Source organism: Phragmites australis, chromosome 22, assembly GCF_958298935.1.
Source record: "Phragmites australis chromosome 22, lpPhrAust1.1, whole genome shotgun sequence".
NCBI lineage: Eukaryota > Viridiplantae > Streptophyta > Magnoliopsida > Poales > Poaceae > Phragmites > Phragmites australis.
In genome coordinates this window covers 8,707,518-8,851,696 of record NC_084942.1, presented here as the reverse complement: position 1 = coordinate 8,851,696, position 144,179 = coordinate 8,707,518, and the positions used below count along the sequence as shown (strand labels likewise).

General features: G+C 45.2%; 6 protein-coding genes and 4 pseudogenes across 8 annotated transcripts in view; 5 read left to right on the top strand and 5 right to left on the bottom strand.

Moving 5' to 3' along the window:
- Positions 1–3,803: 3,803 nt before the first annotated feature.
- Positions 3,804–4,616, top strand: LOC133905388 (uncharacterized). The gene is made up of 2 exons (XM_062347144.1): positions 3,804–3,950; positions 4,024–4,616. The coding sequence occupies exons 1-2, from the start codon at positions 3,843–3,845 to the stop codon at positions 4,576–4,578; spliced, it is 663 nt and encodes a 220-aa protein (XP_062203128.1). The 5' UTR covers positions 3,804–3,842; the 3' UTR covers positions 4,579–4,616.
- Positions 4,617–32,057: 27,441 nt separating this feature from the next.
- On the bottom strand, positions 32,058–32,822 carry LOC133904508 (uncharacterized). Its single transcript, XM_062346007.1, has one exon. The coding sequence runs from the start codon at positions 32,820–32,822 to the stop codon at positions 32,058–32,060; it is 765 nt and encodes a 254-aa protein (XP_062201991.1).
- Positions 32,823–43,971: 11,149 nt separating this feature from the next.
- Positions 43,972–48,209, top strand: LOC133905101 (uncharacterized). The gene is made up of 5 exons (XM_062346809.1): positions 43,972–44,207; positions 44,529–44,599; positions 45,324–45,373; positions 47,434–47,576; positions 47,672–48,209. Coding segments are annotated over exons 1-5 (477 nt in total). The 5' UTR covers positions 43,972–44,205; the 3' UTR covers positions 47,883–48,209.
- Positions 48,210–55,427: 7,218 nt separating this feature from the next.
- LOC133904507 (pentatricopeptide repeat-containing protein At5g46580, chloroplastic-like) lies at positions 55,428–66,541 on the bottom strand (annotated as a pseudogene).
- LOC133905265 (large ribosomal subunit protein mL54-like) lies at positions 65,980–69,716 on the top strand. 3 transcript variants are annotated; one of them, XM_062347008.1, is made up of 3 exons: positions 65,981–66,132; positions 66,342–66,576; positions 69,034–69,716. In XM_062347008.1, the coding sequence occupies exon 3, from the start codon at positions 69,052–69,054 to the stop codon at positions 69,445–69,447; it is 396 nt and encodes a 131-aa protein (XP_062202992.1). In that variant the 5' UTR covers positions 65,981–66,132; positions 66,342–66,576; positions 69,034–69,051; the 3' UTR covers positions 69,448–69,716. The 3 variants fall into 3 exon arrangements, with proteins under 3 accessions (XP_062202990.1, XP_062202992.1, XP_062202991.1); XM_062347007.1 differs by having other exon boundaries at positions 65,990–66,227; XM_062347006.1 differs by lacking the exon at positions 66,342–66,576 and having other exon boundaries at positions 65,980–66,132.
- Positions 69,717–73,014: 3,298 nt separating this feature from the next.
- LOC133905112 (GDSL esterase/lipase At4g26790-like) lies at positions 73,015–94,560 on the top strand (annotated as a pseudogene).
- Positions 94,561–95,663: 1,103 nt separating this feature from the next.
- LOC133905573 (stromal 70 kDa heat shock-related protein, chloroplastic-like) lies at positions 95,664–100,865 on the bottom strand. The gene is made up of 8 exons (XM_062347398.1): positions 100,097–100,865; positions 98,962–99,214; positions 98,265–98,344; positions 97,749–97,891; positions 97,542–97,640; positions 97,231–97,420; positions 96,608–97,006; positions 95,664–96,296 (listed from the first exon to the last, which is right to left on the bottom strand). Exons 1-8 carry the CDS (start codon positions 100,628–100,630, stop codon positions 95,880–95,882), a joined length of 2,115 nt encoding a protein of 704 aa, XP_062203382.1. The 5' UTR covers positions 100,631–100,865; the 3' UTR covers positions 95,664–95,879.
- An 18,522-nt stretch (positions 100,866–119,387) lies between these two features.
- LOC133904505 (uncharacterized) lies at positions 119,388–125,455 on the top strand (annotated as a pseudogene).
- Positions 125,456–125,989: 534 nt separating this feature from the next.
- LOC133904504 (TLC domain-containing protein At5g14285-like) lies at positions 125,990–137,429 on the bottom strand (annotated as a pseudogene).
- Positions 137,430–142,010: 4,581 nt separating this feature from the next.
- LOC133904503 (3-oxoacyl-[acyl-carrier-protein] reductase 4-like) overlaps positions 142,011–144,179 on the bottom strand; it is a 2,291-nt gene continuing 122 nt past the window's right edge. Inside the window, exons 1-11 of the mRNA XM_062346006.1 lie at positions 144,130–144,179; positions 143,775–143,923; positions 143,569–143,622; positions 143,316–143,396; positions 143,158–143,203; positions 142,899–142,993; positions 142,767–142,805; positions 142,516–142,650; positions 142,306–142,399; positions 142,143–142,225; positions 142,011–142,043 (exon numbers count right to left, since the gene is read on the bottom strand). The exon at positions 144,130–144,179 is cut by the window's right edge and continues 122 nt beyond it. Of these exons, the coding sequence (XP_062201990.1) occupies positions 142,011–142,043; positions 142,143–142,225; positions 142,306–142,399; positions 142,516–142,650; positions 142,767–142,805; positions 142,899–142,993; positions 143,158–143,203; positions 143,316–143,396; positions 143,569–143,622; positions 143,775–143,923; positions 144,130–144,179 (859 nt within the window). The remainder of the gene's footprint in view (positions 142,044–142,142; positions 142,226–142,305; positions 142,400–142,515; positions 142,651–142,766; positions 142,806–142,898; positions 142,994–143,157; positions 143,204–143,315; positions 143,397–143,568; positions 143,623–143,774; positions 143,924–144,129) is intronic.

Below are 144,179 nucleotides of genomic sequence, written 5' to 3'. Positions count from 1 at the left end.
AGCAGAGTACAGGGTGTATTCGGCAACTGAGGTGCCGAATACGGCCCACAGTGCCGTATTCGGCACCTCAGTTGCCGAATTCAGTGCATCATATCACTTTCACGTCCTGTCGATGCTTTCGGTGTGTGCGTGCCAGTGGGATGCTGCTTTTGCGCTTAATAAAAAGCCCTGGCTCGCAGAAGAGAGAAGGGAGAAGAGAAGAGAGCAGCAAAGGAGAGAAGGGAGAAGAAAAGAGAGCAGCAGTGGAGAGAAGAGAGCAGCAGCGGAGCAACGCTAGGAGAAGCAGCTCGAGCAGAGGGGGCAGCCTGAGAGGATCAACGCGAGCAGCAGCCGCGCTCAATTTTCTTAAGGTAAGTTTTTAGATTACGTAGTTAATTAGTAATTGTAATTAGATTTTTCTTAGTTCGTTCAGAAGTATATTAGTCCTTTCGTTAGTATATTGTTAAATTCATTCAAGTACATTTGATTAATTATATTATTTTGGTAAATTAGAGTATTTAAATTAATGATTTAGTTGGGTTATATAATTTTTATTAGTAAGTGTGATTAGATTCTTTACTTAATATAGTAACATGAATTTACGTGATTTAATCTAGGTAATTAGTTTTATTAAAGTAATATAATTAATCAATTAACTTGATTAATTAGTTTAATCACTTAGGTTTGGTAGAACCGTAGAAGATAGTGTCCAGTAGCAACAAAGATGCATATTAGTTGTATATTGCACTATTTAATTAGTATTATTTTTGTACTTATTATTTATTTAGGAGATACGGTATGATTTTCCATATTTATTATGGAGAACGTCCCACAGTTTTGCACGGGAGACTTGTAACAATTCAGAACTGCCAGCACATAGAGAGTTCGGTTGAGGTACCTATTGATCTAGATGGCCTGAAATCACATATTATGCGTCTTTTGCGTGTGAACCAGCAGTCCCATACTGTTGTCTTAGAGGGTGTACGGCCGCGGCTTGTTCCAAATAGCTCGGTCGTTGTCCATACGTTGTTCGAGATGAGTAGGAACAACGCATGGGCTTTGTACTCACGCAAGGCATTGGAGGAGAACTTTGATATGGCGGTGTACGTAAACATAGTGTCACGACTGGTGCAAGGTGATGCAGTGACCACTGTGGAAGGCTCAAGCCAGCAGGTGATGCATGAAGAGGATGGAGGGCATGTCGGGGAGGGCAGTTCCAGTAGAGAGGGAGGTAGAGTGGACCCTTGTGAGGTCGATGCAGGATGCATGGATAATGAAGACGGTGGTAGCGGGGATGAAGAAGCTGCTGACAATGATGACCCGGTCCCGGCGATCCAGTACTTTCGTGGTACTGGGCTCCTGGAGTGTGTCGTCGTTGAGTATAATACCTTATCTAACTGGGGATACCAGAATAGCGACATTCAGGTCGGGCAACAGTTTCGTAACAGAGGGGAGGTCATCCACTTTATTAGCAACTATGCTGTAATAACAAGAAGGGACCACAAGTGCGCCCGGTCTAACCCTACGGAGTATGAGGTCAGGTGTACGAAGCACCCGAATTGCCCTTACTTCGTACGAGCACATCAGCCGAAATATGAGAACTATTTTGTGATCAGTAGACACACCCCACATACATGCAGCGAAGAGGCTATTAGGAATGTGAGCCACGCCGTTGATGCGAGGTTCGTAGCCCAACTCCTCATCACGCTTATTGGCACAGAAATTTGTTTGTCGCCAAAATCGATTATGGGGGAGGTGCACACTAAGACTGGCATGCTTATCAATTACCACACCGCGTGGCGAGCGAAGCAGAAGGCGTTGAAGATGCTGTTTGGAAGCTTCGAAGAGTCATACAACAATGCTCCGAGACTGCTGCAGAAGATTGCCATGACGAATCCAGGGACTCAGTGGGCCATGGCGGATGAGCCGATCAGGCTAGATGATGGGTCATATAGCACCACTGACCGATACCTCATTAGGTTATTCTGGTCCTTTGGACAATGCATCGAAGCATTCAGGCATTGTAGGCCGGTTGTATGCGTGGATGCCACATTTCTAAGCGGCAAGTTCCATGGTACCCTTATGATAGCAATGGCGGCGGATGCAAATAATCAGATCATTCCTCTCGCCTTTGCAATGGTTGAGAGTAAAAACAATGATAGTTGGCTGTGGTTCCTCACCTTGGTAAGGACACGTGTCGTGGGAAATAGGGAACGAGTTTGCGTCATCTCAGACCGCAACAAGGGTCTTCTGCATGCGTTGGACGTGCTGCATGATAGCACAAACTGCTCCATTGCATGGCCTGATGTGGAGAGAAGATGGTGCATGCGACACTTGGGCGCGAACCTGTACACAAGGTACCGCAGCAAGTCGCTTGTAAAGAGATTCAAAGGGCTATGTCTTCAGAACCAGCAGGCGAAGTTCAACGAGATATGGAGAGAGTTAAATGAGACCACTCGCAAGATGATGGCAGACCAGCAAGCAGGGGAGGATCAACTACGGGCGCAAATGGTTGGGGGCCAAACTATCGTTTGTCGTTCACGTGGTACATTTAGCCAGTGGATAGCGGGGAAGCTGGCGGAGCGTTGGGCCCTTATCCATGACACTCATGGTGCCAGGTTAGCGCATAGAATTGTAATGATCATATTGTACCGATTCTTATGCAAATAGCCATTCTAAAATTTTTGTATTCCATGTTAGGTACTCCATCATGACAACGAACATAGCGGAGGCGTTCAACAATGTCCTAAAGGGAGTACGGGGCCTCCCGTTGTGTGCCATTATTGAGCTCACATTCTACAGAACGGCGGACTACTTTCGAGACCGTGGTAATGCTGCTATGAAGTGCAGCACACGGTTTGCACCTAAGATGGAGCAAATCATATCAAGAAGGAGGAGCAAGGCACACTTTCATCGGTCGAGGATCTACGACTTGGCCAACAATGACTTTGAGGTCATGTGCCGCCGTAGGTATGCTTCAGGGTATAACGCCGGGGACACCGTGCAGCAATGTCAACTTGGACCTAACGAGGTGAAGTGCACATGCAATAAGCCAAAACTGCACCATATCCCGTGCTCGCATGTCTTAGCCGCTTGCAGGGACATAGGTGGCAATGACGGATCACAGTACGTATCACCGTACTTCACGATCGATGCATTGAGGAGCACATGGCTTCCAAAGATGCGGTCCTTTAACATCGGAACCAACTACAAATCGATCGAGGGCCCTAAGTGGGTACCTTATCCACGAGCACGATGCACAGATCCTGGAAGGCCTAGATCTACGAGACTGCAAGGTGACATGGATGAAACAGATGCTGTTGATGGCCTTCGCAGGTGCAAACTTTGCAAACAACCTGGACATGACAGGAGGACTTGCCCGACCCGTCAGTAAACTATCAGCCCACTGTCAAACTGAACTGTCTTAGAGACTTTGTATTGTAAAATGTTATTCACCTGTTAGTTGTACTACTTATTGTGCATTATGTGGTTTGCACTGTACCCCTTTAGACAAGAAGTGATCATTGTATTGTAAATGTAATTTTATTTATTTATTTCGTGTTTCTTAAATATTCATGGATCCGTGTTTTGATGCAGAGACAGAGCGTAGGTAGTCAGTGAGCAAGAAATCTATGGCGGGATCCTCTAGTACAGGCTTTCCATGGACACCTGCAACGATCACTATAGCACTTAATGCCTCCTTACAGGTTGTGCGCGAAGGAAACGATGATCCGTTAAAGGAGAACAACATAATCCAAGCCGTGGCGAAATTGCATGTAAGACCCATATGTTCTAGGTTAACCGCGCCGCTTCAATGTGTAACCACCGAGGACCTTAGGGCCCTCTTGTATCACCGGCGTCAAATGTATCTGAGGGTCCGCGAACTGGCCGACCATCCTTCTGTGATAGGTTTCTCTAGGAGGCAAAGAACGATAGTAATGTCGCCGGACCAGTATGCATCCCATATTCAGGTATGTCATATAAACATTTGGTCACCCTACTTATCTTATTTCCGTTGATTCGAACGGTCCTCTTCTGCGTCAGGCTTTCCCGGAAGACGAACAGTTGATCAACAAAGAAATCTCACACTTCTTGACGATGTATATGCTCTTCGGCGGGGGTGTGATGCCTGGTTCGCGTAGAAGACGACGACAGTCAGCGAATCAAAGGGGTACAGAGGCGACCTCTATGAATCATCCAGATAATGACGAGGACGAAGACGATGACGATTTCATGCCCCCCATGCCTAGACGTTCGAACAGAAATACAGGAGAAAGTTCTAGGAACACTGCAAGAGGACGTTCACGCACAACATCGAGATGCCATACAACTGATAGGGAAATAGGACGTGGTACCACCTCGGAGAAACCTCAAGATGAAGACGACGACGACGATTTCATGCCACAACGACCCCGCCCTCCGAGGCTTCCATCTCCGGAGGACACCGATGACCCTGAAAATGATGATGGATTTGCTCGTACTCATTTTTACAACTTCCCAGAACCACCTCGGAGACGACAACCATCTTACCCGGATAGCTTTGACCATCGCACCTGGAATTCTTATGCTAATTTGCGTCGCCACTTTCCTTCGCCCTAAGCATCTATTGTAACCCTATATATTTTATTCCCTTAAGGCATGTTATTATGTTCTTTAGGCGTATCGTACATGATAATGTTTGTTGTTGTTCGCTCTTTATGTGTAACATCTGTACCGGGTTCCATGCTACTTATGCTTTACAACTACTATTGTTTCCTCTGTACTGAGAATTTCTTAAATTAACAATACAGTGAATAAGACATAATAGGGATGACCTCGACATTAAAATCAATAATACATGTGTCATGACAAATTGTCCTGGCTACTCAACGGCGACGATGCCTCACACAATCTCCAGGCGTGTAAGCGTCTGGCGGGTGTGTGGCTCTCATCCCAGCAGCCTGCGTAAGCCCCTGCCTTGCGTGCCCTTGGTCATCTTCATCATCATCTGCCTGCCCTGTGGGAACCCCACCGAACGTGTATCCTGCCCCGCTTACTCGGCTCTGCATGTACCATGCCGAAGGATCCTCGTGCGGAAGTGTGGACGGCCCTAGAACGTGCTCCGATGGAGTCCAGTGTGCCGAAGGCTCGCCATGCTGGTACCAATGTGAACTTCCAGGTTCATTGAGATCATGGGAGGACTGTCCGCCGAGTAGATCAGTGAAGGTGGCGGTCGCATGCATTGCAGCACCCCAGTCAAAAGCATTAGGGTCGCTCCAGCAAGGGGTTTGCTGCGTGTAGTCAACGACGTCCTCCTAATGAGTAGATGTTGCAGCCGGAGGTGTCATCGTAGCCGGAGGTGCTAGTGAACCCAGCGTAACCTGCTCAGGCGCAGGAGGCTGCGTGCACTCCTCGGCCTCAGCACCGGAACATGAGACATGACGCGCCGAAGCTGAAGATGTATGTCATGATTCTGACCGGACGGGTTCCTCACGAGCACTGGATGACCGCCTGCTGTGGGAGGCACGAGACGGGTCCATAGCATGTTGGTCGTACCCCCTCCATTGCGGGGCACACCCACCTAGACCACATATAGCGTTTAGGAAGCGGGATCCTCTTGTCCTCATGTACTCCCGGAGAGGGTTACGATCCCTCTGCGATGATGACCTGCTTGGTTCCCCACAAGCTTGATCCGCTTGCGTATGCATCTCATACGCCTCTTCAGTCTGTATAAGATGAGGGACATGTCAGTAATATAGAGATTTTCCAAAGAAAACCATTATAAGTAACGCATCACTTACCACAACATGAAGTAGGCGGGCACGATCCTCGGGGAAGGGTCTGGGGCCCAGCTGTACAGGTCCGCTGAGTAAGGTGGCACGCGTGCGCGGACGGTACCAAGCAAGGTAGTCCCAGTATGTGGCCTCGTCGTATTGTCCAGCAGTAATGATGACATCGACCGCAGCTGACTCTGTCCACCTCCGTATGTAGTCGGCATTCTTGGATGCCCAGTTCTGCATGCCTCCACCCCCCCTGTGAGCTCCTCCTATACGTGACATAAACAGTTATAATTTGTTAACATGGATAACCAATGTACTAAGGCAACATACAATAACACACTTACTCGTGCGCCCGTCCGGCGTCTCGTTGTGGTGGTACTGGCACCATCTGTCGATACCCGAACTGCCTTTGTACACGTTCTGGAGAATATACTTCTACGCAGTTCATGTACAACAAGAAGCATGTGGTCAACCATAAGTCTGCGTCACGGCTACAAGAGGATGCGATGAGTCCACCATCTGCAATTTCTTCTACTCGTGCCATACGCCATGGATCCCACTCCACTAGATCAGCGCTGAGGACGTCCAGGTCACTGATCACCCTGGAGTAGTTACCATGGTCTTGCTGCTGACTCCATCTTAGCCTGGCATGAATCCACCGATACCCCATCGTCGGCCTTATGTCATCGGCAATGCCATCAGAGATGTGGACTGGGTAGTAGCACTTGAGCACCCAAGGTCTGGAAACCGGGAGGTATTCCCAACTCCATAGCTGTAAGAGGTGTAAGCACCCTGTAATAGTTGCCTTCCTCTTTGTTCGCTGGGTTGCATCACACAAACCTCTGTAGGTTGCAGCCAACACTGCAGATCCCCAACTGTAAGATGTAGGCTCAAAAGGATGTGACGCGAGGTGGGCTGCTAACCATACAATATGGGGGACGACATAATCGCCTGCTGTATTGCAGAACATGATGCCTCCGAGCAGGATGTACAAGTACACCTCATAGTGCTGCATAAGTGTAGCCTCGTCCGCATCCAGTGGGCAAGGACCGAACTGTGGGAGCCCATGAACCCAGGACATGGAGAGGCCAGCATCCTTCCCGTCGTATTGCACACCAAACCTATAAGATGCAGATGGTCAGATGAAGCTTTAATAGCACTATAATATTTGAAGTGCATTACATAACAAATAATTACCTATCCGCAACATAACCCTTCCACTCCTCCCTTGCGGGTCGCGAAACTATTAACGGGGCGCCCCTGATTGGTAGCCCGGTCAGCATGGCCACGTCCCTCAATGTTACAGCCATCTCGCCAAAAGGAAAGTGGAACGTGTGCGTCTCAGGACGCCACCGGTCGACGAGACATGTGAGCAGTGCCTCATCAATCGCCGGCAGAGGTGTCCTACCGCCGACCTCCATGGGAGCTCCGGCCATCATGAGAGCGAAAGGTAGTAGTCCCGCCCGTGCGAGTGGCTCGTGGAATCGAGGGTCCAACTCCTTAATCTTGTGCACACTCCGGGCTCGTAACGGACCCAACTGCATGAGTTATCCAATAAATGTACAGAGTTAGTTCGAAATTATCGTGTCAATAAAATAGCACATATAAACATGGTACCTGCTGTCCTGTGAATATCATCCTTCCCCTATGGTTCTCGTCATACCGCTGCTGAAGAAGCTCGGGAAGACCACCATGAGCCATGATAATGATTTAAGGCTTCATGGTTCAACAAATAGGTGAACAACATATTAGAATAATCTAATTACTCTAATTAAATAAACTAAGTACTCTAATTAAATAATCTAAGTAATATAATAACGTAATTAAATAATGTAATTTGTATAATCTCAAAACTCTAATTAAATAAACTAAGTACTCTAATAAAATAATCTAAGTAATATAATAACGTAATTAAATATTCTAATTTGTATAATCTAAGTACTCTAATTAAATAAACTAAGTACCCTAATTAAATAATCTAAGTAATATAATAACGTAATTAAATAATCTAATTAGAATAATCTGACTACTCTAATTAAATAAACTAAGTACTCTAATTAAATATTATAAGTAATATAATAACGTAATTAAATTATCTAATTAGAATAATCTGAGTACTCTAATTAAATAAACTAAGTACTCTAATTAAATAATCTAGTAATATAATAACGTAATTAAATTATCTAATTTGTATAATCTAAGTACTCTAATTAAATAAACTAAGTACCCTAATTAAATAATCTAAGTAATATAATAACGTAATTAAATAATCTAATTAGAATAATCTAAGTACTCTAATTAAATAAACTAAGTACTCTAATTAAATAATCTAATTAATATAATAACATAATTAAATAATCTAATTTGTATAATCTAAGTACTCTAATTAAATAAACTAATATAATTAAATAAATATAATTGAACGGATTAAACAATCTACTACTGAAAGAACTAATCTATTTCGAAACTAACTAACCAAATAAGCTAATTACTCTAAATATTATTACTAACCTAAGTATTAAATAGGTAATCTAATAACTAACCGGTACGAAAGTGGCTGATCTCGAAGTATTAAACTGCCGCTGCTGCTGCTCGCGTTGCTCCTCTTCTGCTGCTCGCGTTGCTCCTCTTTTGCTGCTTTCTCTACTCGAGATGCTGCTCCTCTGCCACTCCTCGCATTCCTTGCTCCCTTCTCTGCTCTGCTGCTGCTCTCTTCTTCGCGACCTCAATTTATTTAGCTCTCCGTAGACCAACGTGCATGCATCCTGCACCAATAATTCACCGGCCGGCCGAACTCACGGGATGCAAAAAAACGAACGACGTGACGTGACAAAGATTGATGTGACGCGGCAAAAAGAAGATGGGACGCCGGCCGGGTGTATTCGGCACCTCAGTTGCCGAATACAGCAGAGTACAGGGTGTATTCAGCAACTGAGGTGCCGAATACGGCCCACAGTGCCGTATTCGGCACCTCAGTTGCCGAATTCAGTGGGCCCGCGGTGTTTTCGGATTTTCAGTTACCGAAATTCAAATTTCGGAATTTGAGATACCGAATACGAGTGCTAGATTTGCAAATACGTCGATATGTTGTCTAATTTCGCAAATACGGTCGCGTATGTTGTCTAAATTTCCAAATTTGCCGTGGGTATCCAGCCAGCTCGGCTCAGCTTGTTAGAGCTTGGTAGAAAATCGGCTTGGATGAACCTGGACTCGGCCCAACTCCTTAAAAACCGAGCCGAATCTCGAATGAGTGTCTTTACCAAGTAAGAGGAGGAAAGGAGTAGCCTCATTGTTGTTGTTGGCTCCTCCACAGAGGATCCCTGTATTGAACAGAGTAAATGGTGCACGAGTAGGCTATATAGGAGTAAAATGGTCATTTTACCTTCGGTTTAATGCCCTAACCTACAGGTTCGCATACAAAACAGAAAAACAAACAAACCCAAACATGGCCCCCTTCTAGACTGTTCAATCTTATGCATAAGTCAACTTAAGTTTAATTGTTAAAAAAACTGATGTCCACATAAGCCCTAAGAAGCTCGATGTCATGTTCCGAACGACTTCTAAAATTTGAACTTATTGTCTATGTAGTATAGTGAAAAGTTTGTATTATTTCTAGACTTGTTTTATTTGATGTTCAATTGATATTATCATTATTTTAGAACCGGACTTCTTAACCGAAGGTATTGAAGCATCTGAATTTATACAAGCAAAGGTAATCATTTAGAACTTCCACACAGTCGACGGACGAACAAAAACCGAGACGATCTCCTACTTGTCAGCAACATATTATAATTCTGCTTCTGCAAGAACTGAACCTCAGAAAATCTCAAATCAAAAGTTCAAGCAAGCACTAAGCTAGTGGGGTACAATTTGATTGCTGCAAACAAAGAACAACAACAGTTCAATGTACTAGTTTACAAGAAATCTCTTCTTGCATCGAAGCAAAAAATCCTGATAGAAAATTACATCTCCCTGCCGCCTGGCTGCGCACCGATTCTTCACAATTGGGCAGGTTAATCTATAATTCTATCAACATCGCAATTCTTCTTCACACTAGCACTGCTGCCACAATCTCCGAGCTCCGGCCTAGAACAATAGCTCGCCGCCTCCAGTGATGCTGCAGCAAAAATCTCGGCGATGACGTGCCCCCAATTCGGCGAGATACGGCCGGGCTCCTTGGGCGCCGCGCCGCTTGGCCCATCGACGACGAGGAGGGGAATAAGATGCACGCCCAGAAATCATAGTTCAGAAGCACGCCCGGAAATCAAAATCGAAACCTTGTTGATGGAAGAACCTAGAAACACCTATTTTTTTCAATCTGAAAACAACACAGACAAATATTCAGAGATGATAACATGCTCACCCGTCAAGACGAACACGTTGGCATTGCAACATTTTGTTGGGCTTCACCAATCAAACGCCTATTATTTCAATGTGAAAACAACATGTATAGCTAACTGTAGAATGGATAAGCAGCAAAAGAAAATGCTCTTTGCAGATGCATGGTGTCCAACGACCACCCGAGCTTGTCGACAGAGTACACTAGCAGATTATTGTAGGCAGGAACTATCAACGAAATGTACTTCTCAGGAGGATAAAAAATCGACGGGCAGGGAACCTAAACATTTAACACACGCAAATGAACAAACACCTAGCGTGGACATCATGTCACAGCCCGAGCTGAACTCAACACAGCAATCGGTAATACCATGCTGTGCGAGTTGGGGTCCTCGAAGAAGGCGTCTGAGACGGCAGTCCTATCCAGCCTGCAGCCGAGATCCAAAATTAAACACCAGTCAACAACACGCGCAGATCACGCGGATGTGCTGGAAAAAGACAGCAGCGGTGCCTGGCACCGCAACGGGACAGGCGGCGGCGGGAGGGGAAGGTGACGGGAGAGGTGCGGCGGGCAGTGGCCGGAGATCCAAAATTTGGATTCTCGCGGTAATCGAAAAAGCGTGTTTACTGGATAAAATTTATTTGAATAAATTTAAAATTTAAGAAAAAAAATCATAATTTTAGTCGCTCGGTAACCGGTCAAATTGAACTGGTTACCGAGCGGTTTTTGCGGTAAATCATGCGATTTCTTCGGTAACCGAGAGTCCAAAAACCGACCGATTTGCTACAAAAACTGAATAATTTTGAGCGATTACCGAGCGGTATGGACGCGTTATCAATAATTATGTAGAAAATCATAAAAATAAAAAAATCACCAATAAATCAGGGGAAAAATAGTATAATACCATGGTGTGTTTTGTAACATTAGAAAAAAAAATTTGGCATAACCTTTGCTATATTTTGGAAGTTTTCAAGGCAACAAACAAATAGTAATACCAATGTGAGCACGAACATGTAATTGTTGCTTCAAATATATGCGTACATTACATATGCAGCGTCTGAAATTAATAAATATATATCGAGTTGTCCGTAGTAAAGCTAAAAATACAATTACATCCCATCAATCAGTACTTACCATAGTATCCACGCCACGTGCAACTTACGAGATGGAAAAAATTAGTATAATAACATGGTATGGAAATAAAGGAGTTGTAAAAAGTAAATTTTCATTACATTTAGAATCACCAGCTTGGGGGCGATTAAATTCAGCCATATTGTACTCCTCGGTGGACATTAGCATTATCCGTCATGTCGATAGTAACTTTTCCTTAAACTCAACCCATATTTGCCCTATCCATACAAAAGTGGTTGACCATTGTCCTTGTAAAATAGCATAAAACTCAGGGTCTTGTCACTCATAGACCCACTGAATAGGAGGCTCTGACTAAGCATCGGAGACAGGATAGTGATACGGATATGATCCAGAACTACTCTCCATGCCATAGCTACTGGAATAGCTTCCACTATCTTGTGGTCCATTATGGTCACCTTGTATTATATGCTTTGGTGAGGATGGGGCACCGTGGTCCTGATCCTGTGTGGCATGCGAAAAATGACTCTCACCAGTGAATTGCACGGGAGGAACGACAGAGGATTGGCATGGAGGAACATCGCCGCCCTGACCATCATCATCACCGCTGTCTGTCTTTGAGTTGTTGTCATTCGATTCTTGGTAAGTTAGGCTCTCTAGGTCATTATCCGTGCTCTCATCGCTTTGCACTTGTCTTTTGCCCTTACCCTTGGTCTTCTTGCTCTTCTTTGTATATATCATTTGCTTCTTTCTCTTTCCCATGTGTGTGTCACCAACCACTGTGGCAGCCTACTGTTGTAAGTCCGGTGTGTTCGCTGTGTATGTCACCAGGTGAGTAGGTAGGGGTATGTCGCTATCCGTGTCCTCCTCGTCAAGCTAAGGGGCTGCATTTGACCTGTCGGTCTCCATCCAGTCCCGGAGTGGATTGTTATCCTCGTTCAATGTGAGCTCCATAAGCCGCTGAAATGGATCATTGTTAACAGTCGACCTGATACCTGCATCCAAGTTGTTCTATATTCTCAGGTTGTAGTTGACATATACCAACTTATGAAGCTTCTTGTAGCTTATACGGTTGCGAACTTTGGTGTGGATAAATGCAAATGTACTTCAGGTCCTCTCACACCCACTAGATGAAGCGCACTGAGACACTAGGCTGTTGGTAATATGCCCTAGAGGCGATCGAGTTTGCGGATTGGATCTGCTAATGGGCTTTAATGTTGATTAAAGGACCATTAGGGTTTAGAGTCATAATGGGCTTTAATGTTGATTAAAGGCCCATTAGCGTGCTCTATATAAGAATAGGCAGGGGCCAAGGCGCATGGTGTTCTTTAAAAAACCCTAGCCGCCTCCTATTCCCGAACTCCCTTCGAAACCCTAGCTGGGCGCGCGGTGCTAGCACACCGGCGCACGGCGATTCCATCCTTGTACGTGTGGATACCGTGGAGGCGCTGCTACTATTGCGGTGCTGATCTGCTCGGGAGTACTCGGGACGTACCCGCGAGTACTCGGAAGGTGCTCGGGACGTGCTCGGGACGAGGTTGACGATCGACTACTTGACGCGCATGACGTTGGATTGGTCTGCTCCAACTCTTCTTCCGCTGCACTGCTCATCAAGTGGTAACGATTCATGATCCCCTACTCGCATGGCTTCCTGGTTGAATGCGGTAGAGAAAATTTATTTTGTGCTAGCGTAGCCTACCCGCAACCCTTCAGTGGTATCAGAGCCATCCTGCGTAGTTTTCGATCTGGATCAGTCACATATAGAAGATATGTGATAGAAATAGATTAGATCTATTGTTTTTGATCAGTTCATATGATGGATTGATCAATGCACGGTTGGTTAGGTGAATTAGAGATCGGATGAGATGCCAGTCGATGAAACCACATAGCCAAAAAGATTAGCTCGATCTCCCACCTGTTTTTGCGTGCGACTTGCCCCTACCGGCTGGAATCACCATCGGGGCTAACTGCATGCATCGCGACATGGTCGGGAGAACAGCAGATCGAGGTCATGTGTGCTGTCATCGTTTCTGGAAAAACCTCACGCGATGATCAATGGGATTGATCTAATGGAAATTGAGACATTATGAATGACTCGGAATTGGCTCGATACGATCGATCCGATGAGATTTTCATAGCGATTTCATAGATGCGATCTATGTATTTCCGAGTACATGCATAGATTGTTGTAATAACATGATCCCATCACGATATTAGAATTCGATTCTACGCTTAACTCGTTTTTGCAGAGAATGTTGTGACTGGTATGGCCTTGTGATATGTGATGCATGTGTGTAATTTTTCATGGCCTGCGTGTCATGGTTAATTGCAGCCCAAGGCTGTCATGTTATTGTATAACGACCTGCGTGTCGACTTGTGATGCTTCTTCTCATGTAATTTATCTAGTGCTATTAGGTGTAATAGACTAGAACAAGATCATGGAGATTTGAAGCATGATGACCCGGAGGACAGGAACCGTGGCGATGAAGATCACCATGTGAAGGGGCCATACTATGTCACAGTTAATATGATTGCCTGTGATGTTATTATGTTCCTGTCATACTATTCTTTAATGTTTTTTATGTGGTGGATATGATTTTCATGATAGAGTAGTTTCCCTCAGAAAAATCAAGAGTAATTGATGCCCTTCCAATAGCTGCACCTACAAAGGTTTTGATCATTGTGTGGTAGGTCTGCCAAAGCAGGGTGCCATCATTTATCTTAACCAGTTAGAGTGGATGTCGGACATCCACACGCATAGTATTGGTTTACTTGATAAAGCTATCAAAACGGTTTTGGGCTTTGGGGCATGGTGTTGGTCGCCGGGGCATTCGATGCCACCCAGCAAACAAGAGTCACATAGGGATGTGATTAGCAAGGCGTTGCTTACGTATGTCACTAAGTTTCTAGCAGTGATGCCAAAGCTCACCAGAACTTAGTTGAATATGGATCTTGATCCTCTATATGTTGTTAGAGGGAAAACACATATAGTGGAGTATCTTTTGTTAAATTGTTTAATAGAAGATTCACATAGGCATAGTGCTGAACTTGCATTTTCTGTTGTAGATTATGGCACCGGCCGCTAGTAACACTTCCAGTTTTAATTTGCGATCGATTCTTGAAAAAGAGAAGCTTTCTGGAACAAACTTTATTGATTGGTATAGAAATCTGAGAATTGTTCTCAAACAAGAGAAAAAGGAATATGTTCTAGAGGTCCCCTATCCTGATGAACCAGCTGATAATGCTCCTGCCACGGATCGGAGGGCTTATGAGAAGCACACCAACGATTCACTGGATGTTAGCTGCCTCATGCTTGCCTGTATGTCCTCTGAGCTTCAGAAGCAATATGAGAACAGGGATGCCCATGATATGATTGTGGGACTCCGAGGCATGTTTGAGAACCAAGCTCGGGCCGAGAGGTACAACACCTCAAAGTCCTTGTTTGCGTGTAGGTTAACAGAAGGCAGTCCAGTCAGTCCTCATGTGATCAAAATGATTGGTTACATTGAGAGCCTGGAAAAACTTGGTTTTCCCCTTAGCCCTGAGTTGGCTACGGATGTAATTCTCCAGTCGCTCCCTGCGAGCTTCGAGCCGTTCATTTTGAACTTTCATATGAACAGCATGGAGAAAAGCATGGCTGAATTGCATAGGATGCTAAAAACTGCTGAGGAAAGCATTAAGAAGAGCTCTAGTCATGTGATGATGGTTCAAAAGGATAGCAAGAAGAGAAAGCGCAAGGGTAAGGCTAAAACTTCGGATGAGATCTCGAGTTCTAAGCCTAAACCTGTTGGAAAGCCCAAGGCTAGCCCTGCCGCTTCTGACACTTGCCACCACTGCCATAAGACTGGTCATTGGCGGAGGAACTGCAAATTGTACTTGGAAGAACTCAAAAAGAAGAAGGGAAGTAAGACTTCCTCTTCAGGTATAAATGTTATTGAAATTAATCTTGCTACTCGTCCTGATGATTCATGGGTATTTGATACCGGATCAATGATTCATACTTGCAAATCGTTGCAGGGACCGAAAAGGACTAGGAAGTGTGCAAGAGGCGAATTGGATGCTCGCGTCGGTAATGGTGCAAAAGTTGCTGCGTTGGCCGTTGGCGTTTACTCCTTATCGCTACCCTCAGGATTAGTTTTGGAATTAAATAATTGTTATTATATTCCTGCCTTGGGCAAAAACATTATCTCTTCTTCATGTTTGGAAGAAGATGGTTATGAATTCATAATAAAGAACAAGTGTTGTTCGATATTTTTGAATGGTATGCTCTATGGTAATTGTCCATTAGTAAATGGATTATATATATTGGATCTTGAGGATATAACTATCTATTACATTGATACAAAGAAGCCTCGGCTTAATGATTTGAATCCCACTTTTGTATGGCATTGTCGATTAGGTCATATAAATGAGAAGCGTATGCAGAAGCTCCATAAAGATGGTCTTCTACATTCATTTGATTTCGAATCATTTGATACATGCGAGTCTTGTTTACTTGGCAAGATGACTAAGACACCTTTCACTGGTCGAAGTGAGAGGACAAATGAATTATTGGCCCTAGTACATACAGATGTATGTGGACCGATGAGTTCTACAGCTAGAGGTGGTTTTCAGTATTTCATTACTTTCACCGATGACTTTAGTAGATATGGTTACATCTACCTAATGAGGCACAAGTCTGAATCCTTTGAAAAGTTCAAGGAGTTCCAGAATGAAGTACAAAATCATATAGGCAAGACAATTAAATTTCTGCGATCAGATCGTGGAGGTGAATATTTGAGCCATGAATTTGGTGATCATCTAAGGCAATGTGGAATCGTTCCACAATTAACTCCACCGGGTACGCCACAATGGAATGGGGTGTCCGAGCGGAGGAACCGAACTTTGTTAGACATGGTCCGGTCGATGATGAGCCAATCTGATCTTCCATTGTCCTTCTGGGGATACGCTCTAGAAACTGCTACTTTCACGTTAAACAGGGTTCCATCTAAGGCTGTAGAGAGGACACCATATGAGATATGGACCGGGAAGCGTCCCGGATTGTCTTTCCTTAAGATATGGGGTTGTGAGGCTTATGTAAAACGTTTGTCGTCTGATAAGCTCACTCCCAAATCTGATAAATGCTTCTTTGTGGGGTATCCTAGGGAAACCAAAGGATATTATTTCTATAACCGGGAAGAAGGCAAAGTGTTTGTCACCCGGAATGGTGTCTTTCTTGAGAAAGAGTTTCTCGCGAAGAGAGTTAGTGGGAGCACGGTGCAACTCGAAGAAATTCGGGAACCACTTGAAAGTGTTTCAGCTCCTATTGAACCACAACTCGGTATGCAAGATGTTGCAGAACCCGTTGTCGAGACACCAGCCCCACGTCGGTCGGAAAGGTTCAGTCGTGCACCCGAGCGGTTTATGTTCCTAACCACGGGGCAGCGCGACATATTATTGTTGGACAATGATGAACCTAAGACTTACTCGGAAGCAATGGTGGGACCAGACTCCGAAAAATGGCTTGGAGCCATGAGATCCGAGTTAGAATCCATGCGAGAAAACCAAGTTTGGAACTTGGTCGATCCACCTGATGGTGTGAAAACTATCGAGTGTAAATGGGTTTTTAAGAAAAAGATAGACGTTGATGGAAATGTTCACATCTATAAGGCACGATTGGTGGCAAAAGGTTTCAGGCAAATTCAAGGTGTTGATTATGATGAAACGTTTTTGCCCGTCGCAATGCTAAAGTCTATTCGGATTCTCCTAGCAATTGCTGCATATTTCGACTACGAGATATGGCTAATGGATGTCAAAACGGCTTTCCTTAATGGAACCCTAAATGAGGATGTGTACATGACACAGCCTGAAGGTTTTGTCAATCCGAAAAATGCTGGGAAGATTTGCAAGCTGCAAAAGTCCATCTATGGACTAAAGCAAGCTTCTCGGAGTTGGAATCTTCGTTTTGATGAAGTGATCAAAGGGTTTGGTTTCATCAAGAATGAAGAAGAGCCTTGTGTTTACAAAAGGACTAGTGGGAGCGCACTTGTGTTTCTGGTCTTATATGTGGATGACATATTATTGATCGGAAATAATATTCCAATGCTCGATGCTGTCAAATCTTCATTGCAAAAGAGTTTTTCAATGAAAGATTTAGGAGAGGCAGCATACATATTGGGCATAAAGATCTATAGAGATAGGTCGAAAAGACTAATCGGATTAAGCCAGAGCACGTACATTGACAAGGTATTGAATCGGTTCAATATGCAGGATTCCAAGAAAGGTTTCGTGCCAATGTCACATGGCATCACTCTCAGCAAGAATCAATGTCCTAAGACATCTGATGAGCTCGAGAGGATGAGTGCGATCCCGTATGCTTCTGCTATCGGGTCCATCATGTATGCTATGTTTTGTACACGCCCAGATGTCTCCTATGCTCTAAGTGTTACGAGCAGATATCAATCGAACCCAGGTGAATGTCACTGGGCTATAGTAAAGAGTATCCTCAAGTACATGAGAAGAACTAAGGATATGTTCCTAGTCTATGGAGGTGAGGAGGAGCTCGTTGTAAATGGTTACACCGATGCTAGCTTCCAAACCGACAAGGACGACTCGAGATCGCAGTCTGGTTTTGTGTTTTGCCTTAATGGAGGTGCGGTGAGTTGGAAGAGTTCCAAGCAAGAAACGGTTGCTGATTCCACGACGGAGGCCGAGTATATCGCAGCTTCGGAAGCTGCAAAAGAGGCTGTTTGGATCAGAAAATTTGTTTCTGAGTTGGGTGTGGTCCCTAGTGCGTCCAGTCCAATGGACCTCTATTGTGACAATAGTGGTGCCATTGCACAAGCCAAGGAGCCTAGGTCGCACCAGAAGTCCAAGCACATACTTCGGCGCTATCACCTCATTCGAGAGATTATTGATAGAGGTGATGTAAAAATATGCAAGGTGCACACGGATTCGAATATTGCTGATCCGTTGACGAAGCCTCTCTCACAGCCCAAGCATGAGGCACACTTGAGCTCTATGGGTATTAGATACTTGCGGGATAGACTCTAGTGCATGTGAGAGAATGTGTTCTGTCTATGCTAATGTACTTTTGGATAATTATTATCTGGTTCCATGAATAATTATCATTTACATTGATCAGCAAGTATGTGACTTGTTTGTGAAACTCTTTGTTTTTATGATGTTATTCTAAATAGTCCCTAATCTCATATCATTATGTGGGACAATAATGATTTATAGATTAGCACATTTGACTGAATGATGATCATGTTTCACGGATCATAGATATGGAGATATCAAATCAGTAATGTGGACACATGTTAGAGAACATGGTGTTGGATAGACCCACCCTGAGATACTGCTGGGATTGTTATTTTAATGTGCCATCAGTTGTTATCTCAAATGGTGTACCTACAGAATCCTTTGACCTGAGATCATCATTGATTCCAGAATGTGTAGTAACACACTTAGGAGCTTCCAAACGCTATTCCGTAACTGGGTAGTTATAAAGGTTGCTTTCGGGTATGTTATGAAACATGTCGTGGGATGTGAGTGATCAAGATGGAATTTACCCCTCCTAAATAACGGGAGAGATATCTCTGGGCCCCTCGAGGTAGTTGGATTGGAAAGTGCATGGCCATGCCAATGTGATTAAAGAGTTAATCATGGTGAATCCACTACTTGATCGAGTGAATGGTCGAGCTATCACAAGGGTGGCACGAATCTCGCCTTGAGCTTGACTGGTATCGTGTGGTAAAGGGATTGGTGCATGAGTATATCAAGGTTCAGCCGATATGATCTTTGTGTGCATTCGGGAGTCAATATGTCCTGCTAGGTACCGCTATTGACTTGCAATTCGGAAAAGGGTTTCCGGATAGCGGCCGTTTACACATGAACCTAACGGGTCACACACTTAAGGGGATGGAATATAAAACTTATGCTGACTCTAGTGCAAGTGGGAGATTGTTGGTAATATGCCCTAGAGGCGATCGAGTTTGCGGATTGGATCTGCTAATGGGCTTTAATGTTGATTAAAGGACCATTAGGGTTTAGAGTCATAATGGGCTTTAATGTTGATTAAAGGCCCATTAGCGTGCTCTATATAAGAATAGGCAGGGGCCAAGGCGCATGGTGTTCTTTAAAAAACCCTAGCCGCCTCCTATTCCCGAACTCCCTTCGAAACCCTAGCCGGGCGCGCGGTGCTAGCACACCGGCGCACGGCGATTCCATCCTTGTACGTGTGGATACCGTGGAGGCGCTGCTACTATTGCGGTGCTGATCTGCTCGGGAGTACTCGGGACGTACCCGCGAGTACTCGGAAGGTGCTCGGGACGTGCTCGGGACGAGGTTGACGATCGACTACTTGACGCGCACGACGTTGGATTGGTCTGCTCCAACTCTTCTTCCGCTGCACTGCTCGTCAAGTGGTAACGATTCATGATCCCCTACTCGCATGGCTTCCTGGTTGAATGCGGTAGAGAAAATTTATTTTGTGCTAGCGTAGCCTACCCGCTACCCTTAAATCATATCCACCACATATAAAACATGAAAGAATAGTATGACAGGAACATAAAAACATCACAGGCAATCATATTAACTGTGACATAGTATGGCCCCTTCACATGGTGATCTTCATCGCCACGGTTCCTGCGTCTGACAAGCATTGATAGTGTAGATGTAGACGAACCAAACATAGACCACCATTGCGCCGCAACTATGTAAAGTGATATGAGGCTCAGAAAAGTAGATAAAATGATGCAACGGATAGATATGTAAAGGTTTTTGTACCAGGATGAGTCCTGTCGTCACAAGCCATCCGTGCAGCGAGCGAACCTGGGAACGAGTGTGGAAAAATTTGGACCATGCCAAACTAATAGCTCCCTTCGCTTTCTTTCCCTTCACACTCTATGATCCGGTGTCAATCCTCGACTGCATAGGAGCTTTTACTAAAGCAACATTGTAATCTCTGACACTTGGTGGTGCCGCCCTTATTGAAGATGCTCTCCTAAGCATCCTCTTTAACACAGAACCCCCTCTGTCACTACCACTACCACCTCCATGCTCGTAGGACTCGCATGCCCTCCTCCTGAACTCTTTCTCGTCTCTCGACTAAGCCATGGCACGCAGCACATGTTCCTCTTCCGTGTCCTCATTGTCGCTTGTCAAATCCACCTGAACTCTTGCTGATTATTGCCTCCGAATCCTCTCCTCAGTCTTTCCCTTCCTCTTATCTCTTGCCCTATCCAGCTAACGTCTAAAATAATTATGCACATCTGGAGGCACCCTATCATAATGTATAACATTCGATCCACGCCCTGCCAAATGTTCTTTCAACCTTGTGGTACCACCGCCTCTCTTTTCCTTATTGCAGTAATTGCACCTAAAGCCCGGGGCCAAATTGTCCCCGTGCTGCCACACCACATCTTTATCCGTCATCGATTAATTTGCAATTTCTCTATTGGAAGAAGAAAACTCAATAGTTAGCCTACTAATAAATATCTCCATACATGTTCAAATCGCTAGTCAACTCAATTGAACGAAAATTATCAATGTTAGCCTACTAATAAACTTAATTGAACGAACATTAGCAACATTTGCACCTAAAATCGATAGTAAATGGCTGATTATCTTGCACGAATATTGCCAACATTTGCATGTATACGGACAATTCGATGTAATAAGGTCCATAACCGAGCGAATCAACTGCTACATGTTCCTAATCGACTACATGATGAACTGCTACCCTTCTAACATCGCTTACCGACCATAATACACGGAAGAACGCTACTAAACGGTCCACAACCGAACCCATCATGCACTGCATCGTCGAAATACCACGCAGCCTACAACTATCGACCACATATCCACGATTACCGACCGAGAACCATGCAAAATTGAAGAGTTTTAGCGGTTACCGAGGCTTCTTCGTCGGTTACCGAACTGCGGCAGTGAGGTTCGACCAGCTCGGTGTAGACGGTCGGTTACCGCTCAGATGCGGTCGGTAACCGCGCCTGTGACGCCAGATTCCTGCTGGAGAGCACCGGATTCGGTCGGGGCGGTCACCGGCCCTGGGAAATGGGGTGGGGATTTTTTGTAGTGCACAACACCCTCCACACCGACACAACCTTATCCATTGAACATGGGCAGAAACGAGCCACATTCCACTGTTCATTCAGCCCAATTAACAAAACAGCCCATTTAAATGAATTCCGAACTTTGCTCGCCAATTTGGAACTGTAAACAAGATTTGTCGATGACATGGGAACCAGGGGTCCGCGAGTCCCGAGGCCAGGACAGCAGTGTGCCACGTGGTGCCCTGCCTCGGGGATTATCTCCCCGAGGTCCGAGAAGACCAAGTTTCGGGAGAGGGTGCTCGGGGCCATGAACAGTGGTCCCTGAGTACCCGAGTTCCCCGATGACCCGAGAAGACCCAGTTCCAGGAGAGGATGCTCGGGGCCATGAACAGTGGTCCCCGAGCACCCGAGTTCCCCAATGATAAAAGAAGATCAAGTCTCGGGAGAGGGTGCTCGGGGCCATAAACAGTGGTCCCCGAGCACCCGAGTTCCCCGATGACAAGAGAAGTCACAGTTCCGGGAGAGGGTGCTCGGGGCCATGAACAGTGGTCCCCGAGCACCCGAGTTCCCCAAGGACCCAAGCAGTTAAGTACCGGGAGAGGGCGCTCGGGGCCATGAAGAGTGGTCCCCGAGCACCCGAGTTCCCCGAGGACCAAGAAAGGGGATATCCGGGAGAGAGTGCTCGGGGCTGTGAACAGTGGCCCCCGAGCACTCACAGTTCCCCGAGGGCCTGAGAAGTCCTTCGCCGGTGATCCCCACAAGGGCTCAGCAGTGAGGTGTCATTTGGTGAGAGGCTCGATGCCGCATCTAAGAGGGCGCGTGGCCTGTCACTTCCAACCACTCCCCCCACGCTTGCTGTCAATCCCTGCCACGGTCTGGCGGGGAGGCGTGGGGACATTTAATGCACGGATCCCATCGCGCGTCATCCGGCGCGCCTCGGGATAACGTCGTAGGGCTCGAGGCGTAATGCCTGCCGCCCTGCTGTGTCAGGCTTGCTCTGACCGGGCGGGCACGCAGAGCTGCTCAGTGGCTGCCCGGTGGGCCCTCCCCGCAGCACCCGCTGAAAAGCGGAATGATGACGACAAGACCGGACGGGGGCGCATTTTCAACCCTCCCTGTCACCTCAAGCTGCAGCCCATGATGGTTGCTTTCCATTTATGGCGCCTTGGAACTCGCGCCATCCTTTCTAGGCACGCTATCGCCCCGACGGGTATAAAAGGGGGGCGAGCTCCCCGGAGAAGGAGGAAACAATGGAGCAACTCTGAAGACCAAACACATCAGTCGAACTCGAGACAAACAGCAAGTCTTCAAGACCAAGACAAGCTCACGAAGCTCTAGACTTAGACAAACATTTTTGTAACACAGCAGATCCTTAGAAAGACATTCTCAGAGCATTTATGGCATCCACACAGGAGTAGGGTATTACGCTCTGTGCGGCCCGAACCTGTCTAAAATCCCCTGAGCATTTACTTCCTTCTGCATCCGATCATCCATTCCACCTGCATCTCATTCACTCCCATTTATTTCACGTACGAGGCAGATTCAGAACCATCCCCCCGGCCAAATCTCAAAGGGGGTCCCTCCGGATCCCCGCTTGTGGAGTTCATCCTCCGACAGCTGGCCCGCCAGGTAGGGGGGTTGCATCTCTGAGTTCGTCTTGTTTTCTGTAGAAAAGATGGCAGGTGGACATCACCTCCGACGCTCCGGCTCCAGCTCCAGCGAAAAAGTGGTGCCCATCGCCCAGGACGCCCCAGTTTCTGCTGCTCCTCAGCAGCAGTAGCAATGGTCCGCCCGTACGGCGCTCCCCTCTCATGGGGACAACGGCGCTGGGCCCAGCAGGGCAGCCACCGTCGCCGTAGGTGGGCCGCCTAACCCTCAGCAAGCGGCAGACACTTCTACCAGGAGATCCGCGTCCGGACAGCGTCGGGCACCGTTACGGCGCAGGCTCATCTTCGGTGACGCAAGCACTCCTCAGGCACCCGCCTGTCCAGTCAGCGGGGGAAACCCCAGAAGGCCGCTGGCTGCAGGAGGTGGCCGCCCTGGTGGGCACAGCTCACCGGCAGGTGCTGGCCAAAAGCTCCCGTGCCACCTCCCACTGCGGCGCAACCAAGGCCGGTCCATCCTCAGGTGGCAGCAGAACCAGCCAGGGGGCCACCAGGCGGAGCGCTACCCCCCTGGCCACAACCGGAGCTCAAGACCTTCGCTTAAACCTCAATGAGCGGAGGTCCATCAAAGATGCGCGAGGCCGAGGCAGACAACCGCCAGGGTTCCCCGGCGCGTCGGCGTTCGCCTCCCAAGGACGCTGCCTGCACCGTGGGATACGGCACCGGCTGCCGCGCGTTCACCAACAAGCTCCGTCGGGTCAACTGGCCCATGAAGTTCAGGCCAGAACTACCGGAGAAGTACGATGAGTCCATCGACCCCGTCGAGTTCCTCTAGATCTACACCACCGCCATTGAAGCGACGGGCGGCAGTGAAAAGGTTATGGCCAATTATTTCCATGTAGCCTTGAGGGGTTCGGCCCGCTCCTGGCTTATGAACTTACCCTCAGGATCTATTAGTTCCTGGGATGATCTCTGCCACCAGTTCGTGGCCAACTTTCAGGGCACCTTCACGCTCCCCGGTTTGAAGTGCGACCTCCACGCCGTGAAGCAACAGGAGGGGGAGACATTGAGGCGCTTCATACAACGCTTCAGCCAGGTCTGCAACATCATCTCACGGATAACCCCCCATGCCATCATCGTCGCATTCCAGCAGGGCGTCCGCGACGAGCGGATGCTCGAAAAGCTAGCTACGAACGAAGTCGAAACCACCGTGGAGCTCTTCGCGTTGGCCAAAAAGTGCGCAAAGGCGATGGAAGCTCGGGCGTGGCATGTCCCGCGCTCTGAGCAACCCGCTACTGACCAACTAGATTCTTCCTGCTTCGACAAGCGGGAAAAGAAAAAGAGAAGAAGACGCGATGCTGCCCCTATCGTACCGGCAGAGGATCCCGCCCGCAGGCAGGAGGAGGGCCCTGACCGCAGGCCGGCGCGCCGAGTGGCTGCCGACAGAAGGCTCGCTCCCGCGAGGGCTCCGGCTCCCGCGAGGGCTCCTGCTCCCCCAAGGGCTCCCGTTCCTGCGAGGCCTGAGCCGGGAAAGTGATGTGAGATCCACCAAACTGATTGGCATGACCTCACGGAGTGCCGGTCGATCAAAGGCCTCGTCGAGCGGCGCCAGAAGGAGCGCGAGGAGCACCGTAGGGGCGGCGACGACAGAGCTGCCCCCGGGAACCAAGAGCTCGGGTTCCAAGAGCCCTAGCACACCGTCGCCTTCATCGACGGAGGCGCATACGCACCCTCCTCTTGTCGCTGCGTCAAAACCATGCAGCGCGAGGTGTGCTCGGTGACCCCGGGCGCTGCGGCCGTAAGGCTCTTGAGGTGGTCGGAGACCCCGATCACCTTCAGTTTGGCAGACCACCCCGCGAGTACTGTAGGCGTGGGGCGACTACCTCTTGTAGTGTCCCCCACCATCTGCAATGTGAAGGTCAGTAGAGTGCTGATCGATGGGGGTGCAGGCCTAAACCTCCGATCCCAGGAGGCCTTCGAGAAGTTGCAGGTGCCTTCCCGGTGCCTAAAGCCGTCGCTCCCCTTCTACGGGGTGACACCGGGGCAAACCCTGCCCCTCGGGCAGGTCAAGTTGCCCGTCACATTCGGGAGCCGGGACAACTTCCGGACGGAGAACGTCATCTTCGATGTGGCGGAAGTCCCCCTCCCCTACAACGCCATACTCGGGCGCCCGGCGCTCGCTCGGTTCATAGTGGTCATGCACTATGCCTACCTCACGGTTAAGATACCGGGCCCTGCTGGCCCCATCTCCGTGTCCTCCGAGACCGGCAGTGCCATCTCCTGCGCCGAGCAGCTCTACTCGGCCTTGGCCTCTGCTCGGGCCGAGGTCGAAGGACACCCAGGGGGGCCGGGATCCTCTTCATCCAAACCCCGACTCGCCACCAACGCCTCCGTTCCTATGAAGGAGGTCATGGTGGGTGAAGACTCATCCCAGGTCGTCCGGATCGGCGGTGACCTTGGCGGCAAATAGGAAAGTGCGCTTGTCACCTTCCTCCGGGCTAACGTCGACGTGTTTGCTTGGCAGCCATCCGATATGCCCAGGATCCCTAGGGAGGTGATCGAGCACCACCTTGTTGTGCACCCCGACGCACGGCCAGTGAGGCAGAAGGTCCGGCGGCAGGCACCCGAGCGCTAGGAATTTATCCGAGAGCAAGTTAGCAAGCTCCTGGACGCCGGCTTCATCCGAGAGGTCCTCCACCCAGAGTGGCTGACAAACCCAGTCATCGTCCCGAAGACCAACGGCAAGCTTCACATGTGCGTCGACTACACTGACTTAAACAAGGCTTGTCCGAAAGATCCTTTTCCTTTACCCCGCACAGATCAAATTGTAGATGCCACTACGCGATGCGACCTTTTGTGTTTTTTAGATACAAATTCGGGTTATCACCAAATTCGCATGGCCAAACAGGACGAGGAAAAAACTTTCTTTTACCACCCCGGTGGGGACCTATTGTTATGTCTCAATGCCTTTTGGTCTATGCAACGCTGGATCTTCATTCCAACAGGACGTGCGTATTACCCTTGATTCGCAAGTTGGCCGCAACGTCGAGGCTTACATCAACGATCTCATGGTCAAGTCCCGAGACCGCGCCACCCTGCTGGAGGACCTAGCCGAGACTTTCAACAGTCTCCACACTACCCACTTGAAGCTCAACCCCGAGAAGTGTGTCTTCGGGGTACCCGTAGGCAAGCTCCTCGGTTTCTTGGTCTCCAGCTGAGGAATCGAGGCCAATCCGAAGAATATCCGGGCCATCGAACAGATGCATCCCCCGGCTCGACTCAAGGAAGTCCAGCGTTTCACTGGCTGCATGGCGGCTCTGGGGTGCTTTATCTCCAAGCTCGGGGAGCGAGGACTCCCTCTCTTCAAACTATTGAAGAAGACCAGTCACTTTGACTGGACACTGGAGGCCGAGCAGGCCTTCCAAGGCTTGAAGAAGTATCTCACCTCTCCACCCGTACTGGTGGCCCCCCTCCGAGGGCGAGCCTTTACTGCTCTACGTCTCGGCCACTCCTCAGGTCGTGAGAAGGGTGCTGGTGGTGGAGCGTGATGAGTGCTCGGGGCAAGGTGCTGGGTTCGAGCTCTCGGTCGCCCCTGAGCAGCCTTCAGTTCTCGGGGCTCCTCTCGAGCAGGGAGTCGAGCCCGAGAACCTGGCTCCTCCCGAGCAGGGAGTCGAGCCCGAGAACCCGGCTCCTCCCGGCCAAGGAGTCCAGCCCGAGCACTCGGCCAGCCCCAACCACTGCGTCGAGCTCAAGGGTTGTGACAAGCCCTCGGGCGAAGCCACTGTCCGGGCCCGCTGCTTATAGCGACCGGTGTACTTCATCAGCGAAGTCCTCCAAGACGCCAAGACAAGGTATCCCTAAGCCCAGAAGATGCTCTATGCCGTGCTCGTCGCTTCCAGGAAGCTGCGCCACTACTTCCAGCGCACAAGGTCTCGGTGGTAACCACGTATCCACTGGGGCCGATCCTCCGGAACCAAGAAGGTACTGGACGCATCGTCAAGTGGGCAGTGGAGCTGGCGGAGTTCGATCTGCACTTCGTCAGTTGCCAGGTAATCAAAAGCCAGGCCCTGTCTGACTTTGTGGAGGAGTGGACGCCAGTCCCCGAGATCGACAATGAAGAGATTTCCGCGTACCCCGGGCAAGATGGGCCCGGGTACTGGGTTATGCACTTCGACGGCTCCCTCACGCTGAAAGGCGCGGGGGCTGGAGTGGTTCTCAGCTCCCCAACGGGTGAAGTACTCCAGTACATCGTGCAGCTGCATTTCCGAGCAACCAACAACATGGCGGAATATGAGGGCCTCATCGCTGGCCTCCGAGCCGCGGTGGGCCTCAGGATTCGGCGCTTGCTGGTCAGGGGAGACTCCCAGCTGGTGGTCAACCAAGTATCCAAGGAATACCAGTGCGTGGATCCTCATATGGCGGCGTACGTGGCGGAAGTCAGGAGGCTGGAGAGGCACTTCTACGGCCTGGAGCTACGGTACATATCTCGTTGCGACAACGCTCTGGCCGATGACCTCTCTCGCCTGGCCTCTACCCGGGCACTCGGGCCAGCCGGAGCCTTTGAAGAAAGGCTCACACGGCCATCCATCCTGCCTGCCGACCAGAATGAAGGGGAACCCTCGAGCCTAGTTGAGGGAACCCAGGCAGCGCCCTCAGTAGGAGGTCCCGTCAGGGCGCCGCCGCCGCCCGGCGAGTGCGTAGTGCTTGCCGGTGGTTCTCAAGATGCCTCGTGGATCGATGAGATCCGAGGGTACTTGAAAGAAAATATCCTTCCCGGGGATGATGCCTCTGCCACGAGGATTGCACGGCAGTCCAAACGCTATACCATAGTAGATGGGGATCTCTATCGGTGCGGCACGGACGGTGTCCTCCTGAAATGCATCACCCGGATAGAAGGCAGTGAGCTCCTCACTGAGATCCACGAGGACGAGTGTGGTGGCCATGCATCGTTCCACACGCTGGTCGGGAAGGCCTTTAGGCAAGGTTTCTACTGGCCTACAGCTCTCCAGGACGCTTCCGAGTTGGTTCGGCGCTATAGGGCGTGCCAGTTTCACACAAAGCAGATTCACCAGCCAGCTCAGGCTCTTCATACCATCCCCCTGTCATGGCCCTTTGCGGTCTGGGGGCTCGACATCCAGTGTCCATTCCCCCGAGCAATCGGGGGCTATGAGTACCTCTACGTCGCCATCGACAAGTTTACTAAGTGGCCAGAGGCGGTCCCAGTTATCAATGTTACCAAGAACACGGCGCTTCAATTCATCCGCGATATCACAAGTCGCTTCGACGTCCCGAACAGAATCATCACCGACAATGGCACCCAGTTTACGAGTGCCCTGTTCGGGGACTACTGCGAGGACCTCGGCATCAAGCTCTGCTTTGCCTCTGTCACTCATCCTCAGAGCAATGAGCAGGTCGAGCGTGCAAATGCTGAGATATTGAAAGGGCTCAAAACCGGACCTACGACGTGCTCGCGAAGCACGGGGAAGGGTGGATCAATGAGCTGTCTGCTGTGTTATCGGCCAACCGGACCACACCAAGTAGCACCACCGGGGAGACTCCATTCTTCCTCGTGTACAGCGCTGAGGCGGTCCTCCCCTCCGAGCTCACTCTCGGCTCCCCTCAGGTGAATGCCTACTCCAAAGGTGAACAGGAACAGCAAAGACGCGACGATGTCGACCACCTGGAGGAGCGTCGGCGACGAGCCGCCGTCCGAGCAGCCAGATACCAGCAAAGCCTGCGGCGCTATCATCAGCATCACATCCAGGCTCGGTCACTTGAGGTTGGAGATCTAGTTCTCTGACGCGCCCAACCGTGCGAAGGAAAGAATAAAATGTCCCCTATGTGGGAAGGCCCCTTCATCGTGATCGGTGTCCCATAGCAAGGCTCATTTCGGCTGGCCACAGAAGACGGGTAGCCGCTCCCAAACGCGTGGAATATCGAGGATTTGCGCAAATTTTATCCCTAGGTGGACATGTTTGTGCTCGGGCCAACCAGGCCAGGGGTCCCCCCTGCCCAAGTTGACTGAGGGCTGCCACCAACCATGTAAGTTATCACTTCTGTACAAATTGTCAATATACACTCTTATTCCAATTTCTCTCTCTGGAATCCATATGTTTAATTTGTTTGGTGAGATGCTCGATTGTGCGAGAAAACGCGCTCTCTCTTTTTTCCCGTTGATAAAAACGAATCTCGGTCGGTATGCGCGCAGGCAGTAGCTGCTGACTTAAGTCTGTTATGGTAGGCTGTGGCGTCCGGTTGCATGGCAGTGCCCCGAGCACTACCAAGCCTCTAGGGTTCTCGGATAATCCTACCGCTTGACCAAAGAGTGGTCGGGACCGCCTAGACCCCAGGGGCGGGCTGTCGGTGCTCGGTCTGGCCAGTCCTACCCCTGGCGCCACCGAACCATTGGACCTCTAGGTTATGCCTCTGTCTATACACTTCGACGATCCGGGTATTCGGGAGGTCTTGGGTCAAAAATGAGAGCAGTCTATAATAAGTACCGCACTAACAGAGCGCACCAAACAAAGAGTCTTTTCCTATTTTTCTTAAGCTTGCAGATCAGTGATCAAGAACAAAGCAGCCCGACCGCAAGGGCCTCAGTGCCCAGGGCGCTGCTCAAACCCACGGGGTCCTCAGGTAATCCTACCACTCGGGCATGAGTGGTCAGGACCGCCTAGCCCTTGGTTCTCTCACCTGCTTTCCAGTGCTCGGGCACTCCGTACGAGGGAACCAACGTTCTTGGGCGCCCCGAGCTCGAGGCTCCTACCCCTCCTGGATTGGTCGGTCGGAAGGCTGACAGCTGTCTGGTGAGTGACTAAAGTCATATGAATCTTCCTTTCGTACATACGCAATAAACTATTGTTCCTGAGTATTCTTCGGGACCCTCGCATTCTAATATGTTCAGCGAGATGGTCTCCTCGCGCACAAAACTTTGCCCACGTGCTCGCTTTTCCGGAACGACAAAAACAGACAGTAGTCGGTGTACCGTACAGGCGGCGATTGCTGACCGAGATCCTTTACGGTGGCCGTGGTGTTCGGCCGCCTTGGCAGTACCCCGAGCACTACTGAGTCTCTGGGTTCTCGGGTAATACTACCGCTTGAGCAAAAAGTGGTCGGGACCGCCTAGACCCTAGGGGCGGGCTGTCGGTGCTCGGTCTGGTCAGTCCTACCCCGGACACCACCAAACCATGGGGACTCTTGGTCGCGTTTCTGCCCGCACGTGTCTCCGGCCTACTTGTTTAAGAGGTCGCAGAGTGGAAAGTGTTCACTGGTCGTGGCGTGCTCCGTGCTGGATTGACTTATCTCCCGAACAAGGAAATTCGTGTATGTGTCTCTTGACTTAGCAGCTGCGGACTCGCGAGGGCTCGGGGGCTGGACGCTCGGGTGGTCCCACTACTCGTACGATGAGATGTCGGGGTAACTTAACTCTCGGGGGAAGAAGGTCGGGCTCGGTCCGGCTAGTACCTCTCGGGACATCAAGCAGAAAGCAAGCAATATCAATACAAGCACAATGGAGTTTCGATCCCAAAGAAAGGCTTATATTATATTTCAAAGGAACCATTTTGGTTGGGATCACTCCCATATTTACAACATTCAAAAAACAAAAAATCTATCTAATCCGCAGGCTCCGACGAAGGCAAGGACACATTGCTACCGCTGCCGCTCGATTCTGGCTCTGGCGCCGGCTCCCGCATAAAACACGCCGCCACCGTCGCGGACGGCTTCCTGGGCAGCAGCTTCCTCGACCTCGACCACTCCCTGCCGAACCGGCTCCAACGAGAAGGCAGGGTCTCAGCTGCGGTAGCAGGCGAGAATGTGCTCGACAATCGCTTGGGCCAGAGCACGACCCTCCCGGGACACCAGCTCATGCACAGCCTTCGGAAGAGCCTCGAGGCGTCGGGCGATCTCCTCAAAGCTGAGGGCGACGTGGCTGATCATCTCATTTTCCAGCCCGTGCTCGCCCACACGCACGTGCCCGAGCCTGGCTGCCTTCACGGATTTCCGTGCCTGCTGGAGGATGTCTCGCATCATCAGCTTCACGTTGGTCCGCTCGGCAATAGCGATCTCGAGCTCGTCCTTGGCGATCCGCAACCGGTCCTCGAGGTTGATGCCGTCGACTGTGTCGGCAGGGATGCCCCTCATGGGCGGGGCCTCAGCTTGAGCCCACTGAAGCTGCTCAACCCGGGCTGCGACGGCCTACTCTCGGGCTACCACGTCAGCCTCTCACTTGGCGGCCTGCCCCTCCCGGACAATAGGGGCCGACAATGCTGAGGCAGCCTCCGCCTCGCGCCGCACGATCTGTTCCTCCCAGGCATCCAGAGCCACTGCCGTTATCTCGACGTCGATCTCGCATACTGTGACCTCCTCCTCCCGACGAAGGACTTTGGTGCGGCCACGCTCGAGCTCATCGTTTTGGCGGGCTAAGTCCGCGTGGGCAGACCGCATGGCCTTCTCGCGCTTGCCGACCGCCTCCTCCCGAGATAGAAGCAGCCGCTCCCAAGCAAGCAGCTCCACGGCCTGCCTCCGGGATGCCTGGTCGCGCTCAGACGCCTACCGCTCCATGCGGTTGGCATTCTCCTGCACAGCGACAGCCTCGTCGCGCGTCTCCTCCAACGCTTCCCGCTCCTCAGCCACCTCGCGCCTTAATCTCTCGTAAGACGTGCGGGCCAAGGCGATACGGGTTTCCAGAAGCTTGCCGACCTCTTCTAGCTGCCCCCTCTCTTCAACCAGGGCAGCACGCTCCTTATCAAGCTCAGCCTGCTCCGTCGCCACGGCCACTTCTAGCCTCTCGATGACCTCCCGGGCACTTCCGAGCACCTCCGGGAGGGGTTCTGGGGCCTGGCCAGATGGTGGTCGGGGGCTGGGTCCCCTGCGAGCCCTCTCTGCAGAGGCGCTCGGGGTCCCAGATGGCTGCTGCGCCGATGCCGCCCTCGTTGCGACCACCTCCACCGCGGCCACTCGCTCCGCCCTCGGAGTGCTCGTGGTGGGCTCGGTCGGCGCTAGTTGCTCAGGAGCGGCCGCTGCCCTCGGCTCAGGGCTGGTCGGTGCCCTCGGCTCCGGGCCTGCCAGCGTGCTCGGCTCTGGAACGGGAGCGCTCAGCCCAGGAGCGGGGGCTGGCCTCGGCCCCTCCAGTTGCCTTTGGCCTCCTGCTTTGTCCTTGGCGGCCTGAAAATAGAAAAAGGTTAGTGACAAGTCAACATCCGGGCAGACATACTCGAGACAGAAAGGGAGCTTACATGGACTTTGGCCCGTGGTACTGCCACCGGGACTCGGGGATTTTGAAGCCGAGGCCCTGCGACGTCGATCCGGGATCCGCTTTCCTCCTCTTCGGCGGAGGGCTCTGGCCCTCGGGCCATTGAGGAGCAGCATTGGAGCCCGCCTCCGACGGCTGGTTGGTCCGCACGCCAGCTGTTGCACCACCAGCCAGGCCCTGGTCCTTGGGCTCCCGCGCCCTTGACTGGGCGCCCCGGCCACCCTCCGTCGTGCCGCCCACCGCCGGCCGTGGTCGCGGAGGTGACGGCGACGACGAGGAAGAAGGCTGAGGCAAATATGCCCGGGGACACTTCCCTTTGTCCCCTTGGGCCGCCGACCCACTGCCTACAGCGTCCCTGCGGCCGGCCTGCTGGCTGCTGCCTGCGGCGTCCCTGCGGCCAGCCTGCTGCTTGTTGCCTACGGCGTCCCTGCCGCCAACCTGCTGCCTACCGCCGGTTTGCTGCCCGCTGCCTGCCTCTTCATCCACCCCAGGAATTTGTATAATCCCGGGGTTCCGGCGCCCTGGACGCTCCACCAGACCCTGGGCGTCGAACTCCGGCAAGGTCACTTGCAGTGCCGCCCCGCCCGGGTCCGCGCAGAGCGTCAGCTCCTCTCGAGGCAGGACCGCCCGGGTGAGGTCCTCGACGCCGGCCACCACCTTTAGCAAGGTCGCTAGCGCCCCCTCCTCCAGGTCCCCTTCTGCGCCGATGTGGGCCCTCGTGATGTCACCCGAGCCTGTGTACATCCAAGCGAAGCAGGCCTACTCCCGTAGGGGCGCTAGACGGCGGCGCAGGTAGTCGGCCACCACCATCACCGAAGTCAACCCCGCCCGGCACAGATCATCGATGCCGTTCAGCACCGGGCGCATGCGCTCATCCTCCGCAGGGGCCGCCTCCCAGGTCGGCCTGTACGGTTCCACCGGCTTCTCGGGTAGTGTGAGGCGGTCATGGGGGCTGACGTCGTCGTAGACCCAGTCCCGACGCTAGTCCTCCCATTTGCTGTGTAGCACTTGTGGAATGTAGAGTTCGCCGAGCCCGTCCCGCAGCCGAAAATTGCAGCAACCAGCGACGTCCGCGTCGGAGGACCCCTTCTTCTTCCTGGCCGCTCGCAGGACGAAGAAGTGTCGGAACAGGGCCACCGACAGCGGCACTCCCACGAACATCTCGCAGAAGTGCACAAAGATGGCCAGGATCACCACCGAGTTTGGACTTAGGTGGACGAGCTGGATGCCGAAGGTGTCCAGCACTTGAAGGAAGAAGGTGGAGAAGGGCGGCACCAGCCCGGCGACGACGAAGGAGACGAAGATAACGATCCGCTCCGACCAGCGCGTGGAGGGCGGAAAGCTCGCCGGCGTCACCACCAATGCCTCCCGCTGGCTGGTGGGCACCATCAACTTGCGGACTTTCTCCGCCCCCTCCTCATTCACGATGCGCGACTCCAGCAGCACACTGTCGGAGCTCGACTTGTCCCGGCGGCTGCTTCCTGCCCTCGGCATCTTTGGGGGTGGGGATTGTGCTGGAGTGGATGAGAAAGAGGGCGCGCTGCGGACTGGAAGGGGTGAGAGCTCCTGAGCGCAAGGAAGAAGAAGACGGAGGCAGTGATCGCGAGAATGGCATAAGGGGCAATGGTTCGCTCCCCTCTCCTTTTTATGTCTTGGGGATTTCAAACGGCACTTTCCACAGTGCTTTCCATGGCACGTTCTGCGAAGCGCCTTCCCCTCGATCGACGTGGATGCCAAGCAAATCCCCTCGATCCGTGCGGTTGCCAGGCACACTACCCTTGATCCGCACAGTTGCCACGCGCGCCTCCCGCCTCGTTATCACGCTCCTCGGAAGTCAGAAGGACAGGTGTCCTTTCGTTTCCCCGCCTGGGCCGTACCAAAAGCCTGGCCCGGAAAGACCGCCAAGACAGCGAAGTTCTAGCGCCTGAGAAAAGGCCACGTGGCATCGATGCTGGGATCGGCCTCGAAGAAAACAAAGGCCCCATCCGCAGTCTCTGGGCCATCACCTACCAATGGGCCTGGGAGCTGCTGTCAGTGACATGGGAACCAGGGGTCTCCGAGTCCCGAGGCCAAGATAGCAGTGTGCCACGTGGTGCCCTGCCTCGGGGATTATCTCCCCGAGGTCCGAGAAGACCAAGTTCCGGGAGAGGGTGCTCGGGACCATGAATAGTGGTCCCCGAGTACCCGAGTTCCCCGATGACCGAGAAGACCCAGTTCCGGGAGAGGGTGCTCGGGGCCATGAACAGTGGTCCCCGAGCACCCGAGTTCCCCGATGATAAAAGAAGATCAAGTCCTGGGAGAGAGTGCTCGGGGCCATGAACAGTGGTCCCCGAGCACCCGAGTTCCCCGAGGACCCAAGCAGTTAAGTACTGGGAGAGGGCGCTCGGGGCCATGAACAGTGGTCCCCGAGTACCCGAGGACCAAGAAAGGGGATATCCGGGAGAGAGTGCTCGGGACTGTGAACAGTGGCCCCTGAGCACTCACAGTTCCCCGAGGGCCCGAGAAGTCCTTCGCCGGTGGTCCCCAAAAGGGCTCAGCGGTGAGGTATCATTTGGTGAGAGGCCCGATGCCGCATCTAAGAGGACGCGTGGCCTGTCACTTCCAACCACTCCCACCATGCTTGCTGTCAGTCCCTGCCACGGTCTGGCGGGGAGGCGTGGGGACATTTAATGCACGGGTCCCATCGCGCGTCATCCGGCGTGCCTCGGGATAACGTCGCAGGACTTGAGGCGTAACGCCTGCCGCCCTGCTGTGTCAGGCTTGCTCTGGCCGGGCGGGCACGCGGGGCTGCTCGATGGCTGCTCGGTGGGCCCTCCCTGTAGCACCCGCTGAAAAGTAGAATGATGACGACAAGACCGGATGGGGGCGCGTTTTCAACCCTCCCCGTCACCTCAAGCTGCAGCCCATGATGGTTGCTTTCCATTTATGGTGCTTTGAAACTCGCGCCATCCTTTCTGGGCACGCTACCACCCCGACGGGTATAAAAGGGGGGCGGGCTCCCCGGAGAAGGAGGAAACAAAGGAGCACTCTGAAGACCGAACACATTGGTCGAACTCGAGACGAACAGCAAGTCTTCAAGACCAAGATAAGCTCACGAAGCTCTAGACTTAGACAAACATTCTTGTAACACAACAGATCCTCAGAAAGATATTATCAGAGCATTTATAGCATCCACACAGGAGTAGGGTATTACGCTCTGTCCGGCCCCAACCTGTCTAAAATCCTCTGAGCATTTACTTCCTTCTGCATCCGATCATCCATTCCACCTGCATCTCATTCACTCCCATTTATTTCACGTACGAGGCAGATTCAGAACCATCCCCCCTGCCGAATCTCAAAAGGGGTCCCTCCGGATCCCCGCTTGTGGAGTTCATCCTCCGACAAGATTTGTTTCGAATTTTGTTTGCACAGATAGTCTTAAAATTAGCTATAGTTTTTTATCGATTTTTTTTATTTTTTAAAAATCGGTTTGAATTTTTTGAATTCAAATTCGATTACCGTTCGACTTTTGAAACCAAGCCGGAGCGAGAAGGCCGGTAATCATATTTTTTGCTCGGTTACCATTGCATTTTTAAACCGTGGGCCGGGTAGGGAGGGGGAGGGCTAGGAGGGGAGATTTCTGGTTTTTATATGAGTGGTAATTTTTGTGTAAATATGTCGAAGTGCTATTGGTATTTTTGTCAGGAGGTGAGGTGGGATGGTTAGAAGCTTAGGATGCCTTATGACATATTTGACAGTGCTCTCTCTGATTCAAATTCTTTGCGAAGACTTAATTTAACATTTTCAAAAATCAAGTTTGATATACTATTTGAACATTTTCATATAAAATATCCAACTACTTTATGATTAATCATTATGTACTTGGCTTATAATTTTATGCCTTTCAACATTTTAAAAAACTTGATTCAACATTTTTTTAACCGAATTCAACATTCTTTATATACTAGTTCAACATTTTCACATAAAATAACGAACTAAGACATTTAAATTGTTGAATTTTCAAAAATAAAAAAAATAAAAATATACTCGTTTTATATCTCATTTTGTTGGATTAATTCTAAGAAACATTACGGTTCAAACGTATTTGAAAATAAATATACGGTTTGATAGAAAAAGTTATTTAAAGTTTGGGGCTCAAAATAGATTCCCACCCAAGTGCTAAGACCAACTCCAGCGGAGTCTTTATCCGAACCGCAAAACGCTGTAGCGCTTGATATTTGCCCCGAAGCCGGCCGCAACGCTCTCCAGCGGCTACCGTATCGGGCGGCACAGGGAAGCGGGGAGGGCAGTCCCGTCGGCAAATTTGCGGGGCGATGCGGGCGCCGCAACACTGTGCGCGAGGGGAATCCAGTCGAGGCCGTTGCTCCCGCGGAGACTCGGAAGTGGAGGTGGCGAGAGGGTGCGGCGGCAAGGTAGGGACGTCGGGGGGCCAGCGCAAGCGACCTGCCTCCGGCGAGCCAGAAGACGATGCGGATCCAGCGGTTTCCCCACCCTCAGTTTGCTCGGCCGCCGGCGCCCAAGGAACACGGAGGTCGACCCGAAGGCTGTGGTAAGTCCTCCGCTCCTCGATTCATGGATACGCGGCGAGGATGGGTGGTGGTGCAGGGGGTTGGCATCGCCACTGAAGGGGATTGATCGATGTAGGTGGTGTAGGGAAGGTTCGGCCAGAGTATGATGCGATTTGCAGTGTTTTGGGTGTGATTGTGACATCGATTTTGGTTTTCATCACGGATCTGCGGGTGTGGCACACATAGCATTCGGATCTGGCAGGCAATGATGCGTACTTGCAGTCATTTGTGCAGCAAAATGGTCGGATTGTAGGTTAATGAACCAACATCTGTTTGTACCATTTATGTGACATGCAAATGAGGTCAATTTGATTACTGCGTGAGGTAAAATGGAGTTCCCTTTCAGATTAGAGCCTTTAGGTTCAAATAGTGTGCTGTTCTGTGGCTTCGTAATGGCCTGTGATAGGATGTATGTTGCTCTGAACCTTGATCAATACGAAATGCAGGTTAAGATCGAATATGGTAGTACAATGTAGGAGCTTAGACCTGTGATGCCCTATAACCTTCTCAGGTAGTGTGCTGACCATTTGATTCGTCTGTGTTTTGTTGGGTTGCTTACAATTTTTTTGTTCTGATGGCTGTACCATGGTACCTTTCAACTTACTGTCCTTACTTTTAATGGAATGGTGGCATGTTGATAACACAATGGGGCAGGGACCATTTTTGTTAAGGCTGCTGAAAATTTAGTCATGTGATATATATGTAATTGATCATAGTGAGTTCAGAAATGTTTTATGTGGCCAATGATGAACAAACCTGCAAATGATAAATGTAGTTTCAGTGCAAGTGCTAGGCACTGATATGATTGGTATGTGTTTGTTTTGAGGTGAAGCTTTTGAAATCTGTATGTAGTGATTCAAATGAAGGTTGAGTTATTATACGGATAATGTGACATTAGGGGTCATATTAGAGTGGAGGCCTGGAACCGTGCGCAATTTTTAGTTTTGAACCGTTCTGTCCAACGATTGAATACCTGATGCTGCATAATTGTAGGTCCAGGAAGAAAGACTAACTGAGATAATTGCAGTGTGTTTGAATATTACTGAAGTGTTGGACTGCTGACTTAACTACATTTTGCGATATCTGTATGTTCGTCCGGACTGTACTTAAGGTTTGTTGTAGAATCTTCATGTCAAATAAGGGGGCACAGTAGAGATAATGGGCCATATACTAGAGGGAAGTACTGTGTACGTATGCATCGTGCATGAAATTTCATTGAAGTGTTCACTTTGAGGTGCAATTTAGTTTGTCGCTTTTGTGTTCCCGCTCCCTTGCTTGTAGATGGACTCCGCCGAGCTAGCCGATATTGTGTCGAAGATGCAAGCCCGTGTTCAGGTGGCGGCTGACGCTTTGCAGCAGGTGGTCAGTGATAACCTGAGTCCGGATGACACCCCAGCTGCCGTGGACCTGAACATGGCACTTCTTCAGGTCGAGACCATTGCGGCAGACCTTGAACAACTTGGTTTCGAAGTCGAAGATGCTATGAACCGTGTTGGTCAGGACGACAATGGGAGCGTAGACGAGGCCGAGGAAGGTTCGGGATCGTTGCCCGTCGCCGATGATGACTTGGTTCCCATTGACTGGAGCCCTGATGAGTTACTTTGTTCAGAGGATAGCCTGCCCTACGAATCCGATCGTTCTGGGAGCATGTAGTTGGGCAGGGTGCAAACTTAGCTGTGTGGATTGTGCCGTAATGTCTGTGTTACACTAGTAAGGTGTTATGTATGTGCTATTGCCTAAGACGTAACAATTTGTGCGTGAACTGCTTATGGCAGGTTTTTATGTGATGGTCCCTGACCTATGTTATTTTTCAAAGTATATTTCAGAATCAGTATAAGCATACTCATGTCCGTGGAAAGTTTGTCCATTTGCTTTTGTGGTTGTGTTCAGGGAATCTATGGAGTACGCCGGGTTCCTTCGTGGCGACAGTGAAGAAATGAATTGGGCCGATGTTACGCCGCTAACCCAAGACAGCATATTCGGGAGCCAAATCCCTTCAGCAGATGTCCAGAGTGTGGAGGCTCCGGGAGATGTCGCACCTGGGGGTGGCCATGGATCTAGTTACAGGGTTGAGGAGGACCTACTACTGGTGGGGGCATGGTTGAAAGTGAGTATGGATCCCGTGGTGGGGAGTAACCAGAGTTTGGGTGCTTTCTGGCAGCGGGTGGAGACTTTCTACCATGATAACAAAACATTCACCTCCACCCGCAATAGGAAGTCGCTGCAGGGGAGATGGACTTTCATCAATGGTATGGTGCAGAAGTTCTGCGGCCACTATGCTAGGGCGCAGCGCAATAGGAGGAGTGGAACAACCGAGGCCGAGATGGTACGTCAATAGTTCATAAAAAAAAATTATACTTCAGCAATGTCTACCAAGCATAGTACTGATTCATCCACTTTGTACTGCATCATTTTGATATTATTTCACAGTTTACTACACTTGCATCGTTTCTGACATTGCTCATATGCAATATCTGTGGCACTATAACCTGCTGATGAACCATGTTTGTTGCACATTGGAGGTGGTGGAGGCATGCAAGATGTTTCAAGCCGCTGAGCACAAGGAGTTCACCATGTTGCCATGTTGGAGGGAGTTGAGGGATCATCCCAAGTGGCAAGTAGAAACCTCCCGCAAAAGGCAGAAGACATCCGCCGCGGCAAGCCCCTCCTCAACCCCCAATGTAGCCTCGTCAGGCGGCTTGAACGGAGCAGAGGATGTTGATGCAACCACATCCAACGCTGGTGAATGTGGCAAACGTCCTCCTGGTCGCACTCGGTCCAAGGAAGCCCGAGGTACGTCATCGTCTAGTTCGGCTTCTGCGCCCATGACAGACTTGTTCGACCGGCAGTTGGCAATGAAAGACAAGATTGAAAAGGAAAGAGCTGAGAGGTTTGCTGAGTTGATGGATGTGGAGCGGCAAAGGCTACAGCTCGAGGAAGAAAGAATGAAAATGGAACTGGAAAAGGAGCAGCAGAGGTTAAGGCTCGAGGCGGAGCGTATGCAAATGGAAAAGGAGAAGGAGGAGAGGCACATAATGAGCATGGACCTTTCTCAAATGGATGAGGACCAGCAGGCCTACTACAAGAGCCTCAGGCAGAGCATCATTGCCGCTAGGCGCGTCACCGGAGGCCCATCTTCGTAATTGTGAACCTGATTGCGGGTTTTTGTGTCATAACGACATCGTGGTCCAGTTTTTCGTTGTGTAGCATAACAGTTTTCGTTGAGTCTGATTGTTTGCCTGTCAGCTTGTCCTGTTTATGTTCGGACATGGTACTAGTATTGCGATGTGGTCTACGTCTTGCATTTTTCTTGGACTCCTTAATGGCTGGTCTCCTGAAGATGATGTTTGCGGAGTATTGATGAGGTTTCATGTGCCTCCTGGGTGTGCTGTGCTGCTGCCCGCTTGCTGCTGCCTGTGCCATGGTCATTCGGCTGTGCTGTGCTGTTGTTTGACGTGCGACACTTGCAGGACACTGTCCATTAAGTGCTAGAATTAGGTGCGGCCGCATACGTGCTCCATTATCGGTTTTCAGAACCTTTCTGAATGTGCAACGCTTCTCCAACGAAATTGTACACAAACGTCGAACACGTGTGTATGTTTACTAAGGAAACGGGACATTTTATTAAACATAATACGTACTGCCAAAGTACAGCTTACAAATTATTGAACATAATACGCACTACTCGACTCCGTGGAACTGCCACAGATGCTCGACAAGATCGTCACGGAGTTGGTGATGCCCATGCCTGCTAGTTATCATCCCATACCGGTGTGCAAATGCTTCTAGTGTGGGTGTTAGGTTGCGTGATGGCTCAACAGGAACACCTGCACCGTCGTACACGTGTTCAACGTCCCCATTGGGTCTCTCATCTTCGATTATCATGTTGTGCATGATAATGCAGGCGGTCATGATGTTGTGCAGTGTTTCCTCGTCCCATATCCTCGTAGCCCCCCTCACTATGGGAAACCTGGCTTGGAGGACCCCGAAGGCACGTTCGACATCCTTCCATAACGCCGCCTGCTGAACGACGAAGTGATGCCGCTTCCTCCCAACTGGACAAGGAATAGGCTTCACGAAGGTGGCCCATTCCGGATAGATACCATCTGCAAGGTAGTACCCCATGGTGTAGGCATGTCCGTTAATGAAATATTGGACCTGGGGGGCCACGCCAGCAGCAAGATTGTCGAGGAGATGGGAGCGGTGAAGAACGTTGATGTCGTTTAGCGAACCAGACATGCCGAAGAAAGCATGCCAAATCCACAAGTCATGTGACGCCACTGCCTCTAGAATGATTGTCGGCAAGTTCACGTGGCCCGTGAAGGAACCAGACCATGCTGTCGGACAGTTCTTCCACCTCCAATGCATACGGTCGATGCTTCCGAGCATCCCGGGGAACCCTCTTCGCTCGTTCATAGTAATCAAGCGCGCCGTGTCCTCCTCGTTTGGAGCACGGAGGTACTCGTCCCCGAATACCCCAACCACGGCTCGTACAAACCGCCTCATACTCTCAATGATAGTGGACTCCCCTAGGCGGAGGCACTCATTGAGAGAATCGGCAGGAGCATCGTACGCGAGCATACGAAACGCCGCAGTGACTTTTAGCATGCCAAATCCACAAGTCCTGTGACGCCACTGCCTCTAGAATGATTGTCGGCGAGTTCACGTGGCCCGTGAAGGAACCAGACAATGCTGTCGAACAATTCTTCCACCTCCAATGCATACAGTCGATGCTTCCGAGCATCCCGGGGAACCCTCTTCGCTTGTTCATAGTAATCAAGCGCGTCGTGTCCTCCTCGTTTGGAGCACGGAGGTACTCGTCCCCGAATACCCCAACCACGGCTCGTACAAACCGCCTCATACTCTCAATGATAGTGGACTTCCCTAGGCGGAGGCACTCATCGAGAGAATCGGCAGGAGCATCGTACGCGAGCATACGAAACGCCGCAGTGACTTTTTGCAACGCCGATAGGCCGAGCTCTCCAGCAGCATTCCTCCTCTGTTGGAACCACGGGTCATGGTCCACAACTGCCTGTACAATCTTGAGGTACAGGTCATGTTTCATCCTAAACCTGCAGGACCGACGAGCATAAGCCGTTTCATCATAATACTGCGAGAAGATAGTTCATTTTCGTAAAATTACCTGCGACGAAAGATGTAATCTGGGTACACCGGGTGATCGGCGAAGTAGTCATTAAACAACCTATGATGGCCCTCCAGCCGGTTCCGCTCGATACGCCGACGGCTCGGTCCACCCCACGGTCCCCGCTGTGATGCCTCCGACTGATGCAAGGCGCTCACAGTGGCTAGGAACAAATTATCTTCCTCATCGGAAGAGTCATTGCCAAAACACAACTCCCTGACAGTCTCCTTCCAGGCTTCGCGACGATCCATTTTTTGATGGCTTGCAAATTATGAGTAACTCATCCTCATATATATAGGGATATCATGAGCCTTGTGATGGAAGCCAACGCCGTTCCTTCCCCTGGAAGCCAGTTCTCGTGAGGCTTCGCCAGCAAGCCTCGCGGCCTTGTTCCACATCATGGTGCACAGTTCCTTCCACTCCAAGCAAGACCTCGTCAATCACCCGCAGAGGGGATTCGGGCCTTCTAATGTACACGCTACATTGCATGGCACCCATTTGATCCTTGGGTACGTTGTAAACATCAATTTTCGAGTGCGTACTTGCAGGTGCACAGACCAAAATAATCACTCAAATGTTTAATGCAACAATATCATCCGCAAATAAAATTTCTAAGAAAATTAATTGCGACACACTTATTTGCAACGTATTTTTCGATAGCCGCTGCAACGGGATCATGCGAAAAACCTTTGCTCCTGCAGCGGTTATGGCGGTTGGAAAAAAAATCAATTTAATATAGGGGAGAGAAGATAGTGGATGAGATATAGAGTAACTACTGGAGATGGTGAGGTTGAGGGATGCTGTAATAGTGATAGGGTATGCTGTAATAGTATTTTTGAGGATAAAAATTTGAGGTAGCTGCTGGAGATGACCTAACACCTATCATTCAAACCCGTCCCGCTCTTGCGCACTCGCTCGGCCCCCACTCCTTAAGAAATTTTAATATTCGTCGGAGCCTTCTCATGTACGAATATCATCTCAAAGTGCGCTATTCCGAAGTTTTCTTCCGGCCCGCCACCTATACAATAGGCGCATGTCATATTACGGTGCCACCGTGCCCCAATGCCGAAGGAGCACGGCCATGAGCCTATGACAACACCGATGATATTGTCCATCTCCATCGAATTTTATTTATTTATATATTTTATTTTTCAATATTTTTAAATTTACATGTTTGTTTAAAAAAATTGAAAAAAATAAACTATTATCGCTTGTTCATCAGATGAGATAAAAGTCTCACCTCATAAACAGGCGATACCTTGTAGACCTTGCCTATAAGTAATAAAAAATTTTGTAGCGACCACATGTCGCGTGTTCAGTAAGTGAGATCATGCTCTCGTTGGCTAAACCGGCGAGATGTTGCTTAGGCGGACCAATCCAAAAGGTGTTGCCCATATTTTGGGTATTTAATCAGCCGTATTGGTGTGCTCCCTCCGTTTGTTAATTTCTTCCGGTCATTTGTTAATCTTGTTGTGGATTTAGTCCCAAAAATTCACTTTTTTAATCCAAAGCTCATGCCTAGCTCTTACCTATAGCATAGCCTCCTGTGCTAATGGAGTTTTATTATGGGTTGATTTGATTCAATGGATGCAAGATTTGGGCCACGCAAAGAGAGGTGGTTAGTTTATTGATTGGTCCTTTTTTTTACATTATTTTTGTTTGGTTATTGGGAGCCTAATCACGCATTCACCACTACTGTGATTAAGTCATCCTGCATCGAATGGACCCTAAATATGCATCAGGTGTGCTCCCTTTAGACAGTGTCGGCCTAAAAGGTGTCGCCCACTTATTTTTGGGTGGGCCCTCCTGATTAAGACTCATGTTCTCGTCCGTTAAGCGGGTGATATGTTGTAGCCACTTGATTTTTTTACTACTTATAGGTGGGGTTCATAAGGTGTCATCCGTTTATGAGATAAGACTTTGACCTCATCCAATGAACAGATAACGTAACCTATTGTTATTATTTTTTAAAATGATCGTATATTTTTGCAAATATTGAAAATAATTTAAAAAACATCTCCGTCGGCCACCACATTCGTTCTCGGCTAGGCTGGCCCATGACGTCCACCAAATTGGGCCGGTAACAAAGCCCGCACGGGTGCCCTTCGGCTACCACCACTGACCGTACATGCCATGACCCGCAGAAACCCTGGAGTTCAGCCCGATCCTAGGCCGAGCTATCCACCACCCCTAGAAGAAGCCATCGAGAGATCGACCCAAACGGACAAAAAAACAAGAAGCAGCAGACGCCCCCCCCCTCCTCCGCCGCCGTCGGTTGCCATCTCCTCACCCTCCGTCCTCCGCTGCCCTTGCCTCCTCCGTGCTTGCTTGATCTAATCCTAGCCGCCGGAAGCATCGGCGTTAGCTTCTCCGTCACGGCCTCTGCTCCGGCCCGCCGCCACCGCCTGGCCCCGACATGTCCGCCTCTACACCCTCCTTCCTTTTCTTCTCGCATTTATTTGATCACTATGGTGTTTGGGTCTGTCTTAGCGCTCCTCGATTGCGGATTAGTAACTATTAGAGAATTATCAAGTGGGTTAGCAGTAAAGAGAATGTTATGGTGCTTCTAGTTGTGTGCGAAATTCGTTGTGGTTAAAGGTTAGGGATGCTGTTGTCCTGCTCAATTAGCTCTCGTTTCTATGCTCCCACTCGATTGCAACCTTTGTTGATGTTAGGAGCAGTATGCCGTGTGAGCATTTTGTTCTTTCTCAAAGTTCTTTCTTATTGAAATGCTTGCAGGACTGGGTCGTCCAAGAAGCACGAGCTGAAATCTAAGCAAAAGCTGGAAAAGAAGCTCAGCTTCTACACAAGTAAGTAGGTGTGCCTTTCCTGTTGTGTTCATGGTCTTTTCTACACGGTCCTGATGGATAAGGTTTTACCACGATGTTCTTGTCATCATTCATTACCCATTTGATTCGATGCATGTATATTGTGTAAGCCAGGTATATGTAGATCGTAGAATGTTGACGGTTACAGTTTGATTGTTTGAGACAGCTGACCTGATGATGATGATGACATTGTTTTCAGCCATATGACTTTTGTGCATTTCTTAATGAAATTGTGCAAGGAAGGGCAGTAGCTCTGCCAATTCATTAAAGAAAAATGAATGTTGCACCATGTAGTTTATATGGCAGAATTTAGCCAGCAAAATAAGCTTGCCGCATCATGCACCCAAGAGACTTCAAGTGATAGGTATTTCTAGGTTAATTTGCCGTTGCAAATGGCCCCTACAAGTTCTCCACCCTGTACACAGCAAAGGAGAAAATGTTTTCATGCTTATTAAATGTTTTCATATATGCACTTACAATGTATTGTGTACTGTAAAGTGGAAAATTGGAAAATCTTAGCTTGAGATATTGTACTGTACAGACTTTCCAGAATATGATTTACAATTGGACTTATTTGCTGTCGGATGTTTATTCCATTTTTTCTACTCCCAGCTCCCTACTTTGCTTGTATTTTGCAGAGTAACATGTCCTGTTTTGTTTAACGTAGTTTGTGTTATAACTCACTGAAAGTTCTGTGTCATTCCAGAAGTAAAAGATGCAGTTACTACCCTAAATGCTAAGAAGACTATTAGTAAGGTACTTGTAATCCCTCCCCTTAATTAGCATATCATTCCCTTTTCTCAGCCTTTGCACGCTGTGTCTACTCTGTAACTGCGAATTTCATTTGATTAAACTCCATCTAGCCAATCCTATTGTATACTATCTTGAGGAAAAAGTTTAGTCTTTTTTTCTATAATATGAGTGTTGATGTATTCTCTCCTATGCATATTTCTATTAAAGTTGTCCTAGTGATTTCCTTTGCCTTGAAGTTGTGGGTATGCTGGTTATCAACTCAATACAACATCCAATGTGTTGGAATCTTCCTTAACAAATAAATGTGTTAGAATTGGCCAATGTATTGTATTTCCCCCTTGTGACGGATAATACACTTTCTAACTAATTATTGGATCACATAACCTCACAATTGGGTACATGCACTGGCTTTTACATGATTCACTATGAGGTTTCACTGTTTATACCGGTTTACATAAGTCATGCAGGACCTGTTTCCTAAAGTGCTGACTGGTTGCTACTTAGGGTCTGTTTAGCAGAGCTTCCAGACCAGCTCCCAGAGTAGAATCAGTGGGAGCTCTGCCAAACGGCAGTTTTCAGGTCCCAGAGTAATTCTCTTAAATGAACTAGATGCTAGGAGTTGAAAAAACCAGCTTCCTCTTATTCACTTCCCACACAAAATCACTTTTTCCATAGAGTTTATCCTAAAGAATCACTTTCGCCACAAAATCACTTCTTCCAGATAATCACTTCCTGCAAAGAATTTGGATCAGAGGGAGCTTTACCAAACAGGCCCTTATATAGGATTTACCTCTTTAAGTCTCAAAACACTTAACCTATCTAGAAATATAGAACCAAGCCTGTTTTTGGTGTACTATGCGTCTATGCAGAACAATAACATGTAAACTGGGATTTTAGTTTTTTTCTAAAAAGATGGCAATGTAAAGAGAGGCTAGGGTCGGTATTAGTTGCTCATTGCCCAGTGCAACTTGACATAATCAGTGTGTCTCTTATTTGCCAAGCTCTTGCAAGAAATGCACAACGGCTCAACTGGCTATATTTGGCTCTTTCTTGGAATGTTTTCCCATCCTTGTACGGTATATACTTCTTCGAGCTGCTCAAACTGTGAGCTCCTCTCCACCCTCTTGATAGCCATGATTGCCACAGCTCAGCATCAAGGTTCAATGAGGTCAATTCCAGCTTAAACAGAACCGATTTTGTAATTTTAAAAGCAAGATAGAAAGTGTTCGACTATAAGCTAACCTGAAGCATACTATCCTCGTTTAATTATTCAATAATTTTACAAAATATAGTGGGAGCTAGGGATTTCGTTTGAAAGATCTGTTTTTTTTTTTCCTTGTTCAAAAGGTGGAACATGTAGCGTTTTGGAGTCATCTGCATGTAGAACATCACTTATAGGCGATAGTAGTTGGCTCAAAACTATGACCAGACAACAATTGCTCTAGCAAAAGCCAGCTTGAGTACTCAATTGCAAGGAATTAGTAAAACTGGCTAGGTGGATACACAGTAAAATTCCTATTTCTAGTGGAAGGTGTGGAAACTTGTTCCACAATTTCTGCTGCTGCTGCTGTATGCACTACACAAGTTTTACTTGCATATAGCATAAAAAAGGGTTCAAGTTTTCGAAGTCTCCAATACTACTTTATTGTTGCTATTCCAAGAAGTTCGTATTGGTGTGTTCATGGTATACTGAATAAAAGCTGCTGAAGGGCACTACTCCAACGTTACAAATGTTCACTCATTTGTATGCACAAGAAAACAACCACAAAACAATGAACAAATTATTACAGTCTTGATTTTTCTTAATTGGCAGGAACTGGAAACACCCATATTCTTTCCATTTCATGAAGTTAGCTAGTTATATGTTTCCATATCTTTTTAGCAAATGCATTTATAGTAATTGCCATTTTTTTTTATTGCTGTTGGAGTATTCATATGCATTCGATATGGTTCCGATACTTAATTTCACATACATTGTTATAATTTTCATCTAATTTGCATTTTCTTTCGTTCTCAATGTCATTATGGTGCCATGCTATCCATTTTAAATTCTTGTCCTGCAGAAAAAGAAACAGAGGAGTCGGAGTCGTCAGAAGAAACTGAAAGCATATGATCTCTCAGGATTTGCTGAGTTCCTTCCGGAAACGGCTGCACCAGAGCAGATGACTGAAGCAAAGCTGAACTGCAAGTCAAGGCAGGCTTTAGTGTATGTAACTCTCTTCACATCTGTTGCTTCCTTGCTTCAGATCTTCGCCTTTTCGACCTGTGGTTTTGAACTCTGGTGCCCACTCTGTTTGACAGGCAACGGGAGGCTGCTCAACTGAAAGCTGTACTGAGCAATCCGCAGTTCCAGCTTGACCCGTTTGCCGCGATCCATCAGCACCTGCTAGCAACGCAGCCACCTGCTGCTGCGAAGAAGGATGACGCCGCGAAGCACGGGAAGGACTCCAAGGACAGGAAAAGGAGGAGGAAGAAGAATGCTTCGTCGAGTGCTCAATCAATGGAGATATGATGTTGTAACATACTATCTACAGAAATTAAACTCGTTCGGTTCTAACTTGGTTCGGAGGCGACTTCTCCCCTTATGTGAGATTTTGAACTTGTCGAATTTGGGCATCGGTGTGTGTTAACATTTTGGCACCAATGCGCTTATTTCTTTTCGAGAGCTTCCACTCCCCGAAATCTAGGTTAGGTTTTATGTAGTAGTTAATTGTGCCGATGATGCCTGCGTAAGCTCCACGCCGCTTCGCCTTACCATATGATATTTGTCAGACTTGGTGCCACATTGATAATCCAGTTTATTGAGGGGCAGTTGGTAATATAGCACTCAATGTCACACCACGTGTGGGTTTTTCATGGTTTGACACTCAATGTCTCATTACGTGTTAGCGACACATTGGTGAAGTGCTACTGAATATATCTCAGATGCTTGGTGCCGTATTGACAATCCGAATATAAATATGATTCGTAGCGAATTTGGAGCAATCATGTGCGTGCCAAAAATACGCACGTTATCTCCGTCATTCATGCATGCAGATCAGTCCGAAATTTTCCATCCACCAAAGAGTAGGTGCCTCACGTCCGCCCCTCTGCTCGCTTGCTCGTGCCCTTCCTCGTTCTACCTCTTCTTCCCACATCGACGGTGGAGATCTGGCAAGCCACCGCCGGAAAAAACAGGGAGATGAGATCCCCTCCCTCCCCACCCTTCTCTATCTCCTCCTACCTCCTACCGCCTCTTGATCTCAGGAGGTGATCTCCCGCTAGGATCCTGATAATACAGCGTCGATGCGAGTGACAAGAAGCTTGATCTTAGCGATAGGACGTTGATTTGGGCAGTGAGGAGCTCCATCCCAACGATAGAGCTTCATCCCAATGGTGGATGGAGGCCAGGATATTGGAAGAGCTACGGTGGACATGATAACCCAAATTATCATCCTAGTGCACTGCTGCCATTCAAGCCAAACTCGTGAGTCAGAGTGATTTCTTTGTTGCAATAGGCTCTTTCAAATGTTAAGGATTGTATTTTGAAATGTTGCAACAACATGATCTTGAAATGGGATTTACTTTTTCTAGGGTGATTCTTGTTGTAGTTGGTTATTCGAAATGTTGGAAGTTGTATATTAGAATATTGCAATAGAAATCTCAAAATTAATTTCTTCTCTCTTATCAATTTGTTGCAACAGCTGATTCAAAATGTTGGAGACCATATCTTTGAATGTTGCAATAGAAGAATTCTCATGTTGTAGCTTTGAAATTGATTTCTTTTCTTACGTAGATTTGTTGCAACATGTGATTCAAAATATTGGAGGGCATATCTTTGAATGTTGCGATAGAAGAATCTTGATGCTGCAACTGTGAAATTGATTTTTTTTTCTCGCGTCGATTTGTTGCAACATGTGATTCAAAATGTTAGGGGACCATATATTTGCATGTTGCAATAGGAGAACTTGATGTTGCAGCTATTCTTACACATGAAAACCAATTTGTTCTTGCATATGCATCCAATATTTTTGTTGTTGCAATTTGATGACTTCTTGTGCATTAGATTGGACAATTTGTTGTGCCCAAAAGGATTAGTTTGTTACCCCCTCCAACGGAGACGAGTTGCAAGCGGTGATTCTCTTGTTGTGGTGGAGATATTTGCAACTAAGCTGGAAATGATCAGACGGTTGGGTTGATCTTACAAACTATGTTATGAACATCGAACGATTGGGCGACTGTTCGACACCAACGCCTGGACCTCCGGGCGCTTCAAAAATTAAGTTCGAAATAATAAAAAAGTGTACGTTCAAGGTTCAAAAAACGTGCTTTTTTTTTTTTGAAGAAATTGATTGTACCTTCATGTGTTTCCATTTTCACATTTCTTCATGTGTCAATTTCGACAGAGTATAAAACAAAACAATTGACGAATAAATATTAAAACAAAGGAATGGCATGGCACGCTGTTGGGGGAAGAGCCTAGCCTACAAAGAAGCCTATGTAACAAAATAGTCCTTATAAAAGTTTAAGGGTCTCCTTGTATTGTTTGTACCCCACTAAAGACTGAAGTGAAAGATTTATCTATCCTCACCACTATATAAAGGACCCAAGAGATCAAAGGCATGGGGGCTGATTCCTCTCATCTTCACTCTTTGTCTGGAATGAACCCCATCGGCTAGTGTAGATTGAAATTATTTCAACAGTTGATGCCGTCCGTGTAGATTCGATTCCAAAGAGTGAGGAGGCCTTCGGACTAGGCAGGCTTTGCATCGCACTCGTGGGCCTTCGGACCAGGTGGGCTTCACACCGCGCGCATGAGCCGCGCGTGGGCCTTTCTTTGGACCAGGCAAGCTTCGCACGACGCTCGTGGGCCTTTGGACCAGGCCTTCGACCTTTACACCAGCTCTTCGACAAGCTCCTTTCGACTGGCGAAGGATGGGGCTTATCCCTTATATACCGAAGGTTTTTATCCTTCAATACTGCATTTTATTCTAATGCTAAAGTATATGCTCTTCGATTGCACCTTGCGTGCATCTATTTCACACACGCACCAAAGACGGGGTAAGAGTGCCTGCCCCCGCACCATAGGCAATTCACGCCTTCGGATTATAGAAGACGGGGGCTAAGAGTGCCTGTCCTCGCTCCGAATGCCAAACAATCATTCGGATCATAAACAAGATGGGCTAAGAGTGCCTGCCCCTACTCCAAAGGTCAAACAATCCTTCGAAACATAAACAATACGGGAGCTAAGAGTGTCAGCCCACACCAAAGTCAAAACAGATCTTCGAAGAGGAAAAACTCGAAGTGTTGCTCAACCTCATATAGGCTACGCACCTTCGCAGGAAAAAGTTGAGGTATTGCTCGTCCTTGCGAGAGGCAATGAACTCTAGCAGAAAGAAATAGTCAAAGTGTCAAATATTTGCACTTTCCATGTATTGCATTACATGAACACATCAAATGACTACCCATATGCATGTGCTGAAGTTTTTTACTTTCTACACACATGCATTAAGGGCCTCGACTGTCCATTGCAGAGGCTGAAAATTCATTGCAGCGGCTAAGGGCCGAGGGGTTTGTGGACCACCTCTCCTGCCTGACCCTAGGCTTCGCCTCCGACACGCCATCGCCAGTATCCGGACGAAGTATCTCTAGAGCCGAGCAGGAGCTAAGGGCCAAGGGAGTCGCAGACCACCTCTCCCGCCTGGTCCTCGGCTTCGCCTCCGACACGCCGTCACCAGGCTCCAGACGGAGTACCTCCGGAGCCAGGTAGAGGCTAAGTGCTCCGGAGCCGGGCAGCGGCTAAGGGCCGAGGGGGTCGCGGACCACCTCTCCCGCCTGGCCCTCGACTTCGCCTCTGACACGCCGTCGCCAAGCTCTGGACAGAGTACCTCCGGAGCCGGGTAGCGGCTAAGGGCCGAGGGGATCGCAAACCACCTCTCCCGCCTGGCCCTTGGTTTCGCCTCCGACACGCCGTCGCCAGGCTCCGGACGAAGTACCTCCAGAGCCGGGAAGCGGCTAAGGGCCGAGGGGGTCGCGGACCACCTCTCCCGCCTGGCCCTCGGCTTCACCTCTGACACACCATCGCCAGGCTCCGGACGGAGTACCTCCGGAGCCGGGCAACGGCTAAGGGTCGAGGGGGTCGCGGACCACCTCTCACGCCTGGCCCTCGGCTTCGCCTCCGACACGCTGTTGCCAGGCTCCGGACGGAGTACCTCTGGGGCCGGACAGCGGGTAAGGGCCGAGGGGGGAGCCCTGGTCCTATAAATAGGAGCCCTGGTCGCCTGGGCGGGAGGGATGAGCTAGACGGTAGAAAGATACAGAGGTGAAAGAACACCCAGTCACGCTGTGATACTCCCCCCAGATCGACCCATTTTTTCTACCATCAATACATTTGTGGTGTTCCTTTCTCTTAAATTTCGTCTCCAAGCTTGAGTCTCCTCCTTAGATGAAACTCTCGCCGTACTTGCTAGGGGAAGATGAACTCCTGTGCCAACAGCTGCATTGTGTAAAAACATTTCAAAATGCCGCACTCTCGGTCATGAGCAAGCTTCTGTCTATTTGCAGCAGTCGTAGAGTTACAAATGTGGTTTGGTATGGTTGAGATGTTGAGATTGTTTGTTATAGATGTTACTGCTATGGTTCCTTTTACATTATGTTCAGTTGATATTTATAGGCTAGTTTGTTATTTTGGTTAAGTATAGATGCTCACACATGTTTATATCAATTTTGTTTTTGCATATGAATTTACTAACCATGTGGCCGTATTCTTGCTAACATCCCAATGCATTATCCTTGGAGTCGGGCTATTTATAAGTGTCCATTATGAATTAAGACTTGCGAGTATCTTCGTACTCAGCTGCTCTACAGGTTTTGCAGGTGAGGAGGAGTTAGTTTTTGGCTACTTCACGCCTGTCGATGTGAGTGGTGGGAATGAGTAGTGCATCCTACTCTTGGATGTCGCGCGTTCGAGGTGAAGCCTAAGGGCATATGACTTCACCCATCTTTTATTGTCTTTAGCTTTTGTTTCTGTTGCGTGGTTTCTTTTGTTGGTTAGGAGTTGAGCAAGTTTTATCTCCTCCTAACTCTCTTTTGTTGTAAACTGTACTAACTTGGTGTGTGCTTAAGAACTTATAATATAATATTAATTACTCGCTCTTTCTTAAACTTTGTTGTGATGTTCCATGTTGGAAGGCATGTGTTCTGATCTTGGGCACAAAACACGTGCCGATACTACTAGAGTGGTATTCTGATTAATTGTTGAACTCATGATTAAGAAAATAATTGACTTAATGATTAATTAGAATATTATTTGGATAATTTCTCACATGGTGAGATGGCCATTGTAAAGTCTTTGTAGTGATTTTCTGGCTGCACACATTGGAAGTGTGTAAGTGTTTGATCAGCACGAGCATAATGGATAATTATGACTTGTGGGTAAATGTAGAACCTCATATGATTAGAACTTGATGGTTTGGTCGATTTGGTCAATCATAGTGGTAGGAACCATGATTGAGAATTTGGAAGGTTGGTTAAGTTAAGATGGTTAGAATCTTAAAGTAGTTGTTTATTTATTGTTATTCATTTAACTGTTACTTGGTTTCTAAATATTTTTACATAAATGTAGTTTTATCCAAAAGAGCTATAATGCCATAGTGTTGTCAAGACTTCATATGCATATTATTTCCTCACTCTTACTAACACCAAACACTTAGATGGAGAAGGTATTGAGGAGTTCGCTGAAGATGGATCATTCTAAGTTATTATCTATGTCGGTTTGCCTATGGAGTCGTCGTGAAGGATTAGAGTCTACGTAGTTCCGCTGTAATTTTATTTAGATCGATCTAAATAAATATTTATCTATAAAATCACTATGTGTTAATTGATTCATAGGCTTAGCACCTATGTGTGTATATATATATAGATACATAGGAAAACTAGTCTGTACTCTCGGGAGTACAGACTCCGGTTAGATCCATAGTTGATCTTATTATAACTAAAGTATATACTACTTTCTGAGATGTATATACTACTTTTTAAGATATACATAACTCAGAAAGTAGTATATATTTCAGTTATAATAGGATCAACTATAGATCAAACCAAGAGTATATACTTTAGTTTTCATATATATATATATATGGAGAGAGCGTGCATATGAATACTACTTTGAAGGAGAGGAAGGTAGAGTATTGATGATAGTGTTTTTGTCCATGTACGCACATATTTCTTCCTTCTGCCTCCTCAGATTGCTGAACTCCATGGTGCACTTGAGGTGACACCCCATCTCGTGTTTGCCGCGGTGAGCAGAGAGGTTACTGTTGGTAGTAGCTGTGTAGCCAATTCTCCTTGACACAATAATGTAAGCTAATGACGTTCATGGTGACCTCAATATGAGGATAGAGGAGGAACCATTTATTCAGTGAGCGAGTAATTGATAGTTTTATCTACCACAATAGGTGAACCCTCCGGTAGAGAGGACTTATTACAACTCAGGTATGCATTCTGGCTAGCGAACCTGCAAGGGTCAACTCTAGTGCGACAACACATTTGCTTTCATTTGGCAATAGAATTGGAGAACTACACTTTTGGAATAGGACAAAATTAGTAAATAACCAACATCTTAAATCTTCTTCTATATCGTTCATTCACCGTTTACACTCTAATTTATATTATTGCAATACTAATGTAGTGTGTATGCGATGTGTTTGTACTTTTGGTTTAGTTTGTTGCGCGAGTTTTCCCTAACTAATATTTTTAGATAGGTCCCTACTATTCTCGAGGCAAGACCAATGGCACGATTTCATATCTCAGTTCATCACGTCATGGTAGCAACCGATGTGCCATCATGATTCTGTCGTTGCTAGGATTTCCCCGTGCCCACATCCAAGTGTAGAGAGGTTTGGTGGGTGATTTATTCCATGCCCTTGGGTGGGGATCAGGTGCTCCGCTAGATTATTGGCGGGATTGATTCACACATAAAATTCCGTCTCCTATTGCCAAACAAGGCCTGGGGAGGAAGGGAGGGGGCAGGAACAGAACAGGGTTCAACTTTTCATATGAGCTGTTCTATCACAGGTGATGGATGGCTGAGATCTCCCAGATCTACCAAACTCGTGTTTTTTATATTATTATAGATAAATTGATTGTCAAAGAAGTAAGTCGCATGTATCTAGCAAGTTTTCCGATAAGTTACTTTTTTTAATCACTTAAGTTGCTCTTATGTATTATCCAAAATTACTAGTTGCAAAACAAAGTATTGCTATGCCTTCAAAACATAGGTAATAGGAATCATTTCGTTTGGCTAGACGAATAGGGCACAATGATGCAAACGAAATATGAAGCTGGCACTCAGTTTAGAAATAATGATCTAGTAGCAACAAAAGCGATAAACAAGTGCATAGCGTTGGTCGGTATCAAGTCGGAAGTGCATAGCGTTGGTGATGTAATTACAAAAGGGATAAACGAATTTAGATATAGTACTAGAAATATAGCACGCCGTTGGCGTGCCATATGACCTATGAGCAAACAAAATATTATCTTATATAACCCGTGAGCAACAAAATATAATCTTTTAATAAGCATAAAATAAATTGGATAAACATGTTATGATAGATGGTACGAAAATATTACCAACTTAGAATACAACAACACCAATATTATACAGATGTTCCTGATGCTTTGTACCAATACTATAGGACGCTTTCACAATCAGTGATGCTTGCACAATAATGTTTTTTTCAGCTAAATATCTAGTGTGAGATAATACCAGCAAGACTGACGTACAGGAAGAACGAATCTGTATGAATAGCAAGTGAAATACTGAGAGCCGATTTTTCTAACTAAATGTCTACACATAGTGATAGTGTTCATGTCAAAAGCTATTAATGCATGCATATCTCATAATCATTATTTGATAAAATTTGGCAAAAGAAAAAATGTTAATAGGCACCATCATTTGTTCTCAGAAAGTAAGATCCGAATTACTCCTTGTATGTACCATGAGGACGACCAGTGAATATATAAGAAGGGAGAACATTCCTAGAAACAACTGCCAATCTTTGGTAGAGCTGCTGCATACAAAGAAACAAATTATGTCGTAGATCTCCTGCATGAACGGGAGCACGAGGTGGAGCCAGCATAGGAGGCTGAAGCACTCCTTGTGCTGTGAGCGGTAGAACGCCCGTGTGGCTCTATCCCGCCCTCTAGCATTTCCATGAACAGCTGGAGTGCATGGTCAGTGTCTCCATTGCTCCTGTAGATATTGATCATGCCTGTGTAGCTTCACTTGTCGGGCTTGGAGACGTCACGGCACTCTGGATCCTTCATCTCGTTGAACAACTGCTCGGCCTCAACCATGAGCCCAACATCAGCGCACTTGCTCAACAATGCGTTGTAGAGGATGCTACTGGCTGGCAGCTTCTTCTCTCTCATTTGCTCCCAGAGCTGGAGCGCATTGCGGACCCATCGTGTCCTCCCTTAGATCTTTGTGAGCATGGTGAGCATGCGATCGTTGGGCTCGATGCACTAGGCCGGTCATTTCATCGAACAGGTTGCGCGCAAGGCCGAGCTTGCCAGTCTTGCCCAACGCCTCGAGCAGCACATTGTAGACAAAGATGCTAGCATCTCCTTGAAGACGAACTGGATGCCCTTGTAGTCATCAGCCTCGCTGAACAGCTTGGCGAGGACGGCGAAGGAGATGTGTTTGAGCTTCCATTTGCTGCCCCTGGCGCGGTCGAAGAGCTCGAGCACCTCCTCCTTCATGCCGAGCTGCGCGTAGACGTTGAGCACGACGGAGTAGGTGACCTCGTCGGGGAGGACGTCGACGACGGCGTACAAGCGCTCGAACCACTCGACGGCCTTGGCGGCGAACTGCTAGCACCGGTGCGCGGCAGTGATGAGGGTGGAGTAAGTGATGTTGTCGAGCAGCATGCCACATCGAGCATGTCGAGTGCGAGTTGATCGGCGTTCAGCCATTGGCGCGGAAAGACTTAAGAGCGGTGTTGAAGAAGATGGTGTCAAGCGGGAAGACGTCATGGGGGAGCGCACGGAGCCAATGGAGGAGGGAGAGAGATTTGCGCCAAGGGGTAGAGGTAATTGAGGAGTAGGAGCACGTCGGAGGGGGAGGGCGGGAACGAGGCTGCAGGAAGCAAGAATAGAGGGTGGCAGCGAGGTCGGCGTCCTTCGGGAGGGCGTGGATGGTGCGGAGGAGTGGCTGGAGAAGGGCGGAGGAGGGGTACACGGAGGGGGAGTGGCGGCGGTGGCGCCGGAGCGAGAGAACGATGGGCTTGGCTGGAGGGTTTGGCCCATGTGGGCTCTGGGGTGGGGTGGTTGGCTGGCGTCGACACAGGCAGAGGAGGGGCCGGGGAGGCGACGACTGGTATTGAGGATTGAGGCGCGGGCAAAGTGGCGGGGATTGAGGCAAAGAGAGGAGCTGGTGCGCGGGAGGCGACGATGCGCGTCGGTGAGGGAGGCGGAGGGTGCGCGCGGGAGGAGAGGATGCACACCGGTGTGGGAGACGGATCGAGAGAGTTCGAGGAGGACGACGACGACCGGCGACCGCGTTCGCACGAGAGACAATCCTGACCATTTATTTTGCATCCAATGGATGATAAAAAAAATCGATGATGTGGCCACGCTCTTATGCAAGGGATGCGATCAGATTGAGATTTGTAAGAGATTACGTGGAGCAACAACCCAGAATATACTATAATGGCTAAATCTGGTCCGGGTGATTCAGACCCCTAAAAACACCCAATTCTTTTCTTCACCATGTTCTTTCCACAAGTGCGATAAGAAAGATTCATGAGTTTTTTAACCCGCCAAACCACACCTGAATTTGTTTTCATACTTACTATTACAGTTTCGTTAACGTTGAAGTTACAAGCAATTATTTCAATGTAATATTAAAGTATCATCATTTGTAAATTAATACTTGCCTTCGTAAATCAAATATGTTCAAGTGTTTTTAGTCGCAAAAACAAATGACTGTTGAGCTAATTCCGTTAGTTATATCAAATCTAAGCTGTTAATTGCAGATATAATGGCTCATAATTCTGACACTATAGGACTTTAAGAAATAATACGGAACAATCCTGAATATCGCTGCTCAATCGAAAGGACGTGCTGCCGTTGGGCCACATTGTATACGGCTCCGACCGGGCCGGACCAGTCCCCATATCCTTATGGAGCACATACAACCCACGGACCCCTAACTCCTTCCCCGAGTTTTTTTATTTTTATAATTTTTCGGGGCAACATTTGTAGAAAATAAACGTCTTCCGTCCTTAAAAGAGCTGCAGCCCTCTCAGAGACGGTAAGGAGTGCAACGGTGGTAGGGTCACCTTTTACCGCCATCTGAAAGAGCGGATAGGGCGTAACAGTCCTTTGAGAGGCGGGTAGGTAGCAACCGTCCACTGAGGGGGCAGGTAGATTACAACCGCCCTCTCATAGGGTGGGTAGGTCCCACTCTGGGTTTTTTAATTGTACATTTGTATATTGCTCAATATTTGAAATTGATATGTTGCAAAATCGGAATTAAAATGGTTAAAAAGTGGCCAATACGGCAAAATGGGGAGGCGATATTTTAGAAAATATGGATCGCTGTACATATGTCGATATTTTAAACTAGTTTACGTGTTGTTAGGAGGATACAATATCAATATTTGTAAATAAATTATATATGTGAAGCACTCACAACATATTACACGACAATGAGGTTACAAACGGTGACAAACATAAGATTATACATACGGTGGAAAACATTACAGTGGACTGTAACCATGAAGACACGACGACAAAAAAAAGTGGCATGTACGGTTCGCATAAAAACCTACTTAATAATGCACTGCTCCTAATCATAACATGTCTTAGGGAGTGGAAACATGCCGAGTTACATTAGATACTCTCTACTGAGTGCATCTAGGATATCTGCCTTTTTGCAGGGCATCGGGACCTGCCGTCTTAGCACGATGGGCCGTCTCCCGCTTCCTTGCCCTCTCAGCTTCGCGGGCCTAAGCCGCAGTATGGTCCTGCGTTGTCTTCCTCATGCGCTCTTCTTCCTGCCGCTTTAGGCGTAGTTCCTCTTACTGTTGCTCGTACTCCCGGCGTGCGTAAGCTTCCCTCCTCCACCACATGATCATGTCGACCCACCGCTTCTGGTATTCATTTTTCTCAATATCAAGCCATTCAATAAAGTCACAGATATGTAGAGGAGACTGGACAAATAGAACAAGATGAGAGATTAGTAAAACGGTGCGTGAAATCGGGAATGATGTGGCTGATCTTTGTCGCTATACTGGTGGGTACTCATATAGTCCATGTTGAGGCTTGTCGTATTGGTAGTTGGCACACATGAAGAATCGTAGGCCATAGGTGTTGTCCTGGGACTCGCGAAGCCTACAACGGTCACCATAGAAGCACATTGGTGGTTCGACCCCCTGGGGATGAAAATCCCTAAATGTTTCTTGGGTGGGCTTGGTGGAGCTAAGGAAGACATTGCAGTTGAGAGAACTGAGAAATGAGTGGTGTATCCATGCATGAAGGTGGGGTTATTTATGGTGGCGGAGGGCAGGAGCATTGAATTTCCTCTTGAAGAAAGGAGTGGGTGTAAGGGCTTGGGGCAGAGCATTGGATTCCCTCTTGAAGAATGAAAAAGTTGTGGCATTGATACTGGGCAGAGATTCCATATGTTAAGATACATGTGTTGTCATTTAATTTTTGGTAAAAGCTCTCCCATGTTGTCACTTCTTGTCTATAGCCTGCGCAAGGACAAATGTACTGTTGTTTCATAGTTAAAGTTGAGTGATGCGGTCAATTCATGTCTGCAGATTACGTCAGGACAGAGGTGATGTCATTTAATGGTTAAAGTTGATTCGTATGGTCACTTCGTGACTAAAGCTAGACTCCCGATAGAGTTTTCGAGTGGTCACTTCGTGTATAAGTAGCTTTGTAAGAAATACTTGTCTAGGTCTGTCGTGAACGGTTCATACATACGCGAGGATGATAGAAAGTAGTGTATGGTCATGTTGGATTAAGAAATGCAGCTAGCGTGCGGTCACATTGGAATAAGAAATGCAGTTATGACATGGTAAGTAGACCATAGAGATTAGACGCATCCGAATATGTAAGAATAGCTTGCGAATCGAAGATGCATATGTAAGTTACAAAAGCAAATGTACAATTCTACTACTGTCTCCCCTGCTAACGTTGGCCGTTCCCACCATCATGGTCCCGGTGCCGCTGCCGCTGGTTGGCCCTCACGTGGACCCTAGAGTAGGTCAGGGCATCAGGTGCACCAACCTGCCTGGTAGGACTAGTACGGATCAAAGGTGTCAAGGCCTCCTCTTGGGTGTGTTGCGTCCGAAGTGGAGCACTAGGTAGCTGGGACTGCTGGAAGACGTCATAGTCTGGTGTGCCCTAGAAGAAGTCCCTCACGAGGTCGAATGGGGAGTCTAGCCCAGGCTCATCCTCCTGGCTCGGGTATGAAGACTGCAAAGATTCCGCTGGTGTCCATGTGTACTGGCTGGAGGGGCCTACGAACAGATAAATTTATTAGATACGAAAAATGTGCAAATGAAAGTATTTGTATAAAATGCACTATTGTACCTATGTGGTATGCAGGTGCAGCAGTAGATGGCCAGGCATGCGTGAAGTAGTAGGGGTCGAACGCTGGTGGTGGAATCGGTCGAGGTGCAGCTGAAGACGGCCCGGCCTTATCTCCAAAGTAACATGTGGACAATATTAGATATACTATTGAATATATTAAATACGGCAATGTAGTGTCGCCCAGTACCTGTGTGGCCTGTGAGTGGTGAGGGTGTCGGCACTGAGCTCGGTCTAGGTGGCAGCGTCAAGACGTGTGTAGGTGCACCTAATATTTGTTTCAAATTAATGCATCAGTAACAAATGAATATCTTTAAACGCCGTGCGTATGAAATATCCATACATATTGGGTCTGGGCCTGTAGGTCATGGTACAGGGGGCCGTGTGGGTGCCGACCCCGGTGGACGGTGTTGCACATCAGACCTTTTGGACGACTCTGCGTGGACCCCACTCGACCTGGGAGGCGCCCCGACGACGTCTGCGGTGGACCGGCAAGAGGTAAGCTTCAGGGCCCGCGCGGTCTTTTCGAAAACCCACTTGACAAACCCCGCTACATCCGCCGCATTAAGCTGCACCCCTTGCCTGAGGCGGTCCATGGTTCCAACTGCGTCCCTATAGATATCATAAATGATATCAGCATGTGGAAACAAACAAGAAATGAGAATTTCAGTTTATAGTCGTTGTTACGCGAGTATATGGTACTAAAATAAGATGTAAATTACACATACAGCTAATACAGCATCCTCGTCCCAATGGCCCGGGTAGGCCTTCATAGTCGATGAGACGTGGGGCCGGACAACCTCTAGGGTGAAGGTGACCCGTGTACGTGTATGTGGCACGTACCACCGCATGTACTCTTCGAAGCTCCGCTCGTCGAATGGACGCACCTCCTCCACGACATCCTTAAGGGCTTGGGCCCATGCTGGGACGTATGGCGCCAAGCGATCTGCCCAGAGGTTGCCACCCAGCTGTCCCTTTCGTGTATACCTGCAAGTAAACCACATTAAATAGACTGACAATGAGACGAATGTTACGAATTATTTACTTGATTATAGTTACCTATGCACGTAGCCTGGAACCGTGCGAATGTTGACAAGGGGGAAAGCCTGGTAGCACCCGAACTGTCGCATGACGTGGTGGGGTGAGTACTCCTCGACAAAGATGTCGAAGACGAGCGGTGTCTTCATAAGCCAGTACTCCTCGTCGCGGGTACACAACGAAGACAGGCCTAAAGATGCACGGCCTTGGATGGACAAGTAGCTGTACAGGGTCCATACAACGTCGTCTAGACGAAGTCGGTCGAACTATGACTGAAAAAGCTCATACACGCTATGGGCCTGCTCATGCACCCAGTGCGGCTGTGTGAGAAACATAGTCAGAATCCAGAACAAAAACATGTGAGAAGTAAAGCATTCAAAAATTATGTATGTACCCAGCGTCGACACCATAGCGAGGCCATGGTGGTCCCGTCCTCCTCGGGCTCGCTGTATCATTCCTCAGGGTACGGGGAGCGGTCCACAACTAGCCGACCTATCGCAAACTGCTCGTAAGACCACAGCTGCAGCAGTAGTGGGCACCCAGCAAAAGTGGCTAGTGGCTTCTTTTTCGTGCATGCGTCGCACAACGCCTGATATGTCACAACAAAGACAGCAGATGCCCAACTCAACTGTGGTGCCTCATCGCCCTCCGCATCGTTATCAACCTCGTGTACGGAACAAGGGTCCTCGACACTAGTGGCCTTGGGCGCTGGTGAACATAACCCAGCCAAACAGCTAAAGCAGGTAGGCCTCCAAATACCTCGACACCGAGTACATGCCGGTCGCCGGGTGCATGTACGCAGGCTACAAGTATTGCAAGTGATAATAATAAAAATATCTGGGAACTCGAAAAGTAAATGAGAAGTTCAATTGGAAGGTATTTGAAACTGTAGGATCCACTTCTTCGTCTGCCCTTGTGGATTGGACAAGAACTCAGGCACGTAGGGGGGTGCGTCATCTGTACGTTGAACAGGGGTGAAGCGCTGATGCATGACGTTCTTCCAGTCAGCATCCATGTCGATGACTCCAACGGCAGCTCCCGCGCAAGGTAAGCCTAACAGGTAGGCTACGTCCTGCAATGTCGGAGTCATCTCGCCGCAGGGGAGGTGGAAAGTATGGGTCTCAGGCCTCCATCGGTCAACCAGGTCTGCTGTTAGTGAGCGATCAAAATAGAATCATCTCCCCACTTCCTCGGGGTTCTCCATCGCTCGGGCCTCCACCAAACGACAAAGCGGTATGAGTCCCGATTTTGCCAACTTGCACCATTGGCAATAGAAATAAACTAGGGGATGCAATACATAAATAGATCGGCACATGCGTATCTAAATAGCGACATACCAGTACTTCCAACGATCATCGATCGTAAGTAGCTCTCCAGGGCCACGTGGTCGGAATACCCCTAACTCCGTCTGGTGCACGGCGGACAAGAAGTTGTGGTGTCTCTTGTCCACTGCAAGGTCAAGAAGCTCGAGGGTCGGAGGGTGCGCTATATCTGCATTAAAACCACATGTACATTAATATATTGCAGCATGTAGACAACAAAAATATATATTGAATCGAAATATAAATTGCAACTACATATACATGAATAATATGTACAGTCTGTTACATGAAAATATGCACATAGTTACGTGAACAGAACAACATATTACATACATGTACGAAAAATTACATGAATATATTGCGACATGTAGGTACAAATGTAAGGTCCAAATGCAACAGAGAGAACTAAAGCTATTACCGTACAAATATAACAGCAAGTTACGCTAAATACATTCACACTAAATCGCGGTTATGTACTCACTTACACAACAGGTGCATTTTTCGGACAATACTTGTACGTGTGACTTGTTTCATTGCACTGGCTGCATCGTTTCACCCTTGGACCCGCCTCGAATTCATCCATATCGTTGCGAATCCGGCGAGTTTGTCGACGTCCCGGTGCGTTCTGGTACGTACAAATGCATGACCCACTCCTAAGCACGCACTCTCTTGCACATGCCGCTCACGTCTTCCACCCCTACAACCCTTATCCCGGTACAGGATACTGAACCTGTGCTCCACAGTCCCCTCTTGATTAACGCGGTGCATGTGTGTCTTCTTTGTAGCCTTCTCCATATACTCAAATAGCATCCATCTATAAAGCATACGGTTATCTTCCATTACCTTCGAAGCAACTGCGTACCGATCAATAAAGTACCTGCAAGTCACATGCATAATACCTTCTACAATTCTAACGAGTGGGAGGGACCACATACCCTGCATGACCCAGTTATAGACCTCAGCAAGATTTATTGTCATTATCCCATACATTGCCCACCACTGTCGTACAGCAAAGCCCATTTTTCATTTGACTCATTACGTATTCACTACGAAAAGTTGCTAATAGCTGACCCTGACCTTCTTACTATCTGAGGAGTATCTGTTGGGAGAGGTCCAAGAACTATCGGTTCATCACATGTGGCTACTATCTCAGCTGTCTGTTTCATAGTTAGTTTGTCTAGTCTTGCCCATAGGGTATTGAACTTTCTTTGCTGGTTTTGACTGCACAATTTCTTGAAAAGCTTCATGAAGTCTTTGTTTTTGAACTATATGTAAAAACTCGCACCCATATGACGCATGCACCACCTGCTCTTCAAGTCAGGCCATTTTGCTGTAACACACCGTCGAACACTCCCATATTGCATATCCAGTAAAGACTATCATGAATCAAACAATCATCTGGCCGGTCCAGAACGATAGCATGCTTCACCCACTCAATGAACCAATACCTGCTATCTCCGTTCTCACTCTCCACAAAGGCAAATCCTAGTGGCAGGACTTGGTTGTTCCCGTCGACCCCAATTGCAGACAATATCTGTCCTTTATACTTCCCAGTGAGGAACGTCCCGTCCAGGCAAATGATGGGTCGACAGTGCCGAAATGCTTTGATGGTTGCCGCGAATGCAAAGAAAGCATGCTACAATACTCATTTCCCACTGTACTCCACATCTGTTGAGGGGTAATGCTTGATGTCATAGTAACTTCTAGGGTTTCTTCCACATATTGTGACTAATTGACGAGATAGATTGTGATATGAATCTTCATATGTCCCGAACCTCATCTCAATAGCCTTCTGTTTCGCCCTCCATACATTCACGTAGTTTATTGTATACTGGAACATTTGCTTAATAGCACGGATTATTGATCGTGGCTCATACTTTAAGTTATCCATAATCTCCCCATACATAACATTGGCAATAAAAACAGATGACAAGTTTCGGTGGGTGAACTCTATTTTCTCAATGTGATAATTATGCTCCCTGACTATTGAGCATTGCCAATAGTCTACCCACTTCCCCCCTGAATACGTACACCCGCCAAGGACATTTAGGCACCAAACACTTCACATCGTACTCCATTTTACTCAACTTAACAATCTTGAACTGCTACTGAAGAGACAATGACCAGAATTTAACTGCATCAATAATAGACTCCTTTGTAGGGTACATAGCACCCTGAGACACCTCATTCTCACGATACTCCCACGGTGTCTGATCAGCCTCACTAACCACCAGCTTCGAAAAATCCTGATTCCTCCACTCTGCAGGAACAGGAGCATTTCCCTCCTCGTCAGATGAATCCTCATTGGCAACTGCTTCCTCCAACTCTTGATCCTCAAACTCCATCTCTTCAATTATGCTAGGGATGTGCTCTCCCTTATCGGCTACACCCCTCGGTTGCATCTCAGGCATATCCCTAACATCTTGCCTGGCCCCGACATTTACCGGGTCTGATTCATCTACTACTGTCTAACTTGTTCCCGCTACTGTTTTCACAGAGTTTATCTCTGTTGGATCCTTCTGGTACGCCTTAGCTAACAAACGAGAGGGAGCCCACGGTCACATGACATATCTACATACTGCCTCCAAGTAGATGTCGCATCGATCAGGACAAGCTCGCCAAAGTAGCCCTGATTAGCATGGCTTAGGACAGCTCTCAGCTTAAGATCATGTTGCTGCGGATCCAGTTGAAAATACCGCATCAGCCACTTGCACACACCCACAATGGTCTTCTCATTGGCTTACTTGATGACATGACGAAACCCAAAAAGATCTATACCGTTATGATCATAACTAATTTGACCTTCACCATAATATATCTGAAAATATAATTTATCTGTCATCCCTGGAAACATCCGAAATATATCCAATGTTAATATCGGCAAACTATATTTCTGATTATCGAAAAAAAATTACCGACACCGATTATCGCCTAACAATAGGTTCTTCAATATTGCCCTAAGCAAACTAACTACAATTATTACTAACATCATTATTCTGTACAATCTAGATATTCGAAACTAACATACTAAAAATATTATTATGTATTTAATAGCTATCCTACCCTGTCGTAATTAATATTGATAATATACTACAAAATATAGCATTTTTTAAACCCTTAACCAAAGGTCATACCGCTAAACCCTAAATCTAATGGTACTTTACTCACTAACAAAAATATGAGTATAAAATAAATTACCGAAAAATACTTTTCAAAATCCACCGATCGAAAACAATAAGACTTCACCGTGCTATCTCCCTCTCCTCTCCTCTCCTCTTCTCTCCTTTTCTCTTTTTTAAATAAAATAAGGATTTTTCCTCAATTTATCGAATTATATAGAGGAGGGAGGAGGGGAGGGGGTGCGGGCCTGACCTCTAACCACCTCTAAGAGGATGGCAAGGGGCCTAACTGCCCTATCAGAGGGCGGTAAGGGTGGCGGGCACAGGGATTCCTCGTACCCGCCCTCTGAGAGGGTGGTTAGACCATCCGCCTTTTCGGAGGACGATAAGAGGTGGCTTTGCCACTGCTGTGACACTCCTTACCGTCTTCTGAGAGGACGGCAGTCCTTTTAGAAAGAAGGTGGTAGACGTCTATTTTTTAAATATCGACTCGAGAAATCTATTTATTTTTAAATTTTTAATGAAAAAATATAAAAATAAAAATAAAAACTCCTCCTTCCCGTGCTCCTGGCCGCCCCCTCACCAGGCCACCACCGCGCCCTTCTTCCACCGGCACTCTGCCTCTGCTCGTGGTCCTCCTCGTCGGCGTGGTGCGGAGATCCATCCCATCCATCCGGACTCGGATCGATTCCTGCTTTCGCTGGTAAGGAAGATCGCCACCTTGCTCGGATCGATGGATCGTCCTTCTTGTTCTGTGGAATCTTTCCGCTGCTGCGAGCCCTCAAGTCTTTCGCTCTGGTACGGATGGGCAAATCCATCCTATTTATTGCTGATTTGTTTGCTGCACGGGTGGGGAACTCCCCAGCCCAGCCCAGTGCTAACCTAGCTTTGCTTTCCTTCACTGGGGCACAGACGCTCGGTCGTCCTCCCCCAGCCGGCCGCCGCACTCCCGCAGATGCCCAAGGAGCGCTCGGAGCACCCGCTTTCGTAGTTCCCTTGCCTTGCCTTGCGCCGGCGGTGCCCATAGATCCATCGACGCCGTCTCCAGCAGCGAGCCTCCGATCCCCGGCAGCGCGCGAAGCAGCGGCGGCGGCGCGCTCTTTCTTCCCCATCTTGCACTTCTGTCGCGTCTCCTCTCGTCTCGTTGGTAAGGAAGCCCTACCCTAGCCTACACTAGTAGTAATCGATCCTCCTCCCTTCTACTGATTGATTGATTAATTTTCTTGGTAACTGAGGATGGACGTAGCAGCAGCAGCTTGCTTGGGTCGTTTCGTTTTGTTCTGCAAGCAAAATCATCCCCTTTTCTCCGCTCGCTCGTCGAATTCAGATCTTTTTTGCCCGGATCCAATCCAATCTATCCATCCACCCATCTGATTTGCTTGCGTACTGCTAGGGTGGGGCTACTACGAACTAACTTCACAGGCGTACTCCAGTGAATTTTGGGCCCCTGGTATGAACTAGAGCTTCTTTAGAAATGATTCTTTCATCAATTTAGAAAAAAAAAAGATGCTGATAGACCATGGATGGATTCATGGTGTCTGAAACACATTGTGCATTGGTCTAGTATCCTCCTCCTCCTCATAATAATAATAATAATAATAATAATAATGATGATGATGATGATGATGATGATGATGATGATGATGATGATGATGATGATGATGATGTAGTATCCAGTCTCCAGTGACTTTTAACAGCAATTTATTTCTTCCAGTCTGTATTTGTTTCTGCTTGTTTGCCTACCCATGGGCAACCCGTGGGTTTCGGGTACCAGTGGGCACGGGCACGGCATGAAATTTTGCTCATCAGCCTTCGCGGGCATAGGTTGGGTAAGAAATTCGGGTGTCGGGTCGGGTACAGATCTGCTTCGTTTGTACCCAACCCAACCCATTGCCATCCCTAGCTAAGCATAGCTCTGTTCCTTTGTCTAAAATGGCAATGCAATGCTGCCCCTTTTCTTGAGTGAGGAAGCTATTTACCATTTTACATAAAAAAAACAAAGCATTTTTCTCTTGCGGTGATTAGTTGACTACGCGAGTAAGTAGTTTGATATGAGGTCTGTGTGCTTTCATTGTTGATTCAGTACGGTTTATTCTTTCAGTGTGCACTGCCGAATTAGATTCCTAGCTAGGTATTATCTTCACTGTCTTCCACATCTTGGCCAGCCTTCAGCCTTTGTATGTTTGTGTCGATTGTGCTTTTTGTTTTCTTCCAGTCCAGGGATAGCACAAGAGCCATATGTGAACTTGGTTGTTGGTTTCGCCCTTTATGTTGTTTCATGAATCCATATTTGAGTTTGTTAGCCTGCATATTTTGGTGATTGTCGATGAAACATTTCTAGGGTTCAAGGATTGTGCATTGTTCGCAATGGTCCATATTTGAAATTTCAGTTATGATTTTGCAAGGTTTGGTTCTTGATGCTAGAAATAGGTGTAGTTTGGGCATGTACAATGGGTGCTTATGTAGAAAAACTGGTCTTTTTGCCACATAGGATTGAAAGGGTGCTTAAAAGGTTGATTTGTTGCTTAGTTCAACTTTGATGCTTCCTTGCTGCTCCGCATGCAGTAACTGCCTTGGTTGCTTTGGCCAAGGCATGGGGCTGAGTTCTGGTGCATGGAGAGATGCATGGAAGCACATGAGTGGAAAATTTATTGAGCTACAATTGCATGCATGATTCATGAGATAGTCAGGGTCATCAATTCCTGAGGCGAGCTCACCTAGCACATGAACAAGAAGAAACTTAAAGAGCAATGAGAAATTATTGAGGGTAGAGGATGCTTTATACAAGTTAAAGAGTTATGTTATAACCTCATGGATAACAAAGTGCATCATTCCAAAAATAATTGAATAGGGAATGTGGGTTAACAAGGCAATTGAACCTTTGGCACCTGTAAAAAATTGCTCGCATTGGAGGAGAAACTTTTAAACAAGTGCTTCATGATGTGGCAATAATCTCTCTCTTCAAGCACCCACATATAATCACCTTGCATTGTACATGCCCCTATGTTTTACTTTTGAGCCTGATCCAACTGAGAGGGGTACTTCTAAAGGGGAAATGTCTCCCATAGTGCTACTACTTCTGCGTTTTGCAAACATATCACTTTTAGTTTCATCCTCGCCCAAATACCAGTTAGAAAACTTGCCCATTTGCCATTTTAGACATATTTACCTGTCCCATCTTTTCGGGTCTCCACTACACCTCATCCTTTGCCCAAATATGATGTTATCTGTTGTGATTTTTGTATTCACTAGAACAACAGATGAAAGTATCTGATGCCAATCATAATAATTTCAAAATAAGCTGACGGAAACATATTAATATAAAGAAAATAATAAGCTTAAATAATGCTTGTATTACATTATTAGCTCTCAGAACTGCAGTTTCCTAAATTGCAGTATGAAAAGCAACTGTCAGCAGCAAACTGCAATAAGAAGGACAAAGCAGACATCATGTTTTCTAAATCTACATGTGCATCCATATGTTTGAATGATCTTCCATTTAAATATCTTCATTGTTTGCTGATTCTGAACTCTTTTTTATTCTGCACCTGTATTTTCCTGATTTCACCTGTTAACAGTCAGGTCTCATGATTTATATGTGCAGTGAAGACTCCAGGCCAGAATGGCAATGACTTGGACAAGAGGGTTAGGGCATGGCGTTGTTCTGAGGCATGCGGCTCAATTGGTAGAGAGTAGAGGCCTTGCAATTGCAAGCAAGGCAAAGAAGGGTGGAAAAGGTGGTGCAGCTGATGCTGCCAAAACTCCTGCACTCACCAAAGAGCTTAAGAGTACAACAGTGTTTGGGGCAAATATCCTCAAGGAGGGTTCTGATCCGAAAATTCAACCAGATTCTGAGTACCCCGACTGGCTGTGGCACCTGCTTGACAAGCGTCCTGTGCTAAGTGAGCTGCGGAGGAAAGATCCCAAAACACTCCCTTATGAAGACCTAAAACGTTTCGTCAAGTTGGACAACCGATCTCGGATCAAGGAAAACAATGCTCTCACTGCTAAGAACTGACCTGGAGAGTCCCAAGATAGTAACAACAAGACCTATCTTATTGTCTGTTTTTATTCAGATATTTACTATAGGACATGATGTTTTGGTAATAACATAGTGACTTGGAACATTAAAATGTTTGGAGCTGCTTGGCTTGGTGCTATTATAGGCAGCTTGTGGCACCATCATGCTTCTGCTTTGTCTTGCCAAGATGTAGCTTCTGCTTTTCATGTCCAGTGCTGTAGCAAATTTCAAGTTCCATGGTTCTGCGAGATTATCAGGGAATCCAAGGTTGGTTGGTATTTCACAGTTGAAACTTGTTAGCAGGACATAAATATGTCCAAATGGGATTTTCATTGGCTGCTTTTGTCAATTGAGTCTTATCTGTATGAGACTATCCCATTGCTAAATGCTTTCCTGGTATTTCTGCAATAGACTAAGTTCAGTCCCTGATGTTCTTAGCTAATCGGTTTTGTATGGCTGCGTCAAGTTTGATCGCCATCCCTGTTCATTCCAAACATTAGATATGCCCGGTGCCCAAGTTCACGTTATTTCATTTGTGTGAATATTTTGCGCTTGCAAAAATATTTTGACTCAACAAAATCTTCCAACCAACATTTCCAGGTCCAGGTGTTTAAATTGTTATGTTCGTAGTTCAGGTCAGGTTTTGAGAATAAACGAGGAATTTCACTGTCGGGTCTGGCATCAGGATTCAGGAGCAGGCCCGGCAGCATCGGCACCAGAGCGCTCCGCTTGTACAAGTGCTTGCACCTCCTGGTTGAAAGCAGCCATGGCATCCTTCATGCTCTGAGTTGATCCACCAGGAATGGTGTCTTTTGAGTTGCTTGAGCCTTGGCATTCACCTTTTCTTTCTCCAAGCATGACTTAAATTTCATCGTAATTTTTCTTCATTTTCATGATTTACCTAATCAGACATAGAGAAATAGGTTGCGATATAAATCATTGACGATTCTTCATTTTGATGCATCATGCCTTTTATAATCATAAGACGTTAAATAGTTATTCAGTTGTTTTCGGTTAACAAGGAGTACCAATTGAATGTATGTTCTTATTCCTATGACAAAACACAAACTGAAAAGCATACCTAGGGAATAATAGTGGGATTAGATGCTTGAGCCGACACATTATGGCACTTGTTGGGACTGACATTTGCTACTAAGACCACATAACTAATTAAAGAACTGGCTAGCAGAATAATGAAAACAAAATTAGTGCAGTGGAGTCCTGAAGGCCTTGCTGTTTGATAGGTCATAGGTGAGGTGGAGATAAAACTCAATGTGCTTGGTATGTCGACGTTGAACTAGGTTTGAAGACATGTATGCGGCACTCACGAACAAAAGATGAAGTGAGAGGATGCTGAGTTAACATAAGTATAAGAAACTAACTAGCTAAGTGTCCGTGCGTTACAACAAAAACATAAATATTAGACATAGTAACTTAAAGTACAAACTCAATGTATGAATATGTAATTGTGTCATAGGAGCGTCGCCGAACAATTACGTCTAGAGCGATGCCGTAGTTTAATTTTAAATGGGATCCGAAAAAAGAAAAGATTATCCGTTAATTTCCTTCCTAATTTATTTATTTATTTTTATTAGTAAAACGGGTCTTATATCTGTAGCCAGTAATTAAACAAAGAGGCTAGAGGGCAAAGGTGGACGATAAAAGTGGGTAAACTATCCGAATTCAAAGGTTTTTTTATTAGTTGGGAAGAGATTAGCAGTAAGAGGTGATACGGGAACAACTCGTGTTTTATACAGCAAAGATTAATGTCAGCTTCTAAGGAGGTAAGCATAAATTGTCAGTTAAACTAGTTAAACCTAGGAAAATGATTTAAATCTATGTCAGGTAGATTTAGTTGTTGTCTGTATGCAGCTAATGAGACCCATGCTACGTAATTAAAGTGTATGTACATTTGGAATATCTGAAGACAGAATAGCGATATCTCTGCTCAACTGCTGTACTATTGCAGTGGAAAAGTTAGAACACAGTTAGATATAGCTCAATGACTGTAAGCCTATGTAATTCAAGGCTCAAGCTCGAGGGTACAGCTAATGGAACTACAGGCATGTGGTTAGCTAGTCAGGAATCACCGCAGGCATTGAAGGTGAAGTACTTATGCTTTTTAGATTTGGATGAAGCAGTTAGTTAGATATATAATTGCAGGAGTTGTAAAGCAGAAACTTACTTCAACCGGTAAAGATTCCTGTAAGAAATTATATTTCACGGCATAGCACAATGTCTCGTCAAAATCAACTGGATTGTTAGGATTAGCTGCAAAGAACCCAACACGCCTTATATTGTTCGAGTGAGTTGTTCGGCTTCAATTTACGCACTAGAAGTTGAACTATGCTTTCAGTTAAAAAAAAAAAAAGTTGAACTATGCTTTCAGTTAAGAAAAAAAAGTTGAACTATGCTTTCAGTTAAAAAAAAAAGTTGAACTATGCACGGGATTGCAAGCCAAACAAACCAACTTAGGCTTCTCAACAACTGAGCCGAGCTCTCATTCCACCTTGTTAGTCTTAACGAGCCGAGCCAAATCAGTGTCCAAGAGAGCTTTAACGAGCCGAGCCTTAACAAGATCAGCCCCTACAGACAAGCCCTAAATGCCCGACCTGACAAGAATAATGGAAAGTTTATTGTACAGTGCAATGTTTCCTTTAGGTTGTAAGTACTAGTTGTTGGGAAACATTGTTAATAAAGCTTGATCGTTGTACCAATCGATGGACTATACATTGATTGGTGCTACAAACACCATTGATGGAAACATGCAAATCTTTTTGCCGACACTATCTGATTGATGCTACGTGGACCAGTGCCGAATTACAACACAGCTAATCTATGCTGAGCCTGATGGATCTTTCTTAAAGACAGAGCCGGAGGTGTGTACTAGAATCCAGCTGCCAAATCTTGCCATGACACAAATGTTGTACAATTCTCAAGCCTAAAGCATACTTAAATATCGAAATGCTGTACAACTACAACTCTCAAGCCTAATGCATACTTAAATATGATTAATGTCGCTCATCATATCACAAGTATTGCTGAGTAGTAAATCGTTCTTTTTGTGTCAATGACATGTGGCCTCTGGCTTCACATATCATCCTAATATTTGATGTATTTTGTTCTTCGACCAAATATAAGAACGTATTGTTTTGTAATGAAGTTTCCTAATAGTAGTTCTTTTGTTTTTGAGCGAGGGTAGTACTTTAATGTCACCTAGACCATGCTTACTCCAAATGGTTTTCTACAAGTATTTCACCGTTCAATTTAAAAAATCAAGCAACTGACGTTATTGGAAAGACTGGAACCAGATGCCTTACGGATTGCACTCTCGAAAATTTAGTTTTCAAAACCGTAGTGTTAAATCTGGAAGAAAATAGAGATCAAATGAAATCGAGAGTTGGAGAACCTACCAGAAATTGTCAACAATGTCAAATTGCGAAGGTGTTCCTGTCGAACAGCAAACTCAGTAACTTAATGTTTTAGAGAGGTAGATGCAACAGCACTCTATAAATCTGTGCACGAGCATCTACATCTCAGCGCAACTTCAGCCGCTGTAGAGACACTCGCCCAACTATCGAGTTTGCCCTCTAATCTGGAAATACCATTGAAGATGTTCTCACAACGTCAGCACTGCTGGCTGCTCCTTCTCTTTGTGCATTTCTTGCTATCACCCAGCACGGCCGCCGCCGGCAAGGTCTCGGCGATCATCGTGTTCGGGGACTCGACGGTCGGCCCGGGCAACAACAACTACATCCCGACCATTTCCAAGGGCAACTTCCCGCCGTACGGGCGTGACTTCGACGGTGGCGTCGCCATAGGCCGGTTCTCTAATGGCCGCCTTATTCCAGATTTCATTTCGGAGGCGTTCGGGTTGCCGCCGGTCGTGCCGGCCTACTTCGACTCCAGCTGCATTATCGATCAGCTCGCCACAGGCGCAAGCTTTGCTTCCGCAGGCGCTGGACTGGATGACTTAACCACAGAACTCTTTGTAAGTTGAAGCTACTCTGTCGCACCATTGGTTTGATACAAAAAATTGCACCATTGATTTGACGCGCTTTTATTAAAAGTAATTGTAATACAGTTATGTTGTTAAGAAGCGTTAGCAAGACATATGGTTGTTTTTTTAGATAAAATAAGTTTTGTTATTGTTTTTCATCGTTACATCAAGATGATACAATCATATAAAATTTCACTTCTGATCTCTACATGATTAGGATGCACACAGCTCAAAATACAAAAGCAGTAAAAATCTAGATACACCAAAGATGATATGGTAAAAAACACATAGAAAGAGGGAAATTAAGATAGCTAGTTTATAATCCGAATCCTAGAACTCCATCCATGCTGAGTAAAGAGCATCCTAACCACCTGGTATAATCATGTACATGCCACTATTACCACCTCTCAAGATTTTGGCGGCTAAAGCATAGACTAAGTGCGGGGCAGTGTGTACATATATAAATAACCTGTAAAGGAGAAGAAAATTTTCTCTTTATGATGGAGTTTATTGACCTTATCATATGTCTTTTCAAAGTCAAATTTGAAGATGAGACTATTCATCTTTTTATGATGAAGTTCATTGATTGTTTCATGAAGTATGACAACCCCTTCCAAGATATTCCTTCCCCGTCGAAAAGCTGCTTGAGTGGGCTGAATTATCTTATCTACCACATTATTCATGCATTTGGTTGCTATTTTTGTGACTATTTTGAAGCTAACGTTCAACAAGTAAATTGGTCTACATTGTTGAATTAGGTTTGTCTCTTTGGTTTTTGGTAAAAGTGTGATAGTTCCAAAATTAAGGCTATGTAGTGGTAGCCTTCCAGAATGTAATTCATGGAATAGTATCATAAGGTCTTTCTTGATGACATCTTAGAAAATATAATATAATTCAGCTGGAAAACCATCGAGATTGGGTATATTATTATGTTCTATTTGGAACACTACATCATAGACTTCCTTCTTAAAAAAAAAGATCCGGTGAAGAAGTTGTTTTCAACGTCTGACGCATGTGGAATGTAATCCCTTCGTGATTCTAACATTGTGAAGAGATTATCCTCTAGTGGACCCAAAAGACTTTTTATAGTATTTTGTGTTGTATGCCTTTAGGTGTTCCTCACACTCAATTGTGACTTCATCTTGATCAAGATTGAAGATGTGTTATTTTTTATTTTTGCCATTGGCCCACATATGGAAGAATTTTGTATTGTCACCTCCGTGTTAGATATGTTTAGTTTTGGCTCGTTGGTACCATTTTAAGTGTTCTCTGAGGAGTTTAGCCAGCTATTTGTTCAATTGATTCTTTGATTCAATCTTGAAGTTAGATAGCCCTCGTACCTCAAGCCACTTTGTCTAGCTCGTCAATCATGTTTAGTAGTTTTTTCTTTTGGATTTTGTATGATCCAAAAGATCAGCCTATGAGGTTTTGTTTTAGAGAACTGAGTTTTTTTATTTCATCTTTGGATTAGATTTTGACCTATGTGCGAACTATTCCACACCATCGACACTCGTTCTATGAACCCTTCTCAGATTAGCCACCCTAGCTTAAATCTGAAGGGAATACGACATACTTGATCATGCATGGTGCTTGTATCTAAGAAAAAGGGTGTATGGTCGGAGATCCCCGTTTGCTCTAGGGTATGAACCTAAACCAATGGAAATTTAGCTTTCCATTCAGTGGTCATTAATACCCGATCGAGTTTATCAAAGATGGGGGTTTGATTATTATTGGCTCAGGTAAACTAGTGACCAGATAGGTAGATTTCTTTTAGGTCTAAGTTGTCGATAACAACATTAAACAAGAAATGCCATTTGTTATGACATATGTCATTGTTCTTTTCCTAGGAAAACCTCAGCATGTTGAAGTCACCTCCCACAAGCATGGGATACGAATCGTTGTGACACATGCGCATGAGTTCCACAAGGAAGTCTGCCTTGAATTATGTTTGGGTTGGTCCATAGACCATCATCAGACTCCACTCAAATTTATCGGTCTTGTTTTGAAGATGAAATTTGACAAATAATTCCACATCGAAAAGCTATATATGGTTGTGATTTGGCTATATTAGCTCTCCTCTAATTGAGCATCTTGTAACCTCCTAATCTTGGCATTGCCCAACTATATATAAAAAGCCACCCCGGCCTCCTAGGCCCATGCGGTGATTGCTCCAATTCTACAAGAAGAAGCACGATTAAGTTTTAAAATTATTGTAAAGTATATCACAATCTTCGAATTCAAAAGCATGATTTGTGCAATATTAATTCCTGGAAATAAACTCTGTATAGGCACTAACTTTAGGTTTTTAACATACCTTAATTCATTTCAGATGGCTATACCTTTGAGCCAGCAGATTGGGTACTTCAAGGAGTACAAGGAGAGGGTGAAGCAAGTTAAAGGCGAGTCCTTGCCAACCAGATCATCGCCGAGGCCTTGTACTACTTCAGCATCGGCAACAACGACATCGGCGTGAACTACTTCCTCCTTCCCCACAGGCGTGCCCAGTTCAGGCCGCCGGAGTACGTCGCCTTCCTCATCGGCCTCGCCGACACAGCCGTTCGCAAGGTCTACGACCTCGGCGCGCGCAAGATCCAGATAACCGGCATTCTGCCAGCCGGGTGCGTGCCTGCCATGAGGACGGTGAACCTTGACGAGCCGGGCGAGTGCATAGAGGATTTTAACCGGTTGGCTATGATGTTTAATGCCGAGCTGCAGGAGGCGGCGAGCAGGCTCAACGGCGAGCTCGCCGAGGCGCAGGTGGTGTACGCGGACATGTACAGCGTGGTGTCCGCCATTGTCGTCGCCAACACGTTAGACTACGGTAAGTGATCAATGCATGCATGGTGACTCCTCTCCACGTACTACGACAGCCATAAGTTTTAACAATGTATATGCGTTGTTTGTAAGCAAAACTCACCAAAACTATACAAAATTATATTAGCACATAATAATTTAACCAAATTAAAACCAAGCAGCAGACATTTCTGTAAGCATTGCACAACTAAACTTTTCATGTGCTATATTGCACAAACTTACCCGCATGCATATTAGCGCACTGCATCTTGAAATTTTCTCTCCTCTCTTCTTTCTTCCTTTCATATTCTCTCAATGATTAAAGAATAAGTACTCTTTTATGTACTATAAGTATTTTCCTTTTTTCTCTCCGCTGCCCTCTACGAGAGGCACGTATATATAGCTATAGAGTTCGTCTAATCATCTACCTTTTAGCCAAACTGTCATGATGCTTCAAGTAAAGAAACACACAACCATTGCTTGGCAATTGTAGTGATTAATTGGATCATTCAAGCACTTTACAGCAAGTAAGCATGCATGAGATCATAGATCAATTCATTAACCGGACACTAGTAACTGCATGCATGTGATCAATTCCCATTACAAATGTTTAATGCATTCAGTTTTCTTAAAAAAAATGCACTCACATATTTAATTAGAACACAACATGCTGTTAATTCTTTTAAAGAGAGAGGAGAGCGTATTTCAACCTCCTGATTCTCATTCTTTAAGTCTAGCAACCATCACACTAAGATCTTTTTATATAAGAATTATTTCTTTCTTTGTTAGTTATATGGGATATTTTCTAACCTTCTCCCACTTGGCCCATATGATGACTTGAATAATTTGATAAACCTTAAGTGCACATTTTTCATCAAATTTATCAAGTCGGCATTTAATTGAAAATGAGCGATTGAGTCATGGCGGTCACAAATCATCAACATGATTCCATTTATGTATTACAAATCGACCCAATTCAAATCACCTTTTATAGGGAAGCAAATATTGTTATCACACCTCAACCATAATTGATAGATGTATTGGTCCCGATCTCTCGATGAGAGGGGTAGATTTTGATTTATGTGGATTAGACATTGACAATCCGACTACACTGCTGAAGGGATCGGTGACATCCTAAGTAGGGGTAAATTAGGATACTTAGAACTATTTCAGCTCCAAAAACAACAACACAAGATAAACTTATATCAATTTCTATCTAAATGTGCTCTATATTTATCTAGTGTGCCTACTCTACCGATCAAAGTACTTACAACATATCTAAGAAGGTAAATTGCAAGAATATAAATATGAAAACGTAAATAAGGTATAAAGAGCAAACTCGGCACAAGGATTTTTTCCCATGGTATCGATGGCATGAATACCATCCTAGTCCACGTCAGAGCTCCACAAAGGAAATGCTCCCCGTCGGCACCTGGTCACGGCTCTTGAGCCACCAAGTCACAAAGATAAGGCCTCCACCCAGATGAGCCACCAAGCCACAAAGGCAAGTTCTTACCACTGACCTCTCTTCTGGTTTCTTGCCGCCGTGATTACTTCAGAGTTTGAGTCACTAAGGCAAGGGTCTCCACGTCCCCGCACAATCGCTTTGCTGCCACTCCACACCAAGTCGAAGGGTCAACAAGCTTGTCGGTGAGTCACCAAGACTCTAAGGTGCCAGCGTACCACTTGTGCAAGGTTGGATCACTCCTTGATCCACTCTCTAGGCAACAATCACCTAGCAACACTCTCTCTAGGCCTATAAGTACTAAACACTCTCTAATCTTGTGCTTAATCACCTTGGATAATCACTTTAAGTACATTGGTAGCTTGGATGTCTTCTCAGGTTTACATGAACATCTCTAGACTCCAACACCTTCAAATGGCTGATTGGAGGGGTATTTATAGCCTCAAACCCACGCACTAGCCGTTAACCAAACGGCTTTGAAAATTTGTTAATACCGGATGATCCGGTGAGAACAATAGTACTAACACCAGATCATCCGATGAGTAAACTCTAACAAACTAGTCATTAGAACCCTACTCAAGCCTCTGTGAACACTGGACACTACGGTGTATACTTCATCTCCATCATCGGACTATCCAGTGAGTTATCCTGAGGCATACGAGCCTTTCATTTTTCTCTGTGTAAATTGCTCTGGTGTTTGCATCCAGTGCATATCATTTCATCACCGGACTATCCGGTGAGTTGACTTTAGCCAACTGAGCCAATACAACCCTCTCTAGAAATAATAATCCAGTGTGCACAGCTTTCATCACCGGACCATCCGTTGCATTGAACTTCGTTCTGCCTCGTTGCATTGTTCATTGTCCGGTGTTCATTCCATTCACACCGGACCATCCGATAGGTTGAATCTTTGATCTTTAGTGGCTGCATCCTTCTTTGGTAATAATGCTCTGTTGCATTCATCTTTCTCAACACCGGATCATTCGGTGGGTTGAGCCTTCTCTTCTTTTCTCTAGAAATACTCCGGTGCAACTTCCACTGATCACCAGACTATACGGTGAGGCTTAGCCTTCATTCTTTAGCACAACACCTTCTCTAAAAAAATTGCTCCAGTGAGCACTCCACTCAAACACTGGACCTTCCTGTGAGGTCTTCAGGTATGTCTGCTATTTGACAAATATACTACGGTGAGTTTAAACACCCAGAGCACCGGACAATCCAGTGTAACACTTGTAACAATTTTGGCCACATGTCACCCAATAATTCATCTGGTGATTTCATCAACTTATACATCAGAGCATCTGGTGAACTTATCCTCTTTCTATCTTGATAATCAATCAAAGTTCTGGTGAGTTCAAACACCTAGAGCACCGGACCATTCAGTGAGACAAATCTTCCTGAGACTTCTCCAATTCAGTCCAACTTTGTCCCGACTGCGGTAGCTTCTTCATATATTGCCTCCATGAGACTTACTAACATATATTCTTGACAAACATATTAGTCCCATTGACTATGTTGTCATTAATCACCAAAATCACAATCATGGCCTAATGGGGCTATTTTCGCTATAACCGTCCAAGAACATTGCGCTTTAGCAATCGATACACCAACTCCAAAAGTTGTTCGTGAACTTTCGGAGCACGATCAACCTAACCATGAGGGTATTTGTTCCTATAAGCAATCAAAGAACGTGCAAGAGCAAGATGAGCAGGCAACTTAATTGCGAATATAGATGAAGAACACAATCTGAAAACAGAAGTGGTGGGGTTCCAAAAACAAGTAATCAGATGGTCTAGCTGACACGCATATTTACAAAGTGAAGTAGCAAAAGCTAGTTCTAATCTATCAAAGCATGAACCCTAGAAGAGGGTGCAGCTGTCTATTTATGAGATAGAAGAAGAGAGGTTTCGGGCAAAACAACAGGGCCAAAACAACAGGAAGTCGAATAGGATTCTAATACAAGGCCCAAGTTTGATTCAAACTGGAAAATAGATACGACTTTCTTTGATGATTCCAGACATCTCATGAGGAATTTCGAGGTGAGGCTGGATCTATCTAAAAGTAGAGGAAATTATCTTTCCATGAAGTACTCATGGGCCCCGACAAACCTTCGGGATCAACAGTTTTGGCCTTCGTAAGTTGCAGCTATAAGGAGGGCTGAATCCGAATCGAACTCACCTCCTCTTGTATACTTGGACTTGTGTGGTTCTTCTCCCTGGTTCCTAAGGACAATAAAATCATCACAATAATTAAATAGTAATCCATTCTTGCAAATATTTGTGGGCAGCCCTAGGAACAAGTTCACTTGATGATTACGTTGGTGTGCTCGTGCTCGCGTTAGGTCCTTCTATCACTAGCGTGCTGTGTAGTAGGAGGATGTGTGTATCTATGGAAAGTATGTCCCCGTCATTCTCCCCTTCTTGCATTTGAGTTGTCCTCGACTCAAGCTCATCCTCTTCTCCCAAGTATGACTTCAAATCTGCAATGTTGAAGGTGGGATTAGCCCCAAAATCTACACACAGCTCCAGCTTATATGCATTATCAATAATCTTTTGTAATACTTTGAAAGGACCATCAGCTCTAGACATCAACTTTGATTTTCTTAATTCAGGAAATTGATCTTTTCTCAAATGCAACCAAACCAAATCTGTAGGTTCAAAAATTAAAAGCTTCCTCCCTTTACCACCAACAAGTTTATACTTAGCATTCATGCACTCTATGTTTTGTTTAGTAGTTTCATAAATTTTCAACATCAATTCAGCATGTTGTTCCACATCAATTGAACTTTTTTAAGATGGAAGAGGTAACAAATCAATAGGAGCATGAGGAACAAAGCCATAGACAATTTCAACAGAGTAACGCTTTGTAGTAGAATGCATTGAACGATTATAAGCAAATTCAATATGAGGCGAACATTCTTCCCACATATTTATATTCTGTTTCAAAGCAACCCTAAGCATGGTAGACAAAATTCTATTAACAATTTCAGTTTGCCCATCAATTTGTTGATGACAAGTAGTCGAAAATAAAAGTTTAGTCCCCAATTTTCCCTATAATGTTCTCCAAAAGTGGCTAAGGAACTTAGTGTTATGATCAAAAATAATTGTGTTGGCACACCTTCCAAGTAAACAATTTCACAAAAGAATAAATTAGCAATATAGGTAGCATCATCACTCTTATGACATGGTATAAAGTGTGCCATCTTAGAGAACCTATCCATAACAACAAAAATGATATCCCTCCCCTTCTTTGTTCTAGGCAATCCTAAAATAAAGTTCATAGAAATATCTTTCCAAGGTACATTAGGAACAGGTAGGGGTATATACAAACCATGAGGATGAAGTCGTAACTTAGCCTTTTGACATGTAGTGCAGCGAGAAATGAATCAGTCTACATCTCTTCTCATCTTTGGCCAAAAGAAATGACCATCAAGGATGTCCACTGCTTTCTTCACACCAAAGTGTCCCATCAGCCCGTCTCCATGCACTTCCTGCAACAACAACAGATGAACGGAGTTAGTTAGAATGCATAACTTGTTAGATCTAAATATAAACCCATCATTGAAAACAAACTTATTCCATGTTTTTCCCTCTTTACATTTCTACAACACATCTTTAAAGTCATCATCATGCACATATTGCTCTTTAATGGTTTCCAATGTAAAAAATTTGAAATCAAGCTGTGAAAGCACGGTATATTTCCTAGATAAAGCATTAGCAATAACATTCTCCTTTCCCTTTTTTTGTTTGATGATATAAGGAAAAGATTCAATGTATTCAACCCATTTTGCATGACTACAGTTCAATTTTCCTTGACTATGAATATGCTTTAACGATTCATGATCATATTGCCTGACAAATTCTTTGGGTGCAATGCCCCAATTAAATAGTACACCCTTCTTAGTGAGTTCATGCAATGGTACAGTGGTGGTGCTGAAATCCTTCACAAAGCGGCGATAGAATCTGACAAGTCCTAAAAACTTCGCACCTGTGTGACCATTGTAGGAATCGGCCAATTGTGTATTGCTTCAACCTTGGCTTAATCAACTTCAATTCCCTATGGAGTAATAACATAGCCAAGAAAAGAGATTTGATCCGTGCAAAAGGTGAACTTGTCAAGATTCACTACAATAGAACTGGCTATCCACGCCAGGTCATTAATGTCGGTTATGTCAGAACCGGCACTTATGCGATTATCACTGTCGGTTCGTAAGGAAATCAATATAAGTGCTGGTTTTAAAAAACAACCGACACTGATAAATTATTATCAGTGTCAGTTCATACTAAAAATCGGCACTAACACTATCAGTGCTAATTTTTAATTTGAACCGGCACTACTGAGAGAGGTGGACCTGAAATTTTTATTAAATTGCTTTCTGGCTCATCTCATGTCCACGGCTCGGCTCTCTCAACCTTATCACCCCGCATGTTCGATCTCGGCCCTCTCTCCCTCACCTCCTCTCTCTCCACCTTATCTCTTCCCCCGCCGCTGTCCTCCTCCTCCTTCCCCACCAGCCTCCTCCTCCTACTCCACCAGCCTCTCTCCCTCATCCCCTCACAGACCTCCTCCTAGTCTCCCCCATCGGCTAGCAACTCCAACCCTTGCGAGATTGTAGGGATTGATGACGTCCTAAGAGGAGGGTGAATTAGGATACTTAGAAACTAATGGCTCCAAAAACTTCACAAGATAAACCTATCTCAATTGCTATCTAAATATGCTCTAGGTTTATCTAGTGTGTCTACTCTACCGCTCAAGATAATTGCAACCTACTCTAACAAGGTAAATTACAAGTATGTAAATGTGGAAACATAAATAAGGTAGAGAGATAAACTCGGTACAAGGGATTTTTATCCCGTGGTATCTATGGCACACAAGTCACCCCTGGTCCACGTTGGAGCTCCACAAAGGATATGCTCCCGGTCGCCAAGTCTCTTTCGGTCACGGCTCTTGAGCTACCAAGTCACCAAGATAAGATCTCAAGCATGATGAGCTACCAAGCCATTAAGGCAGGGTCTCACCACTAACATCTCTTCTAGTAACTTGTACACCATCTTCACTTCGGAGCTTTAGTCACAAAGACAAGGGTCTCCGCATCCTTGCAGAATCTTCTTGCCGCCTCTCCACACCAAGTCATAGGATCAACAAGTTACCAGCGAGTCACCAAGACTCAAAGGTGTCGGCGTACCTTTAGATATACGTTTATATCACTTCTTGATCCACTCTCTAGGTTGAAGCACTTAGCAACACTTCTTTCTAGGTCTATAAGCACTAATCACTCTCTAATGGTGTGCTTAATTATCTTGGATGAACACTTTAAGCACTTTGATGGCTTAGATTTATTCTCAAGTGTATATAGGCTTCTCTGGACTCCAACACCTTCAAATGAATGAGTGAATGGGTATTTATAGCCTCAACCCTACAGACTAGCCGTTGCTCCAACGGCTCAAACTTACTGTTAACACTAGATGATCCGGTGACAACAGTAGTACAGGCACCAGACCATCCAGTGAGTACAACATCAGCAATTAGCCGTTGGAACAACACTCAGCAACTCTTCTGAACACTGGATGTTCTGGTGCAATCGACACTTCAACACCGTACTATCTAGTGTGTTGATCTGAGCCTGACCGTGTCACTTCTTCTTTGTGCAATTAGTCCGGTGATCTTCAAATCACTACACCAGATCATCCAGTGAGTTCATATCTCCTTCACTGAGCTACCAAGTGAAAAATGCTCCGGTGTTGAACTCTTCAACACCGGATCATCCGGTGACTTGAATTTCCTCTACTCTGAAAAATCCAATGTTCTGTTAAATTCTCTGGTGTTCACAATATCTTTAACACCGGATCATCCACTGTACTTAACTTCAGTTTTCTTCGAAAATCAACCCTTCTGTTAAATACTCTAGTGTGCTTTTGCTCTCATCACCAGACCATCTAGTGGGGTTAATTTACTTCTGCACAGAACATAAAATTGCTCCAGTGAGTATAATTCTTTCTACACCAGACTATCCAGTGAGAACATTTTTGCTGAGACTTCTTCCAATTCAACCGAACTTTGTCCTGGCTACGGTGGCTTCTTAATACCGTGAGACCTACTAACAAATATACTTGACAAACACGTTAGTCCTAATGACTATATTTTCATTAATTACCAAAATCACAATCATAGCCTAATAGGGCCATTTTTGCTACAAAGATCCAATGTGGGATCCGGTGGATCCGTCCATGGACCTTGCTAGGGTCGGAGATCCACAGCAGGATCCACGGTGGTGAGCAGCGGGATCCACAGAGATCCTTCATGCCCTGCGATTTCTATGGCGGTGGAAGCCTTTGTGCCCCACGGTTTCTGTGGCGACGGCCTTCGTGCCCCGCGATTTCTGTGTGCAGGACGGAGCAAGGCTCTACCAGTGAGCCGAGCAGCCACGACGGCAGCGGTAGATGAGCCAACTCATTTACTCTTTTTTTTGGCTCTCGAGAACTACTTTCAGTGTCGGTTGTACAACCAGGAATTATTGGGGGTGACTTTCAGTGCCGACCAATCACTGTCGGTTGGAAAACCGACACTAAAGGGTCCTTTTGAGCCAGCACTAAAGGGCTTTTCTGTTGTAGTATTACCAAATAAGCATGCATCATGTAAAGCATAAAAAACATCACATAAATGGCCAAGATGTTCTTGTAATGATCTACTATATATCAGAATGTCATCAAAATATACCACCACAAATTTACCAATAAAAGTATGCAAAACCTCATTCATTAATCTCATGAATGTGCTAGGTTCATTAGTTAATCCAAACAGCATTACTAACCACTCATATAATTCAAACTTAGTTTTAAATGTTGTTTTCCATTCATGTCCTAATTTCATGCGAATCTAGTGGTATCCACTACGCAAATCAATCTTAGAGAACACAATAGAGCCACTTAATTCATCAAGAATAACATCTAACCTAGGAATATGATGACGATATCTAATGTTAATGTTATTAATCACTCTATAATCCACACACATGAAATTCATGCACATAACCTTTATCAAGCAATTCTTACACTTGGTGTTGCATCTCGTTAGTTTCTTCCAGGTTGGTTCTGTATGGCGCATGATTCGGTAAAGAGGCCCTAGGAATGAGGTCAATTTGATGCTCAATTCCACGGATTGGTGGTAGCCCCGGTGGCACTTCCTTTGGAAAGACGTCAGTGTACTCTTGTAAAAGATTAGCAATAGCGGGCGGCAAAGAAGAAGATATATCCTCGAGTAAAAACAATGCTTCTTTGCAAACTAAAGCATAGCAAACAGAAGTATTAGCATCCAATTCGTTCATATCAGACTTGGTAGCAAGAAAACAAGCACCTTTCAATTTAATCTCATTTTTCCTCTCATGAACAAATTTAGGCTTTCCCGTTTTATGTTGCTAAAATTCCTTTGCGAAAATCTGACTTCCACTCTTACCATGCTCCTGATTGTTTTCTTTACTAACTCTAGCAATCTCATCTTTTAAAATAGCTTCAGGAGACAACTGATGTAACACAATTTTCTTCTCTTTGTGCACAAATGAATATTGATTAGTTTGACCATGATACAAAGAATTTTTATCATACTGCCAGGGCCTACCTAACAACATAGAACATGCTTGCATAGACACAATGTCACAGTCAATAGAATCATGATACAAACCAATATCAAAATGTACACTAACCAGCCAAGTTACCTTTACCTTGTCGTTGTTGTTGAACCATTAAATGTAATATGGCTACAGGTGAGATTTGGTGTTCAATGCAAGCTTTTCAACAATCTCGGAGCTTGCTAAATTGTTGCAGCTTCCCCCATCAATGATGACACTACATGAATGCTCCTTGATGACACACTTAGTGTGAAATATAGTATGTCATTGATTCTGTCTGCCTTCTCCATTCGTGCACTCAACACATGCTGCACAATGAGGCTCTCATTGCGGTCCGCATCTTCAGTGCCAATGTGCTCCTCCTCTTGATCAGGATCATCTCCACCCCTTGTATGGCCACCTGCAAGCATAGCATATGTATCCACCTCCAAATCATTAGCAGAAGAATACTCACCATCATCTCGCACAATTAAGATGCGCTTGCTTGGACATTCCCTCTTTACATGTTCAAAACCCTTGCATTAATCACATTGAATATCCCTCATTCGCCTTATAGATGCAACAGAAGAAGTGCTCCTTACTGGTGTTGGTGCAACACTCTTTGTAGCCTAGATTCCCCGAGAGGTATAATTGGTTGTAGAAGAGTGTGACTTGTTGCAGGTAGGAGATGGCATAGAAGCACGGACGGTTGGAGTAGCATGTGCGCGCGGGTGCCATGAGCTTGTTCGACCTAGAAAAACATTAGTCCTGGCACTATTGAGACATCCCTACACTTCTCTTTTAGCTTTACAGGTAAGATGAAATAATCAAGTGATAGAATTATATTCCTTGTAAGCTAAAATATCATGTATTTCACAATTCAAACCACCCATAAATCTAGACATAGCAACCTCGTCTCCCTCCTTTAAGCCACAATGCAACATACCTATTTGCAACTCTTGATAGTATTCTTCTACACTTTTACTACCCTGCCGTAATTGCTGCAATCTATATAATAGATCACGCGCATAATATGAAGGAACAAATCTAACTCGTATGCATGATTTTTTTAAAGCATCCCAAGTTTGTGGTGTATTATTTGGATTCTTTTGACGATATTCACTCCACCAAACAGAAGCAAAATATAGTGGCAGCCCTAACCCTTTTAGCTTCTAGAAAGTCATGACAATCAAATTTTTGATCAACAGCTAGTTCACATGTGAAGTAAACATCAGGATCATATTTCCCATCAAGAGGTGGCATAGTGAATTTAATCTTTCCTAGTGATTCATCATTGTCACGTACCTCACGGTGTGGGAGTACAAAACCCATGCCGATGCGATTGAAATGTAGTCAACGTCGATCATGGGTATCCACATCATCAAGCTCAGAGTCAACGGCATAGGTGTCGTTGTTTGCTGCTACCTTGCTGCACAAATCACCATTGGTATTGCGTAGGTTGCCAATAGTGGCCGCAATAGTATCAGTCATTGGAGGGGCATGACCCATCTCTTCTAGGTAATGCAAAATCCCCGCAAGAGAGGTGTTGATCTCTCCGACGGAAGTCTCCAAGGTTGCAAGATTGTTGTTTGTGTCAATTTGAGTGGCCTCCAACTGACCAATCGTTCACTGGTCACTTGCACATCTTCATTCAGACCTTCAGTGTGCAGTCTTACTTGTCGTTCAAAGTGTTGTATGATGCCCCTTGTGCGAGGTGAATGTAGTGGCATAACATTCTTCGGTGATCCTACCATTGTTAGTGGAAAACTAACAAAAATAGGAAAGCAATAAAATTACAAGAATATACCCTATGAACTACTCGAATGTGGGTATGTCAATTCTCTCACTCTCAACCTGTTCAACGAAGCACTTACATGTTTTTACCAGCTAAATAGGAGGTGATAGCAACCGAAAAGATAGGAACAACCTCCAGCGAATTGTTGTATCGATGCTGCAGTCGCTAGTTCTTGTGAAGTGGTAGTCATATTTGTGGAGCTCTAGGTAGGCTGAAAGTGTAGCAAGGAAAAACTAGAATCACATAAGTCAAAAACAAGTTGAATAATTGTTCAACGATGGTACTGTGTCCTAGGCTAGACCATACTAGAGATGCGAGCCTAGGCACAAATGAAGTCATCGATCATAAGCGAAATAGAGAACACAAGCATAAGATCCTAAATTTGTTTTTCCTTCTTCTTCTTTTCTTTTTTTTCCTCTCTTCTTTTATCTTTTTTTCATTGTCCTATTTTTGTGCAGGAGCTCAAAATCCTTCACTAAGGCAAAAAGAACTCACAACACAACTTTTTTTGTGACCAGGGCTATAACGGTAATAAAACCAAGAAACTCCGAATGCTTCTTCTCTCTTTTTTTCACAAAGACTCGGACTTGTAATGATCTCACACTTGCGGATTACAACTCAGACTCAACACAGAAGGCAACTTAGACTCCAATAGAAAGAACAACTTGGACTTGATGTGAGAATCGAGTAGGAACCCTAATCTGAGTAGATGATGTAAATAAAGATGGTGACAGTTTTGGTGGTGGTGGTTGTACTAGCGAAGGTGTTGATGGTTGCAGTGACAACATAAACGTGACTAGAACTCAAAACTCTAAAGGACTAGACGCTAAGACCAGCAACTTGACACGATGATGCAACCAAAAACTCAGCAAGCCTTGACTATGCAGAATTAGTAAAAGGCAAAACCTGTTTTGGAACTTGAAAAAAAACTAATCTACTATATTTTTTTGTTTCTTTGGACTGTAGGTAAAGCAAAAAGAAAACTAGAAGTCTCTCACCAATCAACCTGAAATCTGATACCACTTGATAGAGGTATTGTTCCTGATCTTTCGATGAGAGGGGTATTTTTTATTTATGTGGAGTAGACGTTGATGATCCGACTACACTGTCCAAGAATGTTGCGCCTTAGCAATCGATGCACCAACTCCAAAATTCATTCGTGATCTTTCGAAAACGATCAACCTAACCAAGAGGGTATTTTTTCTTGGAAGCAATTGAAGAACGAGCAAGAACAAGATTAACACGCAACTTAATTGTGAATATAGATGAAGAACACAATCTAAAAACAGAAGTAGCAGGGTTCCAAAAACATATAATCGGGCGGTCTAGCTGACACACATGTTTACAAGGCAAAGTAGCAAAAACTAGTTCTAATCTATCAAAACTTGAACCCTAGAAGAGGGTGTGGCTATCTATTTTTAATATAGAAGAATAGAGGTTTTGGCCAAAACAACAGGAAGCCGAACAGGACTCTAATACAAGTCCCAAGTTTGATTCAAACTGAAAAATAGATGCAACTTTCTTTGACGATTCCGGACAGCTCAGGAGGAATTTCGAGGCGAGGCTGGATCCATTTGAAAGTAAACGAAATTATTTTTCCATCAAGTACTCATGGGCCTCGAGAAACCTTCGGGATCAATAGTTATGGTCTTTGTCATTTGCAGTTGTTAGGAGGGCCAAATCCGAATCGAACTCGCCTCCAATTGTATACTTGGACTTTTGTGGTTCTTCTCCCTGGTTCCCAAGGATAATAAAATCATCATAATAATTAAATAGTAATCCATTCTTGCAAACATTTGTGGGCAGTCCTAGGAATAAGTTCACCTGATGATTAAGTTGGCATGCTCGTGCTCGCATTATTGATCATTATATCACCTGTTCAGCGTGTTGTGTAGTAGGAGGAATGCATATATCCATGGAAAGTATGTCCCCATCAATAATTGTATACACATTTATGTGGATAACATGCCAAACATACTTTTATTGAATTCACGTAACAGTACGAGCAACAATATTCATGTGTACATATTATACTAATAAGGTTGTATCTATAATGCCATCCTTTCTACATGGCCAATGAAAGTCTTGGGCGGCAATCCCTTTGTCAGTGGATCCACAATCATCATATTTGTACCAATATGCTTAATTGATACCTTTCTCTTATGTACTTTTTCTTTGACTAACAAGTACTTCAAATCAATATATTTTGCACTCTTCGAGTACTTGTCATTTTTAGAAAAGAAGACCGCAGCAGAATTATCACAATATATGTTTCATAGTCTCTCCATATTGTCAAGAATATGAAGAACAGACACAAAATTCTATAGCCACAGTGATTGAATAGTGGCCTCAAAGCATGTCACAAATTCTACCTCTATAATGGAAGCATCAATTACATTTTGCTTCCCACTCTTACATGAAACCGCTCCTCAAGCCAATAGAAACACATAGCTGAATGTGGATTTTCTTGAGTCCACACATCCGGCATAGTCTGAATCCTTATAGCCTACTATCTCCAAATAGCTTGACTTTCGATACGTGAGCATATGATCCTTGGTTCCATGTAAATACTGAAGAGTCTTCTTTCCAACTATCCAATGAACTTTTCTAGGATTACTTTGATAATGACCAAACATCCCAACAACAAAGCTGATATCTAGTCGAGTACATGTTGAAGCATACATTAATCTCCCAACAAGTGATGCATATGGAATCTATTCCATTTCTTTACATCCCAAATCATTTTTTTAGACATTGTATTTGGCTAAATGTATTCCCTTTTTGAATTGGAACCAATCCTGCAGAGCAATTTTCAATTCTGAACATCTCCAATACTTTGTTAATGTAACCTTTATGAAATAATCCCAACAATACTTGTTTTCTATCATGGAATATTTCTATTGCAATAACATAGGATGCCTCCCCTATATCTTTCATTTCAAAATTATTGGAGAGAAACTTCTTTACATCATACATCAGAGACTTATCATTAGTAATAAGTAGAATGTTATCAACATACATGACTAAGATAATGAACTTGCTCCCACTGACCTTCATGTAGATACACCAATCAATGGGATTTTCTTTATACGACGTGATGGCATTGTTGAACTTAATATACCATTGTCTGGAGGCTTGTTTCAGCCCATATATTGATTTCTTTAATTTACACACCAAATTTTCTTTTCCTAGAGCAAAAAATCCTTCCGTTTGGTTCATATAAACTTCTTCGTCCAAGTGACCATTCAAAAAGGCGGTCTTTACGTCCATCTGTTGGAGCTCTAAGTCATAATGTGCCACCAAAGCCAAAATGATTCTCAAGGAGTCTTCTTCGAAACTAGAGAGATGGTCTTTGTATAGTCAATACCTTCCTTTTGCGTAAAACCTTTGACGATAAGTCTAGCTTTGTATCTTTCAATATTGCCAAACCCTTAGACAATTCCACCAATTCCCAGACTTCATTGTCATCTATTGATTTCAACTCTTCTTTCATGGCATTGAATCACTATTTAGAATTATCACATATATGACTTGATTAAATGAGAATGGATCATTTTCGGTACTCAAGTCGCATTCTTGCTCAAGTGAGTAAACCACGTAGTCATCTAAAATTGCCGGTCTTTTCTGCCTTATAGACCGTCGCACTATGTTGTCATTTGGCACCTCGCTTGCACTTGTCGCTTTCACATTATTAGCTAGTTCGAAGATTTTCCTTTCAACAGTATCATTATATTATGATAGAACAATATTATGAGTAATATTAGATCGAATTTCATTGATATTCACTCTTTATAGATTTTCAGTCCCACTAATCTCACCATTTTCAATGAAATGAGCATTTCCAGTCTCAACTATTCGTGTACTATGGTTAGGACAATAAAATATGTACCCCTTTGACTTTTCAGGATAGCCAATAAAGTAACCACTAATAGTCCTTGCACCGAGCTTCTTTTCATGTGGATTATATAATCTCACTTCTGCTGGGCAACTCCAAACATGCAGGTGCCTTAAACTAGGTTTCTTCCATGTCCACAGTTCATAAGGAGTCTTAGGAACTACCTTATTAGGAACCCTATTAAGCAAGTATGCATCAGTCCTTAATGTGTTCATCCACAAAGATAAGGGTACATCACTAAAACTTAGCATGCTCCTAACCATTTTCATGAGAGTACAATTCTGCCTTCCAGCCACCCTGTTTTGCTGAGATGTTCCGGGCCTTGTATACTGTGCATAGATGCCTTGACTTTCAAAAAACTTTGCAAAGGGACTTGGACATTGCCCACTTTCATCAAATTTTCCAAAGTACTCGCCTCCTCTATCAGACCTCACCACCTTCATGTTTCTATCAAGTTCCTTTCCACCTCATTGGCAAACACCTCAAGAATGTTTACAGCTTGAGATTTTTCATGTATCAAGTATAAATAACAATAATATGAGATGTCGTCAATAAAGAGAATGAAATATCACCACTCCAAGAAAGAACATCAGATGGACCATAAATGTCAGTATGTATCAACTGTAATAGTTCACTACTTCTTATGATGGGATGCTTTGATATGTGTGAGGTTTGTTTACCCTTAATGCAATCCACACACACATTCCGATCAACAAAATCTAACTAAGGTAAGATTTCACATTTCACTAGCCTCAAAGCTCTTTCTTTGGATATGTGATCTAATCTTTGATACCATAAGTAACCAGATCGCTTGTTATGTGCACTACATTTATTTCCTATAACATGCTCGACATGAACCGGGGATTTAGAAAAAATCATCATCAAGTTTAAAGCAGTATAAACCATCAATTAAAATACCATAAACATAATAGTATTTATTGTTATATAATGAGAACATATCGTCTCCAAGCATAAACTTAAAATCTATTACATCCAACTTGCTTATAGATACTAGATTTCTAGTACATTCAAGAACATAAAGACACTCTTTCAAGTCTAAGCGTAGACCAGTCTCAAGGATTATTTTGTAAATCCTGATCCCTTCAATACGTGTCTTCATTCTGTTCCCCCATGTATAAGAACTTTTCAGGTTCATTTATGAGTTGGATCGAAAGGAATCCTTGCATAACATGTGAAACATGCGTAGTACCACCAGAATCTAACCACCAGGTATCGTTAGGAACTTTAATGCAATTTAATTCTAAGCATACATAAGCATAATGTATATCTTTCTTTTAAAAATATTTCTTCCTCTTCTCGCAATCCTTCTTGAAATGACTAGTTTTCTTGCAGAAATGGCATCTCAATTTCTTAGGAATTTGCCCCTCATTAACATGAAGTGAATCTTTCACCTCCTTCTTTACCTTCTTCCCCGGTTTTCTTTTGTCGTTGCTAGCACTGTTATGAACTATGAGATGGACAGACCGATCCTTGTTTTTCTTTATCCTTCCTTCCTCCTAAATCAACATGCCCTTGACTTCTTGAATGTTCCACTTTTCTTTAATGGTGTTGCAATTCACCTGGAACAGACCAAACTCAGGAGGAAGTGAGTTCATAATAAACTGGACCAAAAATGATTCATTCACGTCGATGCCCATGGAGTTCAATTTTGTGGCAATGTTCGCCATACTAGTCACATAATCATGAATGAGAAGCGACCAATCAAACTTCTTGGTCGTCAACTCACTCATGAGACTCCCAACAACGGACTTGTCGGTAATGTCCGAGTAAGAGTATTCCTTCAGCTTCTGCATGAATTATTTTGCACTCTCAGTCATGGACATCGATGGCTTGACATATTCAGCGATTGTCAGCCGCAACAAGTTCAAACATAGCCTGTTAGACCGCTCCCAAGTTCCAAAAAAGGTGTGGTCATCCTCACTACTTTCTTCAGTAATGGTTGCGGTCTTTTCAAGAACTAGTGCTACATCCAACTCCATAGCACCTAAATGAAACCGAATTTGTTCAGCCTAATCATTATAGTTTAGCCCGTTGAACTTGACAAGCTCATAACTTTGACTCATCAAATTAATTGATACTGCAAATATTTTAAAAGAGCACATAGTAATACTTTGAATAAACAAAATGGATTCATGAAAACCTTAAGTTGTGTCTGAAAACATCTTTGGATGAAATTTAGATACATGCTGGAAAAAAATGATGCTAAAATAAATGCATTTATTGGATAATCAACCACACTCAAATAATAAGATTGCTATCTTTGGATAGACTAACAAATATATCAAGCATGTCGATGTATCTCTTTTATGTTACAAATTATAAGCAATGGTACATCTTTAGATGACCTCCTAGCATACAATTAGTGAACTCAATTGTTCATTATATTTTCCAATAATTAGCATCAATTTTATATGAACAATTGAAATGCACAACCAAAATATTTACGATTCCTTTTTTATTCAAGGTCCCTTTGATGACTAACATGCTTTGATAATAAAATATTTAGTTGGCATATTATTAACAATTACGCTCATAAGAACAATTCGTGAGCATTTGTCCATTGATATCTCTCCAATACCATGCAGATAGACATAATCCATTTGTTTACTAGTTGGTCTTGTAATCGTACCACATTATATAACAGAATAACTTTCATGTTGCATGTACTTTTATTGGCATAAGAGAGGGGTGACCAACATATTCGAGAATAATTATCATGGTAGATTAAATATGCTAAAACCTGGCTCTGATACCAAATGTAAGAAAAATTCGCTGAAACTATACAAGATTATATTAGCACATAATAATTTAACCAAATTAAAACTAAGCAACAAACCTTTATATGTGCATCGCATAACTAAACTATTAATGTGCTATATTGCACAAACTTACCAACCTACATATTAGTGCCTTTCATCTTGGAAGTATTTCTCTCTTCTCTTCCTTCTTCCTTTTACGTTCTCTCAATGATTAGAGAACAAGTATTATTTAGTGCTATGAACATTTTTTTCTCTCTGCTGCCCTCTACTAGAGGCATGTATATATAGCTGTAGAGTCTGTCTAATCGTCTACCTTTAAGCCAAACTGTCATGACGCTTCAAGTGAAGAAACACACAAACATTACTCGGCAACTGTAGTGATTAATTGGATCATTCAAGCACTTTACAGCAAGCAAGCATCCATAAGACCACAGATCAATTCATTAACCGGTCACTAGTAACTGCATGCATATGATCAATTCTCAATATAAATGCTTAATGCATTCACTTTTCTCATATAAGAATTATTTCTTTTTTTCGTTAGTTACATGGGACGTTTTCTAACATTGTTCTCTACAGTGACCAGGATTTGAGAATGTAGTGCAAGGTTGCTGTGGCACCGGACTTATCGAGACTTCGTTCCTTTGCACCATGGACACACCATTGACGTGTGAAGATGCTGATAAGTATGTGTTCTTGATTTTGTTCATCCTACAGAGAGGATATACAAGATAGAAGCCAACAAAATGCTGAATACTTCACTAGCAGTATTCTTGTGACATTTCAGATGGGCATTTCAATTTGACTTAAAAGACCATGTGGAGAATTCATGGCTATATCATTTGTATTTGTGATGAGGGGTTTGAGGGTTTATTTTTTGAGATGTTGTTTGAGAGTTTGGAAGGAAGTGTGAGCTCTACAAATTCCTGCATTGATTTTATCAAGTAATTTCGTATCCCGTGTCTGAAAGATGCATTTTATTAAGATTCCGCCGATTCCTTTTCAATAAAGAACACCATTGACTAGGATATATATATTAATCTTTCAAGCAATTCTTGTTTATTCAGAATCATCATCATTAGATACAACTTGATCCTAAAGTATCTGCGGATGAGACTCATCCATGTTTCTTCATACTCCAGCGGTGCTTAGTTTATTGCTCAAGAAGGTATCCGCAGATGCATAAACAAGAAGCACTCATTTATTTGCTTAGTTATTGCTCAAGTACGAGCAATGGTTTAAGCTATTAGGGAGTTCATGTGTTCATTTTGTATACATATCATCACTATACTTCATCGAAGTTCATGTTTTTGAACGATTTAACAAAACAAATTCTAGATTTGAATAACTTTTAATCAAATGGATGCAGCTATGGAAAGAGAGAATTTTGGAGAATTGCCAAGAGGCTCTAGGAGAGACAGGGAAGACGATGGAAAAAGGATTGTCGCTTTGTCCAAGTATATTATGCGCTACTCAACAAAAAAAAAAAATGTTGACTCGACAAAATCATTCAACCAACGTTTCCGGGTTCATGTCTTTAAATTCGTATGTTTATAGTTCCGATCAATCTTAGTGAAGAAAACAAACATGATAAATTCAACATTGGTCTCATCGAGATTGAAACTGTTTAGCGCTGGACCGGAAACATTCATTATCAGATTAAACAAGATGAATTGGCCACATGTTAACAAATCTCCTTCCAATGATGTATGGTAGGAAACATCAGCAGCCATGCTATGGTCTTAATTAACTATTTATTTAACATCGACCAAATATGATACAGGAAAGCATTGGCAATCATTTGTCTACGGCACAGCAGGTAGGCAACTTACCTGATCATGACTTCTATTGCAAGAAACAACGTCGTCCCAATTAGCTAGAATTTCAATCAAAACCTTTTGCCCTTCTTTCATCTTTATAGGGCACATTGTTGCTGATCCTTGATTCAAAATTGCGAGCAATGTTTGCAAAACACTATCTCTATTAGTTCCATACAAGATAGCCTACAGTAACATTTCCAAAACACAAAAAAGGAACTATTTGTTCACTCCCTAATACCACCCTTGTTCAACACATGGCCATCCATCATCAACCCTCCTCAATTGCTATCTGTGAAGTCCGCATCAATGACATCTCCATCATTGGGTCCCTTCTCACTGGAGCTCGCCAGTCCAGCACTAGGCGAAGCCCCGGCATCAGCGCCAGGAGTAGGCCCAGCAGCACCGGCACCAGGCTGGTTGTACATCGCCTGCCCGATCTGCATTACCTCCTGGTTCAAAGCAGCGATAGCATCCTTCATGCTCTGTGTTGATCCACCAGAAATGGCGTCTTTAAGTTCCTGGAGCTTTGCATCCACCTTCTCTTTCACAGGAGCAGGGACTTTGTCGCCAAGCTCCTTCAGTTGCTTCTCAGTCTGGTAGACCACAGAGTCCGCCTGGTTTTTGGTGTCAATGGCATCTCTTTTCTCTTTATCCTCCTTGGCAAACTTGTCAGCTTCTTCTACCATTCTCTCAACCTGCAACGAGGGAGTTTAAGGAGGCATTGTCATGAACCAACATAGGATTTGCACCATGCGGACAGTAAAATACTTTACACTACGCAATGATACAATGGCCTCAAATAATAGTTTAACACTCATACCATAAAGGAACTAGCATCAAGACCTACACCACAACTAAAAACCATTACGTAACAACAAGAAAACTAGCACATTACATCATTACGATAAGAAAAACCTAGCAAACTTTCTCCTGACCACAAAAACAACCAAAGTTTGGTGCAATTATGAGACACTAAGTATGCCTAAGCACTGGCAACATAACATACCTCATCCTTTGGTAGTGTACTAGCACCAGTGATGGTGATATCCTGTTTCTTTCCAGTGCCCTTGTCAATAGCAGCAACAGAGAGAATGCCATTGGCATCAATGTCAAACTTCACTTCAATTTGTGGGACGCCACGTGGTGCAGGAGGGATCCCATCCAACCGGAAACTTCCAATAGACTTGTTATCCCTGACAAACTCTCTTTCTCCCTGGAGAACATTAATCTCAACACTTGTCTGTCCATCCGCAGCCGTTGAGAATACCTCAGATTTTGAGGTGGGCAATGTTGTGTTCCTGAGGATAATCTTTGTCATCACTCCACCCAACGTCTCCAAACCAAGAGATAATGGAGTAACATCTAGAAGAACGACGTCTTTCACGTCTCCCGCCAAAACCCCACCCTGGTGTTACAATGGAAGCAGAATATATTAAATGAGGCGTTCCAAATATTGAACAAGACAAAGTACAGTTTTAAATTGTAATTGACATGCATTATGCAGCTCTTTATAAATGAAGCTAAATAGATTAGCACATAATCATGTAGGAAGAAACATGAACTAAGGACTATCCGTGCAAGGATTATGCTGTGCAATGCTAAATCACATTTGAAGATGAAGAAAATCACCTGCACAGCTGCCCCAAGAGAAACAACCTCATCAGGGTTGACTGTAACATTGGGATCCTTGTCAGTAAGCTTCCTCACAAGTTCTTGCACTGCAGGGATTCGGGTGGATCCACCCACAAGAATCACTTCATCTAGATCACCGACAGACAACTTGGCATCTCTCAAGGCATTATTAACAGGAGTTTTAAGCCTATCACCATGGGGAGAATGTCAGTGAAGCCTTTGAATAAAATGACCATACACAGAACCACTGTACAGAAATGATTTTAAAAGTAGTGAACTTATATTACTGACAGAATGTCCATAATTACCTGTCAATAAGGTCTGAACACAGTTCCTCAAATTTGGCTCTAGAGAGGATTGCTTCAATGTGCTTAGGCCCATCAGCAGTAGCGGTAATGAATGGCAAGCTGTGTTTTTAAGGCATTCAACAATTTCAGATTATATATATAAATTTGAGCAAAAGAAAACTATTGAAGTTTAAGCATATTTGCAAATACAACTAAAAAGAAGCCTACCCAATGTTTGTTTGTGTCAGCGTTGACAGTTCCATCTTAGCTTTCTCTGCTGCCTCAGTAAGCCGCTGAAGGGCTTGTTTATCCTTCAGAAGATCAATGCCTTCATCATTCTTAAAGTTGCTAGCAAGCCAATCTACAATTCTCTGCACAAGTTGAGGACATCATAATTAAGTTACTGGACAGCAATTATACTCATAATGTCTAAAATTGGTTGGACTGACTTCTATATTCCATATGAATGGTACTACACTAGATTGCCATTTGACCTTGCACATTGTTCTTTCAGAAGTTCAAACTGCAAGTCTATGAATACTAAGATAGAAATAATCTAACATAGAGTATACAGAAGCTCATCCTAACCAGATATTTATAACCAAAAGGTAAGGATCCGTGTGTAGAAATAAACAGTAATCTCAAAGTAACACTAAACAACATCTAAGGCAACAAAATGGCACCAGTTGAGACAGTTCGAATTTCTCATGCTACGTATTTGCTGAAGGAAGAAAAATCACAAACCTTATCGAAGTCATCACCACCAAGGTGTGTGTCCCCAGATGTGGAAAGCACCTCAAATACACCATCTCCAACCTCCAATACTACAGGATGATGTTGCATTAGTGGTGATAAGTATGTAAAGCAATAGTGTAAGACACCGGCACAGTACACCACTATTTTCATAAAGAAAGAAATTTAAAAGCAAAGCAAAGAATTCAACATTATTTGATTACATCATTTCTGGTGAAAACTAAGTTGTTATTTAGATCACAGAAACACCATTGACTTCACAGTTCAAAATTTTCCAATGTGATTTAAATAGCCAAATAAACCGATCCAAGAGGACACTCCAAATTCTGTGAGACCCACTGTATAATTATTTTCTAATCATTGCACTCTTGCAAGTTATGCCTTTTAACTAAATGTTTCTCTTTAAAATAGCTCTCATCTACATGTTCATGAAAGGAAAATGGAAACAACCAGCCCAAAGATTCATAACCATACTTTATACTATGGTTGAGCAACATAAAGTAGCACTTAAGCTCCTGGACAAACCATTTGAAACCTTACAACTCGAACTGGGCAAAGCCAGAGTAAAAGTAATTGTAGTTCTGATTCAACAAAAACTGCAAGATTTATCGCAATGATGTGATAAGATCAAGATCCATGTGATTCAGATTTAAAGCAATAACAGAAGAGAAATCAAACTCTTGCATACCAGAGACATCAAAGGTACCGCCTCCCAAGTCAAACACTAGAATTGTTTCGTTATTTTTCTTCTCAAAACCATAGGCTAGTGATGCAGCAGTTGGTTCGTTTATAATACGAAGAACTTCCAGTCCCGCAATACGGCCAGCATCTTTTGTTGCTGTCCTTTGTGAATCGTTGAAGTAAGCTGGGACTGTAACCACTGCTTTTGTAATTTTCTCATTAAGAAACTTAGACGCATCATCCACCAACTTCCTCAAAACCTGTTGCGGTAATAAATCAAGTTAAGTTAAACGTACAACTTACTTTAAATGTAAAATGATAAGTATCCCATCTCCCATGTCTAATGATTTCCAATGTATGGCCTGGTAACTACTCAAAGTAATTAAACAGATGATGAGATATCATCTCTTTATATACATTACAAAATTGACTCTTCCAGAAGAGGAATACAGAATACAAATAAATCAATTGCTTAACTGAAGCAATGACTTTTCACACTAAAGAGTTACTGGAGAAGATAAAACCTCAATACTGTAGAAATCAATACCATAATGCCTCTTGTTTTTCGACTGAAATTGAAATACTAAGTCCCAGTTTGGGCCACGGGAATTTTGCAGGGATTTCATAGAAACAGTTCATTTTCCGCAACATTCTGGAAAAAAAAACCACCGCATTCAAAACGGGTCCTAACTCTCCAACAGATCAGAACTCCATAGCATATTAAAGATTCTAACATGGACTCTCCCTTGCCTTTTTAAACATGGAAACACCTGCCTTTAAATCCAATTGTGTGGATGTGACTAAACACACCTTGTACCTCAAACGCTTGATAGCCGGTCCATGTAGTATTCCAGTTGCATCATGAACAACATTCAATACGATGTATCTCAACAAAAAATTCGCAGGTCACATTAAAAAAATGTTACAATTTTTACCCGCTAGCAAAATTGATAAGTTGTTCCATGTACTCAATTGACAAAACATAACATCTATCCATACATCCAAACTCGAATTCTTTATGCGAGTCATCCCAAAGGCACCCAATTGCATCAAGAACAAACTTTCAGCACGGTACATATCAGCAATCTTAAACATTTCGACCAGTACCAAGTGAAGATAGGGGAAAGTGGGGGGTCGGTAACCTGCGCGGATATCTCCTCTGCGGCGAACTGCTTCCCGATGGCGGGGCAGTCGAGCTTGACGTTCCCGTTCTCATCCCGCACGACGTTGTACGAGACCTGCTTGGCCTCCTCGTCGACCTCGGCCATCTTGCGGCCGATGAAGCGCTTGACGGAGAAGAAGGTGTTCTCCGGGTTGACCACGGCCTGTCGCTTGGCGATCTGCCCCACGAGCCGGTCCCCGGACTTGGTGTAGGCGACGACGGAGGGCGTGGTCCGCTGGCCCTCGGCGTTTGTAACCACCGTGGGCTTGCCGCCCTCCATGGCCGCCACGGCGGAGTTGGTGGTGCCCAGGTCGATCCCCACCACCTTCTCGCAGGTCACCCGCAGCGCCGCCCCGCGGGCCCCGCGAGAGGGCGCGCGCATCCGCACCGCCGCCGGCAGCCGCCTCCCCGCAAAGGGCGAGCTCGGCGGCGCGGGTCCCCTCCGCCGGGCGAGGAAGGGCGAGGCCCCGCCCGCAGCCATCGCGCCGACCTGGGAGGAGGTGAAGGAGGCCATGGCGCGCGCGCGGAAACCCTAGCCTTAGCGAGAGGAGGATTCGGGCGGAGAGGCGAGGACGGGGGAGGGACTGCGGGAGGAGGCAAGGGGATAAGAGGGGAAGGACGAGAGGGGGATTTTTATATCGGTGAGGCGGGTTTGGGTGGCTGACGGGTGGGGACCAGCTGGTTGTTCGATTCGAGGGGGTGGCGAGGTTGTTGGCCTGCGGGCTGCGGCGGCGGCCGTGCACGGAAGGGCTGCGGGAGTGGTGCCGTGGAGCTGGCTGGGGTTTTGTTTGCACCGGAGTGAGGTGAGAAAGCCGTTTTTGGACGGGCCAAGCATATTGGTAGAGCTCCATTTAATTTAAATTTTCTAGGAAATGATCTTTTTAAGAAACTTTATTAAGAAAGTAATTTTACGGAGATAAATAAATTAAGGAAAATTAGTTTTTCAACTCCCAGCATCTAGTTTATTTTAGAAAATCATTTCTATAAAATCACTCTTCAAGTTAAAAACTGTAAACTATTATTTAACAGAGCTACCACTAATTCTATTATAAGAGCTGGTCTCAAACAGGCCTCTATGCCAACAATCAAGTTAACTTTTTTTCTAAAATAAACTTATTTTGCAGCATATCTTTCAAAAGAGAGTTCATTAACCTTTTATGTTGAATGTATCATCAAAGCATACATTAGTTACCGTCGAAAAGTTACAGATCAAATATTGCTTCAATTGACGTATCAAAATGAAAACATGGCATGAGTCCTCCATGAAAAATGATGTACCTAGATTCAATCTAACTTCCTTCTTTTGCAATAGACCTAACACTATATTGTATCTATATTAGAATTCCTCCCTTTGATCGGAAACTTATATCTACTTTTTAAATTAGACTATAAGAAAATCTTAATAACTCGATTATTGCTTTTGCTTTGGCAAGATTTTTTTTAGCAGATCTCCAAATCCAAAGGTCAAATCCTAAAATCAAAATGAAGTTCTAGCTCGTTTAATTGTGTAAGTGTCACAATTGAATTGTAACCATTGACAAGTTGCAGCAACTTAAATGACGCTCCTCCTCCTCCTCAGCAGAGGTCGACTAGTCCGATCATGTTCGCCCTTATGCGGTGTGCGTTGCACGTCAATGAAAAAGGCAAGAAGCTAAGGTATACGTGGTTGTCACAAGGATATGGCTGTGAGCTATGGGCTTTTTTTTCACTATTTACAGGGTCACTTAGTTAAGAATATATTTATTTCAGTTAAAGATTATAAAAAGTAACTTGTAAATTATGAATTGTATAGGCTGAAATTGCATAATCTATCTGTTTATTTCAACTTATACGATTTGCAAGTCGAAACAAATAAAGCCTAATATGGCTCATTGGGCCTAGATTATATATGTTGGCACAAAATATGAAACACCTTAACGCTGGGTCTGAATTATACATATTTCAGCTTACTGATTATAACTCACAATATGCAAGTTTATAAACACCTTAACGTTGCCATGTTGGCACACGGCTACCGTTCAATCCCAAATTGAACATACTGCCAAAGAGGTCACCGTATCAATAGATCTTGCCTATCTACTGAATTGTGCTTCTTCTCAATACAAAATAAATTATTGTGCATAAAAGAACAAAATAAGCTCATAATGCTAACGTATGTTTTATTTCATGCATTTCACTAACGGTCTATCCCGCACAACGTTAAGCTCATGACCTCACCATACCTATAATTTAATTCTGGATCCGCCACTTTAAAAGCTGCACATGCCAAGATTTTTTTAAAAAAAACAAACTACATAAAAAAAAAACTTGGTTTAAATATCATTTTTGGTGTGCCCAGGCACAACCAGTGACCCTGCTGAATGCTCCCTTCAATCAAAGGCAAAAATTCAAAATTAGACAACATATATGAGCGTATTTATCGATATAGACAATATATAGTCGTATTTACTAATTTAGTATCCGCATTCGTCATACCGTGTATCGAAAATGAATTTTCGGTACACCGTATACAAAAAAGTCATATTCGGCAGTGTGCCGAATATGACACTGTAGCCCATATTCGACACACCGTATGTTGAATATGGACCGTATTCAGCACACGATGTGCCGAATACAGGCTACAGTGCCGTATTCAGTATACGGTGTGCCGAAAATGCTTTTCCTGTGCCATCACGTCGTGGTCGATTTCTACTTTTGCTTTGGCCGACTTTTGCTTTTTTTCTTTCGGCCGGCTTTTGCTTTTTTTTCTTTCGGTATGTCTTGCTTTTGTTGCGGGCACTCGCTTTTCCTTTTGGCCAGCAGCCGCAGCTAACTTGCATGCAGGCTATAAAAGGGGCTCAATGGCAGCGGAGCAGCAGCGCAACTGCAGCAGTAGCGCAGCGAGGAGTAGTAGTGCGAGGAGAGGACGAGTAGCAGCGTTCGGCGATTAGCAGCAGCGGAGCAGCGAGGAGGAGCAGCAGCGCGAGGAGAGGACTGCCTTCCTTAATAGTAAGTACTTAAATTATATATGTAATTAATATTTAGATTAGTAAATGTAATTAGAGTAAGTAGATTGTTTATTCCGTTCAAATACATTGGTTAAATGGTATTAAGTTGATAAATTAAAGTACATCAAGTATTTGCATAATTTTATTAATGAATTTGATTAGTCGGTGTAATGAATTTGATAAATTAGAGCACATAATTAGAGTATTTACAAAATGTAATCAGAGTTATTATAGTTGTATGATTAATTGGATTAATTAGTTTAATTGAATTAATATGATTAATTAGCTACTCACTTATAGCACTCCAACAGACTAGCTAAATCCCACTCCACATATGCATGTGGACAGATGGTAGAGGAATTTACAATGTGTGTGCTTGTGTGGTAATCGTAATTATGATCTCGTAACAGAATCTATCATAGTGTAATCGCAATTATGATCCCGCTATAGGCATGATAACCTGAGTTATGATCCCTCCACAAGTGTTGGAACCAAAGTCCGAGACAAGGTGAACCTTCGCTTATGGAGAATATCGAAGGGTTCTTGGGGTGACACGTGCTTAGGGTAAACTGTTTCGATTGATCTCGGATACAGTATGACTCTATTTATAGCCCATACTCAACCACTTCACGCGGGGTTTACAGTTCTACCCCCTTACCTGCTACATTCTTGGAATATTCGAGGGCATTATGGTACAATCAAGCATATTTACATAATTACAACTGCCCCGGACAATTAAAACGGGTCCTGCCATCCAGTCATGGTCTTCGGTCCCTGGGAATCCGCCGAAGGCTTCTCCCCTTCGGCACCACGAGCTGGTCTTCAGTCCCAGGTCGAAGACACACTGCTACCTTCACCCATTCCAGTCAACAAAATTGCCGGTGTAGCCTTCGACTTCCGGCTGAAGGCCCGCTACCGCCTTCGCCGATGCAGGAAGCCGGGACTGCGGGCACGCCTTTAACCTTCGACCAAGAGTACTTCGCGATCTTCGCCTGCGCTCCCTGAAACAAACCTGCAGTGATAAGAGTGTGAAGCCTCCAGGAGACTTCAAGTTATCCTACGAAGGGGGAGGGTGGAAGATCATCCCCAACAGTAGCCTCCCATGGGTAAGGTTCATCTTCGATGGGCCAAACCTGTAGTCTTCAAGATGCGTCTCAACGCCATCCCCTTTGGCCCATCGAAGGCTTGCGGGGGCAAATGCACTTCAGGAAATTGCCAGATTTTTTTTTACAGTATGACCATGCAGCCCCTGAGTAACTGTTTCGTTGACATGCATTTAATGCCTTCGATGTATACTGGGACATCATTTCCCACGTCGATTTGGATTCCGACACGCCTCATTTTAGCCGCTGCCCTCTTTGCTATAAATACCGGCCCACGGTTGTTTTTTTTTACCGTGCGCCACTACTGAAGCTGTCGCTCTCGTACGAAGCCCCTCACTCTCCTCCGAGTCTTTCCCCGTCCAAGGCTTCTCTGTTCATCCCAATGGCGCCGAAGGCTAGGTCTACTCGCCCAAAGACATACTGGATTGGGCAGTCGAAGGTGGACGATGAAGTGTTGGTCGGTCTCGTGAAAGAGGGATTGATCAGCGACGTATCAAAAGTCAGGCTCCCTGGGAATCAAGAGGCACCGAAGCCTTCTGACGACGACGCGGTTCTATTCGTTCATTATTTCTGAGTAGGCCTTTGCTTGCCATGCGATGACATGGTTGTTAAGGTGCTGAAATTATTCGAAGTTTACCTGCACCAGGTCACGCCCAATGCCATTGTAAGGATGGGGCTATTTGCTTGGGCCGCTCAGTCTGAGGGAGCGAAGGCGTCGGCCAGGGCCTTCGCTCCTGCTCATCGGCTCCATCACCAGCCGAAGCCAATGTTCGCCTGGGGCGTCCAGAGCGAGGCGCATTATGGGTGCCTGAACTTCGCTTATCGCGCTAGGTTATCCATGCATGTCGTCGTGTACAAAAACAAATGGCTGAACCACTGGACACAGTGGTGGTTCTACCACAAAGTAGATACACAGGAATTTCTTGTTTCAAAATGCGAGGAAGTGAAGGGAAACCGCGCTCCGGATGTGCGATTGAAAGCGTCCCAGCGGACAACTCTCGAGGCCTTCACCAGGTGTGTGAAGTATTTATCCACTCGGGACCTCGTAGAGGAGTTTGTAGCTGCCGGAGTGTGGCCCCTTAGCCGGGACTGGAGTATCCCGGAGTTTGGGGAGAAAGGGCCTGAGGGGCTCTGCCGTCCTCATCCTTCCGTGCACGGCTTCACAGGTACACATTCATTTACTGCTATTAATTTTTCTGGATTTTAACTTCGCTGCCATTTGCTTACGCTTCCTGACCTTCTCCAGATTCATCGGTGTCTGAAGTCGAAGCAAGAGCTACAATGCTTGTTGGGAAGTTTACGCCGGGTTAAGCCCAGTTGTGCGCCGAACAAGGTCTTGGCTGAAGGCTCAATCGAGTCTTGGAATACAGGGGCCTTTCATACCAAGAAAGGCCGAAGGCTAGTGCGCTGCTGCAGGGTCTTGGAGAGGGCTCCCCGGCAGAAGACGTCAATGAAGAGGTTCCCACGGGTGCCTCGAAAAAATGAAAGCAACCCGAGCGCTCGCCGCGATGAGGCCGAAAAAAGAAGGCATTGGCCCTTCGGAAAAGGCCACGCGAGGTTGCCACCGAGGATGTTCGCGAAGAGGCGTCTTCGAAGTGTTCAGTTGCACCGTGCAACGTGCCTCTAAGGCAAGAGATTCTGGAGGGCACCCAAGATCCCCGTCCTTCTCCAAAATCGGGTTCTGCTCTCGCGTGGACCTTCCCACGCTAATTTTAAGCAATGACGAGGAGGACCTGGTAGAGACGGGAACTATCCTTGAGGCTACTGCTAGGGAAACCAAGGTCTAGGGGGCCTAAAATATTGAAGCGGTAGCCTACTCTTTGCCCTCTTCGCCTTCAAGCTCATCCTCCGGGACTGAGGAATCAACTCCTAGTGCGCCCCACTGTGGTGGGAAAGGGTTGATGGGCCATGGCGGGCTACTTGACGCGAAGGCCATCAAGCCTGGGGCGTTCAAGGTTTCCTCCTTTGAACTAAGCTCTGGGGAGGTTAGTGACGCAAAGAAGATTTTTAGTACCTTCGTCCTTCCCGAGCTTGAGATTTCGCTCGCCCGGAAGCCTGTCGCCGAACTTATCGACGCCTCTGACATAGCGAATGCGAAGGTAAACTAGTATATTTCATTATGTTTTTCCTTGTCCTTTTACTAATCTCTCATATCTGCGCGACATCCCAGGCTGTGCTTATTTCGCAGGCTCAACGCAAACAGGTGGAGAATTACGAAGCCTGCGCCCAGAATACGGAGGCGCAGATAGATATGCTACAAAAGCGGGCTGAAAGAACCGAAGGCCACAAATGCTTTTGGCGCGCCGAGCAAGAGAAGTCGAGTCACGCTTCGAGCAACTCAAGAAGGAAATCGGTGCCCTACGCTCGGAGAAATAGGGTGCCGAAGAGGAGGTCAAGTGCTTGCGCCAAAACTTGCAATCATCCGAAGTGCAAGTGTCTGACCTGCAGGTGCTTTGCACCACAAAGACCGCTAAAGCACAGCGGTTGCAAGAAGAGCTGAGCGAGGTGAAGACTCTATCCGAAGATGCCTTAAAACGCGCTTGGGGAGCTAGAGCCGAAGGCTGTCGTTGCATGCGGAGCCATCAGCAGCACCTTCGAAGGGATTGGTGCTTTGTTCACGCCCCCAACACTCAATATTGTCGGACTGAGCGGTCTTCTAAGTTGGATTAATGAAACCAGCGGGAGCCTTCTCCCAGCCGCTCAGTTATATGGTGACTTCTGCACGATGGTCGCCGCTCGAAGCCTTGTCCAGTCGATCGAAATGACGGGCTGCGACCATCATACTGCGCTCCAAAAGTCCACCTTCCGGTACCCCACGAATATGTCTACTTCGGCCGTAACGAGGGCGTCGAAGGCCACTGTCCGATCGTTTACTACCAATTATTGGTGCAGAAACAGTCGCGAGCTCGCCCTCCGGGAGGCGGAGATTAACCGCCAGCGAGTACGTTTCTTCATACTAACAGTTTTGTTTAATCTTTCTGGTCGTGTGCGCTTTGAAGAAATATTTCTTTTATAGGCGAAGGCGAGGGACGATCCTTCATTTAAAGCTACAACCGCGGCGGTCGAAAAGACCAGGAAGGTGTGACAACTTAGCGTGAAGCGTCATTTTGCTTATTGAGATTTTGTTATACCCTGGGGCAATGTAGCATCTATTAACGATGTAATATATACTATTTTATTTGTTGCGAAATGTTCTTGACTTTTTGCGCTCCCTGTGCAGGTCCTCCCTTCGGACACTGCTCAGGTAGCCGAAGAGGCTGTTCCCGTTACTATGATGAGGGACAATTTTTTTGTGTCTTCATCTTGCTAGGAATCCTTTCACCGCCGTCATCCAGATATTGAATTCGAGCAGTATTGGGAGGCGAAGTGTAAGGCATACGATGCAATGAATAATAGGACCAAAGCATTTTGGAAATCTTTTAGCCCTTCGGCTTTAGTTAACCGCAGAGCTGAGCGCAACTTGCGCCAAATTACGCGCGGAGATGTCGAGCCTTCACCTATGCTCGTTGAACCGAAGATCGAGCCTGAAGACGACGACGGGCTCCCACCTCGCCAGCCGCAGCTTTGCTACCGTTGTGGGCCCTCTTCGCAATTGGTTGAACACACCGAAGGCGAGGGTGCCCTTCATGCATCTCCCTCGACTTCGACTTATGTTGGGTCCCCGCTAGACCTAACCATGCATTTTCATGCTAGTCAAGGCATAGCCTTTCAATTTGGTTTTAGTCGGTGGTATAAGAATTTTATTGATCCTGAAATTGATCGTTTTGCGGAATAAAAGGTGCTTTTACAATTATTGTTACTTCGTTTTTGGGCGTTAAAATTGATACTTCGGTGGCACCGCACTTGAAGTGACCTTGACATGTTTTGCAATGTTTTCGGAGGTTAGGAACACTTTCGCACTTACTTGAGCGAGTCGTCTTCGATGAACGGCATTCCCGATAATTTATTTGTGGCGATGCTTCGGCTGTGATGAATTTTTAGGATTGGAGAGCACCGTTCCGCCCCCCCTCCCCCCCCCCCCCCGATTTTTTGCCGTAGGTACCTGCGACTACGAAAGAAGTGCTGTTCCGAGAACGCCGTCCCCCCTGATTTTGTGTCGTAGGTACCTTCGGCTGATAGAACTTTATTATTTTTGTTCGAGGGCTGGCACTCTTAGGCTCCGACTTTTTAGAAGTGCACCGCCTTGTTTTAGGTCGAGCGACACTTCGGTTTTTCATCCGAAGGTTTGTTTTTCCTTCGGTACGGGGGCAGGCACTCTTAGCCCCTGACTTTTTAGCGCGAAGTGCACCGCCTTCTTTTAGATCTAGCGACACTTCGGCTTTTCATCTGAAGGTTTGTTTTTCCTTCGGTTCGGGGGTAGGCACTCTTAGCCCCCGACTTTTTAGCGTGAAGTGTGCCACCTTGTTTTAGGTCTAGGGACACTTCGGCTTTTCATCCGAAGGTTTGTTGGGTAGGCACTCTTAGCCCCTGACTTTTTAGCGTGAAGTGCACCGCCTACTCTTAGGTCTAGCGACACTTCGGATTTTCATTCGAAGGTTTGTTTTTCCTTTGGTGCGGGAGCAGGCACTCTTAGCCCCTGACTTTTTAGCGAGAAGTGTGCCACCTTCTCTTAGGTCTAGCGACACTTCGGCTTTTCATCCAAAGGTTTGTTTTTCCTTCAGTGCGGGGGCAGGCACTCTTAGCCCCTAACTTTTTAGCGCAAAGTGCACCACCTTCTTTTAGGTCTAGCACTTTGACTTTTCATCCGAAGGTTTGTTTTTCCTTCGGTGCGGGGGCAAGCACTCTTAGCCCCCGACTTTTTGGCGTGAAGTGCACCGCCTTCTTTTAGGTCTAGCGACACTTCGGCTTTTTTTTTAAGGTCCAAAGTGTACGTCGTTTTTTGTTGACACTTCGCACCTCGAGTTGTGCCGTCTATTTCCGGCACTTCACTCGTCAATTGGTGTGCCACCTTGTTCTGAAAGGCTGGCACACTTCGATGACGAGTTATTAATACTCAAAGCAAGTGTTCTTTTCTGGGGATATTTCTATTATATCGATGTTTACAAGGGTTCCTGCCTCATTAAAAACCTCACGCCCTAACAAAGGGGTCCCCCTGTGAGGAAAAGAGTGCAGTTCCCGTACATTTTGATTACATGAAAAGAAAAGAAAATTACACAAAATTCGCTTTGGCACGGATTCATCGCCTAGAGGCGCGAAGGCCTTCACCGTTGTTACTCGTAGAATTTGCGAAGGTTATCAGCATTCCAAGTATGAGGGATCTTCTCGCCCTCCATATTAGCCAAGTGATACGAGCCGGGTCTTAACGACCTTTTGACTAAGAAAGGACCGTCCCATTTGCTATGTAGTTTCCCCACTGGTGAGGCATTGCTGAGCCTTCGCAGCGCCAAATCTCCAGAGATGAAGTTCTTTAAGGATATTTTCTTGTCTCTCCACTTTCTTGTCTCCTCTTGATACCTGCTCAGATTTTCGGCGGCCTGCAATCTCACTTCCTCGAGGGCATACTTTGATGTTAACTCTTTCACCTTGCTCTGGTTCGTTTATGACCCTAAATGATTTGTTCTTGCATTCTTCTGGAGTCATTGCCTCCTCTCCGAAGAGGAGGCGAAACGGTGTGAAACTGGTTGGTCTCTCTACCATTGTTCTTATAGACCATAAGACTTTGGGCAGCTCTTTGACCCATTTCCCTTTTGCCAGACCCTACAGTCGCTTCGCGACACCAGCGAAGACGATGCCGTTTGCTCTTTCGATTGCTCCATTAGATTGTGGGTGGTATACAGATGCAAAAAGGAGTTTGATCTCCAAACCTTCGCAAAAGTGTCTGGATCCTGCATTGTCAAATTGGGTGCCGTTGTCTACTGTCACTTCGCGCGGGACTCTGAAACGACATATGATGTTCTGCCACAGGAATTTTTGGATATTTCTCGATGTTATGTTTGCGAGCGGCATTGCCTCCACCCATTTGGAGAAGTACTCGACTGCAACAACGGCATACCACAAATTTCCTGGAGCGGCTGGCAGCTGGGCCGACAATGCCAATTCCCCACCGCGTTAACGGCCAAACTAGTGGGATTAGTTGTGTTTTCGCTGAAGGCCTGCTTGACCCCTTCACCCAGAATTGACACTGTTGACAACTTCGGACTATGTAATCTGCATCACTGATTGCCTTCGGCCAAAAGAAGCCATGTCTGTATACTTTTCCAACTAAGGCTCGTGTACCCACATGCGAACCACACAGTCCACCGTGAATTTCTTTTAGCAAATTCTACCCTTCTTCATGGGATATGCACCGCAACCATGGTGCACAGACTCCAGCCTTGTACAAATTGTTTCCCATAATTTTGTAATTTCTAGCTCTTTGGGCCATACGCTTCGCCTCAACATTATCTTCGTGCTTGTAATAACCACGAAGGTAAGTTATTATTGGAGAGCGCCAATCTTCGCTTTCGATCATAGCAACGGAACGCGCCGGTCGCGAAGGGTCGTCGACGACTGGCACGGTCAGCTTTTGGTAGAATACATCTGGTGGCATAGGCAGATTTTGCGCGGCGGCTTTGGCTAGCTCGTCTGCTTCGAAGTTGTCATTTCTCGATATACTCTTGACCGTGAACCCCAGGAAGTACTTTTTCATACTTCGGACTGCTGCCTTATACTTAACAAGCTCTGGTTCTTTTGCCTGAAACGTTTTGTCGATTTGGCTTGCTATTACCTTGGAGTCTGTTTTAACCAGCACCCTTAGGGCACCCAAAGTCTTCGCCTTGCGAAGTCCAAGGAGGATGACTTCATACTCCGCGGTATTATTTGTAGACCGAAATTCTAATATGGCATCATATCTTAACTTTACGCCTGAAGGTGAAGATAATACCACCACCACGCCTACTCCTGTAGCCCCCATGCCCCATCACAATATGCGATCCAGACCGGTTCTGACGGTTCTTCTTCTGGGGCTTCGGTTAGCGGCATCCATTCTGCTATGAAGTCTGCTAACGCTTGTGATTTCATCGCTGTTCTTGCCACAAAAACTATCATGAGTGGGGCGACTTCCGCTGCCCATTTCGCCATTCTTCCTATAGCTTTTATGTTCTCAAACATGTCGCGAAGGGGTAGGGAGGTTGGTACTGTGATCTTGTGAGCTGTGAAGTAATGACGAAGCTTACGAGATGCCATGACGAGTGCATATGCTACTTTTTCCATTTTGGTGTAGAGCCTCTTCGGGCCTGCGAGAGCTTCTGACACGTAGTATGTTGGGAACTTCTATAATTTGTTGTTTTCGTGCCTTTCCTACACAAGTACAGCGCTCACTGCCAAAGGGGATGCTGCTATGTATAATAACAAATCTGTGCCTGGATCGGGACTGGAAAGGCCTGTAAGCTTCGTTAGATAGTTCTTCAATTCATCGAAGGCTTCCTGTTGCTCCGTGCCCCATCTGAATGGGTCAGAGCTTTTCAACGTTTTGAAGAAAGGTAGACTTCGTTTTGCAGATTTTGCAATGAACCTGTTTAGTGCCGCCAACCTTCCTGCTAAGCGTTGTGCTTGCTTTCTGTTTTGTGGAGGTTTCATGTCTATTATCGCATGTATCTTTTGGGGTTCCACTTCGATGCCTCTCTTCGACGCCAAGAATCCTAATAGCCTTTCGGACTGTACTCCGAAGGCACATTTTTATGGATTCAATCTTAGTCCCACCCTTCGCAAGCTTCCGAATGTTTCACGCAGGTCTTCGAGATGTTGGCTTCTTCTGGCACTCTTGACCACTATGTCATTGACGTATTCTAGGACATTTCTCCCTATCTATGAGCTTAGCACTGTCTGCACCAACCTGATGAAAGTTGCGCCAGCATTTCGGAGACCGAAGGGCATCCTCACAAAGCAGTGTATGCCGAAGGAGGTTCTTAAACTTGTCTTCTCCTCATCTTCCTTTGCCATCCAAACCTGGTGGTACCCCGAGTATGCATCTAGGAAACTTAACATCTCGCAACCAGCCGCGGAATCCACCAGCTGATCGATTCTAGGTAATGGGAAATCATCCTTCGGACAAGCCCTATTCAAGTCCGTGAAGTCGACGCACATTCTCCACTTGCCGTTGCTTTTCTTGACTAATACTGGGTTTGCTAGCCACTCTAAGTGCAACACTTCATGTATCACGCTGGCATCGAGCAGCTTTTTTACCTCAGCCTTAGCTGCTTCTTCCCTTTCACTCGAAGCTTTTCTAAGCATTTGCTTCCTTGGCTTCGCACTAGGATCTACATTTAAACTGTGTTGAATGATTTCCCTACTGACTCCTTGTAGGTCCTTTGGAGACCAAGCGAAGACATACTCATTGCTGCGAAGAAACATTATGAGTTGTTGCTGGTCCTCCTCTGCGGTCTTCGCCCCTATGGTGATTTTTTATCTGGTTTTTCTTGATGTAACTGCACTATTCTTGTTTCCCCCTCCGGTATAGCCTTCACTGCTTTGTTCATCTTCGGCCGGATCTCGCTCTCCTCTAGATTTGCCGAAGGTTCCGTCATCATGTGGACATTTCACTGTCCTGGAGTGATTCCCACTTCGATTCTTCGGGCCACTCGCTGGTCTCCAAGCACCGTTATGACGCCTCCAGGACTAGGCATCTTCATGCACAAATACGCGTGGTGCGGTATTGCTCCAAATGTGTTCAAGACTCCCCGACCAAATATCGCATTGTATGGGTAGTTGATGTCGACCACATCGAAGGTAATATCTTCCGTCCGAAAATTTGTCCCTTGGCCAAACAATACTAGGATTGTTATCTTTCCCAGAGCATTGATTGCATTCCCGCCGAAGCCTAGCAATGGGGATCCAGCTTGATTCAGGTCGCTTCGACGTAGACCCATTTTGTTGAAAGCATCCGCAAGGATGATATCCACGGAGCTTCCTCCATCTATCAAGATTCTATGCACTTCGCTTCCCGAAATGTTTGTTGTGATAACGAAGGCATCCGTGTGCGGATAATCTAAGACCCTCATGTCATCTTGCGAGAATGTAATGGGCAAATTGGACCACCTTGAATGAATGTATGTGGGCCCCACACCAACGTGGTTAACCCTTCGCACGTATTATTTCCGCTGCCTCTTAGATTATGTCTGTTGATTAGATCCTCCTGAGATCGCCAACACCACATTGTATCCACAATTTACCGTGTTCACGGACTTACTGCTCTCTGGTGGTGCTTCGATCGTAGGCCTTGGTGGTGGCGGAGGTAGCTCCCCTTGGAGGGTCAGTTGCCTCGTTTGATCCAACTGAGCCGAGGCTGCAGGGGCATATTGTGGTGCGAGCATCGGTCGCCATTGGTTGGCAAACGTTGTGCCCGGGTTGGGGTTTTCTCACGCTTCGCTTCACCTGAATTGTGCGGCGTGGTGTATGGTTCTTGCTTGATCGAAGGATTACTTCGCTAAGCTCTCTTTCATGGCCATGACCTGCGAGCACTGCTTGGTCCTGTGGCCGGCTCCTTCGCCATGTAGCTCACAGTAAAACGTGGCCAGGTCCTGCGGAACTCGTCCACCCCGGCCTTCGCGGCCCCTTCCTCTACCAGTTCGGCCTCCTTGAGTAGCCCCACTCCGAGCTTCGCCTACCACTTGAGCGACTTCAAATGGGTCAGAGTCTATCTGATTGACCTCTTTTTGCCTTGTTGTATAGTTAGATGCTTCGGCTTTCCTCGCGTGCCGCAATCTATCTCTAGGGTGGCTAGTGTCTGCCTCCCTGGCTGATGTATTTGTTTTACTATTTTTGAGGCTATCATTACATTTTTCCTTTGAAGATGGTCGAGCTCAGATCTCGCATATTCTTCCATCTTATTGAGCAGCTCTTGTACACTTGCCGGTCTTTTTCTTGTGAGCTTTCCTGCTAAGAGTCCCCCTCTAATGCCCTGTATTGCCGCATCGCTGATTATGTCTTCGCTCAACCCCTTCGCTTGGCAATGTATGTGCATGAAGTGGCGCATATAGCTCTGCAATGTTTCTGTTGGCTATTGCTTTAGTGCGAAGAGGTCACTTGCGGTGATCTTGTATGCTTGATTTCCCTGAAAGTTGCTGTACAGGGCATTACGCAATTGCTCCCATGAGTATATGGACCCCGAGGGCAACGCAGAGTACCAAGATCTTGCAATCCCTTTTACAGCTAACATGAAGGCCTTCGCCAGTGTTGCACCATCTCCTCCGGCGGACTCAACCGCCGCTTCGAAACTCATTACGAATTCCCTTGGATCTGACTCTCCGTTGAACATTACTACTCTGGGCATCTTGAAGCCTATTAGCCATGGTTGGTTCTGCAGACCCATGGATAGTAGCGATTCTGGGTCTCCCGCGGATGACCGCCGAAGGTCCTGCGGAGGTCGTGCTATGTCTTCGAACGGCGTCACTTGGCGAGCCGTTTCCTCCGCACGATGCAGCATATCGATTTCCTCTTGCATTTTCTCCAATGTTTTCCTAGCTTCCTCTGCCCGTCTACGATATTCTGCAGCTTTTCGGCTTGCTGCCAGGCTGTCCAACGTGCGCTTCTTCTGCACAATCTATCTTTCCAGCTCTTTGGCCTCTGGCTGTCCTTTCCTCCTATGTTCCGTCTTCATCGTCATACTCTACGAAGTCATCCAGGTCTTCCCACTCTTCGTCTCGCACCTTCCATCCTTCTTGTGCCGAAGGCTCGAAGCGTGCGCGATCGCTTGTTTCCGTGACCTGCACCGGTGCCGCATTTATCTGGACAGCCTCTCCGTGTCTGTCATCATTGCTTCCTGGTGGCGCTACTTCAACACCGTAGCACTGTTCACGCCTGCCCGAAGCTCCTCCAGCCGCAGCATTGCTCGACCCTGGCAGCGTTGAAGGGGATCTTTCGACAGAAGCCTCAGCCGCAGCCGAAGGTTCCAGCAATGCCTCCAATGTACTAGTTGGCTTCGTCTTCTTCTTGGGTGGCATGGCTTCGATCTGTTCGTATCCCCATGGTCGGCGCCAACTGTTGGAACCGAAGTCCCAGACAAGGTGGACCTTCGCTTATGGAGAATGTCGAAGGGTTCTTGGGGTGACACGTGCTTGGGGTAAACTGTTTCGATCGATCTCTCGGATACAATATGACCCTATTTATAGCCCGTACTCAACCACTCATGCGGGGTTTACAATTTCTACCCCCTTACCTGCTACATTCTTGGAATATTCGGGGGTATTATGGTACAATCAAGCATATTTACATAATTACAACTTTGCCCCGGGCAGTTAAAGTGGGCCCTGCCATCCAGTCATGGTCTTTGGTCCCCGGGAATCCGCCGAAGGCTTCTCCCCTTCGACGCCACAAGTTGGCCTTCGGTCCCAGGTCGAAGACACACTGCTACGTTCGCCCATTCCAGTCAACAAAATTGCCGGTGTAGCCTTCGGCTTCCGGCCGAAGGCCCGCTACCGCCTTCGCCGACGCGGGAAGCCGGGACTACGGGCACGCCTTCAGCCTTCGACCGAGAGTACTTCGCGATCTTTGCCTGTGCTCCCTGAAACAAACCTACAGTGACAAGAGTGCGAAGCCTCCGGCAGACTTCGAGTTATCCTACAAAGTGGGAGGGTGGGAGATCATCCCCAACAACAGGCATGGTAATCGGATTGATGGTCCCATCACAAAAGCAGCTACAATTCCGCCATATGCATGATTACCGGAGTTATGATCCTGCCACATGCATCGTAACCAGAGTTACGATCCCACCATAAAAGCAGTTACGATCCTACCATAGGCATGATAACCGGAGTTAAGATCCCACCAGAGGCATCGTAACCGGAGTTACGAACCCACCACAAAAGCAGTTATGATCCCACCATAGGCATGATAACCGGAGTTATGATCCCGCCACAAGTATCGTAACCGGAGTTACGATCCCATCACAAAAGCAGTTACGATCCCGCCATAGGCATGATAACCGGAGTTAAGATCCCACCACAGGCATCGCAATTGGAGTTACGATCCCACCATAAAAGCAATTACGATCCTGCCATAGGCATGATAACCGGAGTTACGATCCCGCCATAGGCATCGTAATCGGAGTTACGATCCCATCACAAAAGCAATTAAATTTGTTGAATTTTCATTTAAAATTTGTAAGAGATTTTAAGTTGAAACTAGTTAAAATGGGTTCTCTGTTGTTTAATCTATGAGCACAAAAACTGGTGTGATTTTAGAAGTTCTATAAAGTCACGTTTTGAATTTATGAAAGAGCAGAGAAAAAATGAAGTTTTGAAGCAAATGCTAGCTGGCTTTTCTCTCGTCTCTCTATAGGATAGTGAGTTGGATAGCTTTTCTGCTGGAGATGCTCTTAGGTTAAGTAGAGTAATATGAGGTGCCAAATATGGCACTGTAGACCAAATTAACAGAACTAATTTGATTAATTAGCTTAATCACTTAGGTTAATGTATGGGCGTAATTAGTTGTGTATCGTACATACATTTAAATAGTTATTTTTTATATTTACGTTTGTTTAGCAGATACACTATGACTATCCATTATTATGGAGAATGTCCCGCTGTTTTGCATGGGAGGCTCATATCAATTCAGAACTACCAGCACATAGAGAGTACGGTTGAGCTACCAATAGTCCTATAATATTGTTCTAGAGGGTGTGTGGGCACGGCTTGTACCAAACAGCTCGGTTATTGTCCATACGTTGTTCGAGTTGAGAAGGAACAACGCATGGGCTTTGTACTCACGCAAGGTATTGGAGGAGAACTTTGAAATAGGGGTGTACATAAACATAGTATCATGATTGGTGCAAAGTGAAGTGGTGACTAGCGTGGAAGAATCAGGCCCGCATGTGATGCATGAAGAGGAGGGAGGGCATGTCGGGGAGGGAAGTTCTGGTACAGAGGGACCTGGAGTGGACCCTACTGAGGTAGATGTAGGATGCATGGATGATGAAACCGGTGGTAGCGGGGATGAAGAAGCTGCTAACAATGATGACCCGGTGCCGACAATCCAATACTCTCATGGTGCTGGGCTACTAGATTGTACCATCGTTGAGTATAACACTTTTGTCTAACTGGGGATACCAGAATAGCGACATCCAGGTCAGACAACAGTTTCGGAACAGGGAGGAGGTTATCCACTTTATTAGCAACTATGCTATAATCACAAGAAGGGACCACAAGTGTACCCGATCTAACCCTACGGAGTATGAGGTCAGGTGTATCAAGCACCCGAATTGTCCTTACTTCGTATGAGCACATAAACCAAAATACGAGAACTATTTTGTGTTGAGTAGACACACCCCACATACATGCAGTGAAGAGGCTGTTAGGAATGTAAGCCACACCATTGATACGAGGTTCATAGTCCAACTCCTCATCACCTTTGTTGGCATGATGATCAATGATAAAGGGTGAATGTTATCACTACTACATTTTAAATTGTGCATGTTCAAACATACCTAAGTGTTAAGGCTGCCCACCGCCTTAGAGACTACATGTATGGTGAATTACGAATTTTGAAATGTACAGTTAAATTAACAAATAGTTTTAAATTTTGTTGAAAGTTGGTAATTATATGAAATGATAACATACCGGAATCAAATGAATGTAAAATTAGCAAATAATTTTAAATTTTGTTGAAAGTTGTCAATTATATGAAATGCCAACACAACAGCATCAAATGACAGTTAAATTAGCAAATAATTTCAAATTTAGTTGAAAGTTGCTAATTACATGAAATAACAACATGCCGATATCAAATGACAGAATCAAACCGCAGCTGGACCCGACCATATTTGGCAATTACATGAAATAACAATACGCGCAAAAGAAAGTAACACGCATATTTCGGTAGGAAAAGCATTTTCGGCACACCGTGTGCCGAATACGGCACTTTAGCCCGTTTTCGGCACACCGTGTACTGAATACTGCACTTTAGCCCGTATTCGGCACACCGTGTGCCGAATATGGCTTTTTCGGTACATGGTGTACTGAAAATTCATTTTCGGTACACGGTGTGCCGAATACGGATGCTAAATTAATAAATACGACTATATGTTATCTATTTCGACAAATACGCTCATATATAAATCAATAATATTACAATGAGAGCAAAAACAAACATTAGATAGGAATTTCATAACAGTACCAATCAACATCAGATTAAAATAAATCCAAAAGTGCAGCTATTGACAAGTATCACGGGTGTCCCCATTAAACAATATAAAAGAAGTAAGAGCATTGCCCATTAAACAATATATATAGAGTACGTGAGTGTTCGTCGATACTCCATAATATTATTTTGCGCGTGTACTCACGTCACCATAATGGAAAAAGCAATGAAAAAAATTCATGAAAAATACCCACAAATCCTGCTAGTTAGCTCAAAACTAATCTTTACCAATCAGTTTACCCTAACCAAGCAATAGCCCATGTGTTCCCGACCCAATCTCATACCCGTCCAAAACCTAGGCTTTCATGGGGCCATCCCAGGCCCCATTTACTTAAGTTTATAAAGCCCAAACAAGAAACACCGCGACCACTAAAAAAGCTTCTTAGGAGCTATTCAAATTTGACTTGTCGTAGGCTCGATTTAGGATCGGCTCAAAATCTAAATAAAGTAGGCTTAAGTATAGCCACGAGCTCGCGAGTCTATTGAGCTCGAGCTTTACTAGCTCGTCAAAATTTCGATTAACTTCAACTGATGTCTGTCGAAACAAAGATGATGTCTATTCACTTTAGTTAAGTTTATTTTTTAACCTCATCATTCAACTAAAAGTCTAATTATCTAACATCAAAATCATGTGACTACGTATACATATGGCTCATAAATAAAACTATCGAAAAATCTTGAGACTCGGAAGCTACTCAAACTTGATTCACTCCAGGATCGATTCGAGCTCGGTTCAAAACCCTAACAAGTCAAGCTTAAGTTTGATTGTAGAGTAAAATCTTTAGTTTGAATCAAGCTTGACTCAAGTTTCAATTAAACTTAAGTTTTGGTGATAAACTCGTTCAAGCTCAGCTCATTAACAGTCATACATGTCATCCAGCTAGGGTTTGTTATGCTCAAACTCACTACTCCTGATGTTATTACAAGCTTGCCAGTAAAATATTAAAAAATACCATTAAAACTGTTATTTAAATCATATAAAAAATAAAAAATCAGAAAAGTATTTGCAAATACCCCAATCTTTCCTACCATTTCGTCCCCTCATTTCCCGCCACCCCGCCTCGCTCTGCCCCCAAATCCCTCGCCTTCCTCCTCCGATCCACGACGCCCCGCCGACCCGCCGTCTCCAACCATCGAGTGCCCCCGACTGCCTAGGAGCGAGCAAGCGAGCGACGGCGATGGAGAAGATCCGCGTGGAGCTCGAGCGCAGCGGCTTCTCCGTCGGCGGTGCTGGCCCCGCGAACGCCGCCCAGATCCTCTCCACGCGTATGCACGCGCCCCTCTTTCCCGGCTTTCCTTTACTTTCTCCGGTTCTTAGTCGGTGTTGGTGTTCATCTGTGTCCGTGTGAGCCTGGTTTGCGGTTTCCTTGCAGTGCTGACTTACTGCATCAACTACAAGATGAACCCCGCGGACCTAGTCTCCAACTGGGAGGTCTACTACCTCAACAGGTTAGCGCATACCATATACGAGTGTTATAAATAATTATAGCATCTTTTGTAGATAAAATTAGGCCAATCTTAGTAACTTAGGTCATCGGAGTGCTGTTGGGGGAAAAGGATATTTCTATGTGAAAGATAAACTGCTAAAATGAATGGTAGTATCTTTGTCGCTAAACTAAGTATATCACCGGGTGCAAATTAATTTGGATAAGATGGAACTACGTTCCATTAAGTATTTATGGGACCTTCATGACATGCCACTTGGTAATCCAGACACATTTCTTTTATTTGAGTTGTTACTAGGAAAAAATATTTAGAGGCACCAAATAGTAATTTACGGAAGCCTGACCCTTGTCTGTCCATTGAACTATTTTTCAGCCCTTACTAAAGCATTATCAAGTTATGCTGTTGCCACTAATTTTCTGGATATTTTTTCATATTCATGTTGGTTCAATGTTTATTTTATTGGCTGGAGCAACCTCTATATCAATTGACATCAACTATGATTGATCAAACTTTGCTGGAATTCTTGTTGAGACATTAAATCCTATCCACAATTAGGTAACGAAAACAATGAAAAGCCTTGAAGCTGATGTTGAGTACTGGCCTGATGCTCTAAGAGCTTCCCCCCATACTGTTACTGTTAGATTTTCTGAACTTTACCTAGTATGTTACAAATTATGGCATTGTAAAACAACTTTTCTTTTTTTTCCTTACATGATTCAGCTAAGGAAACTTGAAGAACCAATTTATGCAGGCAATTGGATGGCTTAAAGCTCGAAAGCTCGTACCTGGATGGTTTTCTGTCACATCTGCCAAATGAAGAGAGTCATCTAACTCTAAGTTAACTCCTCTGACAGCCGATAGGCCATCATCCAGCAGAATGGCCAAAACAAATGGTGATCGCATTACCCCTTTCGCGACACGAGTAAATAAATTTACTCAATATTATGTTCTGCATGCTGATAATGTGGCTAGTGTGCCAAATAAACATGAAGAGGTTGAAACCAATGAAGATGAAGTAATTAGAAAAATTCAACCAAGTCAAAGATGTTCCTTGCAAGTTCAACACTCACAGCCTGAACCAGGTTGCAGGTTCATGTATGACAGAATGGAAGACAGAGTAAGGGCAATGCTTATTTGTTTTCTTAATTTTCATTAGCAACTGGTCGTTTGACTATATTCCTTTTCCAATTTAATTACTCGGAAGATCGGATAAGATAGTCGGCAAGCTTGTTTTCTGCATCTGGATTTTGTGGAGAACCTGCAGATGCTACCCTTGATTCAGAGGTAACTGCAAGGCACCTAAATCTTGCTGAGTTAACTACTTATCTCATCATCTTCTCTGGCCTGGATAGCATATCCATTTATTCTTCCTCTATAGGAGAAAATGTTTGCAGTTGGCATGGTAGTCTGCGACGGGGAAGGTCGTTTGAACGAACAATCTATCTTATTTTTTTTAGAAAGACCTGGAACTAGTCCAGCTTATTTATTAATAAGAAGAGTAGAGATACAAAACATGCGCCAGAGGCGCAAGCAGGAACCGGTCAGCAGGAAAGCTGAAGCCGGTTTGAGAACCTTTTTACTAACTTACATAGCAGCGATTAAAAGGAACAAGGCTATGGTGTCGTAAAAGATGGGACAACTAAGCTTGCAAGGTCTTTTGCTCCTGCCGTGCTCCATGTACGCACTTCATCTTGAATCTCAAAGATGAGCTGATCAGCCGGTTTTTCGTGACTCTTGAACACTCTATTGTTATGTTCCTTCCATACCCTCTAGATGACAGCGATGGCGAACGGACGTATGGCACTAGCTGCTGGAGACATTGAGGAGCCAGCAAGGTTTTGAAACCAATCTGCCACATTGTCAGTTGGTTGCCAAGAGTCTCGTGCAGGGTTGCCACAATGGACCCAAGAGCTAATCGTGTTCCAGATAGCACAAGTCGTGGGACATGTCACAAAAACATGATGAGCTGTTTCTAAGTTTCTTCGGCAAAAAAGGCAGAAATATGTATTCAGCTATTCCCTTTGCAGTAGATGATCAGCAGTCCAAATCTGATTTTGAAGGAGCAGCCAAAGGAAGAACTTACATCTTGATGGAGCCCAGACGTGCAATACCATCAATGGAAAAGAAGAAAGCAGGCCACCTTCAAACTGCGTTTGGTATGCAGACTTGGCCGAATATACACCCGAGGCATAGTGCTTCCAAATAATTTCGTCTTGCTCAGTGTTGGCCGCATCAAAACCGGCATCCTGTACAAGGGACCAAAGGCAAATGTAATCTGAGATTAAAGGAACTGCCAGGTCATTGGAAATGTCTCTAATCCATTGTTCATTTTGAAGGGTGTCCGCCACTGTTCGATTTTTCCTCTTGCGGTGCCGATACAATTGGGGGAACATGAGGGCTGGTGATTGACCATCAAGCCAACTAGAAGTCCAAAACTTTGCCACTTTTCCATTCTTGATCTGAACACGTGTGGTAGCAGCAAAAAGAGCGATGTCCACTTCGTCGACCGAAAGCTTCGTTGCATTCGACGGTCTATCCGGCTGTTTGTATTGGAACCAAAGCCATCGAAGATGAAGAGCTCGGCTGAAAAGTTCAAGATTGGATATTCTGAGACCACCACGATTGATGGGTCGGCAAACCCGAGCCTAGCTAACCTTGTCTATATCCTTAATGAACTTCTTCGGTGGTTTCATGGCTATGAGCAGATATATGGGTAAGGAGGATAGAACTGAACGCAGTAGTTCGTGTCGACCACCCAGATTGAGAAGATTACGCTGCCAACCAGCAAATCGTGATAGAGCTCTGTCATGAATCAGTTGGACATGAACCAAATGCAGCCAGCTGAGGGTTAGAGGTAGGCCCAAATAAGTTATAGAGAAATTGACATGTTGGCCCGTGAAGGATGATAAAACCTCGTCCTGGTTGGTCGAAAGGCATCGAATTGGCTCCACGAAGCTTTTTTTCAGGTTGACTCGCAACCCTGCGGCATCCCCAAATTTTCTCAAGTAGAGTGTCTACATCACTTTTGATTGGGTTAACAAACACAACAACATCATTAGCGTAAAGGGATAATCTGAGTTTGGCTTGTCTGCCCCGCAGGGGAGAAAGATAACCATCCTCTGTAGCCAACTCCAAAATTCTCTGTAAAGTGTCTATTGCTACAATGAAAAGGTATGGAGAGAGCGGGTCACCCTGATGAAGCCCCCTTACATGATGGATTTTGGGCCCTGGAATGCCATTAAGTAGGATTGATGATGAGGAGGAGGCGAAGATGAGGGCCAACTAATCATGCCATCGAGGAGGGGAGCCACGATTCTCGAGCAGCTCAAAGATGTATTCGCAGAAAACTGTGTCAAAAGCTTTTGCAATGTCCAATTTGAAAAGAAGAGCTGGAGAGCACGTCCGGTGGTATGCTTGGGCCAAATTACGGACATAAAGGAAATTATCTTGGATGCATCTTCTTTTGACAAAGGCGCTTTGAGCATCTGAAATCAGACCATTGAGCTTGCAGCCAGTCTAATTGCTAGAACTTTTGAAACTATTTTGGCAAAAGTGTGAATTAGACTAATGTGTCTAAAATCCTTTGAGACCTCAGCTACCTCCTTTTTGGGCAAAAGGATCCCTGATGCTTCATTAAGCTTATGAAGTGGGCTGGTGTGTAGGTGATGGATGCATGTAAACGCATTGACCGCATCCGATCTTACGTTTTCTATTATTTCTTGGTGCAGTTGCAAACTCTGCATGATTCCCTTTTCATGTATGGTTACCAATTTGTCAAGTCTCACGACCGTATCAAGATCTATTTAAATTCAGCTCAATATTTTTTTTTTTAAAAAAGGATTACGATGCTCCTCATTTCCTGCATTTTCTATCTTATTGCTACATTGTCTAGAAGAGTCCATTCAATGCATGAGGATTCCTAGGCCTGCATGCTGCCGCAATATTCCTGTGTTTGCCCAGTAGATATTTGTCAAATTTGAGAACTTATTGGAAGATGGGGCTTGCTTAATACTCTCATGCATATTATGGATAAATAAAATTCATTTCATATGATGTTATTTGTTAACAATTTATACTTGACTTAAGTGTACTCTATACCAGAATTGTTTCTTTTTCTTGTTCCAGATACATTTTGGCTGTTGTACTGTGGACATCCTGAAACAGCTCAGTAGTGAGGAAATTTCTCATAAGCTACCTGGCGGAAAGCCTGGAGACAGGATTGGGAGACTTGCAACACACATATTGAAGCAACAGAGGTGATTCCAGACTCCCTCCATAGTTGTTAGAGTGTCGCCATAGCGTCGCTATATCAGCGTGGTGGAAACACGAGGCTCACCACACCGACGCCATAGCTCCCCGTCAGCCACATGCCCACACCCGTTCGTCACCCGGTGGAGGGCCGTCGGGAGTGGATTGGGCAGATCTAGAGTCAGGTAACCTAGATCTGCCATCGTCGAAGCTGCCCCATCGCCCTCTAGCTTCATTCTCGTTGATCTCCTTCCCTGCCGCCGACGCTGAAGCTGCGCAACTAAGACAAGGGGAACGAGAGGGAGAAGTGGGGGCCGGGCAACGCAGTGAGGGGCAGGGGAGCAAGAAAGATGGGGAGGAAAGCGAGGGAAGTGGCTCTGCGAGAGAGAAAAATGGATAGCGTGGTGGCACTGCATCGACCTAAGAGGAGATATCTATGTGAGGGGAAACACTTGTAGGCTGGGCCAACCCCTCTCCCTTCTCCTTTTTTCTTTTCTCTTTTTTCTTTTTTCCTTTTCTTTTTCTTTCTTCCTTGCCGTTGTTTTGGTGTTTCTTTAGCTTGTATGGTATTGCCACGCCATAAGAGATATAAAGGTGTGAAGGTGGCGGGTTGCCACACCTCACCACACAGTCATAATAACTATGACTCCCTTTGATCATAAATACATAACATTTTGGACAAGATACAATCTCCGATACATAGCTTTAACAACTATTCTTTATTAGGATTGTTTATAAAATCCAAAAAAATTATGATATTTTAAAGTATTTTTAATCTACACATATGATGTTAATTGTTCCAAATTAAATATTTTGAAAGTTATTGTAGTCAAAGTTTTGAAAATTTTACCGAACCTTATCCAAAAGGTTATGTTTTTATGACCGGGAGGGAGTATATCTTGTGCCGTTGTATCACTGGGGACAGGACAGATTATGTTTGCAGTTTTCCGAGTTCTGATATAGCGCTCTTCCTACAGCTACTATACTCTATATCCTCCTGCAGCTGGTGTGCCATTGGACTTCTCACTTGCTAAGGAAGCATTGGAGATCACGTCAGCTCCCGATGTTCTCTTGCTTCCTTCCGATCTTGCTCCATTTTTGAAGGTAATTATGGAAAGCAGTGCATTCTATTGAAAATTTTATTTTGAATTATCATGCATGAATTTGAGTTCTGACCATCTGGGAGCTTAACCGTGCCATTTGTTGATAGTTCAAATTTGTGTTTCTGTTGTTTATTAGCTAATTCTCTTTCCTTGCAAGCGAATGATGCTGATCACGAACTGTGTGCAGGTGCTTTCCCTTAGCGAAGGTAGCGAAGATCAGAGACGATTTATTTGTGTGAACCCTGGGAGGTTGGCAAAGGGTATTGGTGGAGGCACGTTTGTGGAACTTTACTACAATGAGGACACCGACAGGACCAATGCCTCCATTATCCGCATATAGTTTTACTGTGGCCGTCTGGCGGCTCATCACCTAACAGTACAAAAGGCTGTAATTTATCCGCTGATGAAAATGAACCAAAGGCTTCTGCTCTTGCTTACCACACCACTAACCTCCCAAAATGAAGGATTGGAGTGTTCAGATTTCTTTTGTGGTAACCTTCCTCGGTGACTTCAAGCAAAGAAACTCCGGCATTTTAGTGTTATGCTAAATTTGGCTTAGTGTGTGGTTACATTTTCCTGCCAAATTACTGTACTAAAAGGTTGATATTATCATTATTGTGAACTAATAAGCGATCTGATTCCATTGTATATCAGGAAGCTAATTGATCTATTCTAACTTATTTTATGTTCATTATCGTTGGGTATAAAGAACTAGAAAAAACAAGTTCTTTAGTCTCCATTTATATGGATTCTTTTTTTCTGTTTCATGCTTTTAACATAGTTCGTTCCTGTCCAGAATGTTAACAAGATACATCTTGCTACTGAGACATGTTTCAGAATGCAAGTCCATTGGAATGAATCAAGTGATCAATTATCTGACATGTTTCTATTTCAAAAGTTGCATATAGAAAAAGTTTGAGTTATCAATTGTATTACTTCCAGTAGAATCTGTAGATAAAAGACGACAGTCTACTTACACCTGTACTGTGAGACATGTCGGAAATCGGTATTGGCATTACAATAAAAGCGAAGCGCTGAACTCCAAGGCTACCTGCCATAGCACCGTGTCATGCATACTTCATGGATCAAAAGGCCCTTTTCAAGTGTCTTTTGGCGTTTTTGTTATAGGGATGCTTCTAGGTGCGACGCCCTTTGTGTGACGCTGCCTTGTTTGGTCTTTCTTGAACTAAAGGGAAGAGCACTGCCTTGTGGTCTGAGACTGGCCTTTTCTATCCACAAAGAGTGTTGGTGGTGCGTGACGAGCAAAACATTTTCTGGTTCAGAAGAACAGACAATCTGATTGCGCAATCCCGACACCTTTTCGGGGGGCAAGCGGATAAGGATTATTTTGGGAGCCACAGCTGTTATTGGCATTACCTGTTAGGCAAAAAATTGCATTCAACTCTGATGCTCGTTGTAGTGGATGGTTAAGATTTGGGTGATGTCCATTGCGGAGTCAGGCGTGAAACCCTATATGATCACAATTCATATGCTGTATATTGCAGAATTGGAAATCAGTCTCGGATCTGAGCTGGTGTGAATTAATCTTTTAGGAATTTCGTCTGCATTAGCCTCCGTGATTGAACCGTTCCCGGCGAAATTCCTATGTTCCAAACAGACCCTTGTCGAATTTTGCTCACCTCATCAAAGATCCAAAGACACTTGATCTCTATGCATCAACTTCATAACATACACAATAACAAGATTTAATCCAACATCCAAGACAAGAACCGTTTGCTATGCATAGTGAAATGAATGACAAACCCAATCGCTGCAGAATTTGTCACTGCTCCTTTTTGCTCTCCTTCCTCTCCCTGAAGTATGCCACCCACAGCACGCTCAGCACTATGCCGGCGCCGATCACCACCGCCCAAGACGCCCACGCCCACGCGGGCACGCCGCCGCCACCCTCGGAGGCGTAGAACCTCACCATCCTCACAAACCACGCCAGCGCGAGCACGGCCCTCGCGGCCGTGTACGCCACCTAGAACGGCAGCGACAGCTTGAGGTACACCATGGCGGCTGCGGGCGAGTCGTGCTGCCACATGCCAGCCAGCGTCCACATGTTCTGCGCGGCTGGTGGCCTCGGCGAGCACCTCCAGCGCCAGCAGCGTGTGCGCGCCGACGGCGGCGGCGTAGCGGCAGGTGGCGCTGACGTAGAGCGTGGCGAGGTTGTGCGCGACGAAGAGCGTCAGCTCAATCAGATACTATTTGTCTACCAAATTTGTGTTGTGGTTAAACTGTAGTAACCCAAACTAACAAACCCCCTCTCAAATCTGATGCTCAACTCAACCAATGCTCAAACCAACATACCAAATTGAAGTTCTCTAAGTGTAGAACAAGCTCACCAAGTTTGGTGCTGATCCAACTAAGTTTGAGCCTCCTTAAAAACAATCGGTGTGGGACCACCAAATTTGTACGTGTGCCAAAGCAACTTCCTTCGTGTGAATATGATGTTCTAAGTTACGACCTTGCGGGATGTGATAAGGATTCCCTACTGATTTACCGATGATTTGTGAACCGTCGATCTAACAAACTTGTTAAAGAAATAGGGGATTTTTTAGTAGACGAATCACAAGCGAACACACAAGTATTCTATACAAGTTCGAGCCTCCGAGAGGATAATAACCTTACGTCATGTTTGACTTATATTGATCTAAACCTGTTACAAGGGGGTATGTGGATAAACTAGATAGATATAAACCTAGTTAATGACTTACTTGCTCAACTTCTCTTGGCTTGTATTCGACTTGTTTGGGAGTGTAATTCTCATTTTGGCATGTCCTCCGCAAGGCCCCCTGACTTTGTATATATATGAGGGTGTCGTATGTCCTCTGAATTCCTCCTTTCTATTCTTGGATATAAGTCTTTCTGGCTACAGGACGCCTTGGGTGCCTACGGGTAGTTTCTTTTCATCTAGGGATCCCTTCCTGAAGATAGAGATGCCCCATGAATTGCAGGAAACCCTGGGGTGTCCGGATATGGTAATTGTCCATTATTCATCGTCAAGCTCCCTGTTAGTACGTGAAATGAGGCTTCGATGGATCAAGTATATGGATAGCAAAGATAAATTTTTGTCTGACCATGTCATCAAGAAGGACTCGATTCCCTGAGTAGGATGAAACATCTAACCGGGTCCAGACTCTCAGACTATCTATTTGGGGTTCTGAACACCTCCGAGTTCTCAAACAAGTCCTTGAGAAGGTGTTACATCCAAGTAGGTTCTCTGATCAGCCTGAAATATTATCCCGTCCTTGCAAAAGGACATGGAGGAAAAGATTGGTTGCTAGTAGGTTTGGAAGTTGGACCGTCGCAGCAGAAGTTTTATGTAGTGTACATAGATTCTTTTCTCTTTTTCTGACAAAAGATTATGATGACGCTTGGAAACTGAGCGTATTTGTTGGTGTATTGCGCCAACTCTCCTAGTATTTCATACCAACAGCCTCCGCATGCGCCGAAAGCGATCTCGAACAGAAAATATGATGGGACTCCGACACAAAAGGTCATAGCTCTGAATAGTACTCCAAACCGCCGCAGTGGCCTGGCCAGAGAATAGCCGAGTCTGCTTAGGCTTTCTTCTGTAATATGTGCTTGGAAATAGAAACTTATTCTTTTGTTAGTAAAAACAAAAAGATTGCAAATGAAATCGGTGAGACTTCTTAGGAACTCGAAGCCAAAGAGATAATGATAACCTAACATACTTAGTGTTACTTGCTTCCTCCTACGGCTAGGGTAAGATAACTTCATCACTAATCGGAGAGCTTAACGATAACCTAGGTCCGACATGAGTGGGAGGCGTCGTAGCCTTCGAGCACTCAGGCATGCGATAAGGAACATTTATCACATCCCACGAGGTCATAACTTAGAACATCGTCCCCACGCAAAGGAAATTGCTTTGGCACATGCACAATATGTTGTCGTTAGCTCTTTGTATATTGTATTTATCCAGCCCCGACTGATTATACATAAAACTCAGATAGACAATCAAAGATAATATGATAAAAACTACTGATTGACCATTATGAATCAGCCGACCGGGGTAAGAGAAAAGAATTGAATGCTCATACTTCACCTTTAGTCGTAGAAACTCTTGTTTCCTGAAGTCGGTTCCTGTGTGACCTTGTCCGGGCTTATTCGAGTGCGCGTGATAGGTAAAGGTACCCGAATTGTGGCTTACCGCTGGTATACCCATCTTACGGGTGCCAGATGTTTAGTTTAGGGAAGACAAAAAGAACACAAAGAGATTCAAACGATCTTACAGGAAATATGAACATTTACTGGTGTAAACTTATTCTTGATACTTACACATAAAACTTTTGAAGTTGGTTCCCTGCCTTAAAACTTTTCCATGCAGTCTGTAATAAATAACTTGAAAGATTTGTTAGAGTTGTAGGAATTTAAACACTTTTCGCATTTGATAGAAATACTTTGTGCTGGATGCATTCAACAGCATATTACGATCTCCTTACTGACTTTTTCTTCGATTAGTTTAGGACACGTTAATCACTAGTCAGAGCGCTTATTATGACAAGCTTTAGGTTCGCTTGAGTGCGAGGCGTCGTAGCCTTCGGTCACTCATGGAATGAGATAAGGAGACTTTTCGTAACTCTGAGTTCGCAACATAACAATCATTCTCTTCTCATTGGAATCTACTTTCAAAAGGTATACAATATGTTGTTTTCAGTTTCTAGTACCAAGTAGTTGTTAAGCCCCCAACTGTCTATCCAGAAAGGCCTTTTCCTGGTAGGCAGTCTAAACAAGAAAGTTAATACAAGAAAGAAGAACTCATATTGCCCTTGGGTCAAGAAAAATTTTCCGCCGCCTCGGGTACACGTTTGGGATGAGGGACCCGAGAAGCGACTTATCTCGTTGTCAAGCATGAGGATGCGCTAATAGACAAGTAGTGTAGGAAAAGATTTTGATCGACCTTCTAGGCAATATGATATTTATTATTATGAAGGTACTATTAGTACTTACACTTGGGACTTACATAGCTTATTGATAACCCTTGATCTGTTGTAGACCAAAAATCTTAAACCTAAACGACATAGACTAGATTAAGCTGATAAGTAGTGACCCTTATTACTTTGGGGGTAACGTAGGCGCTGTTACATGGGTTCTGAACTAGTCGTGAAACCCAACCCCTGGGTTTTTGGGTTTGCGTCTCGAGGCGTTGTGGTCGTGGTTACGACTGAGGCTTCTTGTTCACCTTGATCCTTAAGCTCTTGAGTTCCTTGCTTGGTTGGTATTGAGATGCCATGTCAAGACTCCGCTTGTCACAACAAAGACCTGCCATGGGTCAACCCCTGATAGTGATGCCCTCTTCGAGTCTCGGGATCTTCACGCATTAGTAAGCGTAATGTGTGGCTGTCATGAACTTGGCAAGAGTGGGTCTTCTCAAGATGGCATTGTATGCTGTCTCAAAGTCGACCACGTCAAATAGAATCTTTTATGTCTGGAAGTTGTCAAGCTTCCCGAAGGTTACGAGGAGCGATATCTGACCAATGGAAGTGGCCGAAGATCCAGGTACTATGCCATGGAAGGCTTGCATAACCAGTTGATGGCAGATTCATCATGTATTTTTCATCGGATTGCTCTGAATAGGTGTCTCGAGAATCCATATTGCCAGAAATTGCAGGGGAAGATCCCTTCTTGTGGTGAATAGGGCATTCACAGTTGTCTTGGTAGCTGAATGGTTTGAACTCGATGCTGTAATCCTTGGCGCATTGATCCATAAAGTGACTTACCTCATCGCTAGAATTATCGCTGCAAAGTTCTTCATCGAAGTTCACCCGATCAACTGTCAGTTCGTTAGTGGGAGGGAGAAGTTGTCGTAGAAACTCTTGTCTGAAAAACTTGTCCTCGGCATAGGTGTAGTCGATGGCATGTTCTATGTAGAGTTTTCAACGCCTATTGTCATAATCCCCACAGACGACGCCAGCTATCGATGATTTGTGAACCGTCGATCTAACGAACTTGTTGAAGAAATAGGGGATGCTTTAGATGAATCACGAGGGAACACACATGAGTTTTTATACAGGTTCGGGCCTCCAAGAAGATAATAACGCTACATCCTAGATGGATCTAAACCTAGTCGGCGACTTCCTTGCTTGGCTTCTCTTGGCTTGTATTCGAGTTGTTTGGGCATGTAATCCTTGTTTTGTCCTATCCTCCGCAGGGCCTCCTGGCTCTGTATTTATATATGGGGGGTGTCATATGTCCTCTAGACTCCTCCTTCCTATTCTTGGAGATAAACCTTCCTGGTTATAGAACGCCTTGAGTGCCTACGGTAATTTCTATCCATCCAGGTATCCCTTTCCTAGAGATAGAGATATGCCCCAGGAATTGTGGGAAACCCTGAAGTGCTCGAATATGATAACTATCTATTATTCATCATCACTTCAAAAAATCCGGCAGCACCAACACGAGAGTGGGCACCAAGGCTTGTTTCAAGGCCCAGAAAACTTCATCTTGCCTATAGGTCCGCTGAAAGGTATTGTCCTTCCTAAACAATTCCATCAAAGGTCGGCAAATGACTCCAAAGCCACGCATAAACTTTTGGCAATATCCCACTAGCCCCAAGAATCCTCTCAACCCCTTGACATTGCTTAGCACAGGCCATCTCAACACTACCTGCACATTCTTCTCATTTGTTCCCACACCGTTTGCACTGATCACATCTCCCAAATAAAGCAGTTTATCGCGAACAAAGGTACACTTAGAGCGCTTTATCTTCAGTTTGTTCTGAGCGAGAATCTGGAATACCTGACGAAGCAATTGCACATGTTTGTCCATGGATCGACTTTGTACCAAGATGTGGTCGATGAATACCAGGACCCCCTTGTGTGTGGAGAAAGAATCTGGTTCATGACGCTCTGGAATATGGTTGGTGCCCCGGTTAGCCCATACGCCATCACATGGAACTCATAGTGGCCATGATGGGTCCTGAAAGCCATTTTGGGCTCATCGGCCGGGTTCAAATGGATCTGATGGTACCCCGCTCACATGTCCAGGCTTGAGAGTAGGCATGCCCCAGCTAATTCATCTAACAGCTCATCGATGATGGGTAGAGGAAAACTATTCTTTACTATTATCTAGTTCAAGCGTCGGTAGTCGACGCAGAACCACCAAGTGTTGTCCTCTGTAACACCCTAAATTTCAATTTTTGCAATAGTTTAAAATTTTGCTAGAATTTTTAAATAGGAGTTGAAATTTTGTTCAATAGAACAAATTAATTTCTAAATTTAAATTTGACATAAGTCATATAAGTTTGATGCATTCATGCCATTGTAGTTGCAATAAGGTTTTTATGTGTGGAAAATGTTTGCAAAAGTTGCTAGAAGTCGCTCGTTCAACCCCTTTCGAAATTGGTTCAAAAATCTTAAAAGAAAAACCTTTGCAAAATTAGAAATTGCTTCTGAGCCATATTTCCTTCCCCGGCCCACCTTCTCCCTTTCCCTGCTCTCTTTTTCCCTCCTGAGTGGGCCGCCTCCCCTCCCTTGCGCTGGGCCACGCTGAGCCGGCCTGCCTGAGCCCCGAGCCGCCCCTCCCCACTTTATCTCCTCGCCAAGCAGGCCTGGCTGGAGCCAAGACACCGCACCCGAGCCAGCTCCACTTCTCCTTCCTCCCGCCGCTCGGACCACCCACAATTTCCGTCGCCGCTCGGACCGCCTTCAATTTCCGCCGCCGCTCATTCAAATCCCGCCTCCCCGAGACGTTTCACTACAATTAAACACCACAACCATGATCCCACCCCTCAATCACTCGAACCCGACCGTTTCCCCTCATTTAATCCTCCCAAATGTGGAAACCACCGCATTTAAGGAAATTTTGAAGGCCGCCGGCCAATCTCCTCGAATCCGTCTGATTCTCTCCCTCTCTCGAGTATTTAAGCCACTCATTGTCTCTATGGCGATGTCCTCACCCATTCCACTCGTTCCCCTCAGTTTTCTGCTCGGATTCGACCCCAATGCCGGCTTCTTCTTTATTGTCAGTAAGAGCTCCACTGCCATGTTATTTCTCCATGTTCGAGCCACCATTGACCTCGACTCTTTCCCCTTTGGTGTCGCAGGGCCGCAGGAAGCACGTCTCGCTGCTTCTCGGCTTCTCCCTATTGCCGGAATGCCGTTCGGACGAGATCAAGCGCCGTCGACCTCCCATCTCCGTTGCTGCCCACCCTCGGTCCTTCTCTATCGGCGTGAAGCCTCGGTAAAGATTCCCCATGAGTTTCTCTTCCTTTTGCGCTTTGTCCTGTGGAGTCTCGTGGTTGTTTGCAATATTTCGGCGAGGCTCTGGCCAACACCGCCATCAGCCAGCCGCCCCTCCTGTTCAGTGCCGCTCGGCCAAGCCACGTGGCCCGAGCCTCACCTGTTCGGTGCCGCTCGACCAAGCCACATGAAGCCCAGCCACCCGATCTCAATCTGTCAGCCGAAATAGAATACCCCTTCGTTTGTCTAACTGGTCCACCATGGACCAGTGGACTGACCCCTAAGGACGTGGTCCACGGGTCCATGAGCATTTTTCATGTGCTTTTCCAATAGAAAAATAATTTGGTTTTGTTTTATGACGTCATAAATAGAATTTTCAGTATAAATTCAATTCGGTTTATTCTCAGAAATCAAGTAAAATTTACAGAAAAGCCCCTAAAACTTCAAAAGCTTAAACTTTTTGCTCGTAGCTCCGATTTGGGCGATTTTCACGCTCAAATTCTCGTAGTGTCATGTAGAATCTTTTTACAGGGGTTTTACTTAGTTTTAGTACTGTTTGGTATACTGTTCTTAGTAGTTTCCATTGTGAGCTTTCTCCGACATGTCGTTTAGGAGGTGAGCAGTTCGGGAATCTTCAAGATCAAGTTTTCGAGGACTTTGAGCAACCCTCCACTGAAGTTAAGTGTCCTTGAACATTTTGCCCTTGTTTTAGGATTTATTTGTAGCTATTTTATTCATTCAATGCTTTCTTATCTAAATTGGAATCCTATGTTAGGGTTTACTAACTTTGTATGATCATTCATTGTCACCGTTGTTTAACCATGGGTTAAAATGGGTAGCATATGCTAGTCCAGTCATAGTTGGGAAAAATGTTATTCTTAACTAATACCTATGCAACATAAATCGAGAGTGGTAATCTTTTGTAGAAACATGGTATAGGGATCCTAACAGGATGGTTGGTTTGAAGTGGTGCTATACAGTAGGCTAGTGTTTGTTCCTGTGTGGGGTCCTAAGGACCTATTTTTGAACATGTAACCAAGTAAATTCACACAACCATGAAACCTATATGGGTATGGCCTGGTCAACTAATTAGCCACCCCTCTAACTCTGTCGGCACCATTGAACGGTTGAGTGGTACAAGAGGAGGCTTCTGCAACAATGTAATCATCTGTTAGCGATGAAACCTCAGTGGGTGCCTACAAGTTTGTAGGAGCTTTGTAAAGGTCTTGTAGTGAGACTCCGTCTCCACACTCCAAAAGTGTGAAGCAACATGGGAATCATGACTCATGGGGAAAGCTATGCAAACTCTGCAGAGTATCAATCTGGTCGATCAGCCGTGCTCACGGACAAGAGCGGACTTGGACTTTTTCAGGATTAGATGGGATCAGGGTTTGGTATGGTTGGTTGGGTAGCCGGGTAATGGAATTACCTGGTGAGTCTTGGTAGTCAGATGGAATCCGATGAGTCAACCTTTTTGTTACAGTGGTGTCTTCACACTTAGCAAATAGGATGCATATTGTTGGAGTCATTAGGTTAAAGTTTGCTTAGTGCAGTTAACTGTGTCTAACTTTTCCTTGAATTAAGCCCCATAGCATGTTTTCCCTTCACTTGCAGAGTACATTTTTGTACTCGCACCCGTTGTTCCTTCTCTTGCATTCTACCGCTGTTCAGAAGCCATCAATGAAGTTGCAACCTTTGATGAAGACGACTTTGACCCGGAGTTGCTGTTCTTGGCTAGAGTGCCCCCGGTTGACGCCTGTGGAAGATGAAAGCCCCACTGGCGCTGAAGATCTTTAGTTTCGATGTGCTTTCTTTTAGACCCTCATGTCATTTTGTATTAATTTAAATATGTTATTGTAATACTGGTACTGTAACGATACACTGATGATGTAAATGCATGTATGAAATTTGATCTTGGTATACATGTGTTGTGCCCGGTTTTGTTCCTTTAAAATTGGGTGTTACATCCTTCTTCTGCACAAGAAAAACTAGGGAAGCAAAAGGACTACTGCTTAGTTGAATAGCCCCCTGAGCCAACATCTCGATGACCTACCTTTTGATCTCGTCCTTTTGCGATGGGCTATGTCGATACAACCAAATGTTCACTGGCTGAGCCCTAGGTATCAATCAAATCGAGTGTTCATATGTTATTCTCAGTAACAATCCCTTCAACTCTGCAAATAAATTTTGGAGTTCCAGCATCAATTTCTTCATCTCCACAGGCAATGTCTCTGGTTCAATCTACTTCACCATGCACAGCTAAACTACATGGGCTATAGCTTCCCGACGTGCCAAGTTCTGCAACTCCCTGGTAGTGATCATGTTGTAGAGTCCATCATTCACCACGACTCCTTTCAGAACCACCCTTCTTCCCTGGTAGTCAAAATGACAAGATCTTGTGCTTCCAGTGCACCTCCATTGAGCTATAGTTTTCCAACTAGTCCATTCCTAGAACTACATCGTAGCATCCAAGTGGCAACACCTTCAATTCCGAGCATAAAGTCACCCCTTGCACCTACCATTCACAATTTAACATCACTTGCTCACACTTAACCTCACCACCGTTAGCTATATTCATTGTTAGGGGAGCTTGAGCTCTGCTGATACCACTCAGGTGTAGGGCAAAACTTTGACTAATGACGTTTTGAGTACTTCTCGAGTCCACCAATATCAGCATGTCCTTCTTTTGCACCATTCCTTGTAGGCACATGGTTTAGGGTCCTTCAGTTCCTATGACTACCACCAGAGAAATCAGCAGCAATTCTCCCTCTTATGTCAGTAACTGTTCACCATCCAACACCCCTGAAATCTGCTCCTCCCTGCTCAAAACTCCAACATTTCTTCCATCACATTAAATTGAATGGTGGATGCATTGCACACTTGTGCTCCCTACTCCACTTCTTGTCACACTTCATGTATAGGCCTTGGGCACGGTGATGTACGCAGAGCGTCGCCAGACGATCTTCCACCAGAGCAGGTCACGCCCCATCCATTCCCCGTCTATCTTCTGCTTACGAAGAGAATGACATGTATGTTCTACTATGAGGGGGTGGGCCAGGGCAGTCCAGCTCGGGCAATCGTCTTTCCTCATTAAGGATCAATCCGCCTCAGCTCGCATTGGCGGATTGCGTCCAATACTTCTTCTTGCAAAGATGCCAACAACATAGAACTATCCAAATCCATTGGGCAATGCAAAATAACTAATGCTTGAATTTTATCATGAAGGTCGTTTAGAAATTTCTCAACAAAAAACTGTGGGCTCCACGATGGGTGATGCACTACAAGACTATGCATCAAATCATTGAATCTATTAGCAAATTAAGCTACACAATCAGTGTGTCGTAGATGTGAGAGTTGATGCACTAAACTCTGAAATTCTCCCCTTTTCCAAACTTCTCATAGAGTAACTGAGTAAATTCTTCCTAGCTATCGTGTTGCATGGGCCCATGAGATTGAAGCCAACGAGCTGCACTCCCAACAAAATTCAGAGTCACCACACTCACCCATAGATCCACTTGAACCCTAAACATTCTAAAGTAGGCCTCACTCCTCCGTTTCCATGCTCTGGGATTCTCCCCGTCGAATTGGGGAAGTCCACCTGAGGTGGCATGACCACATGATTCCCCGCCCATGTGTGATGAACCCTCTCACCCATGGCATCGGACACATGATGAGCAGATGGAGTAGAGCACATATCCTTGTCTGGAGGCGGAATCGAAAGCGGATTGCTCCCAATTGCCCACCCTCGGTTCCATGACTCGTCGCAGCGACCGTTTAGCCCGGGTGCATGATTAGTCCTTTCGCTGGACCGGTCACACTCCTTCACCCATCCACCAGGCAATGGCGGTAGGCCTGATGGGTACGGTAGCGCTAGTGACTTGGAGATCAACAGAGAAGATCTGTCGGCTTCACCGTCAAGACATTCTTCACGATCTACTCCATCTGCTGTCGCAAATCGTCCAGCTCCTCACAAACTCCATCAACCATCGCATCCACCTTTGGTTTCTAACCCACCAACTCTGACATAGTCTCCAGGATCGTTTTGTTCGACTCCTGAAGTCCAGCCAGCACCTTCGTGATCTCGACGAGCTGCTTGTCTATGTCCATCACCTTCTACTGCTCTCTTGTCTGGTACTTGGCTTCTTCAAGTATTTCAGTGGCTCCAGAATGGCGGGCTCTGATACCAATTGTCACGTTCCGATCAGTGAAGAAGAAGAGGACGGGAAAATCAGGAAGAACTCAGGCACGGAGAAGGAAGAAGAGACGAGGAAGACAGGGATGTATTCAGATCTAGTGTTCCATTACAATAGTCTTGTCCTCCACGTCTCTCTCTCCGCTACATATATCCGTGCTAGTGGGCCTACTTCCTACACGGTGCAAAGCTGGGTAATGTGAACTAGGTTTGAGTACTCGCCGCTGGCTTCTTCGACACTCTGGCCTAGCTCCATCATTCGCTTCCCACCTTGCTTTTGTTGCTTCCCGCGCTCTAGTGGTAGCAATGGTCATGACAGATTGTGAATCGAATCTTCCTTGCAAAGACGCACGAGACGAGCAGGTGTTACATACATGGGCGAAGCCCAATGAGGCCACCCTGGTGCACTGGAACCGTAGCCCAAAAATTTTTACTAGTATTTGGGCTCATTTTTACCTTGTGTGCACCACAGTCCAAACATCTTGTGCACCATGGCTGTCCGAGCCATACGCCCATACGGATGCCCAGCCTGCTCAGCTCAGCGCTTCAGCCCACTCGCCCATCCAGCCAACCGCCCAGCCTAGGCCTACTGTCATGCGTCGCCCACTCGGCTCCTCCAACGCTCCGCCTCCGCGGGATCGTGAGTTGAACACTCGAGGGAACCCTTCAACATATGCCTGTTGTGGCACTGCCCTCCTTGCTCCTTGACTCATCCTCCTTTACAGCACCCATGCGCTCCACGCGCGGGCACACCCATGTGGCCACACCCCCACAGACCGACCCCGATCCAGCAAACCCACCGTAGCACCCCGCCCATGCCCAGCTACCCAAGCAGGCAAGCAATCAAGCATGTCAGTCGCCCTTTTAGTCAGCTCAGCTCGTCGCTGCTCCAGCTTCAGCCTTCAGGTGAGCTGATCTTTTCTCAGGTGCTCTTGTGCTTGATTGGTCCTCAGTCGAGTTTATGCATCACCCACTCAAATTTTGACACTACATGTGTGTATTTTCTACATATACATGGGCGCTCCTCTTGAATACAGACTCATGAATTTGACCACTCAATGCAAGGGCATGACTGCAGTTTAGAAAATTTTGATAGACAATGCCAGTTTTAACTCTCTTCTCCAAGGATGCCTCCAGTCTGAAATCTCCTTCTGTCTTGGTATTGTATGAAGTAAATGTACTGATAGTTTCATCCAAAGCTTAAACTGTTATAGAAAGGTGCAGATTATTACTATTTTTCAATAATTCAAGTTATTTAAATTACTAAGTTCATGCTTTTGACTTGACAAAGGTGCATTTTTCTTTTTTAATGTATTTTCATTCAAATAATATTGAGGTAGTATTGTTGGGGATGGCAAGATAGTAACATGGATCTTGTTGGTTAATGCCTTGCATTTTGTTCTTCACTCTGGTAATGTGGCAATTGATCTTGATGGAAGTTCATATATGCTTTTGCAAAATAAAGCTATCTGAAGTTTTAATTTAACTGACTGGCGATGCAACTATTAGCCCTAATATTATGTGAAGCTATTTTAGGACTATTGCATTTCCTTTTTCCCTTGGAAGTACTGAGTGGAGACACATATTTAGTTGGGATCATTCTTTATGAGAATCAGTTAGTGAGTTACGGCATAACAAGTACTCTTATCCAGAACTGACAGCATCCAACTTAGTAGACAAATAATGATTTCGCTTTTCTGTTGTGCAACTGCCAATTACTATAATTCATAGCAGTCGTTTTCTCCCTAGCCTTTAGCAACTCTGTTACTGCATAGAATAAGATAGTGTCATTATAGATATTATGAAGTCTTGTTGGAGACTCGGAGACTAGGTGAATGTGCATACATACTGCTAGTTCAAAGAATTGGAAAATATGGCTACTTTGAACTGTCCATTTTTCAATAACTGACATTTTTAACAATTTTGATGCAAGTTGATTTCTTTCAAGCAAATAAGGTAATGTTCACTTAATTGGTTACTAATTCTCCTCTTTTCGATTATATTGTAGGGTTAGGGTTTACAATTGGGGTTTTGCAAATTGCAAAGAAAGGACTGAAGGAGAGGAATTGGGACTTTTGACTCCTTTGAGAACTGAACTTAGATACAATTATAGAAAAAATATCAAGTAAGCTTATCTGCTTAATGCTTATGGATGCTTGATCAATTTATTTTTTTTATGTTGGATAATGTAATTGAGTTTTTGAATAATGTGTGATGACAGGTAAACTTATGGAAAGATGATTGAAAAGGAAAGCGCCAAATGATGCTACTAATGTTTGGAATTCTTGTCAACAAGATATCGATGCTATGAGTTTAGCTCTACAAGATATCAATTGGGAAGAGGAGATCCGATTTGATCCGGACAAAAGGAAAGAAATAACTAATTACCATCCTAATCTCAGAAAAGTGGTAAGAAGAAGGTACTTACAAAATGGGCCTTGTCAACCTCGCACTCTTAATTTTCCATGTACTCAGAGTGGGGAAAGAAATAGAAGGTTTAATCCTAAATGGTTTGATGAGTTTGGAAGTTGGCTTGAATATAGAGAATCCACGAATAGAGTCTACTGCTTTACTTGTTTCTTGATGAGAGTCTTCTATAAGAAGGAGGCCGGATATAAATCTTTTATTGTACATGGTTGGAGTAGTTGGCATAATAAAGATAGACTAAATGATCTTGTAGGTGGTGTTGGCAGCACTCACAATATAGCATTGAAAAATTGTGATGCTTTATTGCAAAGAGAACAACACATTGATGTTGCTATTCAAATACAGAGTGAAACTTCTAAGAATGCATATTTTGTTCGACTTAATGGCGCAATTAATACCTCCAGATTGCTACTGAAGCAAGGATTGCCTCTTAGGGGCCATAAGGAGTCAAAAAAATTCTAAAACAAAGGGAAATTCAGGGATCTTTATGCTTGCTTAGTAGAACAGAATGCAGCTTTAGCCAAGGCATTAACAATTGATGCTGCAAATAATAGTCTCATGGTGTCTTCTGATATCTAAAAAGACATTGTTAAATATTTTGCATATGAGATTTTGCAATCTATCATTGGAGACATTAGACATGATGTGTTTTGCTTGCTAGTTGGACATGATGTCTTCTGATATCTCAACTGCTTGTTTGCTCGGCTGTTTTCAATCTAAGAGATTCATTTCATGATTTCAATGTGAAGAGTTTGATAAGCCTAGCTAAATTATATCCAAGAGATTCATTGAGGGAACTTAACCATCTTCTTTCTCTTTACATTGCCAATATGCGGGAAGATGATAGATTCTTCAACATACAAACTATTGCCGAGCTTTCTAAAAAATGGTAGAGACAAGAAAACACATCTGCTATCCTTTGGTTTATCGGCTTTTGAAGCTATTGCTTGTATTGCCTGTCACCACTGCTACAGTTGAGAGATATTTTTCGGCCATAAAAATTGTGAAAACATATTTGCGCAATCATATTGGTGACGAATATATGAGTAATAGCCTCATTTTCTATGTGGAGAAACAAGAAATGCAAAAAAAATACAAATTATGTTGTGGTTCGTCAATTCAAGGCGTTGAAAGAATGTAAATACTAGCAGGTAATTTATTATTTTTATTTGATCTTTTCAATTTAGTTTCTCATTCAAAAATGTTGAGTCATGTTTTTTTACATATTTTGTAGGCCATCGAGGTTGAATGGTGTATTGTGCTAATGCCGATTGTATTTTGTTGACGATTTTGGCCTTATTTACCTTTATTATACTATTTTAACAAATGTTCTGAGATCTTTCATTTTGGTAAGCATTTCTATCATTACTTCTTTGTTATTTGTATATTATGTTAAATTTTTATTGTCACATATATGTTGAAGTATGCACTCGGGTCGTTCATGCTCTAACTTTGCCCCTGGTGCATATCTTCCGCTGTTGGTCACAGTGCGGGCATTGATCTGGGTGTGGTACCAAAGGTGAAGTTTATGATACTTGTGTTTTTTTAGACTTATCTTGCTGAAAGGCATTGGATCTTCAGAGGGATGCGGTGTTCAGGGTTCACCAGACTTTCAGGTAATAAGCCATGGATTGTACAAAATGTAGTAAAATAATACTATGGGAATAGCCTGATTTGATCCAAATGTAAAATGAGTACTAGCTATTTTACACTTCTCGAAACTGAAGAAGACATAGCGGCCCGTCTTTATCTCTATCAGAACTTCATTTTTCGAACAATTATTTGTCAGAACTTATTAGTTTCTCATTTTTTATTTGCGGGTTCACCAGACTTTCAGGTAATAAGCCATGGATTGTACAAAATGTAGTAAAATAATACTATGGGAATAGCCTGATTTGATCCAAATGTAAAATGAGTACTAGCTATTTTACACTTCTCGAAACTGAAGAAGACATAGCGGCCCGTCTTTATCTCTATCAGAACTTCATTTTTCGAACAATTATTTGTCAGAACTTATTAGTTTCTCATTTTTTATTTGCCTCGCTGTAATTCTGTTCGTATCAAACACTTCAAATCGACAAGCCACCATCAACAGGGAGCACCTGCACCAGTACAATAATTTAACGACTTAAAACTTTGAGAACCTCCAAAATGACGAAAGAACACGATCGCATTGGATTATTAAAGATGTTTCTACTCGCCTGTCCGGTGATGTAACTCGCAGCAGGATGAACGGCCAGGAACTCCACCAGGCCGGCGATCTCTTCTGGCTTGCCAAACCGTCCTAAAATTAGCATAAACAGAAGCAGTAAAACCAAATCAAAATTCAGAGCTCACAACAATGCAGAGTGTATTACTACCTACCTAACGGTATGGTCTCGATCGCCTTTCGTTCCATGTCTTCTCCGAGTTTCGCGGTCATGTCAGACGAAACCCAGCCCGGAGCAACAGCGTTCACCTATAAAACAAAGTTCAGACAAGATGAACTTAAACATGTGCTCTTGTTTCAGAGTTGAGAAGGCAAATCTGATGTGTTCCTTCGCCTGTTGCTGCGGTGACATGTATACTACTTGCATTGATGTTTCTGCTCCCATACTCCCTGGCCATGGCCTTGGTCAGCCCGATCACCCCAGCCTTGGCAGCGCAGTAGTTGGCCTGCCCGACGTTGCCGATGATCCCGGAAACCGATGCGATGTTGATTATCCTTCCCTAGGGAAAACCAGCAGGTCAGATAAGTCGTGTCAAGAAATTCTGACTCATAACAAATTGATGTTCTTCCCTCGCAGAACATAAATGGCACAGATCTGATCACACAAAAATGGTACCTTCTTCCTCTTCCTCTTCATCATCAACGTTGCGGCGGCCTGAACGAATAGCAAAGTTAAAGCTCCATGGGAAGAGCAAGAGCACATCTGGTGACACGACAGGTAGGAAGGAAGGGGAAGGAAGATTGTGACCTGGGCGCAGAGGTAGACACCCGTGAGGTTGACGTCGACCACCTCTTGCCACTGCGTCCGCTTCATCCGCATCAGCAGCGCATCTCGTGTAATCCCTGTTCATTACCAAGCCATACTATATAAATAATCCAGAGACAATATATACAAAACCAGTTTACAAATTTCCTGTCATTTTTTGTTGTTTTAACTTTCAATCGACTGCTTTATCCAAAAATAGAAAATTTGAAAAGCAACCACAGTTCCAGTCGGAGCATCAGACCTGCATTGTTTACCAGGACATCCAGAGTTCCCCAAGCATCAATTGCCTGTGGTACAGATGAATCATCATCACATATAAACTCAAACAACACGACATCCAGAGTTGTGCATTTGATTAGATCGCTACATATGTAATGTGCCTAGAGAAGGCCAACTCACAGCTCTCATCATGGATTCGACCTCGGCTTCGCAGGAGACGTCGGCGGAGAAGCTGATCGCCGTGCCACCGGACTCCTCAATCTGCACCGATCACCATATATTCAATTGTAAGCACTTTTGACAGAGTTAGAAAACATGACATGACAATAAAAAGGTGACGAGTTCCATGTATGCTTCTGGCATGGTATATATGCATGAGACTGTAACACACAATGGATCCAATCAAGTGGAATGAAGGGATCGATCAGCTCACCTCTCTGCACACTTCTTCAGCTTCCATGCCTGACTTGGCATAGTTCACAACCACCTTGGACAAACAAAAAACTAGATGATCAGTGAACATAAAGTACCTGATGTTCTTGTTTTCCTAACAATAATAGTGTTGGTTTTTCTTTCTTAACTATAATAATATAGTAGGGTTTTCAGTTGCTGATGGCAGCATACAAGTAACTGAAGTACCTTGCACCCTGCTTTGCCAAGAGCCACAGCTATGGCTCTGCCAATCCCTCTGGACGCTCCAGTGACAACCGCAACCGGGGCCTCAAGCCGCGCTGCCCAGCCATCCATGCTCGCTCCATCTGTAGCTCTGATTCGGACACTCCTCCTAACTGCAAAACAGTCAGTTAGGTTCTTTCATGTGACCAAAGATCATGTCACATATGCAGGCCTCCTGATGAAATACGTGCAGGCATGTTGTCGAAAAAATGTCACGTATATAGGCAATTGATAAGAATGTAACTAGTGTGTGATGTACAGTCCAACAATAGGTTCGGTCGACTGCCTGATGTGGAGAGAGTCGCTGGCCGTCGATGACCGCCATGCCGCTGCGGAGACCGAGACGCGCAGGCGGCGACGAGGCCGGCG

What these genes read in the sequence shown, in the direction of transcription:
- LOC133904508 (XM_062346007.1), bottom strand. Translation starts at nt 32,822, where the DNA reads ATGTACACAGGCTCGGGTGACATCACGAGGGCCCACATCGGCGCAGAA.
- LOC133905573 (XM_062347398.1), bottom strand. Translation starts at nt 100,630, where the DNA reads ATGGCCTCCTTCACCTCCTCCCAGGTCGGCGCGATGGCTGCGGGCGGG. An exon ending in CTGACACAAACAAACATTGG is followed by an intron (nt 97,641 to 97,748) that starts GTAGGCTTCTTT and finishes TTAAAAACACAG; the next exon opens with CTTGCCATTCATTACCGCTA. An exon ending in CTCTTGGGGCAGCTGTGCAG is followed by an intron (nt 97,007 to 97,230) that starts GTGATTTTCTTC and finishes TTGTAACACCAG; the next exon opens with GGTGGGGTTTTGGCGGGAGA.
- LOC133905101 (XM_062346809.1), top strand. An exon ending in CTAAGAAGACTATTAGTAAG is followed by an intron (nt 45,374 to 47,433) that starts GTACTTGTAATC and finishes CTTGTCCTGCAG; the next exon opens with AAAAAGAAACAGAGGAGTCG. An exon ending in AAGTCAAGGCAGGCTTTAGT is followed by an intron (nt 47,577 to 47,671) that starts GTATGTAACTCT and finishes TCTGTTTGACAG; the next exon opens with GCAACGGGAGGCTGCTCAAC.
- LOC133905265 (XM_062347006.1), top strand. Translation starts at nt 69,052, where the DNA reads ATGGCAATGACTTGGACAAGAGGGTTAGGGCATGGCGTTGTTCTGAGG.
- LOC133905388 (XM_062347144.1), top strand. Translation starts at nt 3,843, where the DNA reads ATGTATCTGAGGGTCCGCGAACTGGCCGACCATCCTTCTGTGATAGGT. An exon ending in AGTATGCATCCCATATTCAG is followed by an intron (nt 3,951 to 4,023) that starts GTATGTCATATA and finishes CTTCTGCGTCAG; the next exon opens with GCTTTCCCGGAAGACGAACA.